Source organism: Oncorhynchus gorbuscha, linkage group LG08 (genome assembly GCF_021184085.1).
Source record: "Oncorhynchus gorbuscha isolate QuinsamMale2020 ecotype Even-year linkage group LG08, OgorEven_v1.0, whole genome shotgun sequence".
NCBI lineage: Eukaryota > Metazoa > Chordata > Actinopteri > Salmoniformes > Salmonidae > Oncorhynchus > Oncorhynchus gorbuscha.
In genome coordinates this window covers 77,922,596-78,066,774 of record NC_060180.1, presented here as the reverse complement: position 1 = coordinate 78,066,774, position 144,179 = coordinate 77,922,596, and the positions used below count along the sequence as shown (strand labels likewise).

Sequence of the window (144,179 nt, the reverse complement as noted above, 5' to 3'; positions counted from 1 at the left end):
AGCTGTCAGACTACCTGGCTAACGGCTAGCTGTCAGACTACCTGGCTAACGGCTAGCTGTCAGACTATACCTGGCTAACGGCTAGCTGTCAGACTATACCTGGCTAAAGGCTAGCTGTCAGACTACCTGGCTAACGGCTAGCTGTCAGACTATACCTGGCTAACGGCTAGCTGTCAGACTATACCTGGCTAACGGCTAGCTGTCAGACTATACCTGGCTAACGGCTAGCTGTCAGACTATACCTGGCTAAAGGCTGGCTGTCAGACTATACCTGGCTAACGGCTGGCTGTCAGACTACCTGGCTAACGGCTGGCTGTCAGACTACCTGGCTAACGGCTAGCTGTCAGACTATACCTGGCTACCGGCTAACTGTCTGTTAAATAATTCATACTCTTTCAGGAACACACACTTGACCCTGACCCCAGGGAGTGAATTTAGTCTGCTGTGAAAACACTTAATGCGAATGCTCTGATTCATCCTTGAGCACACAGAAAGAGAGGGATGTGTGTGTGAGAAAGAAGAAGTGGTACCATGGGGCCCCAGGGAGCTATGGCCTTCACAACCCTGCGCCCTTGCAGACGGGAAGGACAGAGGGGACGTGATTCACCAGAACACAGGAAGCAACTGGCTGAGTGCCAAGGAAGACAAAGACCAGCTATGTCTACTATCCTACTGGAACCTATAGACCTACAGCAGGTCTACTATCCTACTGGAACCTATAGACCAGCTAGGTCTACTATCCTACTGGAACCTATAGACCTACAGCTAGGTCTACTATCCTACTGGAACCTATAGACCTACAGCTAGGTCTACTATCCTACTGGAACCTATAGACCTACAGCAGGTCTACTATCCTACTGGAACCTATAGACCAGCTAGGTCTACTATCCTACTGGAACCTATAGACCTACAGCTAGGTCTACTATCCTACTGGAACCTATAGACCTACAGCTAGGTCTACTATCCTACTGGAACCTATAGACCTACAGCTAGGTCTACTATCCTACTGGAACCAGTAGACCAGCTAGGTCTACTATCCTACTGGTACCTATAGACCTACAGCAGGTCTACTATCCTACTGGAACCTAAAGACCAGCTATGTCTACTATCCTACTGGAACCTATAGACCAGCTATGTCTACTATCCTACTGGAACCTAAAGACCAGCTATGTCTACTATCCTACTGGTACCTATAGACCTACAGCAGGTCTACTATCCTACTGGAACCTATAGACCTACAGCTAGGTCTACTATCCTACTGGAACCTATAGACCAGCTAGGTCTACTATCCTACTGGTACCAATAGACCAGCTAGGTCTACTATCCTACTGGAACCAGTAGACCAGCTATGTCTACTATCCTACTGGTACCAATAGACCAGCTAGGTCTACTATCCTACTGGAACCTATAGACCTACAGCAGGTCTACTATCCTACTGGAACCAATAGACCAGCTAGGTCTACTATCCTACTGGAACCTATAGACCTACAGCAGGTCTACTATCCTACTGGAACCTAAAGACCAGCTATGTCTACTATCCTACTGGAACCTATAGACCAGCTAGGTCTACTATCCTACTGGAACCTATAGACCTACAGCAGGTCTACTATCCTACTGGAACCTAAAGACCAGCTATGTCTACTATCTTACTGGAACCTATAGACCAGCTAGGTCTACTATCCTACTGGTACCAATAGACCAGCTAGGTCTACTATCCTACTGGAACCTATAGACCTACAGCAGGTCTACTATCCTACTGGAACCTATAGACCAGCTAGGTCTACTATCCTACTGGAACCTATAGACCTACAGCAGGTCTACTATCCTACTGGAACCTATAGACCAGCTAGGTCTACTATCCTACTGGAACCTATAGACCAGCTAGGTCTACTATCCTACTGGAACCAGTAGACCAGCTATGTCTACTATCCTACTGGTACCAATAGACCAGCTAGGTCTACTATCCTACTGGAACCAGTAGACCAGCTATGTCTACTATCCTACTGGTACCAATAGACCAGCTAGGTCTACTATCCTACTGGTACCTATAGACCTACAGCAGGTCTACTATCCTACTGGAACCTATAGACCAGCTAGGTCTACTATCCTACTGGAACCTATAGACCAGCTAGGTCTACTATCCTACTGGAACCTATAGACCAGCTAGGCCTACTATCCTACTGGAACCTATAGACCTACAGCAGGTCTACTATCCTACTGGAACCTATAGACCAGCTAGGTCTACTATCCTACTGGAACCTATAGACCTACAGCAGGTCTACTATCCTACTGGAACCTATAGACCAGCTAGGTCTACTATCCTACTGGTACCTATAGACCTACAGCAGGTCTACTATCCTACTGGTACCTATAGACCTACAGCAGGTCTACTATCCTACTGGAACCTAAAGACCAGCTATGTCTACTATCCTACTGGAACCTATAGACCAGCTAGGTCTACTATCCTACTGGAACCTATAGACCAGCTAGGTCTACTATCCTACTGGAACCTATAGACCAGCTAGGTCTACTATCCTACTGGTACCAATAGACCAGCTAGGTCTACTATCCTACTGGAACCTATAGACCTACAGCAGGTCTACTATCCTACTGGAACCTATAGACCAGCTAGGTCTACTATCCTACTGGAACCTATAGACCAGCTAGGTCTACTATCCTACTGGAACCTATAGACCAGCTAGGTCTACTATCCTACTGGAACCTATAGACCAGCTAGGTCTACTATCCTACTGGAACCTATAGACCAGCTAGGTCTACTATCCTACTGGAACCTATAGACCAGCTAGGTCTACTATCTTACTGGAACCTATAGACCAGCTAGGTCTACTATCTTACTGGAACCTATAGACCAGCTAGGTCTACTATCCTACTGGTACCTATAGACCTACAGCAGGTCTACTATCCTACTGGTACCTATAGACCTACAGCAGGTCTACTATCCTACTGGTACCTATAGACCTACAGCAGGTCTACTATCCTACTGGAACCTATAGACCTACAGCAGGTCTACTATCCTACTGGAACCTATAGACCAGCTAGGTCTACTATCCTACTGGTACCTATAGACCTACAGCTAGGTCTACTATCCTACTGGAACCTATAGACCTACAGCAGGTCTACTATCCTACTGGAACCTATAGACCTACAGCTAGGTCTACTATCCTACTGGAACCTATAGACCTACAGCAGGTCTACTATCCTACTGGAACCTACCCAGTAACAGAAATAAGATATCTACAGAAACAGCAGGGTCCAGTACCAACCCTTTAGGAACACAGAATTTGACTTGAGCTTTTCACTTTAATACTAACTAAGAACTTGTCCTCAAAGGCCAACCAAGTTTCCAGGTGTGTTAAGATGGTATTTATGAGCAATAGCTTTGTAGTGAATGGTGGGGCAGAGAACTGAACCCGAGACGCTGGTGTGAAAGGTAACCACCGTTTGCAAAGCTCCAATTGGGTTAATCCAGTTGGTAGGAATTGTAACGTGGCTCATATAGCAAGAATCGCTACAAAAAGCTCAAAAGCAGCAGTGAAACGTCAGACAACAGCAATGGAGACTTAGCCAGGATTCTCAACCATCTTCTCATTTGGTTGTTATGAGTCTATATGGCTGGAGCAAAGCCAATAACACAGGATGATTAACACCAGTGCATTTGCTTCAACGGAAAGAGTGATAGATTGGTATTGATTCATTGAAAGAGTGATAGATTGGTATTGATTCATTGATAGAGTGATAGATTGGTACTGATTCATTGATAGAGTGATAGATTAGTACTGATTCATTGATAGAGTGATAGATTGGTATTGATTCATTGAAAGAGTGATAGATTGATAGATGGTATTGATTCATTGATAGAGTGATAGATTGGTACTGATTCATTGATAGAGTGATAGATTAGTACTGATTCATTGATAGAGTGATAGATTGGTATTGATTCATTGAAAGAGTGATTTGGTATTGATTCATTGATAGAGTGATAGATTGGTATTGATTCATTGAAAGAGTGATAGATTGGTATTGATTCATTGATGATAGATTGGTATTGATTCATTGATAGAGTGATAGATATTGATTCATTGATAGAGTGATAGATTGGTATTGATTCATTGATAGAGTGATAGATTGGTATTGATTCATTGATAGAGTGATAGATTGGTATTGATTCATTGAAAGAGTGATAGATTGGTACTGATTCATTGATAGAGTGATAGATTGGTACTGATTCATTGAAAGAGTGATAGATTGGTATTGATTCATTGATAGAGTGATAGATTGGTACTGATTCATTGATAGAGTGATAGATTGGTATTGATTCATTGATAGAGTGATAGATTGGTACTGATTCATTGATAGAGTGATAGATTGGTATTGATTCATTGAAAGAGTGATAGATTGGTATTGATTCATTGATAGAGTGATAGATTGGTACTGATTCATTGATAGAGTGATAGATTGGTATTGATTCATTGATAGAGTGATAGATTGGTACTGATTCATTGATAGAGTGATAGATTGGTACTGATTCATTGAAAGAGTGATAGATTGGTATTGATTCATTGAAAGAGTGATAGATTGGTATTGATTCATTGATAGAGTGATAGATTGGTATTGATTCATTGATAGAGTGATAGATTGGTATTGATTCATTGATAGAGTGATAGATTGGTACTGATTCATTGATAGAGTGATAGATTGGTATTGATTCATTGATAGAGTGATAGATTGGTATTGATTCATTGAAAGAGTGATAGATTGGTATTGATTCATTGATAGAGTGATAGATTGGTACTGATTAATTGATAGAGTGTTAGATTAGTACTGATTCATTGATTGATAGAGTGATAGATTGGTATTGATTCATTGAAAGAGTGATAGATTGGTATTGATTCATTGAAAGAGTGATAGATTGGTATTGATTCATTGATAGAGTGATAGATTGGTACTGATTCATTGATAGAGTGATAGATTAGTACTGATTCATTGATAGAGTGATAGATTGGTATTGATTCATTGAAAGAGTGATAGATTGGTTTTGATTCATTGATAGAGTGATAGATTGGTATTGATAGAGTGATGGATTGGTATTGATTCATTGATAGAGTGATAGATTAGTACTGATTCATTGATAGAGTGATAGATTGGTATTGATTCATTGATACATTGGTATTGATTCATTGATAGAGTGTGATATATTGGTATTGATTCATTGATAGAGTGATATATTGGTATTGATTCATTGATAGAGTGATAGATAGGTATTGATTCATTGATAGAGTGTGATATATTGGTATTGATTCATTGATAGAGTGTGATAGATTGGTATTGATTGATTCATTGATAGAGTGATATATTGGTATTGATTCATTGATAGAGTGATAGATTGGTATTGATTCATTGATAGAGTGATAGATTGGTATTGATTCATTGATAGAGTGATAGATTGGTATTGATTCATTGATAGAGTGATATATTGGTATTGATTCATTGATAGAGTGATAGATTGGTATTGATTCATTGATAGAGTGATATATTGGTATTGATTAATTGATAGAGTGATATATTGGTATTGATTCATTGATAGAGTGATAGATTGGTATTGATTCATTGATAGAGTGATATATTGGTATTGATTCATTGATAGAGTGATAGATTGGTATTGATTCATTGATAGAGTGATATATTGGTATTGATTCATTGATAGAGTGATAGATTGGTATTGATTCATTGATAGAGTGTGATATATTGGTACTGATTCATTGATAGAGTGATAGATTGGTATTGATTCATTGATAGATTGGTACTGATTCATTGATAGAGTGATAGATTGGTACTGATTCATTGATAGAGCGATAGATTGGTACTGATTCATTGATAGAGTGATAGATTGGTATTGATTCATTGATAGAGTGATAGATTGGTATTGATTCATTGATAGAGTGATAGATTAGTACTGATTCATTGATAGAGTGATAGATTGGTATTGATTCATTGAAAGAGTGATAGATTGGTATTGATTCATTGATAGAGTGATAGATTGGTATTGATTCATTGATAGAGTGATAGATTGGTATTGATTCATTGATAGAGTGATAGATTGGTACTGATTCATTGATAGAGTGATAGATTGGTATTGATTCATTGAAAGAGTGATAGATTGGTACTGATTCATTGATAGAGTGATAGATTGGTACTGATTCATTGAAAGAGTGATAGATTGGTATTGATTCATTGATAGAGTGATAGATTGGTACTGATTCATTGATAGAGTGATAGATTGGTATTGATTCATTGATAGAGTGATAGATTGGTACTGATTCATTGATAGAGTGATAGATTGGTATTGATTCATTGATAGAGTGATAGATTGGTACTGATTAATTGATAGAGTGTTAGATTAGTACTGATTCATTGATAGAGTGATAGATTGGTATTGATTCATTGAAAGAGTGATAGATTGGTATTGATTCATTGAAAGAGTGATAGATTGGTATTGATTCATTGATAGAGTGATAGATTGGTACTGATTCATTGATAGAGTGGATTAGTACTGATTCATTGATAGAGTGATAGATTGGTATTGATTCATTGAAAGAGTGATAGATTGGTTTTGATTCATTGATAGAGTGATAGATTGGTATTGATAGAGTGATGGATTGGTATTGATTCATTGATAGAGTGATAGATTAGTACTGATTCATTGATAGAGTGATAGATTGGTATTGATTCATTGATACATTGGTATTGATTCATTGATAGAGTGTGATATATTGGTATTGATTCATTGATAGAGTGATATATTGGTATTGATTCATTGATAGAGTGATAGATAGGTATTGATTCATTGATAGAGTGTGATATATTGGTATTGATTCATTGATAGAGTGTGATAGATTGGTATTGATTCATTGATAGAGTGATATATTGGTATTGATTCATTGATAGAGTGATAGATTGGTATTGATTCATTGATAGAGTGATAGATTGGTATTGATTCATTGATAGAGTGATATATTGGTATTGATTCATTGATAGAGTGATATATTGGTATTGATTCATTGATAGAGTGATAGATTGGTATTGATTCATTGATAGAGTGATATATTGGTATTGATTCATTGAAAGAGTGATAGATTGGTATTGATTCATTGATAGAGTGATAGATTGGTATTGATTCATTGAAAGAGTGATAGATTGGTATTGATTCATTGATAGAGTGATAGATTGGTATTGATTCATTGATAGAGTGTGATATATTGGTATTGATTCATTGATAGAGTGATAGATTGGTATTGATAGAGTGATGGATTGGTATTGATTCATTGATAGAGTGATAGATTAGTACTGATTCATTGATAGAGTGATAGATTGGTATTGATTCATTGATACATTGGTATTGATTCATTGATAGAGTGATAGATTGGTATTGATTCATTGATAGAGTGATATATTGGTATTGATTCATTGATAGAGTGATATATTGGTATTGATTCATTGATAGAGTGATAGATTGGTACTGATTCATTGATAGAGTGATAGATTGGTATTGATTCATTGATAGAGTGATAGATTAGTACTGATTCATTGATAGAGTGATAGATTGGTATTGATTCATTGATACATTGGTATTGATTCATTGATAGAGTGTGATATATTGGTATTGATTCATTGATAGAGTGATATATTGGTATTGATTCATTGATAGAGTGATAGATAGGTATTGATTCATTGATAGAGTGTGATAGATTGGTATTGATTCATTGATAGAGTGATATATTGGTATTGATTCATTGATAGAGTGATAGATTGGTATTGATTCATTGATAGAGTGATAGATTGGTATTGATTCATTGATAGAGTGATATATTGGTATTGATTCATTGATAGAGTGATATATTGGTATTGATTCATTGATAGAGTGATAGATTGGTATTGATTCATTGATAGAGTGATATATTGGTATTGATTCATTGATAGAGTGATATATTGGTATTGATTCATTGATAGAGTGATAGATTGGTATTGATTCATTGATAGAGTGATATATTGGTATTGATTCATTGATAGAGTGATAGATTGGTATTGATTCATTGATAGAGTGATATATTGGTATTGATTCATTGATAGAGTGATAGATTGGTATTGATTCATTGATAGAGTGTGATATATTGGTACTGATTCATTGATAGAGTGATAGATTGGTATTGATTCATTGATAGATTGGTACATGATTCATTGATAGAGTGATAGATTGGTACTGATTCATTGATAGAGTGATAGATTGGTACTGATTCATTGATAGAGTGATAGATTGGTATTGATTCATTGATAGAGTGATAGATTGGTATTGATTCATTGATAGAGTGATAGATTAGTACTGATTCATTGATAGAGTGATAGATTGGTATTGATTCATTGATAGAGTGATAGATTGGTATTGATTCATTGATAGAGTGATAGATTGGTATTGATTCATTGATAGAGTGATAGATTGGTATTGATTCATTGAAAGAGTGATAGATTGGTATTGATTCATTGATAGAGTGATAGATTGGTATTGATTCATTGATAGAGTGATAGATTGGTATTGATTCATTGATAGAGTGATAGATTGGTATTGATTCATTGAAAGAGTGATAGATTGGTACTGATTCATTGATAGAGTGATAGATTGGTACTGATTCATTGAAAGAGTGATAGATTGGTATTGATTCATTGATAGAGTGATAGATTGGTACTGATTCATTGATAGAGTGATAGATTGGTATTGATTCATTGATAGAGTGATAGATTGGTACTGATTCATTGATAGAGTGATAGATTGGTATTGATTCATTGATAGAGTGATTCATTGATAGAGTGATAGATTGGTACTGATTAATTGATAGAGTGTTAGATTAGTACTGATTCATTGATAGAGTGATAGATTGGTATTGATTCATTGAAAGAGTGATAGATTGGTATTGATTCATTGAAAGAGTGATAGATTGGTATTGATTCATTGATAGAGTGATAGATTGGTACTGATTCATTGATAGAGTGATAGATTAGTACTGATTCATTGATAGAGTGATAGATTGGTATTGATTCATTGAAAGAGTGATAGATTGGTTTTGATTCATTGATAGAGTGATAGATTGGTATTGATAGAGTGATGGATTGGTATTGATTCATTGATAGAGTGATAGATTAGTACTGATTCATTGATAGAGTGATAGATTGGTATTGATTCATTGATACATTGGTATTGATTCATTGATAGAGTGTGATATATTGGTATTGATTCATTGATAGAGTGATATATTGGTATTGATTCATTGATAGAGCGATAGATTGGTATTGATTCATTGATAGAGTGTGATAGATTGGTATTGATTCATTGATAGAGTGATATATTGGTATTGATTCATTGATAGAGTGATAGATTGGTATTGATTCATTGATAGAGTGATAGATTGGTATTGATTCATTGATAGAGTGATAGATTGGTATTGATTCATTGATAGAGTGATATATTGGTATTGATTCATTGATAGAGTGATATATTGGTATTGATTCATTGATAGAGTGATAGATTGGTATTGATTCATTGATAGAGTGATATATTGGTATTGATTCATTGATAGAGTGATATATTGGTATTGATTCATTGATAGAGTGATAGATTGGTATTGATTCATTGATAGAGTGTGATATATTGGTACTGATTCATTGATAGAGTGATAGATTGGTATTGATTCATTGATAGATTGGTACTGATTCATTGATAGAGTGATAGATTGGTATTGATTCATTGATAGAGTGATATATTGGTATTGATTCATTGATAGAGTGATAGATTGGTACTGATTCATTGATAGAGCGATAGATTGGTACTGATTCATTGATAGAGTGATAGATTGGTATTGATTCATTGATAGAGTGATAGATTGGTATTGATTCATTGATAGAGTGATAGATTAGTACTGATTCATTGATAGAGTGATAGATTGGTATTGATTCATTGAAAGAGTGATAGATTGGTACTGATTCATTGATAGAGTGATAGATTGGTATTGATTCATTGATAGAGTGATAGATTGGTACTGATTCATTGATAGAGTGATAGATTGGTATTGATTCATTGATAGAGTGATAGATTGGTATTGATTCATTGATAGAGTGTGATATATTGGTATTGATTCATTGATAGAGTGATAGATTGGTATTGATAGAGTGATGGATTGGTATTGATTCATTGATAGAGTGATAGATTAGTACTGATTCATTGATAGAGTGATAGATTGGTATTGATTCATTGATACATTGGTATTGATTCATTGATAGAGTGTGATATATTGGTATTGATTCATTGATAGAGTGATATATTGGTATTGATTCATTGATAGAGCGATAGATAGGTATTGATTCATTGATAGAGTGTGATATATTGGTATTGATTCATTGATAGAGTGTGATAGATTGGTATTGATTCATTGATAGAGTGATATATTGGTATTGATTCATTGATAGTATTGATTGATTCATTGATAGAGTGATAGATTGGTATTGATTCATTGATAGAGTATATGGTATTGATTCATTGATAGAGTGATATATTGGTATTGATTCATTGATAGAGTGATAGATTGGTATTGATTCATTGATAGAGTGATAGATTGGTATTGATTCATTGTATTGATTGATTCATTGATAGAGTGATATATTGGTATTGATTCATTGATAGAGTGATAGATTGGTATTGATTCATTGATAGAGTGTGATATATTGGTACTGATTCATTGATAGAGTGATAGATTGGTATTGATTCATTGATAGATTGGTACTGATTCATTGATAGAGTGATAGATTGGTACTGATTCATTGATAGAGCGATAGATTGGTATTGATTCATTGATAGAGTGATAGATTGGTATTGATTCATTGATAGAGTGATAGATTAGTACTGATTCATTGATAGAGTGATAGATTGGTATTGATTCATTGAAAGAGTGATAGATTGGTATTGATTCATTGATAGAGTGATAGATTAGTATTGATTCATTGATAGAGTGATAGATTGGTATTGATTCATTGATAGAGTGATAGATTGGTATTGATTCATTGATAGAGTGATAGATTAGTACTGATTCATTGATAGAGTGATAGATTGGTATTGATTCATTGAAAGAGTGATAGATTGGTATTGATTCATTGATAGAGTGATAGATTGGTATTGATTCATTGATAGAGTGTGATATATTGGTATTGATTCATTGATAGAGTGTGATAGATTGGTATTGATTCATTGATAGAGTGATATATTGGTATTGATTCATTGATAGAGTGATAGATTGGTATTGATTCATTGATAGAGTGATAGATTGGTATTGATTCATTGATAGAGTGATAGATTGGTATTGATTCATTGATAGAGTGTGATATATTGGTACTGATTCATTGATAGAGTGATAGATTGGTATTGATTCATTGATAGATTGGTACTGATTCATTGATAGAGTGATAGATTGGTATTGATTCATTGATAGAGTGATAGATTGGTATTGATTCATTGATAGAGTGATAGATTGGTATTGATTCATTGATAGAGTGATAGATTGGTATTGATTCATTGATAGAGTGATATATTGGTTCATTGATTCATTGATTCATTGATAGTGATAGATTGGTATTGATTCATTGATAGATAGATTGGTATTGATTCATTGATAGAGTATATTGGTATTTCATTGATAGAGTGATAGATTGGTATTGATTCATTGATAGAGATAGATATATTGATAGAGTGATTGATTGATTCATTGATAGAGTGATAGATTGGTACTGATTCATTGATAGATAGATTGGTATTGATTCATTGATAGAGTGATTCATTGATAGAGTGATAGATTGGTATATTGGTATTGATTCATTGATAGAGTGATATATTGGTATTGATTCATTGATAGAGTGATAGATTGGTATTGATTCATTGATAGAGTGATAGATTGGTATTGATTCATTGATAGAGTGATAGATTGGTACTGATTCATTGATAGAGTGATTGGGTATTGATTCATTGATTGGTACTGATTCATTGATAGAGTGATAGATTGGTACTGATTCATTGATAGAGTGATAGTGATAGATTGATATAGTGATTGATTCATTGATAGAGTGATAGATTGGTATTGATTCATTGATAGAGTGATATATTGGTATTGATTCATTGATAGAGTGATAGATTGGTATTGATTCATTGATAGAGTGATAGATTGGTATTGATATTGATTCATTGCTTTAACGCCTACGATGCACAAAGCCAGAGCTGCATTATCATCAAAACCACAGTTGGGCAATATTCAGGCAGACACAATTCTCAGAACAGCCAACAACACCGGGACCCCACCCACCAAGCAGAGAAATTCAGAGGAAATGCATGATGCTCTGTCATCTATCAGAATCCCTATCCTGTATGTTTCATCTGATTCCCCACTGAGTTATAGGTTGTTCTGAGAATTGTGTCTGCCTGAATATTGCCTAACTGTGATATGGACGATGATACAGCTCTGTCTTTGTGCATCGTAGGCGTTGCGGTGGACACATAACATCAGTACTGGAGACACCACATCCTGATATGGGATTCACAGGCTAACCTGACTGGGACCTCTAAGTAGAGGACAGCTAACTTGACTGATACCTCTAAGTAGAGGACAGCTAACCTGACTGATACCTCTAAGTAGAGGACAGCTAACCTGACTGATACCTCTAAGTAGAGGACAGCTAACCTGACTGGGACCTCTAAGTAGAGGACAGCTAACTTGACTGATACCTCTAAGTAGAGGACAGCTAACCTGACTGATACCTCTAAGTAGAGGACAGCTAACCTGACTGGGACCTCTGAGTAGAGGACAGCTAACCTGACTGGGACCTCTAAGTAGAGGACAGCTAACCTGACTGATACCTCTAAGTAGAGGACAGCTAACCTGACTGATACCTCTAAGTAGAGGACAACTAACCTGACTGGGACCTCTAAGTAGAGGACAGCTAACCTGACTGATACCTCTAAGTAGAGGACAGCTAACCTGACTGGGACCTCTAAGTCAGTAGGTAGAGGACAGCTAACCTGACTGGGACCTCTAAGTCAGCTAACCTGACTGATAGAGGACAACTAACCTGACTGGGACCTCTAAGTCAGTAGGTAGAGGACAGCTAACCTGACTGGGACCTCTAAGTAGAGGACAGCTAGCCTGACTGGGACCTCTAAGTAGAGGACAGCTAACCTGACTGGGACATCTAAGTCAGTAGGTAGATGACAGCTAACCTGACTGGGACCTCTAAGTCAGTAGGTAGAGGACAGCTAACCTGACTGGGACCTCTAAGTAGAGGACAGCTAGCCTGACTGGGACCTCTAAGTAGAGGACAGCTAGCCTGACTGGGACCTCTAAGTAGAGGACAGCTAACCTGACTGGGACCTCTAAGTCAGTAGGTAGATGACAGCTAACCTGACTGGGACCTCTAAGTCAGTAGGTAGAGGACAGCTAACCTGACTGGGACCTCTAAGTAGAGGACAGCTAGCCTGACTGGGACCTCTAAGTAGAGCACAGCTAACCTGACTGGGACATCCAAGTCAGTAGGTAGAGGACAGCTAACCTGACTGGGACCTCTAAGTCAGTAGGTAGAGGACAGCTAACCTGACTGATACCTCTAAGACAGTAGGTAGAGGACAGCTAACCTGACTGGGACCTCTAAGTCAGTAGGTAGAGGACAGCTAACCTGTCTGATACCTCTAAGTAGAGGACAGCTAACCTGACTGGGACCTCTAAGTCAGTAGGTAGAGGACAGCTAACCTGACTGATACCTCTAAGACAGTAGGTAGAGGACAGCTAACCTGACTGGGACCTCTAAGTCAGTAGGTAGAGGACAGCTAACCTGACTGGGACCTCTAAGTCAGTAGGTAGAGGACAGCTAACCTGTCTGATACCTCTAAGTAGAGGACAGCTAACCTGACTGATACCTCTAAGTCAGTAGGTAGAGGATAGCTACTAAGAACAGAACTACATGCATTTTTAAAAAGGCACACGTATACACACAAACTATCTGGGTCAAATAGGGGAGAGGTGTTGTGCCGTGAGGTGGTACTTTATCTGTTTTTTGAAACCAGGTTTGCTGTTTATTTGAGATGGAAGGAAGTTCCATGCAAAGAAAGAACTCTATACTGTTTTTATTTAACCTTTATTCAGTTAAGAACAATGACGGCCTAGGAACAGTGGGTTAACTGCCTTGTTCAGGGGAACAGTGGGTTAACTGCCTTGTTCAGGGGAACAGTGGGTTAACTGCCTTGTTCAGGGGTAGAACGACAGATTTTTCCTTGTCAGCTCGGGGATTCGATTTAGCAACCTTTCGGTTACTGGCCCAAAGCTTTCCCCGAGAACGTGTCTGTATTGATTACCTGCAACTGGAAACCAGCCGAGGTGGCTATGAGTATATCCTAGTAGTGGTAGATCATTTTACAGTTTCGCTCAGGCTTACCCCACAAAGAACAGGTCCGGACGCATCCTTAATGATTTCATCCCGAGGTTTGATTAGCCGTCAAAGTTACATCATGACCAAAATGAGCTCTTCAGAACTCTCCAGAAGCTTTCAGGTGTTGGTCATTCTAGAAAGTCTGCCTCCCCCTCGCAAGGCAACCCCGGTCATTCTAGAACGTCTCCCTACCCCTCGCAAGGCAACCCTGGTCATTCTAGAACATCTTCCTACCCCTCGCAAGGCAACCCCGGTCATTCTAGAACGTCTTCCTACCCCTCGCAAGGCAACCCCGGTCATTCTAGAACGTCTTCCTACCCCTCGCAAGGCAACCCCGGTCATTCTAGAACGTCTTCCTACCCTTCGCAAGGCAACCCAGCCCGGTCATTCTAGAACGTCTCCCTACCCCTCGCAAGGCAACCCCGGTCATTCTAGAACGTCTCCCTACCCCACCGAGAGGTTGAACAGGACATTACAGATGGAAAATAAGGAAAGATGGTGCGTATAACTGCACTAGACATGAGTCTACAGGATTCTCTCCAGTCATTCCTTAACCTTGTTGCCCTGCTGTTCAGGTTGATACTGACCTCATCTCCCTGTTGACCTGCTGTTCAGGTTGATACTGACCTCATCTCCCTGTTGACCTGCTAAGAGACCTGCTGTTCAGGTTGATACTGACCTCATCTCCCTGTTGCCCTGCTGTTCAGGTTGATACTGACCTCATCTCCCTGTTGACCTGCTGTTCAGGTTGATACTGACCTCATCTCCCTGTTGACCTGCTGTTCAGGTTGATACTGACCTCATCTCCCTGTTGACCTGCTGTTCAGGTTGATACTGACCTCATCTCCCTGTTGACCTGCTGTTCAGGTTGATACTGACCTCATCTCCCTGTTGACCTGCTAAGAGACCTGCTGTTCAGGTTGATACTGACCTCATCTCCCTGTTGACCTGCTGTTCAGGTTGATACTGACCTCATCTCCCTGTTGACCTGCTGTTCAGGTTGATACTGACCTCATCTCCCTGTTGACCTGCTGTTCAGGTTGATACTGACCTCATCTCCCTGTTGACCTGCTGTTCAGGTTGATACTGACCTCATCTCCCTGTTGACCTGCTGTTCAGGTTGATACTGACCTCATCTCCCTGTTGACCTGCTAAGAGACCTGCTGTTGAGGTTGATATGGACCTCATCTCCCTGTTGACCTGCTGTTCAGGTTGATACTGACCTCATCTCCCTGTTGACCTGCTGTTCAGGTTGATACTGACCTCATCTCCCTGTTGACCTGCTGTTCAGGTTGATACTGACCTCATCTCCCTGTTGACCTGCTGCTGTTCAGGTTGATACCCTCATCTCCCTGTTGACCTGCTGTTCAGGATGATACTGACCTCATCTCCCTGTTGACCTGCTGTTCAGGATGATACTGACCTCATCTCCCTGTTGACCTGCTAAGAGACCTGCTGTTCAGGATGATACTGACCTCATCTCCCTGTTGACCTGCTAAGAGACCTGCTGTTCAGGTTGATACTGACCTCATCTCCCTGTTGACCTGCTGTTCAGGTTGATACTGACCTCATCTCCCTGTTGACCTGCTGTTCAGGTTGATACTGACCTCATCTCCCTGTTGACCTGCTGTTCAGGTTGATACTGACCTCATCTCCCTGTTGACCTGCTGTTCAGGTTGATACTGACCTCATCTCCTGTTGACCTGCTAAGAGACCTGCTGTTCAGGTTGATACTGACCTCATCTCCCTGTTGACCTGCTGTTCAGGTTGATACTGACCTCATCTCCCTGTTGACCTGCTGTTCAGGTTGATACTGACCTCATCTCCCTGTTGACCTGCTGTTCAGGTTGATACTGACCTCATCTCCCTGTTGACCTGCTGTTCAGGTTGATACTGACCTCATCTCCCTGTTGACCTGCTAAGAGACCTGCTGTTCAGGTTGATACTGACCTCATCTCCCTGTTGACCTGCTAAGAGACCTGCTGTTCAGGTTGATACTGACCTCATCTCCCTGTTGACCTGCTGTTCAGGTTGATACTGACCTCATCTCCCTGTTGACCTGCTAAGAGACCTGCTGTTGAGGTTGATATGGACCTCATCTCCCTGTTGACCTGCTGTTCAGGTTGATATTGACCTCATCTCCCTGTTGACCTGCTGTTCAGGTTGATACTGACCTCATCTCCCTGTTGACCTGCTGTTCAGGTTGATACTGACCTCATCTCCCTGTTGACCTGCTAAGAGACCTGCTGTTCAGGTTGATACTGACCTCATCTCCCTGTTGACCTGCTGTTCAGGATGATACTGACCTCATCTCCCTGTTGACCTGCTAAGAGACCTGCTGTTCAGGATGATACTGACCTCATCTCCCTGTTGACCTGCTAAGAGACCTGCTGTTCAGGTTGATACTGACCTCATCTCCCTGTTGACCTGCTGTTCAGGTTGATACTGACCTCATCTCCCTGTTGACCTGCTGTTCAGGTTGATACTGACCTCATCTCCCTGTTGACCTGCTAAGAGACCTGCTGTTCAGGTTGATACTGACCTCATCTCCCTGTTGACCTGCTGTTCAGGTTGATACTGACCTCATCTCCCTGTTGACCTGCTGTTCAGGTTGATACTGACCTCATCTCCCTGTTGACCTGCTGTTCAGGTTGATACTGACCTCATCTCCCTGTTGACCTGCTGTTCAGGTTGATACTGACCTCATCTCCCTGTTGACCTGCTAAGAGACCTGCTGTTCAGGTTGATACTGACCTCATCTCCCTGTTGCCCTGCTGTTCAGGTTGATACTGACCTCATCTCCCTGTTGACCTGCTGTTCAGGTTGATACTGACCTCATCTCCCTGTTGACCTGCTGTTCAGGTTGATACTGACCTCATCTCCCTGTTGACCTGCTGTTCAGGTTGATACTGACCTCATCTCCCTGTTGACCTGCTGTTCAGGTTGATACTGACCTCATCTCCCTGTTGACCTGCTAAGAGACCTGCTGTTCAGGTTGATACTGACCTCATCTCCCTGTTGACCTGCTGTTCAGGTTGATACTGACCTCATCTCCCTGTTGACCTGCTGTTCAGGTTGATACTGACCTCATCTCCCTGTTGACCTGCTGTTCAGGTTGATACTGACCTCATCTCCCTGTTGACCTGCTGTTCAGGTTGATACTGACCTCATCTCCCTGTTGACCTGCTGTTCAGGTTGATACTGACCTCATCTCCCTGTTGACCTGCTGTTCAGGTTGATACTGACCTCATCTCCCTGTTGACCTGCTAAGAGACCTGCTGTTGAGGTTGATATGGACCTCATCTCCCTGTTGACCTGCTGTTCAGGTTGATACTGACCTCATCTCCCTGTTGACCTGCTGTTCAGGTTGATACTGACCTCATCTCCCTGTTGACCTGCTGTTCAGGTTGATACTGACCTCATCTCCCTGTTGACCTGCTAAGAGACCTGCTGTTCAGGTTGATACTGACCTCATCTCCCTGTTGACCTGCTGTTCAGGATGATACTGACCTCATCTCCCTGTTGACCTGCTAAGAGACCTGCTGTTCAGGATGATACTGACCTCATCTCCCTGTTGACCTGCTAAGAGACCTGCTGTTCAGGTTGATACTGACCTCATCTCCCTGTTGACCTGCTGTTCAGGTTGATTACTGACCTCATCTCCCTGTTGACCTGCTGTTCAGGTTGATACTGACCTCATCTCCCTGTTGACCTGCTAAGAGACCTGCTGTTCAGGATGATACTGACCTCATCTCCCTGTTGACCTGCTGTTCAGGTTGATACTGACCTCATCTCCCTGTTGACCTGCTGTTCAGGTTGATACTGACCTCATCTCCCTGTTGACCTGCTGTTCAGGTTGATACTGACCTCATCTCCCTGTTGACCTGCTAAGAGACCTGCTGTTCAGGATGATACTGACCTCATCTCCCTGTTGACCTGCTAAGAGACCTGCTGTTCAGGTTGATACTGACCTCATCTCCCTGTTGACCTGCTGTTCAGGTTGATACTGACCTCATCTCCCTGTTGACCTGCTGTTCAGGTTGATACTGACCTCATCTCCCTGTTGACCTGCTGTTCAGGTTGATACTGACCTCATCTCCCTGTTGACCTGCTGTTCAGGTTGATACTGACCTCATCTCCCTGTTGACCTGCTGTTCAGGTTGATACTGACCTCATCTCCCTGTTGACCTGCTAAGAGACCTGCTGTTCAGGTTGATACTGACCTCATCTCCCTGTTGACCTGCTGTTCAGGTTGATACTGACCTCATCTCCCTGTTGACCTGCTGTTCAGGTTGATACTGACCTCATCTCCCTGTTGACCTGCTGTTCAGGTTGATACTGACCTCATCTCCCTGTTGACCTGCTGTTCAGGATGATCACAGATGAAGAGACTATACAGAACCAAAATATAAAACGCAACAATTTCATTTAAAAAAATGAGTTACAGTTCATATAAGGAAATCAATCAACTGAGAGAAAAAACGATATCGATTTCACATCATACATAACTTTAAAATAATAGGTATGGGGTATGGATCAGAACCAGTCAGGAGCTGGTGTGACCATTAGCCTCATGCAGTTCAACTCTATGTGAAGATGTTGATCAGGCTGTTTGTTGATTGTGGCCTGTGGAATGTTGTCCCACTCCTCTTCAATGGCTGTGTGAAGTTGATGGATATTTAAAAAAATATATATATTTTACCTTTATTTAACCATGCAAGTCAGTTAAGAACAAATTCTTATTTTCAATGACGGCCTAGGAACAGTGGGTTAATGCCTTGTTCAGGGGCAGAACAACAGAGGTTTACCTTATCAGTTCGGGGAGTCGATCTGGCAACCTTTCGGTTACAAGTCCAATGCTCTAACCACTAGTCTACCTGCCCAGATTCTGAGGGGAACAGGAACACGCTGTCGTATACCTCAATCCAGAGCATACCAAACATGCTCAATATGTGACATGTCTGGTGAGTACGCAGGCCATGGAAGAACTGGGACATTTTCAGCTTCCAGGAATTGTGTACAGATCCTTGTGACATGGGGCGGTGCATTATCATGCTGAAACATGAGGTGATGGCGGCAGATGAATGGCACGACAATGGGCCTCAGGATCTCCTCACGGTATCTCTGCGCATTCAAGTTGCCATCGATAAAACGCTTTTTGCTTGTTGGCCGTAGCCTATACTTGCCCATATCATAACCCCAACGCCACCACGGGCCACTCTGTTCACAACGTTGACATCAGCAAACCCCTCGCCCACATGACGCCGTACACGTTGTCTGTGGTTGTGAGGCCAGTTGGACGTACTATCACGTTTTCTAAAATGATGGTGGAGGTGGCTTATGGTAGAGAAATTAACATTCAATTCTCTGGCAACAGCTCTGGTGGACATTCCTGCAGTCAGCATGCCAATTGCACGTTCCCTCGACTTGAGACATCTGTGGCATTGTGCTGTGTGACAAAACTGGACATTTTAGAGTGGCCTTTTATTTTCCCAGCACAAGGTGCACCTGTGTAATGATCATGCTCGTCAATCAGTTTCTTAATATGCCACACCTGTCAGATGGTTGATTTTTATGTTAGCGGAGGAGAAATGCTCGCAAACAAGGATGTAAAACAAACAGCTTTTTGTGCCTATGAAACATTTCTGGCTTCTTTTATTTCAGCTCATGAAACATGGGACCAACAGTTTACCAAAATGTACTATTGTGTACCTTAGTAGCGCTTCCCTTCCTCCTCTTTCTACTAGTTTACATGTTGTGTTTATATTTTTTGTTCAATTTAGTTCACAGAGAGAAATGGGCAGACCAGATGACTGAAACATATAAACAGTATACAGATTCCAGAAACACGGCCTGCTACAACAGGCAGGGGGTGTAGTTCTTCAGTCTGTGGAAGAGGTGGTCTGGGAGAGGAACATCTACAGTCAGATTCCAGAAACACGGCCTGCTACAACAGGCAGGTGGTGTAGTTCTTCAGTCTGTGAAAGAGGGGGTCTGGGAGAGGAACATCTAGTCAGATTCCAGAAACACGGCCTGCTACAACAGGCAGGGGGTGTAGTTCTTCAGTCTGTGAAAGAGGGGGTCTGGGAGAGGAACATCTACAGTCAGATTCCAGAAACACGGCCTGCTACAACAGGCCAGAGACCAGCGAAGGTGGATCGAGGACGCTCCTTCGGAACCCTTTTCTCCTTGTAGACGACGTACCTCCACGTCAAAGCTGCGCCAACGAAGCAACGCAGAGAACGAAACATCGTCCTCCCTCATTAACTGCACTGACCACCCCACCGTACTCCCAATACACCACACCTACATACCTTCCACGATCTTTAGCTTTGAAGATTGTTAAAAAGGTTTGTTTGATGGGACGATGTTTAATGATGTTAGGAGCCATTTTATTTCTGTTGGGGAGCAGGTGACCCAAACATCAAATGTATGGTCCAAGTTTTGTGTCAAAGTAAAATGATTTAAGAGCACCTTGGCACGTCAGTTTTCTAACCTGTACAACTATACATCTCCTAGGTTCTACACGGCTGTAGTCTGGTGCCTTATTGTCAACCCATTCATAACACAGCCTCCTGCCGCTGTGGCTCAGTGCTCCAAAACGGTTCACCTGTTTCTACGTCGAACAAAAAAAAAAAACAGTAAATACGCAACATGCAACAATGAAAGATTTTACTGAGTTTACAGTTCATAAGAAAATCAGTCAAATGTAAATTAATTCATGAGGCCCTCATCTATTCTATTTCACGACTGAGAATACAGATACGCATCAGTTGATCACAGAACTTGTTTTGTTTCGTTTTAAATGTATTGGATCAGAAAAACAAGTCAGTATCGGGTATGCATCGTGTAGCGTGACATCTCCTTCACACAGGCTGTTGATTTTTGTCCCACTCCTCTTCAATGGCTGTGCGAAGTTGCTGGAAATTGGCGGGAACTCGGAACCAAGAGCATCCAAAACAAGGGTGACCCAACGAGCTGTCAAATCCTCGTCTCCTCCAATGCTCTTTGAGAGGGAGGTGAGGAATGGGAAATGGAAGAATCAGGACAGAGGATTCAAGAATTAAGGCTAGTAATGTTTGCAGATCCAGCCTTAAGAGTACAACAAAGATTTTGGAATCCCCCAACCCCCCCTCTAAACACACCCCTGAAGAGGTGGTGGTGAAAAATGGTGTTGGGTGAAGTTGCTCCATAGATGCTGATCTTGGGTCAGTTTGACAATTTCCCCACTAATGGTTAGGGGAAGGACTGGGGGAGGGAAAGCTGATCCTAGATCAGTACCTAGGGGAAACTTCACACCGGAGCATTGAGATATCATGACTCGTGGGTCCCATGTTTTACACACATTTTGTTGTTTATTTTCCAAACAGTTTGCAGTTTTCCCAAACAAAAACTGATATTTATGCAAAGAAAATTGTAAAAAATAATGATAACCGAACATGCTTTTAAAAGGTAAATGTTTGTAAATGTTTCTTCCATGGTATCATCGTTGTGAAATATTTTTTTTGGGGGGGGGGGCGGGGGGGGGAGAGAAAACACAATTTGGGTCCCTGCACGCACACGCGCACGCACACACACACACACACACACACACACACACACACACACACACACACACACACACACACACACACTGTTCATTAAGCTTGAAGGTGATGAATAGAGCTGGTTGGTTTATGTACACAGACAGATAACTTGCATACAGTTTAGGTGTGTTGGGGTCAGAGTGATACATTCCTGGTTGAGATGAATGAACAAAGGGTGTTACTACCATGTTGTACTGAACTAGACTTGAGCCTGCTGAGCCAATCACAAGTCCGTGTGAAACAGGGTTGGGCTCAATTTCATTCTTCGTTTTCTATGAGTGCTTTTGGAAGAACTTCTGGCTTCTTAAAGACGTCACAGGAGAAGTCCTCCTCAGAGACAGAAGGTACAGAGATTATTCCACGGCCTGAAGAGGAGAAGTCCTCCTCAGAGACAGAAGGTACAGAGATTATTCCACGGCCTGAAGAGGAGAAGTCCTCCTCAGAGACAGAAGGTACAGAGATTATTCCACGGCCTGAAGAGGACCCCAACCCTGCTGTAAACGACAACCATCTCCAGGACGACAGAATGAGAGCCAACCAGACCAGAGAGAAGGGTAATAATGAGATGAAGTCTGTCTAATAGAATGTCGTCATATCAGATGTTTTCCATGGCTACCAGATCAGTCAGGTGACAGCCACATTATTAAATGTCCCAAAGGGAAATATTTTCCCTATATAGTACACTACATTAGACCAGGGCCCTATTCCCTATATAGTACACTACATTAGACCAGGGCCCTATTCCCTATATAGTGCACTACTTTAGACCAGGGCCCTATTCCCTATATAGTACACTACATTAGACAGGGCCCTATTCCCTATATAGTACACTACATTAGACCAGGGCCCTATTCCCTATATAGTACACTACATTAGACCAGGGCCCTATTCCCTATATAGTACACTACATTAGACCAGGGCCCTATTCCCTATATAGTACACTACATTAGACCAGGGCCCTATTCCCTATATAGTACACTACATTAGACCAGGGCCCTATTCCCTATATAGTACACTACATTAGACCAGGGCCCTATTCCCTATATAGTACACTACATTAGACCAGGGCCCTATTCCCTATATAGTACACTGCATTAGACCAGGGCCCTATTCCCTATATAGTACACTACATTAGACAGGGCCCTATTCCCTATATAGTACACTACATTAGACCAGGGCCCTATTCCCTATATAGTGCACTACTTTAGACCAGGGCCCTATTCCCTATATAGTGCACTACATTAGACCAGGGCCCTATTCCCTATATAGTACACTACATTAGACCAGGGCCCTATTCCCTATATAGTACACTACATTAGACCAGGGCCCTATTCCCTATATAGTACACTACATTAGACCAGGGCCCTATTCCCTATATAGTACACTACATTAGACCAGGGCCCTATTCCCTATATAGTACACTACATTAGACCAGGGCCCTATTCCCTATATAGTGCACTACTTTAGACCAGGGCCCTATTCCCTATATAGTGCACTACATTAGACCAGGGCCCTATTCCCTATATATAGTCTACTACTATAGACCAGAGCCCTATTCCCTATATAGTGCACTACTATAGACCAGAGCCCTATTCCCTATATAGTACACTACTATAGACCAGAGCCCTATTCCCTATATAGTGCACTACTATAGACCAGAGCCCTATTCCCTATATAGTGCACTACTATAGACCAGAGCCCTATTCCCTATATAGTACACTACTATAGACCAGAGCCCTATTCCCTATATAGTGCACTACTATAGACCAGAGCCCTATTCCCTATATAGTGCACTACTATAGACCAGAGCCCTATTCCCTATATAGTGCACTACTATAGACCAGAGCCCTATTCCCTATATAGTGCACTACTATAGACCAGAGCCCTATTCCCTATATAGTGCACTACTATAGACCAGAGCCCTATTCCCTATATAGTGCACTACTATAGACCAGAGCCCTATTCCCTATATAGTGCACTTAACAGGGAACAGGCTGCCAATTGAGACACATCCAATGCCAACAGGATCCCGGGTTAACAGAAAACAAGCTTGTTGATATTCCACAAAATAACAGAAGCCCTGTAATACAGAGGTAATAGATCTTCTAAAGCCTCCCACCCCGTCCCGTCGCCCAACCCAGCTCCCCGTAACCCCAGACACAAAAAGACAATCCAAGGTCCCAAAAGCAACCAGTTACCCAGAGCAGGTAGAAGGTAGACAGCCCTGGAACTAGCAGGTACTAACTCAGTAAGAGGACCCGACAACAGGGGCTATGTGACCGGAAAACTGGCTAGCCACAACACCTTCAGACAGTCATAATACATTCAGGTTGTCCCAAATGGCCCCCTCCTCCATATGCAGTGCACTACTTTAGACCAGGGTCTGTAGGGCTGTGGTCCAAGCAGTCCACTACATAGAGAATAAGCAGACATTTGGGACCTAGTTTCAGAGTTTAGTCAGGTGGTATGAACGGCCACAGGTCAATACCAGGGATGTGTTTAGTGGGGCGCTGCCCTCCTGGACACCACCCGGGCGCTGCCCTCCTGGACACCACCCGGGGGCTGCCCTCCTGGACACCACCCGGGCGCTGCCCTCCTGGACACCACCCGGGCGCTGCCCTCCTGGACACCACCCGGGCGCTGCCCTCCTGGACACCACCCGGGCGCTGCCCTCCTGGACACCACCCGGGCGCTGCCCTCCTGGACACCACCCGGGCGCTGCCCTCCTGGACACCACCCGGGCGCTGCCCTCCTGGACACCACCACTGCAGTTACATCCCCAGTAATGCTTATGAAGAGGCTGATGGATGAGTCAGGTTTTCCTTGTGTAGAGGCCCCATATACTAACATGTTACCAACTAATATACACCAGACATGGTTAAACAGAGAGGTGGAGATAGCAGAGAAAGATGAGAAAAGGGGAGAGACGGAGAGAGAGAGATCAGAAGGGGGAGAGACGGAGAGAGAGAGATCAGAAGGGGGAGAGACGAGAGAGAGAGATCAGAAGGGGGAGAGATCAGAAAAGGGGAGAGACAGAGGGAGAGATCAGAAGGGGGAGAGACAGAGGGAGAGATCAGAAGGGGGAGAGACAGAGAGGGAGAGATCAGAAGGGGAGATCAGAAGGGGGAGAGACTGAGAGGGAGAGATCAGAAGGGGGAGATCAGAAGGGGGAGAGATCAGAAAAGGGGAGAGACAGAGGGAGAGATCAGAAGGGGGAGAGACAGAGGGAGAGATCAGAAGGGGGAGAGACACAGAGGGAGAGATCAGAAGGGGGAGAGACTGAGAGGGAGAGATCAGAAGGGGGAGAGACGGAGAGTGTGAGTCCATAGTGTCCATTAGACACCTAGTCCTCCTGGCAGGTCTCGTCCAGAACTGTGATCCAAATGGTACCCTATTCCCTCCTGACAATACCCTGGGACACTACCCTGGGACACAGGGAATATGGTATCATTCGGTCTATCCCCCCCCAGGTGTACTCCAGGCGGTCTACCCCCCCAGGTGTACTCCAGGCGGTCTACCCCCCCAGGTGTACTCCAGGCGGTCTACCCCCCCAGGTGTACTCCAGGCGGTCTACCCCCCAGGTGTACTCCAGGCGGTCTACCCCCCCAGGTGTACTCCAGGCGGTCTACCCCCCCAGGTGTACTCCAGGCGGTCTACCCCCCCAGGTGTACTCCAGGCGGTCTACCCCCCCAGGTGTACTCCAGGCGGTCTACCCCCCCCCAGGTGTACTCCAGGCGGTCTACCCCCGGTGTACTCCAGGCTGTCTACCCCCCCGGTGTACTCCAGGCGGTCTACCCCCAGGTGTACTCCAGGCGGTCTACCCCCAGGTGTACTCCAGGCGGTCTACCCCCCAGGTGTACTCCAGGCGGTCTACCTCCCCAGGTGTACTCCAGGCGGTCTACCTCCCCAGGTGTACTCCAGGCGGTCTATCCCCCAGGTGTTCTCCAGGCGGTCTACCCCCCAGGTGTACTCCAGGCGGTCTATCCCCCAGGTGTTCTCCAGGCGGTCTACCCCCCAGGTGTACTCCAGGCGGTCTACCCCCCAGGTGTACTCCAGGCGGTCTACCCCCCAGGTGTACTCCAGGCGGTCTACCCCCCCAGGTGTACTCCAGGCGGTCTACCCCCCCCAGGTGTACTCCAGGCGGTCTACCTCCCCAGGTGTACTCCAGGCGGTCTACCTCCCCAGGTGTACTCCAGGCGGTCTATCCCCCAGGTGTTCTCCAGGTGGTCTACCCCCCAGGTGTACTCCAGGCGGTCTACCCCCCAGGTGTACTCCAGGCGGTCTACACCCAGGTGTACTCCAGGCGGTCTACCCCCCAGGTGTACTCCAGGCGGTCTACCCCCCCAGGTGTACTCCAGGCGGTCTACCCCCCCAGGTGTACTCCAGGCGGTCTACACCCAGGTGTACTCCAGGCGGTCTACCCCCCAGGTGTACTCCAGGCGGTCTACCCCCCCAGGTGTACTCCAGGCGGTCTACCCCCCCCAGGTGTACTCCAGGCAGGCTACCCCCCCAGGTGTACTCCAGGCAGGCTACCCCCCAGGTGTACTCCAGGCGGTCTACTTGTGCTCCTTGGTGGGGGCGAAGTACAGCTCCATGGGTTTGTTCACCTTCCAGTACTTCTCACTGACAAGCTCCAGAGAGAAAGACCCGTTCAGCACCTAGAGGACCGACAGAGAGCAGATGATTGGTTGACAGAGAGCAGATGATTGGTTGACAGAGAGCAGATGATTGGTTGACAGAGAGCAGATGATTGGTTGACAGAGAGCAGATGATTGGTTGACAGAGAGCAGATGATTGGTTGACAGAGAGCAGATGATTGGTTGACAGAGAGCATTGATTGGTTGACAGAGAGCAGATGATTGGTTGACAGAGAGCAGATGATTGGTTGACAGAGAGCATTGATTGGTTGACAGAGAGCATTGATTGGTCGACAGAGAGCAGATGATTGGTTGACAGAGAGCAGATGATTGGTCGACAGAGAGCAGATGATTGGTTGACAGAGAGCAGATGATTGGTTGACAGAGAGCAGATGATTGGTTGACAGAGAGCAGATGATTGGTTGACAGAGAGCAGATGATTGGTTGACAGAGAGCAGATGATTGGTTGACAGAGAGCATTGATTGGTCGACAGAGAGCAGATGATTGGTTGACAGAGAGCAGATGATTGGTTGACAGAGAGCAGATGATTGGTTGACAGAGAGCAGATGATTGGTTGACAGAGAGCAGATGATTGGTTGACAGAGAGCAGATGATTGGTTGACAGAGAGCAGATGATTGGTTGACAGAGAGCAGATGATTGGTCGACAGAGAGCAGATGATTGGTTGACAGAGAGCAGATGATTGGTTGACAGAGAGCAGATGATTGGTTGACAGAGAGCATTGACTGATTTATTGTCTTTCAGGAGGACATTCTTTCCACACTTTATTAGTTGCATTATATACACACGCTCACCTGGGTGACCAGTGACCAGACGCAACACTAGGCTAAAGGTCACCTGGGAGACCAGACGCAACACTAGGCTAAAGGTCACCTGGGTGACCAGACGCAACACTAGGCTAAAGGTCACCTGGGTGACCAGACGCAACACTAGGCTAAAGGTCACCTGGGTGACCAGACGCAACACTAGGCTAAAGGTCACCTGGGTGACCAGACGCAACACTAGGCTAAAGGTCACCTGGGTGACCAGACGCAACACTAGGCTAAAGGTCACCTGGGTGACCAGACGCAACACTAGGCTAAAGGTCACCTGGGTGACCAGACGCAACACTAGGCTAAAGGTCACCTGGGTGACCAGACGCAACACTAGGCTAAAGGTCACCTGGGTGACCAGACGCAACACTAGGCTAAAGGTCACCTGGGTGACCAGACGCAACACTAGGCTAAAGGTCACCTGGGTGACCAGACGCAACACTAGGCTAAAGGTCACCTGGGTGACCAGACGCAACACTAGGCTAAAGGTCACCTGGGTGACCAGACGCAACACTAGGCTAAAGGTCACCTGGGTGACCAGACGCAACACTAGGCTAAAGGTCACCTGGGTGACCAGACGCAACACTAGGCTAAAGGTCACCTGGGTGACCAGACGCAACACTAGGCTAAAGGTCACCTGGGTGACCAGACGCAACACTAGGCTAAAGGTCACCTGGGTGACCAGACGCAACACTAGGCTAAAGGTCACCTGGGTGACCAGACGCAACACTAGGCTAAAGGTCACCTGGGTGACCAGACGCAACACTAGGCTAAAGGTCACCTGGGTGACCAGACGCAACACCTGGGTGAGGCTAAAGGTCACCTGGGTGACCAGACGCAACACTAGGCTAAAGGTCACCTGGGTGACCAGACGCAACACTAGGCTAAAGGTCACCTGGGTGACCAGACGCAACACTAGGCTAAAGGTCACCTGGGTGACCAGCATTAGCAACACTAGCAACACTAGGCTAAAGGTCACCTGGGTGACCAGACGCAACACTAGGCTAAAGGTCACCTGGGTGACCAGACGCAACACTAGGCTAAAGGTCACCTGGGTGACCAGACGCAACACTAGGCTAAAGGTCACCTGGGTGACCAGACGCAACACTAGGCTAAAGGTCACCTGGGTGACCAGACGCAACACTAGGCTAAAGGTCACCTGGGTGACCAGACGCAACACTAGGCTAAAGGTCACCTGGGTGACCAGACGCAACACTAGGCTAAAGGTCACCTGGGTGACCAGACGCAACACTAGGCTAAAGGTCACCTGGGTGACCAGACGCAACACTAGGCTAAAGGTCACCTGGGTGACCAGACGCAACACTAGGCTAAAGGTCACCTGGGTGACCAGACGCAACACTAGGCTAAAGGTCACCTGGGTGACCAGACGCAACACTAGGCTAAAGGTCACCTGGGTGACCAGTGACCAGACGCAACACTAGGCTAAAGGTCACCTGGGTGCAGACGCAACACTAGGCTAAAGTGACCAGACGCAACACTAGGCTAAAGGTCACCTGGGTGACCAGACGCAACACTAGGCTAAAGGTCACCTGGGTGACCAGTGACCAGACGCAACACTAGGCTAAAGGTCACCTGGGTGACCAGTGACCAGACGCAACACTAGGCTAAAGGTCACCTGGGTGACCAGTGACACCTGGGTGACCAGACGCAACACTAGGCTAAAGGTCACCTGGGTGACCAGACCAGCAACACTAGGCTAAAGGTCACCTGGGTGACCAGTGACCAGACGCAACACTAGGCTAAAGGTCACCTGGGTGACCAGTGACCAGACGCAACACTAGGCTAAAGGTCACCTGGGTGACCAGTGACCAGACGCAACACTAGGCTAAAGGTCACCTGGGTGACCAGTGACCAGACTAGGCTAAAGGTCACCTGGGGACTAAAGGTCACCTGGGTGACCAGGGTGACCAGACGCAACACTAGGCTAAAGGTCACCTGGGTGACCAGACGCAACACTAGGCTAAAGGTCACCTGGGTGACCAGTGACCAGACGCAACACTAGGCTAAAGGTCACCTGGGTGACCTGGACTGGCTAAAGGTCACCTGGACCAGACGCAACACTAAAGGTCAGGGTGACCAGACGCAACACTAGGCTAAAGGTCACCTGGGTGACCAGTGACCAGACGCAACACTAGGCTAAAGGTCACCTGGGTGACCAGTGACCAGACGCAACACTAGGCTAAAGGTCACCTGGGTGACCAGTGACCAGACAACACTAGGCTAAAGGTCACCTGGGTGACCAGTGACCAGACGCAACACTAGGCTAAAGGTCACCTGGGTGACCAGACCAGCAACACTAGGCTAAAGGTCACCTGGGTGACCAGTGACGCAACACTAGGCTAAAGGTCACCTGGGTGACCAGTGATTAGACACAACACTAGGCTAAAGGTCACCTGGGTGACCAGTGATTAGACACAACACTAGGCTAAAGGTCACCTGGGTGACCAGTGATTAGACACAACACTAGGCTAAAGGTCACCTGGGTGACCAGTGACCAGACAAACACTAGGCTAAAGGTCACCTGGGTGACCAGTGACCAGAAAGGTCACCTGGGTGACAACACTAGGCTAAAGGTCACCTGGGTGACCAGTGACCAGGCTAAAGGTCACCTGGGTGACAACACTAGGCTAAAGGTCACCTGGGTGACCAGTGACCAGACGCAACACTAGGCTAAAGGTCACCTGGGTGACCAGTGACCAGACGCAACACTAGGCTAAAGGTCACCTGGGTGACCAGTGACCAGACGCAACACTAGGCTAAAGGTCACCTGGGTGACCAGTGACCAGACGCAACACTAGGCTAAAGGTCACCTGGGTGACCAGTGACCAGACGCAACACTAGGCTAAAGGTCACCTGGGTGACCAGTGACCAGACGCAACACTAGGCTAAAGGTCACCTGGGTGACCAGTGACCAGACGCAACACTAGGCTAAAGGTCACCTGGGTGACCAGTGACCAGACGCAACACTAGGCTAAAGGTCACCTGGGTGACCAGTGACCAGACGCAACACTAGGCTAAAGGTCACCTGGGTGACCAGTGACCAGACGCAACACTAGGCTAAAGGTCACCTGGGTGACCAGTGACCAGACGCAACACTAGGCTAAAGGTCACCTGGGTGACCAGTGACCAGACGCAACACTAGGCTAAAGGTCACCTGGGTGACCAGTGACCAGACGCAACACTAGGCTAAAGGTCACCTGGGCGACCACACTCAACACTAGGCTAAATGTCACCTGGGTGACCAGTGATTAGACACAACACTAGGCTAAAGGTCACCTGGGTGACCAGTGATTAGACACAACACTAGGCTAAAGGTCACCTGGGTGACCAGTGATTAGACACAACACTAGGCTAAAGGTCACCTGGGTGACCAGTGATTAGACGCAACACTAGGCTAAAGGTCACCTGGGTGACCAGACGCAACACTAGGCTAAAGGTCACCTGGGTGACCAGTGACCAGACGCAACACTAGGCTAAAGGTCACCTGGGTGACCAGTGACCAGACGCAACACTAGGCTAAAGGTCACCTGGGTGACCAGTGACCAGACGCAACACTAGGCTAAAGGTCACCTGGGTGACCAGTGACCAGACGCAACACTAGGCTAAAGGTCACCTGGGTGACCAGTGACCAGACGCAACACTAGGCTAAAGGTCACCTGGGTGACCAGTGACCAGACGCAACACTAGGCTAAAGGTCACCTGGGTGACCAGTGAATAGACGCAACACTAGGCTAAAGGTCACCTGGGTGACCAGTGACCAGACGCAACACTAGGCTAAAGGTCACCTGGGTGACCAGTGACCAGACGCAACACTAGGCTAAAGGTCACCTGGGTGACCAGTGACCAGACGCAACACTAGGCTCAAGGTCACCTGGGTGACCAGTGACCAGACGCAACACTAGGCTAAAGGTCACCTGGGTGACCAGTGACCAGACGCAACACTAGGCTAAAGGTCACCTGGGTGACCAGTGACCAGACGCAACACTAGGCTAAAGGTCACCTGGGTGACCAGTGACCAGACGCAACACTAGGCTAAAGGTCACCTGGGTGACCAGTGACCAGACGCAACACTAGGCTAAAGGTCACCTGGGTGACCAGTGACCAGACGCAACACTAGGCTAAAGGTCACCTGGGTGACCAGTGACCAGACGCAACACTAGGCTAAAGGTCACCTGGGTGACCAGTGACCAGACGCAACACTAGGCTAAAGGTCACCTGGGTGACCAGTGACCAGACGCAACACTAGGCTAAAGGTCACCTGGGTGACCAGTGACCAGACGCAACACTAGGCTAAAGGTCACCTGGGTGACCAGTGACCAGACGCAACACTAGGCTAAAGGTCACCTGGGTGACCAGTGACCAGACGCAACACTAGGCTAAAGGTCACCTGGGTGACCAGTGACCAGACGCAACACTAGGCTAAAGGTCACCTGGGTGACCAGTGACCAGACGCAACACTAGGCTAAAGGTCACCTGGGTGACCAGTGACCAGACGCAACACTAGGCTAAAGGTCACCTGGGTGACCAGTGACCAGACGCAACACTAGGCTAAAGGTCACCTGGGTGACCAGTGACCAGACGCAACACTAGGCTAAGGTCACCTGGGTGACCAGTGACCAGACGCAACACTAGGCTAAAGGTCACCTGGGTGACCAGTGACCAGACGCAACACTAGGCTAAAGGTCACCTGGGTGACCAGTGACCAGACGCAACACTAGGCTAAAGGTCACCTGGGTGACCAGTGACCAGACGCAACACTAGGCTAAAGGTCACCTGGGTGACCAGTGACCAGACGCAACACTAGGCTAAAGGTCACCTGGGTGACCAGTGACCAGACGCAACACTAGGCTAAAGGTCACCTGGGTGACCAGACGCAACACTAGGCTAAAGGTCACCTGGGCGACCACACTCAACACTAGGCTAAATGTCACCTGGGTGACCAGTGATTAGACACAACACTAGGCTAAAGGTCACCTGGGTGACCAGTGATTAGACACAACACTAGGCTAAAGGTCACCTGGGTGACCAGTGATTAGACACAACACTAGGCTAAAGGTCACCTGGGTGACCAGACGCAAAACTAGGCTAAAGGTCACCTGGGTGACCAGTGATTAGACACAACACTAGGCTAAAGGTCACCTGGGTGACCAGACGCAAAACTAGGCTAAAGGTCACCTGGGTGACAACTAGGAGTGTGTGCTTATTTGAAATTCGTCTTGTGACCGTCTAATTAGTATAGCATCGTATAGTATAGAATTAACATCGTATAGAATTAGCATAACATTGAATTAGTATAGTATAGAATTAGTAGAGCATATAATTAGCATGGCATTAGTATAGTATAGAATTAGCGCAGTATAGAATTAGTATTATAATTAGCATAGCACATAATTAGTATTGTATAGTATAGAATTAGCATAGCATGAAATTAGCATAGCATTAGCACAGTATAGTATTAGTCTAGAATTAGTGTATTATAGAATTAGTATAGTATTAATATCGAATTAGCATAGTATAAAATTATAGCATAGAATTCGTATAGTATTAGTATAGTATAGAATTAGCACAGCGGAGTATCAGTAGAGTATTAGTATAGTACAGAATTAGAACATAATTAGTATAGTTTAGTATAGTATAGAATTAGCACAGCATAGTATTGGCATAGGGTTAGTATAGTATAGAATTAGTATACTATAGAATTATCACAGCATAGTATTAGTAGAGTATTAGTATAGCATTAGTAGCGTATTAGTATAGCATTAGAATATAATTAGTATAGTATAGAATTAGTATAGCACTAGTAAGGTATAGAATTAGTATGGTACATGTAAAGTATTAGTATAGCGAATAATTAGTATAGTATAGAGTTAGTATAGTGCTAGTGTAGTATAGAATTAGTATAGTACTAGTATAACACTAGTATAGTATGAGCGTAGCATTAGCATATTATTAGCATAATATTAGCATCGTATTAGTATAGTGTTAGTGTGGCATCGCATAGTATAGAAATTGTATAGTATTTGTGTAGTACTAGCAGAGCATTAGTATAGAAATATAGTATTAGTATAGTATGAGTTTAGTAACATATTCACATGGTATTAGTATAGCATAAGTATAGCATAAGTATAGCATAAGTATTAGTATAGTATAGCACTAGTATAGCGGCCGTATAGTATTAGTATAGTATTAGTGTATTATAGTATGTATTAGTGTGGTATAGCATAGCACTAGTATAGCGGCCGTATAGTATTAGTGTATTATAGTATGTATTAGTGTGGTATAGCATAGCACTAGTATAGCGGCCGTATAGTATTAGTGTATTATAGTATGTATTAGTGTGGTATAGCATAGCACTAGTATAGCGGCCGTATAGTATTAGTATATTATAGTATGTATTAGTGTGGTATAGCATAGCACTAGTATAGCGGCCGTATAGTATTAGTATATTATAGTATGTATTAGTGTGGTATAGCATAGCATATTATGGTGTTAGTGCAGTATAGCATAGTATAGTATTAGCATAGTATTGTATAGTCTAGCATTAGTATAGTGTTAGCATAGCATCAGTGTAGTATAGTATTGTATTAGTGTGGTGTAGTATGGTATAGTATTAATGTAGTGTTAGTATTAATGTTAGTATAATATTGGTATTAGAATAGTATCAATGCAGCATTTGTATAGCATAGTATTAGTGTAGTATTAGTATAGCACTAGTACAGTATTGGTATAGTGTGGTATAGTATTAGAATAGCACGTGTACATTATTAGTACAGTATAAGTATCAGTACAGTATTAGTATAGAATAGCAGTAGCATAGTATCAGTATAAGTATAGTATTAGTATAGTGATATCATGGTATTCGTATAGTATTAGTATAGTATTAGCACAGTTCTAGTATAGAATATTATTAGTATAGTATTAGCATAAGTATGGTATTAGCATAGTACTAGTATAGTACAAGTATAGCATTATGATAGTTCAAGTATAGTATTAGCATGGTATTAGCATGGTATTAGCATGGCATTAGTATAGTATTAGCATGGTATTAGCATGGTATTAGCATGGCATTAGTATAGTATTAGCATTGTATAAGTATAGTATTTGTATGGTATAGTATTAGCATGGCATTCGTATAGTATTAGCATAGTATACGTCTAGTATTTGTATGGTATAGTATAAGTATAGTTCCTCACACAACATTCTCTTTTACCACCAGGTCTTTCCTTAACAAAACAGGCCCTCTCTCTCTCTCTCCTCTATTTTCAACTCTCCATTTCTTAGATTTTCTCTTATTAAATTAAACTCCAACATGTTTATTTTTTGCCTTAGTGGATCAATGTAAACGTTTTCTGCCCGTTCCCAAAATCGTTTGACTAGTTTGGCTATTTGGCTTGTGTAAAGTTAGACGCTAAAGCTTGGACTTACGCACTAATGCCAGAAGGCCTAAAATAAAGAAAAACCTCCATGTAGCCTATAGATATTAATTGCAAAATAATTATTTATGGTCTGAAGGTATTGTTTTCTCGTCATTGTTGTAGTAGTAATATATTGTATTATTACCGTGAACTGGCCATTGGCTGTAGGGATATAAATGGTGTATTGTAGTAGTATTTGTAGTAATATATTGTTTTATTACCGTGAACTGGCCGTTGGCTGTAGGGATATAAATGGTGTATTGTAGTAGTATTTGTAGTAATATATTGTTTTATTACCGTGAACTGGCCGTTGGCTGTAGGGATATAAATGGTGTATTGTAGTAATATATTGTATTATTACCGTGAACTGGCCGTTGGCTGTAGGGATATAAATGGTGTATTGTAGTAGTATTTGTAGTAATATATTGTATTATTACCGTGAACTGGCCGTTGGCTGTAGGGATATAAATGGTGTATTGTAGTAGTATTTGTAGTAATATATTGTATTATTACCGTGAACTGGCCGTTGGCTGTAGGAATATAAATGGTGTATTGTTTCTCTGAGGCAGCGTCTACATTGACAGGGCTGGCCTCTCCGTTCTTCCTCAGTTCCTCCAGAGCCAGACGCACAGCCAGGTACTTAGACAGGTGGTCCACTGTGGCGTTACCCGACGTCTTGATGTACCTGGGAACAAACTCGACACTACCACACACAGAGTTGCATTAGCAGACTTCTTGATGAACCTGGGCACTAACAGAATAGCACAACACATTACCTGAGGCCTAGAAAGATATACACACACACACTTTCACTATCGAAACATTCCCCATATAAACATCCACAGGTACAGTCTCACTGTTTTTCAGATAGGATTCAAATACACAGCCTACGCAGATTAGAAGACCCAGGCCTACGCAGATTAGAAGACCCAGGCCTACGCAGATTAGAAGACCCAGGCCTACGCAGATTAGAAGACCCAGGCCTACGCAGATTAGAAGACCCAGGCCTACGCAGATTAGAAGACCCAGGCCTACGCAGATTAGAAGACCCAGGCCTACGCAGATTAGAAGACTCAGGCCTACGCAGATTAGAAGACCCAGGCCTACGCAGATTAGAAGACCCAGGCCTACGCAGATTAGAAGACCCAGGCCTACGCAGATTAGAAGACTCAGGCCTACGCAGATTAGAAGACCCAGGCCTACGCAGATTAGAAGACCCAGGCCTACGCAGATTAGAAGACCCAGGCCTACGCAGATTAGAAGACCCAGGCCTACGCAGATTAGAAGACCCAGGCCTACGCAGATTAGAAGACCCAGGCCTACGCAGATTAGAAGACCCAGGCCTACACAGATTAGAAGACCCAGGCCTACGCAGATTAGAAGACCCAGGCCTACGCAGATTAGAAGACCCAGGCCTACACAGATTAGAAGACCCAGGCCTACGCAGATTAGAAGACCCAGGCCTACGCAGATTAAAAGACCAACTCTACTTCAGTCATTCTAAATATGTAAAGGTGCACTAAGCAGAAATCGCTCAGCCAATAATTGGTTGCTAAAAATACTAATAGTTAATCTCATTTCAGTTTGTAGCATCTAAACTGCTGTGAAATATCTTTTCCATAAACTAAAATATTGCATTTTCAGCAGTTTGAAGCTGGTGTACAAAATCGAAAATAACAGACAAAATACAAAATTTAACGGGAAGCATAGAAATAGAGCACATAGAACACATCTACCACTTCTCAGACATGCTTTCAATTGAGACTTTTGGTCGCCCAAAAATGTACATAATGCAGATTCTGCACCTGGAACAAACCACCTATCCTGTATCCCACTCAGCCTCAGAGACCCACCTGGTCTGCACGGTGTCCTCCTTGTCCATGAGCGTAGGATGAGGACAGAACACCAGTTCTATCTCGCTGGCTCCGTCCATGGCCACGTCCCCTCCCCCTCCGTTCTCTGTAGCGTTGTCCATGTCCAGACCAGAGTCATCTGACGTCTTGGTACGCTTGATGCTCGGCCCCGCCTCCTGCTTTGATTGATAAGATTATGTTAATTGGGTGGGTGGGGGGGGGGGGGGTGAGATGCGCTGAACACAACCCAGGGCATAAAATGTTGAGATGCTTTAACGAGGAAAGACACACTGACTGGATATCCTGCTGTTATATTCCTGGTGTCATTTACTCAACGAAATGGACATATCACACTTTCACAAAATGCTTGAAGACCTGGCTAAAGGGCAATCAGATTTGTGAACATGGTCCCTAGCTGTGTGTTGCCGCTTTCCATGTTGTCTGTTGTCTGTAGCTTGTGAGGTGTGGAAACACTTTGTTGCTTTTATGAATTTTGTCTTGCTGCTTTTTGTTCTATGTTGCTCTGTCTGTATGCTATGTCTTGATTGTCCTATGTTGATATGTCTTGCTTGTTCTATGGTGCTATTGTCTATATTGTAATTGTTTTTAAATAACCTGCCCAGGGACTGCGGTTGAAAATTAGCCGGCTGGCTAAAACCGGCACTTTTACTGAAACGTTGATTAATGTGCACTGTCCATGTAAAAAATAAAATAAAATAAATTTGTATACATTTACAGCCTCACATTACAACAAAACATCTACCCCCCCCGCTTCACAAAGGAAGAGATTTGAAATGGAAAATGAAAACTATATAACACGCAACATATACACAATACATTACTATTACCCTGCACATTACCCATCCCATATACACAATACATTACTATTACCCTGCACATTACCCATCCCATATACACAATACATTACTAATACCCTGCACATTACCCACCCCATATACACAATACATTACTATTACCCATCCCATATATACAATACATTACTATTACCCATCCCATATACACAATACATTACTATTACCCTGCACATTACCCACCCCATATACACAATACATTACTATTACCCATCCCATATACACTATACATTACTATTACCCATCCCATATACACAATACATTACTAATACCCTGCACATTACCCATCCCATATACACAATACATTACTATTACCCATCCCATATAGACAATACATTACTATTACCCTGCACATTACCCATCCCATATACACAATACATTACTATTACCCATCCCATATACACAATACATTACTATTACCCATCCCATATACACAATACATTACTATTACCCATCCCATATACACAATACATTACTATTACCCATCCCATATACACAATACATTACTAATACCCATCCCATATACACAATACATTACTAATACCCATCCCATATACACAATACATTACTATTAAGTCGCTCTGGATAAGAGCGTCTGCTAAATGACTTAAATGTAATGTAAATGTATTACCCATCCCATATACACAATACATTACTAATACCCATCCATATACACAATACATTACTAATACCCATCCATATACACAATACATTACTATTACCCATCCCATATACACAATACATTACTATTACCCATCCCATATACACAATACATTACTAATACCCTGCACATTACCCATCCCATATACACAATACATTACTATTACCCATCCCATATACACAATACATTACTATTACCCTGCACATTACCCATCCCATATACACAATACATTACTATTACCCTGCACATTACCCATCCCATATACACAATACATTACTATTATACATCCCATATACACAATACATTACTATTACCCATACCATATACACAATACATTACTATTACCCTGCACATTACCCATCCCATATAGACAATACATTACTATTACCCTGCACATTACCCATCCCATATACACAATACATTACTATTACCCATCCCATATACACAATACATTACTATTACCCTGCACATTACCCATGTCATAGACATTGTACACGTCTTATACAGACACATACATAATACATCCTACCCTTACACATTCTGTCAGTGGCCTGCGAACACAACTCAGCTTCACTGTTTGGGTATTTGATAGACATGGGAATATGATTGTAGAAATCCAGTCAGGTTTTCAATAAATCCTGGTTGGAGGAATCCGGATTGCCTGCTTTTGTCCTGATACCAGGAATTTTCCAACCGGGATTTCTGATAAACCGGGGAATTCTGGGGACGTTACTGGCATTCTGCAACCCTACATGGGAATTTATTTTTTATTTAATTTAACCTTTATTTAACTAGGCACGTCGGTTAAGAACAAATTCTTATTTCCAATGACGGCCTACTGGGAAACAGTGGGTTAATAACTGCCTTGTTCAGGGGCAGATGAAGGAATGAAGGAGTGCTCATACCTGGTTGGAGTGGACGGAGGCATTGCTGCAGTGGGAGGAGTCACCATTGTCCTCCGCCCCGCTGCCGTTTTCCAGCTGGTGCTTCTTCCCCCGCTGCAGCCTGCAGTGACACCCAGTGGTGGGAGGAGGTCAGATTTAAATTCCATTTTTATAAAGTAACATTCAATTTGACCATAGTTCTAGAAACATGTTTTAAATCATAGGTCAAGTTGTTCTGACCTTTGTGAGAAGACACTTAAAATGGGAAAATGTTATTCAAATGAGATTAGCAGTACAGTCACGGGCTGTATCGCAAGGCCCTCCTCGATGCTGTGGTTTAAGGGTTAGGGGTCAGGAGTTAAAGGTCAGAAGTCAGAGTACAGTACCTGTTCTTGGCCTGTATCTTGAGGCCCTCCTCGATGCTGTGGGACAGGGCCTGCTGGTTGTTGTGTTTGGAGATGCGGGCCAGAACCCTCTCCTGGTGGGCCTCGTACTCATCTCTGCTGGGGTAGATCTTACTGATGAGGGCATCAAAGTTAGGGTCCGGCCGCAGGGATCGCTTAGACACCAGCTTCTTTCTGCACGTAGGGCATTCCTTGTTGCTGGGTAGAACGAACACACGGACAGAGGTTAGAACTTCACCTGGGGTAACGATGTCCTGTGTCACGAAAGTGATCAGCAGTTGATCATGACATTTGATATGGTTAGTAGACATAGACAACTGCAATACACCACAACTGGGATAGTCAACAGTAGCATGTGGTGGTGGTGGTGGTGTCAACAGTAGCATGTGGTGGTGGTGGTGGTGGTGTCAACAGTAGCATGTGGTGGTGGTGGTGGTGTGTCAACAGTAGCATGTTGTGGTGGTGGTGGTGTGTCAACAGTAGCATGTGGTGGTGGTGGTGGTGGTGGTGGTGGTGTGTCAACAGTAGCATGTGGTGGTGGTGGTGGTGTGTCAACAGTAGCATGTGGTGGTGGTGGTGTCAACAGTAGCATGTGGTGGTGGTGGTGTGTCAACAGTAGCATGTGGTGGTGGTGGTGTCAACAGTAGCATGTGGTGGTGGTGGTGTCAACAGTAGCATGTGGTGGTGGTGGTGGTGTGTCAACAGTAGCATGTGATGGTGGTGGTGGTGGTGTGTCAACAGTAGCATGTGGTGGTGGTGGTGGTGGTGTGTCAACAGTAGCATGTGATGGTGGTGGTGGTGGTGTGTCAACAGTAGCATGTGATGGTGGTGGTGTCAACAGTAGCATGTGGTGGTGGTGGTGGTGTCAACAGTAGCATGTGGTGATGGTGGTGGTGTGTCAACAGTAGCATGTGGTGGTGGTGGTGGTGTCAACAGTAGCATGTGGTGGTGGTGGTGGTGGTGTGTCAACAGTAGCATGTGGTGGTGGTGGTGGGTCAACAGTAGCATGTGGTGGTGGTGGTGGTGTCAACAGTAGCATGTGGTGGTGGTGGTGGGTCAACAGTAGCATGTGGTGGTGGTGGTGGTGGTGTCAACAGTAGCATGTGGTGGTGGTGGTGGTGGTGGTGTCAACAGTAGCATGTGATGGTGGTGGTGGTGGTGTGTCAACAGTAGCATGTGGTGGTGGTGTGTCAACAGTAGCATGTGGTGGTGGTGATGGTGGTGTGTCAACAGTAGCATGTGGTGGTGGTGATGGTGGTGTGTAAACAGTAGCATGTGGTGGTGGTGATGGTGGGTCAACAGTAGCATGTGGTGGTGGTGGTGGTGGTGTGTCAACAGTAGCATGTGGTGGTGGTGGTGGTGGTGTGTCAACAGTAGCATGTGGTGGTGGTGATGGTGGGTCAACAGTAGCATGTGGTGGTGGTGGTGGTGGTGTCAACAGTAGCATGTGGTGGTGGTGGTGGTGTGTCAACAGTAGCATGTGGTGGTAGCATGTGGTGGTGTGTCAACAGTAGCATGTGGTGGTGGTGGGTCAACAGTAGCATGTGGTGGTGGTGTGTCAACAGTAGCATGTGGTGGTAGCATGTGGTGGTGTGTCAACAGTAGCATGTGGTGGTGGTGGGTCAACAGTAGCATGTGGTGGTGGTGGTGGTGGGTCAACAGTAGCATGTGGTGGTGGTGGTGGTGTGTCAACAGTAGCATGTGGTGGTGGTGTCAACAGTAGCATGTGGTGGTGGTGGTGTCAACAGTAGCATGTGGTGGTGGTGGTGTCAACAGTAGCATGTGGTGGTGGTGGTGTCAACAGTAGCATGTGGTGGTGGTGGTGGTGGGTCAACAGTAGCATGTGGTGGTGGTGGTGGTGGGTCAACAGTAGCATGTGGTGGTGGTGGTGGTGGGTCAACAGTAGCATGTGGTGGTGGTGGTGGTGGGTCAACAGTAGCATGTGGTGGTGGTGGTGGTGTCAACAGTAGCATGTGGTGGTGGTGGTGTCAACAGTAGCATGTGGTGGTGGTGGTGTCAACAGTAGCATGTGGTGGTGGTGATGGTGTGTCAATAGTAGCATGTGGTGGTGGTGATGGTGTGTCAACAGTAGCATGTGGTGGTGGTGTGTCAACAGTAGCATGTGGTGGTGGTGTCAACAGTAGCATGTGGTGGTGGTGGTGTCAACAGTAGCATGTGGTGGTGGTGTCAACAGTAGCATGTGACGGTGGTGGTGGTGGTGTGTCAACAGTAGCATGTGATGGTGGTGGTGTGTCAACAGTAGCATGTGATGGTGGTGGTGGTGGTGTGTCAACAGTAGCATGTGGTGGTGGTGGTGGGTCAACAGTAGCATGTGGTGGTGGTGTCAACAGTAGCATGTGGTGGTGGTGGTGTCAACAGTAGCATGTGGTGGTGGTGGTGTGTCAACAGTAGCATGTGGTGGTGGTGGTGGTGGTGGTGGGTCAACAGTAGCATGTGGTGGTGGTGATGGTGGTGTCAACAGTAGCATGTGGTGGTGGTGATGGTGTGTCAACAGTAGCATGTGGTGGTGGTGATGGTGTGTCAACAATAGCATGTGGTGGTGGTGGTGGTGTGTCAACAGTAGCATGTGGTGGTGGTGATGGTGTGTCAACAATAGCATGTGGTGGTGGTGGTGGTGTGTCAACAGTAGCATGTGGTGGTGGTGATGGTGTGTCAACAGTAGCATGTGGTGGTGGTGATGGTGTGTCAACAGTAGCATGTGGTGGTGGTGGTGTGTCAACAGTAGCATGTGGTGGTGGTGGTGGAGTGTCAACAGTAGCATGTGGTGGTGGTGGTGGTGGTGTCAACAGTAGCATGTGGTGGTGGTGTGTCAACAGTAGCATGTGGTGGTGGTGGTGGTGGTGTCAACAGTAGCATGTGATGGTGGTGGTGGTGGTGGTGTGTCAACAGTAGCATGTGGTGGTGGTGGTGGTGTCAACAGTAGCATGTGATGGTGGTGGTGGTGGTGTGTCAACAGTAGCATGTGATGGTGGTGGTGGTGGTGTGTCAACAGTAGCATGTGGTGGTGGTGGTGGGTCAACAGTAGCATGTGGTGGTGGTGGTGTGTCAACAGTAGCATGTGGTGGTGGTGGTGTGTCAACAGTAGCATGTGGTGGTGTGTCAACAGTAGCATGTGATGGTGGTGGTGGTGGTGTGTCAACAGTAGCATGTGGTGGTGGTGTGTCAACAGTAGCATGTGGTGGTGGTGGTGTGTCAACAGTAGCATGTGGTGGTGGTGGTGGTGGTGTCAACAGTAGCATGTGGTGGTGGTGGTGGTGTGTCAACAGTAGCATGTGGTGGTGGGGTGTGTCAACAGTAGCATGTGGTGGTGGTGGTGGTGTCAACAGTAGCATGTGGTGGTGGTGGTGTCAACAGTAGCATGTGGTGGTGGTGGTGGTGTGTCAACAGTAGCATGTGGTGGTGGTGGTGTGTCAACAGTAGCATGTGATGGTGGTGGTGGTGGTGTGTCAACAGTAGCATGTGGTGGTGGTGGTGTGTCAACAGTAGCATGTGGTGGTGGTGGTGGTGTCAACAGTAGCATGTGGTGGTGGTGGTGTCAACAGTAGCATGTGGTGGTGGTGGTGTGTCAACAGTAGCATGTGGTGGTGGTGGTGGTGTCAACAGTAGCATGTGGTGGTGGTGGTGGTGGTGTGTCAACAGTAGCATGTGGTGGTGTGTCAACAGTAGCATGTGGTGGTGGTGTGTCAACAGTAGCATGTGGTGGTGGTGGTGGTGGTGTGTCAACAGTAGCATGTGGTGGTGGTGTGTCAACAGTAGCATGTGGTGGCGGTGGGTCAACAGTAGCATGTGGTGGTGGTGTGTCAACAGTAGCATGTGGTGGTGGTGTGTCAACAGTAGCATGTGGTGGTGGTGTGTCAACAGTAGCATGTGGTGGTGGTGTGTCAACAGTAGCATGTGGTGGTGGTGTCAACAGTAGCATGTGGTGGTGGTGGTGGTGGTGTGTCAACAGTAGCATGTGGTGGTGGTGGTGTGTCAACAGTAGCATGTGGTGGTGGTGGTGGTGTCAACAGTAGCATGTGGTGGTGGTGGTGGTGGTGTGTCAACATTAGCATGTGGTGGTGGTGTGTCAACAGTAGCATGTGGTGGTGGTGTGTCAACAGTAGCATGTGGTGGTGGTGATGGTGTGTCAACAGTAGCATGTGGTGGTGATGGTGTGTCAACAGTAGCATGTGGTGGTGGTGATGGTGTGTCAACAGTAGCATGTGGTGGTGGTGGAGTGTCAACAGTAGCATGTGGTGGTGGTGGTGGTGTCAACAGTAGCATGTGGTGGTGGTGTCAACAGTAGCATGTGATGGTGGTGGTGGTGGTGTGTCAACAGTAGCATGTGGTGGTGGTGGTGGTGTCAACAGTAGCATGTGATGGTGGTGTTGGTGGTGTGTCAACAGTAGCATGTGATGGTGGTGGTGGTGGTGTGTCAACAGTAGCATGTGGTGGTGGTGGTGTTGGTGGGTCAACAGTAGCATGTGGTGGTGGTGGTGGTGGGTCAACAGTAGCATGTGGTGGTGGTGGTGGTGTGTCAACAGTAGCATGTGGTGGTGGTGGTGTGTCAACAGTAGCATGTGGTGGTGGTGGTGTCAACAGTAGCATGTGGTGGTGGTGGTGTGTCAACAGTAGCATGTGGTGGTGGTGTGTCAACAGTAGCATGTGGTGGTGGTGGTGTCAACAGTAGCATGTGGTGGTGGTGGTGGTGTGTCAACAGTAGCATGTGGTGGTGGTGTGTCAACAGTAGCATGTGGTGGTGGTGGTGTGTCAACAGTAGCATGTGGTGGTGGTGGTGTGTCAACAGTAGCATGTGATGGTGGTGGTGGTGGTGTGTCAACAGTAGCATGTGGTGGTGGTGGTGTGTCAACAGTAGCATGTGGTGGTGGTGTCAACAGTAGCATGTGGTGGTGGTGGTGTCAACAGTAGCATGTGGTGGTGGTGGTGTGTCAACAGTAGCATGTGGTGGTGGTGGTGGTGGTGTGTCAACAGTAGCATGTGGTGGTGGTGGTGGTGTGTCAACAGTAGCATGTGGTGGTGGTGGTGGGTCAACAGTAGCATGTGGTGCTGGTGTGTCAACAGTAGCATGTGGTGGTGGTGTGTCAACAGTAGCATGTGGTGGTGGTGTGTCAACAGTAGCATGTGGTGGTGGTGTGTCAACAGTAGCATGTGGTGGTGGTGTCAACAGTAGCATGTGGTGGTGGTGGTGGTGGTGTGTCAACAGTAGCATGTGGTGGTGGTGGTGTGTCAACAGTAGCATGTGGTGGTGGTGGTGGTGTCAACAGTAGCATGTGGTGGTGGTGGTGGTGGTGTCAACATTAGCATGTGGTGGTGGTGTGTCAACAGTAGCATGTGGTGGTGGTGTGTCAACAGTAGCATGTGGTGGTGGTGATGGTGTGTCAACAGTAGCATGTGGTGGTGATGGTGTGTCAACAGTAGCATGTGGTGGTGGTGATGGTGTGTCAACAGTAGCATGTGGTGGTGGTGGAGTGTCAACAGTAGCATGTGGTGGTGGTGGTGGTGTCAACAGTAGCATGTGGTGGTGGTGTGTCAACAGTAGCATGTGGTGGTGGTGTCAGCATGTGGTGGTGGTGTGGTGTGTCAACAGTAGCATGTGGTGGTGGTGGTGGTGTCAACAGTAGCATGTGATGGTGGTGGGTGGTGTGTCAACAGTAGCATGTGATGTGGTGGTGGTGGTGTGTCAACAGTAGCATGTGATGGTGGTGGTGGTGGTGTGTCAACAGTAGCATGTGGTGGTGGTGGTGGTGTGTCAACAGTAGCATGTGGTGGTGGTGGTGGTGTCAACAGTAGCATGTGGTGGTGGTGGTGTGTCAACAGTAGCATGTGGTGGTGGTGGTGTGTCAACAGTAGCATGTGGTGGTGGTGTGTCAACAGTAGCATGTGGTGGTGGTGGTGTCAACAGTAGCATGTGGTGGTGGTGTGTCAACAGTAGCATGTGGTGGTGGTGGTGTCAACAGTAGCATGTGGTGGTGGTGGTGTCAACAGTAGCATGTGGTGGTGGTGGTGTGTCAACAGTAGCATGTGGTGGTGGTGGTGTGTCAACAGTAGCATGTGATGGTGGTGGTGGTGTGTCAACAGTAGCATGTGGTGGTGGTGGTGTGTCAACAGTAGCATGTGGTGGTGGTGGTGGTGTCAACAGTAGCATGTGGTGGTGGTGGTGTCAACAGTAGCATGTGGTGGTGGTGGTGTGTCAACAGTAGCATGTGGTGGTGGTGGTGGTGTCAACAGTAGCATGTGGTGGTGGTGGTGTGGTGTGTCAACAGTAGCATGTGGTGGTGGTGGTGGTGGTGGTGTGTCAACAGTAGCATGTGGTGGTGGTGGTGGTGTCAACAGTAGCATGTGGTGGTGGTGGTGTGGTGTGTCAACAGTAGCATGTGGTGGTGGTGGTGGTGTCAACAGTAGCATGTGGTGGTGGTGGTGTGTCAACAGTAGCATGTGGGTGGTGGTGGTGTCAACAGTAGCATGTGGTGGTGGTGGTGGTGTCAACAGTAGCATGTGGTGGTGGTGGTGTGGGTCAACAGTAGCATGTGGTGGTGGTGGTGGTGTGTCAACAGTAGCATGTGGTGGTGGTGGTGGTGTCAACAGTAGCATGTGGTGGTGGTGGTGTCAACAGTAGCATGTGGTGGTGGTGGTGGTGTCAACAGTAGCATGTGGTGGTGGTGGTGGTGTCAACAGTAGCATGTGGTGGTGGTGGTGGTGTCAACAGTAGCATGTGGTGGTGGTGGTGGTGGTGTCAACAGTAGCATGTGGTGGTGGTGGTGTGGGTCAACAGTAGCATGTGGTGGTGGTGGTGGTGGTCAACAGTAGCATGTGGTGGTGGTGGTGGTGTCAACAGTAGCATGTGGTGGTGGTGGTGGTGTCAACAGTAGCATGTGGTGGTGGTGGTGGTGTGTCAACAGTAGCATGTGGTGGTGGTGGTGGTGTCAACAGTAGCATGTGGTGGTGGTGGTGTCAACAGTAGCATGTGGTGGTGGTGGTGGTCAACAGTAGCATGTGGTGGTGGTGGTGGTGTGTCAACAGTAGCATGTGGTGGTGGTGGTGTGTCAACAGTAGCATGTGGTGGTGGTGGTGGTGGTGTGTCAACAGTAGCATGTGGTGGTGGTGGTGGTGTCAACAGTAGCATGTGGTGGTGGTGGTGGTGGTGTGTCAACAGTAGCATGTGGTGGTGGTGGTGTGTCAACAGTAGCATGTGGTGGTGGTGGTGGTGTGTCAACAGTAGCATGTGGTGGTGGTGGTGGTGTGTCAACAGTAGCATGTGGTGGTGGTGGTGGGTCAACATTAGCATGTGGTGCTGGTGTGTCAACAGTAGCATGTGGTGGTGGTGTGTCAACAGTAGCATGTGGTGGTGGTGGTGTGTCAACAGTAGCATGTGGTGGTGGTGGTGGTGTGGTCAACAGTAGCATGTGGTGGTGGTGGTGTCAACAGTAGCATGTGGTGGTGGTGGTGTCAACAGTAGCATGTGGTGGTGGTGGTGGTGTCAACAGTAGCATGTGGTGGTGGTGGTGGTGGTGTCAACAGTAGCATGTGATGGTGGTGGTGGTGTCAACAGTAGCATGTGGTGGTGGTGTGTCAACAGTAGCATGTGGTGGTGGTGGTGTCAACAGTAGCATGTGGTGGTGGTGTCAACAGTAGCATGTGGTGGTGGTGGTGTGTCAACAGTAGCATGTGGTGGTGGTGGTGTGTCAACAGTAGCATGTGGTGGTGGTGGTGTCAACAGTAGCATGTGGTGGTGGTGTGTCAACAGTAGCATGTGGTGGTGGTGTCAACAGTAGCATGTGGTGGTGGTGTGTGTGTCAACAGTAGCATGTGGTGGTGGTGGTGGTGTCAACAGTAGCATGTGGTGGTGGTGGTGGTGGTGGTGTGTCAACAGTAGCATGTGATGGTGGTGGTGGTGGTGTGTCAACAGTAGCATGTGGTGGTGGTGGTGGTGGGTCAACTGTAGCATGTGGTGGTGGTGGTGGTGTGTCAACAGTAGCATGTGGTGGTGGTGGTGTGTCAACAGTAGCATGTGGTGGTGGTGGTGTCAACAGTAGCATGTGGTGGTGGTGGTGGTGTGTCAACAGTAGCATGTGGTGGTGGTGGTGTCAACAGTAGCATGTGGTGGTGGTGGTGTCAACAGTAGCATGTGGTGGTGGTGTGTCAACAGTAGCATGTGGTGGTGGTGTGTCAACAGTAGCATGTGGTGGTGGTGGTGTGTCAACAGTAGCATGTGATGGTGGTGGTGGTGGTGTGTCAACAGTAGCATGTGGTGGTGGTGGTGTGTCAACAGTAGCATGTGGTGGTGGTGGTGGTGGTGTGTCAACAGTAGCATGTGGTGGTGGTGGTGTGTCAACAGTAGCATGTGGTGGTGGTGGTGTCAACAGTAGCATGTGGTGGTGGTGTGTCAACAGTAGCATGTGGTGGTGGTGGTGTGTCAACAGTAGCATGTGGTGGTGGTGGTGTCAACAGTAGCATGTGGTGGTGGTGGTGGTGGTCAACAGTAGCATGTGGTGGTGGTGTGTGTCAACAGTAGCATGTGGTGGTGGTGGTGTCAACAGTAGCATGTGGTGGTGGTGGTGGTGTGTCAACAGTAGCATGTGGTGGTGGTGTGTCAACAGTAGCATGTGGTGGTGGTGGTGTCAACAGTAGCATGTGGTGGTGGTGTGTCAACAGTAGCATGTGGTGGTGGTGTGTCAACAGTAGCATGTGGTGGTGGTGGTGTGTCAACAGTAGCATGTGGTGGTGGTGGTGTCAACAGTAGCATGTGGTGGTGGTGGTGGTGTCAACAGTAGCATGTGGTGGTGGTGGTGTCAACAGTAGCATGTGGTGGTGGTGGTGGTGTCAACAGTAGCATGTGGTGGTGGTGGTGGTGTCAACAGTAGCATGTGGTGGTGGTGGTGGTGTCAACAGTAGCATGTGGTGGTGGTGGTGTGTCAACAGTAGCATGTGGTGGTGGTGGTGTGGTGTCAACAGTAGCATGTGGTGGTGGTGGTGTGTCAACAGTAGCATGTGGTGGTGGTGGTGTGTCAACAGTAGCATGTGGTGGTGGTGGTGTGGTGTGTCAACAGTAGCATGTGGTGGTGGTGGTGGTGTCAACAGTAGCATGTGGTGGTGGTGGTGTGTCAACAGTAGCATGTGGTGGTGGTGGTGGTGTGTCAACAGTAGCATGTGGTGGTGGTGGTGTGTCAACAGTAGCATGTGGTGGTGGTGGTGTGTCAACAGTAGCATGTGGTGGTGGTGGTGGTGTCAACAGTAGCATGTGGTGGTGGTGGTGGTGCATGTGGTGGTGGTGGTGTGTCAGTAGCATGTGGTGGTGGTGGTGGTGGTGTGGTCAACAGTAGCATGTGGTGGTGTGGTGTGGTGTCAACAGTAGCATGTGGTGGTGGTGGTGTGTCAACAGTAGCATGTGGTGGTGGTGGTGTGTCAACAGTAGCATGTGGTGGTGGTGTGTCAACAGTAGCATGTGGTGGTGGTGGTGTGTCAACAGTAGCATGTGGTGGTGGTGTAGCATGTGGTGTGGTGTGTCAACAGTAGCATGTGGTGGTGGTGGTGGTGTGTCAACAGTAGCATGTGGTGGTGGTGTGTCAACAGTAGCATGTGGTGGTGGTGGTGTGTCAACAGTAGCATGTGGTGGTGGTGGTGTGTGTCAACAGTAGCATGTGGTGGTGGTGGTGTGTCAACAGTAGCATGTGGTGGTGGTGGTAGCATGTGGTGGTGGTGGTGTCAACAGTAGCATGTGGTGGTGGTGGTGTCAACAGTAGCATGTGGTGGTGGTGGTGGTGGTGTGTCAACAGTAGCATGTGGTGGTGGTGGTGGTGTCAACAGTAGCATGTGGTGGTGGTGGTGGTGTGGTCAACAGTAGTGGTGGTGGTGGTGTGTCAACAGTAGCATGTGGTGGTGTGGTGGTGGTGTCAACAGTAGCATGTGGTGGTGGTGGTGGTGGTGTCAACAGTAGCATGTGGTGGTGGTGGTGGTGTGTCAACAGTAGCATGTGGTGGTGGTGGTGTGTCAACAGTAGCATGTGGTGGTGGTGGTGTGTCAACAGTAGCATGTGGTGGTGGTGGTGTGTCAACAGTAGCATGTGGTGGTGGTGGTGTCAACAGTAGCATGTGGTGGTGGTGTCAACAGTAGCATGTGGTGGTGGTGGTGTGTCAACAGTAGCATGTGATGGTGGTGGTGGTGTGTCAACAGTAGCATGTGGTGGTGGTGTGTCAACAGTAGCATGTGGTGGTGGTGGTGGTGTCAACAGTAGCATGTGGTGGTGGTGGTGTCAACAGTAGCATGTGGTGGTGGTGGTGGTGGTGTGTCAACAGTAGCATGTGGTGGTGGTGGTGTCAACAGTAGCATGTGGTGGTGGTGGTGTCAACAGTAGCATGTGGTGGTGGTGGTGTGGTGTGGTGGTGTGTCAACAGTAGCATGTGGTGGTGGTGGTGTGTCAACAGTAGCATGTGGTGGTGGTGGTGGTGTGTCAACAGTAGCATGTGGTGGTGGTGGTGGTGGGTCAACAGTAGCATGTGGTGGTGGTGGTGGTGGTCAACAGTAGCATGTGGTGGTGGTGGTGGTGTCAACAGTAGCATGTGGTGGTGGTGGTGTCAACAGTAGCATGTGGTGGTGGTGATGGTGTGTCAACAGTAGCATGTGGTGGTGGTGATGGTGTGTCAACAGTAGCATGTGGTGGTGGTGTGTCAACAGTAGCATGTGGTGGTGGTGTGTCAACAGTAGCATGTGGTGGTGGTGTCAACAGTAGCATGTGGTGGTGGTGGTGTCAACAGTAGCATGTGGTGGTGGTGTCAACAGTAGCATGTGGTGGTGGTGGTGGTGGTGTGTCAACAGTAGCATGTGGTGGTGGTGGTGGTGTGTCAACAGTAGCATGTGGTGGTGGTGGTGGTGTGTCAACAGTAGCATGTGGTGGTGTGGTGGTGGGTCAACAGTAGCATGTGGTGGTGGTGTGGTGTGTCAACAGTAGCATGTGGTGGTGGTGGTGGGTCAACAGTAGCATGTGGTGGTGGTGATGGTGGTGTCAACAGTAGCATGTGGTGGTGGTGATGGTGTGTCAACAGTAGCATGTGGTGGTGGTGATGGTGTGTCAACAGTAGCATGTGGTGGTGGTGGTGGTGTGTCAACAGTAGCATGTGGTGGTGGTGGTGGTGTGTCAACAGTAGCATGTGGTGGTGGTGGTGGTGTGTCAACAGTAGCATGTGGTGGTGGTGGTGGTGTGTCAACAGTAGCATGTGGTGGTGGTGGTGGTGGTGGGTCAACAGTAGCATGTGGTGGTGGTGATGGTGGTGTCAACAGTAGCATGTGGTGGTGGTGATGGTGCATGTCAACAGTAGCATGTGGTGGTGGTGGTGGTGTGTCAACAGTAGCATGTGGTGGTGGTGGTGGTGTGTCAACAGTAGCATGTGGTGGTGGTGGTGGTGTGTCAACAGTAGCATGTGGTGGTGGTGATGGTGTGTCAACAGTAGCATGTGGTGGTGGTGATGGTGTGTCAACAGTAGCATGTGGTGGTGGTGGTGTGTCAACAGTAGCATGTGGTGGTGGTGGTGGTGTGTCAACAGTAGCATGTGGTGGTGGTGGTGGAGTGTCAACAGTAGCATGTGGTGGTGGTCAACAGTAGCATGTGGTGGTGGTGTGTCAACAGTAGCATGTGGTGGTGGTGGTGGTGTCAACAGTAGCATGTGATGGTGGTGGTGGTGGTGGTGTGTCAACAGTAGCATGTGGTGGTGGTGGTGTCAACAGTAGCATGTGATGGTGGTGGTGGTGGTGTCAACAGTAGCATGTGATGGTGGTGGTGGTGGTGTGTCAACAGTAGCATGTGGTGGTGGTGGTGGGTCAACAGTAGCATGTGGTGGTGGTGGTGTCAACAGTAGCATGTGGTGGTGGTGTCAACAGTAGCATGTGATGTGGTGGTGGTGGTGTGTCAACAGTAGCATGTGGTGGTGGTGGTGGTGGGTCAACAGTAGCATGTGGTGGTGGTGTGTCAACAGTAGCATGTGGTGGTGGTGGTGGTGGTGTGTCAACAGTAGCATGTGGTGGTGGTGGTGGTGGTGTCAACAGTAGCATGTGGTGGTGGTGGTGTGTCAACAGTAGCATGTGGTGGTGGTGGTGTCAACAGTAGCATGTGGTGGTGGTGATGGTGGTGGTGTCAACAGTAGCATGTGGTGGTGGTGATGGTGGTGGTGTCAACAGTAGCATGTGGTGGTGGTGTCAACAGTAGCATGTGGTGGTGGTGGTGGTGTGTCAACAGTAGCATGTGGTGGTGGTGGTGGTGTGTCAACAGTAGCATGTGATGGTGGTGGTGGTGGGGTGTCAACAGTAGCATGTGGTGGTGGTGGTGTGTCAACAGTAGCATGTGGTGGTGGTGGTGGTGTGTCAACAGTAGCATGTGGTGGTGGTGGTGTGTCAACAGTAGCATGTGGTGGTGGTGGTGTCAACAGTAGCATGTGGTGGTGGTGGTGTCAACAGTAGCATGTGGTGGTGGTGGTGTGTCAACAGTAGCATGTGGTGGTGGTGGTGGTGTCAACAGTAGCATGTGGTGGTGGTGTCAACAGTAGCATGTGGTGGTGTTGGTGGTGGTGTGTCAACAGTAGCATGTGGTGGTGTGTCAACAGTAGCATGTGGTGGTGGTGGTGGTGGTGTGTCAACAGTAGCATGTGGTGGTGGTGTGTCAACAGTAGCATGTGGTGGTGGTGTGTCAACAGTAGCATGTGGTGGTGGTGGTGTGTCAACAGTAGCATGTGGTGGTGGTGTGTCAACAGTAGCATGTGGTGGTGGTGGTGTGTCAACAGTAGCATGTGATGGTGGTGGTGGTGTCAACAGTAGCATGTGATGGTGGTGGTGGTGTCAACAGTAGCATGTGATGGTGGTGGTGGTGTCAACAGTAGCATGTGGTGGTGGTGGTGGTGTCAACAGTAGCATGTGGTGGTGGTGGTGGTGTCAACAGTAGCATGTGGTGGTGGTGGTGGTGTCAACAGTAGCATGTGGTGGTGGTGGTGGTGTCAACAGTAGCATGTGGTGGTGGTGGTGGTGTCAACAGTAGCATGTGGTGGTGGTGGTGTCAACAGTAGCATGTGGTGGTGGTGGTGTGTCAACAGTAGCATGTGGTGGTGGTGGTGGTGGTGTGTCAACAGTAGCATGTGGTGGTGGTGGTGGTGTGTCAACAGTAGCATGTGGTGGTGGTGGTGGGTCAACATTAGCATGTGGTGGTGGTGGTGGGTCAACATTAGCATGTGGTGCTGGTGGGTCAACAGTAGCATGTGGTGGTGGTGGTGTGTCAACAGTAGCATGTGGTGGTGGTGTGTCAACAGTAGCATGTGGTGGTGGGTCAACAGTAGCATGTGGTGGTGGTGTGTCAACAGTAGCATGTGGTGGTGGTGGTGGTGGTGTGTCAACAGTAGCATGTGATGGTGGTGGTGGTGTCAACAGTAGCATGTGGTGGTGGTGTCAACAGTAGCATGTGGTGGTGGTGGTGGTGTCAACAGTAGCATGTGGTGGTGGTGGTGGTGTCAACAGTAGCATGTGGTGGTGGTGTGTCAACAGTAGCATGTGGTGGTGGTGGTGTCAACAGTAGCATGTGGTGGTGGTGTGTCAACAGTAGCATGTGATGGTGGTGGTGTGTCAACAGTAGCATGTGGTGGTGGTGTGTCAACAGTAGCATGTGGTGGTGGTGGTGTCAACAGTAGCATGTGGTGGTGGTGGTGGTGTCAACAGTAGCATGTGGTGGTGGTGGTGGTGTCAACAGTAGCATGTGGTGGTGGTGGTGGTGTCAACAGTAGCATGTGGTGGTGGTGGTGGTGGTGTGTCAACAGTAGCATGTGGTGGTGGTGGTGGTGGTGTCAACAGTAGCATGTGGTGGTGGTGGTGGTGTGTCAACAGTAGCATGTGGTGGTGGGTCAACAGTAGCATGTGGTGGTGGTGTGTCAACAGTAGCATGTGGTGGTGGTGGTGGTGTGTCAACAGTAGCATGTGGTGGTGGTGGTGTGTCAACAGTAGCATGTGGTGGTGGTGGTGTGTCAACAGTAGCATGTGGTGGTGGTGGTGTGTCAACAGTAGCATGTGGTGGTGGTGGTAGTGTCAACAGTAGCATGTGGTGGTGGGTCAACAGTAGCATGTGGTGGTGGTGGTGGTGGGTCAACAGTAGCATGTGGTGGTGGTGATGGTGTGTCAACAGTAGCATGTGGTGGTGGTGGTGGTGTCAACAGTAGCATGTGGTGGTGGTGGTGGTGTCAACAGTAGGATGTGGTGGTGGTGTCAACAGTAGCATGTGGTGGTGGTGGTGGTGGTGTCAACAGTAGCATGTGGTGGTGGTGGTATCAACAGTAGCATGTGGTGGTGGTGGTGTCAACAGTAGCATGTGGTGGTGGGTCAACAGTAGCATGTGGTGGTGGTGGTGTGTCAACAGTAGCATGTGGTGGTGGTGGTGTGTCAACAGTAGCATGTGGTGGTGGTGGTGGTGTGTCAACAGTAGCATGTGGTGGTGGTGGTGGTGGGTCAACAGTAGCATGTGGTGGTGGTGGTGGTGGGTCAACAGTAGCATGTGGTGGTGGTGGTGGTGTCAACAGTAGCATGTGGTGGTGGTGGTGTCAACAGTAGCATGTGGTGGTGGTGATGGTGTGTCAACAGTAGCATGTGGTGGTGGTGATGGTGTGTCAACAGTAGCATGTGGTGGTGGTGTGTCAACAGTAGCATGTGGTGGTGGTGTGTCAACAGTAGCATGTGGTGGTGGTGTCAACAGTAGCATGTGGTGGTGGTGGTGTCAACAGTAGCATGTGGTGGTGGTGTCAACAGTAGCATGTGATGGTGGTGGTGGTGGTGTGTCAACAGTAGCATGTGATGGTGGTGGTGGTGGTGTGTCAACAGTAGCATGTGGTGGTGGTGGTGGTGTGTCAACAGTAGCATGTGGTGGTGGTGGTGGGTCAACAGTAGCATGTGGTGGTGGTGTCAACAGTAGCATGTGGTGGTGGTGGTGGGTCAACAGTAGCATGTGGTGGTGGTGATGGTGGTGTCAACAGTAGCATGTGGTGGTGGTGATGGTGTGTCAACAGTAGCATGTGGTGGTGGTGATGGTGTGTCAACAGTAGCATGTGGTGGTGGTGATGGTGTGTCAACAATAGCATGTGGTGGTGGTGGTGGTGTGTCAACAGTAGCATGTGGTGGTGGTGGTGGTGTGTCAACAGTAGCATGTGGTGGTGGTGGTGGTGTGTCAACAGTAGCATGTGGTGGTGGTGGTGGTGGTGGGTCAACAGTAGCATGTGGTGGTGGTGATGGTGGTGTCAACAGTAGCATGTGGTGGTGGTGATGGTGTGTCAACAGTAGCATGTGGTGGTGGTGATGGTGTGTCAACAGTAGCATGTGGTGGTGGTGATGGTGTGTCAACAATAGCATGTGGTGGTGGTGGTGGTGTGTCAACAGTAGCATGTGGTGGTGGTGATGGTGTGTCAACAGTAGCATGTGGTGGTGGTGATGGTGTGTCAACAGTAGCATGTGGTGGTGGTGGTGTGTCAACAGTAGCATGTGGTGGTGGTGATGGTGTGTCAACAGTAGCATGTGGTGGTGGTGGTGGAGTGTCAACAGTAGCATGTGGTGGTGTCAACAGTAGCATGTGGTGGTGGTGTGTCAACAGTAGCATGTGGTGGTGGTGGTGGTGTCAACAGTAGCATGTGATGGTGGTGGTGGTGGTGGTGTGTCAACAGTAGCATGTGGTGGTGGTGGTGTCAACAGTAGCATGTGATGGTGGTGGTGGTGGTGTGTCAATAGTAGCATGTGATGGTGGTGGTGGTGGTGTGTCAACAGTAGCATGTGGTGGTGGTGGTGGGTCAACAGTAGCATGTGGTGGTGGTGGTGTGTCAACAGTAGCATGTGGTGGTGTGTCAACAGTAGCATGTGATGGTGGTGGTGGTGGTGTGTCAACAGTAGCATGTGGTGGTGGTGGTGGTGGGTCAACAGTAGCATGTGGTGGTGGTGTGTCAACAGTAGCATGTGGTGGTGGTGGTGGTGGTGTGTCAACAGTAGCATGTGGTGGTGGTGGTGGTGGTGTCAACAGTAGCATGTGGTGGTGGTGGTGGTGTGTCAACAGTAGCATGTGGTGGTGGTGGTGTCAACAGTAGCATGTGGTGGTGGTGATGGTGGTGGTGTCAACAGTAGCATGTGGTGGTGGTGATGGTGGTGGTGTCAACAGTAGCATGTGGTGGTGGTGTCAACAGTAGCATGTGGTGGTGGTGGTGGTGTGTCAACAGTAGCATGTGATGGTGGTGGTGGTGGGGTGTCAACAGTAGCATGTGGTGGTGGTGGTGTGTCAACAGTAGCATGTGATGGTGGTGGTGGTGGTGTGTCAACAGTAGCATGTGGTGGTGGTGGTGTGTCAACAGTAGCATGTGGTGGTGGTGGTGGTGTCAACAGTAGCATGTGGTGGTGGTGGTGTCAACAGTAGCATGTGGTGGTGGTGGTGTGTCAACAGTAGCATGTGGTGGTGGTGGTGGTGTCAACAGTAGCATGTGGTGGTGGTGTCAACAGTAGCATGTGGTGGTGTTGGTGGTGGTGTGTCAACAGTAGCATGTGGTGGTGTGTCAACAGTAGCATGTGGTGGTGGTGGTGGTGGTGTGTCAACAGTAGCATGTGGTGGTGGTGGTGGTGGTGTGTCAACAGTAGCATGTGGTGGTGGTGGTGGGTCAACATTAGCATGTGGTGCTGGTGTGTCAACAGTAGCATGTGGTGGTGGTGTGTCAACAGTAGCATGTGGTGGTGGTGTGTCAACAGTAGCATGTGGTGGTGGTGTGTCAACAGTAGCATGTGGTGGTGGCGTCAACAGTAGCATGTGGTGGTGGTGGTGGTGGTGTGTCAACAGTAGCATGTGGTGGTGGTGGTGGTGTGTCAACATTAGCATGTGGTGGTGGTGTGTCAACAGTAGCATGTGGTGGTGGTGTGTCAACAGTAGCATGTGGTGGTGGTGATGGTGTGTCAACAGTAGCATGTGGTGGTGATGGTGTGTCAACAGTAGCATGTGGTGGTGGTGATGGTGTGTCAACAGTAGCATGTGGTGGTGGTGGAGTGTCAACAGTAGCATGTGGTGGTGGTGGTGGTGTCAACAGTAGCATGTGGTGGTGGTGGTCAACAGTAGCATGTGGTGGTGGTGTCAACAGTAGCATGTGATGGTGGTGGTGGTGGTGGTGTGTCAACAGTAGCATGTGGTGGTCAACAGTAGCATGTGATGGTGGTGGTGGTGGTGTGTCAACAGTAGCATGTGATGGTGGTGGTGGTGGTGGGTCAACAGTAGCATGTGGTGGTGGTGGTGGGTCAACAGTAGCATGTGGTGGTGGTGGTGGTGTGTCAACAGTAGCATGTGGTGGTGGTGTGTCAACAGTAGCATGTGGTGGTGGTGGTGTCAACAGTAGCATGTGGTGGTGGTGATGGTGGTGGTGTCAACAGTAGCATGTGGTGGTGGTGTCAACAGTAGCATGTGGTGGTGGTGGTGTGTCAACAGTAGCATGTGGTGGTGGTGTGTCAACAGTAGCATGTGGTGGTGGTGGTGTGTCAACAGTAGCATGTGATGGTGGTGGTGGTGGTGTGTCAACAGTAGCATGTGGTGGTGGTGGTGTGTCAACAGTAGCATGTGGTGGTGGTGTCAACAGTAGCATGTGGTGGTGGTGGTGTCAACAGTAGCATGTGGTGGTGGTGGTGTGTCAACAGTAGCATGTGGTGGTGGTGGTGGTCTCAACAGCAGCTTGTGGTGGTGGTGTCAACAGTAGCATGTGGTGGTGGTGGTGGTAGTGGTGTCAACAGTAGCATGTGGTGGTGGTGGTGGGTCAACATTAGCATGTGGTGCTGGTGTGTCAACAGTAGCATGTGGTGGTGGTGTGTCAACAGTAGCATGTGGTGGTGGTGTCAACAGTAGCATGTGGTGGTGGTGGTGTGTCAACAGTAGCATGTGGTAGTGGTGGTGGTGTGTCAACATTAGCATGTGGTGGTGGTGTGTCAACAGTAGCATGTGGTGGTGGGTCAACAGTAGCATGTGGTGGTGGTGTGTCAACAGTAGCATGTGGTGGTGGTGGTGGTGTGTCAACAGTAGCATGTGATGGTGGTGTCAACAGTAGCATGTGGTGGTGGTGGTGGTGTCAACAGTAGCATGTGGTGGTGGTGGTGGTGGTGTCAACAGTAGCATGTGGTGGTGGTGGTGGTGTGTCAACAGTAGCATGTGGTGGTGGTGGTGGTGGTGTGTCAACAGTAGCATGTGGTGGTGGTGTGTCAACAGTAGCATGTGGTGGTGGTGGTGGGTCAACATTAGCATGTGGTGCTGGTGTGTCAACAGTAGCATGTGGTGGTGGTGGTGTGTCAACAGTAGCATGTGGTGGTGGTGTGTCAACAGTAGCATGTGGTGGTGGTGTGTCAACAGTAGCATGTGGTGGTGGGTCAACAGTAGCATGTGGTGGTGGTGGTGGTGGTGTGTCAACAGTAGCATGTGATGGTGGTGGTGGTGTCAACAGTAGCATGTGGTGGTGGTGGTGTCAACAGTAGCATGTGGTGGTGGTGGTGGTGTCAACAGTAGCATGTGGTGGTGGTGGTGGTGTCAACAGTAGCATGTGGTGGTGGTGGTGGTGTCAACAGTAGCATGTGGTGGTGGTGGTGGTGTCAACAGTAGCATGTGGTGGTGGTGGTGGTGTCAACAGTAGCATGTGGTGGTGGTGGTGGTGTCAACAGTAGCATGTGGTGGTGGTGGTGGTGGTGTGTCAACAGTAGCATGTGGTGGTGGTGGTGTGTCAACAGTAGCATGTGGTGGTGGTGGTGTCAACAGTAGCATGTGGTGGTGGTGGTGTGTCAACAGTAGCATGTGATGGTGGTGGTGGTGGTGGTGTGTCAACAGTAGCATGTGGTGGTGGTGTGTCAACAGTAGCATGTGGTGGTGGTGGTGGTGTGTCAACAGTAGCATGTGGTGGTGGTGTGTCAACAGTAGCATGTGGTGGTGGTGGTGTCAACAGTAGCATGTGGTGGTGGTGGTGGTGTCAACAGTAGCATGTGGTGGTGGTGGTGGTGGTGTGTCAACAGTAGCATGTGGTGGTGGTGGTGGTGTCAACAGTAGCATGTGGTGGTGGTGGTGGTGTGTCAACAGTAGCATGTGGTGGTGGGTCAACAGTAGCATGTGGTGGTGGTGTGTCAACAGTAGCATGTGGTGGTGGTGGTGGTGTGTCAACAGTAGCATGTGGTGGTGGTGGTGGTGTGTCAACAGTAGCATGTGGTGGTGGTGGTGTGTCAACAGTAGCATGTGGTGGTGGTGGTGTGTCAACAGTAGCATGTGGTGGTGGTGGTGGTGTCAACAGTAGCATGTGGTGGTGGTGGTGGTGTCAACAGTAGCATGTGGTGGTGGGTCAACAGTAGCATGTGGTGGTGGTGGTGGTGGGTCAACAGTAGCATGTGGTGGTGGTGATGGTGTGTCAACAGTAGCATGTGGTGGTGGTGGTGGTGTCAACAGTAGCATGTGGTGGTGGTGGTGGTGTCAACAGTAGCATGTGGTGGTGGTGTCAACAGTAGCATGTGGTGGTGGTGGTGGTGGTGTCAACAGTAGCATGTGGTGGTGGTGGTGGTGTCAACAGTAGCATGTGGTGGTGGTGGTGGTGTGTCAACAGTAGCATGTGGTGGTGGTGGTGTGTCAACAGTAGCATGTGGTGGTGGTGGTGTGTCAACAGTAGCATGTGGTGGTGGTGGTGGTGTGTCAACAGTAGCATGTGGTGGTGGTGGTGTGTCAACAGTAGCATGTGGTGGTGGTGGTGTGTCAACAGTAGCATGTGGTGGTGGTGGTGTGTCAACAGTAGCATGTGGTGGTGGTGGTGGTGTGTCAACAGTAGCATGTGGTTTTGGTGGTGGTGTCAACAGTAGCATGTGGTGGTGGTGGTGGTGTCAACAGTAGCATGTGGTGGTGGTGGTGGTGTGTCAACAGTAGCATGTGGTGGTGGTGGTGGTGTCAACAGTAGCATGTGGTGGTGGTGTGTCAACAGTAGCATGTGGTGGTGGTGGTGTGTCAACAGTAGCATGTGGTGGTGGTGGTGTGTCAATAGTAGCATGTGGTGGTGGTGGTGTGTCAACAGTAGCATGTGGTGGTGGTGTCAACAGTAGCATGTGGTGGTGGTGGTGTCAACAGTAGCATGTGGTGGTGGTGTGTCAACAGTAGCATGTGGTGGTGGTGTGTCAACAGTAGCATGTGGTGGTGGTGGTGTGTCAACAGTAGCATGTGGTGGTGGTGGTGTGTCAACAGTAGCATGTGGTGGTGGTGGTGGTGTGTCAACAGTAGCATGTGGTTTTGGTGGTGGTGTCAACAGTAGCATGTGGTGGTGGTGGTGGTGTGTCAACAGTAGCATGTGGTGGTGGTGTGTCAACAGTAGCATGTGGTGGTGGTGGTGGTGGTGTGTCAACAGTAGCATGTGGTGGTGGTGGTGGTGGTGTGTCAACAGTAGCATGTGGTGGTGGTGGTGTGTCAACAGTAGCATGTGGTTTTGGTGGTGGTGTCAACAGTAGCATGTGGTTTTGGTGGTGGTGTCAACAGTAGCATGGTGGTTTATACTCAAAGGAAGGCAGTTGAGTTGAGGGGTAGACTACACAACATAATCATAACATACCCTGATCGGAGGGCGGTGATGATGGGTAGGTATGGTTACTTTAGGGTAGGTGAGGGTAGGGGGGGGGTACATACCCTGATCGGAGGGCGGTGATGATGGGTAGGTATGGTTACTTTAGGGTAGGTGAGGGCAGGGGTACATACCCTGATCGGAGGGCGGTGATGATGGATAGCTGTGGTTACTTTAGGGTAGGTGTGGTTACTTTAGGGTAAGTCAGGGTAGGGGTACATACCCTGATCGGAGGGTGGTGATGATGGTAGGTGTGGTTACTTTAGGGTAGGTCAGGGTAGGGGTACATACCCTGATCGGAGGGCGGTGATGATGCAGTCGGCACAGAAGCGGTGCAGACATTCCTTGGTTGTCATGGTGTTCTTCAGCATGTCCAGACAGATGGGACACATCAGCTCACTGTGGAGGCTCCTGGGAGACACGGCTATCTCCAGCCCATCTGTGATGGCCTCCTACAGGGAACAAACAGACCACGACCCCGCTTACAGAGAACAAACAGACCACGACCCTGCTACAGAGAACAAACAGACCACGACCCTGCTACAGGGAACAAACAGACCACGACCCTGCTTACAGGGAACAAACAGACCACGACCCTGCTACAGAGAACAAACAGACCACGACCCTCCTACAGAGAACAAACAGACCACGACCCTCCTACAGGGAACAAACAAACAGACCACGACCCTCCTACAGAGAACAAACAGACCACGACCCTGCTACAGGGAACAAACAGACCACGACCCTCCTACAGGGAACAAAGTGACAACGACCCTGCTTACAGGGAACAAAGTGACAACGACCCTGCTACAGGGAACAAAGAGACAACGACCCTGCTACAGGGAACAAAGAGACCACGACCCTCCTACAGGGAACAAACAGACTACGACCCTGCTACAGGGAACAAACAGACCACAACCCTCCTACAGGGAACAAACAGACCACGACCCTCCTACAGGGAACAAACAGACCATGAACCTCCTACAGGGAACAAACAGACCACGACCCTCCTACAGGGAACAAACAGACCATGACCCTCCTACAGGGAACAAACAGACAACGACCCTGCTACAGGGAACAAAGTGACAACGACCCTCCTACAGGGAACAAAGTGACAACGACCCTGCTACAGGGAACAAAGTGACAACGACCCTCCTACAGGGAACAAAGTGACAACGACCCTGCTACAGGGAACAAACAGACCACGACCCTCCTACAGGGAACAAACAGACCACGACCCTGCTTACAGGGAACAAACAGACCACGACCCAGCTACAGGGAACAAACAGACCACGACCCTCCTACAGTGAACAAACAGACCACGACCCTCCTACAGAGAACAAACAGACCACGACCCTCCTACAGGGAACAAAGTGACAACGACCCTGCTACAGGGAACAAACAGACCATGACCCTCCTAAAGGGAACAAACAGACCACGACCCTGCTACAGGGAACAAAGTGACAACGACCCTCCTACAGGGAACAAAGTGACAACGACCCTGCTACAGGGAACAAACAGACCATGACCCTCCTACAGGGAACAAACAGACAACGACCCTGCTACAGGGAACAAAGTGACAACGACCCTCCTACAGGGAACAAAGTGACAACGACCCTGCTACAGGGAACAAACAGACCACGACCCTCCTACAGGGAACAAACAGACGACGACCCTGCTTACAGGGAACAAACAGACCACGACCCTGCTACAGGGAACAAACAGACCATGACCCTGCTACAGGGAACAAACAGACCACGACCCTCCTACAGGGAACAAACAGACCACGACCCTCCTACAGGGAACAAAGAGACCACGACCCTCCTACAGGGAACAAACAGACCACGACCCTGCTACAGGGAACAAACAGACCACGACCCTGCTACAGGGAACAAACAGACCACGACCCTCCTACAGGGAACAAACAGACCACGACCCTCCTACAGGGAACAAACAGACCACAACCCTACATGTTAAATATTCTATATGTCCTCCTATAAGGGTAACTGATCAAACTAAGGGACTCAGTCTCAGTTGGCCTCGAGATAGGCTGCAGCCCTACCACTGATTAGACCGTATTACCACTGATTAGACCGTATTACCGCCCTACCACTGACTAGACCGTATTACCACTGACTAGACCGTATTACCACTGATTAGACCGTATTACCACTGATTAGACCGTATTACCACCCTACCACTGATTAGACCGTATTACCACCCTACCACTGATTAGACCGTATTACCACTGATTAGACCGTATTACCACTGATTAGACCGTATTACCACTGATTAGACCGTATTACCACTGATTAGACCGTATTACCACTGATTAGACCGTATTACCGCTGATTAGACCGTATTACCGCTGATTAGACCGTATTACCGCTGATTAGACCGTATTACCGCTGATTAGACCGTATTACCGCTGATTAGACCGTATTACCACTGATTAGACCGTATTACCACTGATTAGACCGTATTACCGCTGATTAGACCGTATTACCGCTGATTAGACCGTATTACCGCTGATTAGACCGTATTACCGCTGATTAGACCGTATTACCACTGATTAGACCGTATTACCACTGATTAGACCGTATTACCACCCTACCACTGATTAGACAGTATTACCACCCTACCACTGATTAGACCGTATTACCACTGATTAGACCGTATTACCACTGATTAGACCGTATTACCACTGATTAGACTGTATTACCACTGATTAGACCGTATTACCACTGATTAGACCGTATTACCACTGATTAGACCGTATTACCATTAGACCGTATTACCACTGATTAGACCGTATTACCACTGATTAGACCGTATTACCACTGATTAGACCGTATTACCCCTGATTAGACCGTATTACCACCCTACCACTGATTAGACCGTATTACCACTGATTAGACCGTATTACCACCCTACCACTGATTAGACCGTATTACCACCCTACCGCTGATTAGACCGTATTACCACTGATTAGACCGTATTACCACTGATTAGACCATATTACCACTGATTAGACCATATTACCACTGATTAGACCATATTACCACTGATTAGACCATATTACCACTGATTAGACCGTATTACCACCCTACCACTGATTAGACCGTATTACCACTGATTAGACCGTACCACCCTACTAATTACCACCCTACCACTAATTAGACCGTATTACAACTGATTAGACCGTATTACCACTGATTAGACCGTATTACCACTGATTAGACCGTATTACCACTGATTAGACCGTATTACCACTGATTAGACCGTATTACCACCCTACCACTGATTAGACCGTATTACAACTGATTAGACCGTATTACCACCCTACCACTGATTAGACCGTATTACCACTGATTAGACCGTATTACCACTGATTAGACCGTATTACCACTGATTAGACCGTATTACCACTGATTAGACCGTATTACCACTGATTAGACCGTATTACCACTGATTAGACCGTATTACCACTGATTAGACCGTATTACCACTGATTAGACCGTATTACCACTGATTAGACCGTATTACCATTAGACCGTATTACCACTGATTAGACCGTATTACCACTGATTAGACCGTATTACCACCCTACCACTGATTAGACCGTATTACCACTGATTAGACCGTATTACCACTGATTAGACCGTATTACCACTGATTAGACCGTATTACCACTGATTAGACCGTATTACCACTGATTAGACCGTATTACCACTGATTAGACCGTATTACCACTGATTAGACCGTATTACCACCCTTCCACTGATTAGACCGTATTACCACTGATTAGACCGTATTACCACTGATTAGACCGTATTACCACTGATTAGACCGTATTACCACTGATTAGACCGTATTACCACCCTACCACTGATTAGACCGTATTACCACTGATTAGACCGTATTACCACCCTACCACTGATTAGACCGTATTTACCACCCTACCGCTGATTAGACCGTATTACCACTGATTAGACCGTATTACCACTGATTAGACCGTATTACCACTGATTAGACCGTATTACCACTGATTAGACCGTATTACCGCTGATTAGACCGTATTACCGCTGATTAGACCGTATTACCGCTGATTAGACCTTATTACCGCTGATTAGACCGTATTACCACCCTACCACTGATTAGACAGTATTACCACCCTACCACTGATTAGACCGTATTACCACTGATTAGACCGTATTACCACTGATTAGACCGTATTACCACTGATTAGACCGTATTACCACTGATTAGACCGTATTACCACTGATTAGACCGTATTACCACTGATTAGACCGTATTACCACTGATTAGACCGTATTACCACTGATTAGACCGTATTACCACTGATTAGACCGTATTACCACTGATTAGACCGTATTACCATTAGACCGTATTACCACTGATTAGACCGTATTACCACTGATTAGACCGTATTACCACTGATTAGACCGTATTACCCCTGATTAGACCGTATTACCACCCTACCACTGATTAGACCGTATTACCACTGATTAGACCGTATTACCACCCTACCACTGATTAGACCGTATTACCACCCTACCGCTGATTAGACCGTATTACCACTGATTAGACCGTATTACCACTGATTAGACCATATTACCACTGATTAGACCATATTACCACTGATTAGACCATATTACCACTGATTAGACCGTATTACCACCCTACCACTGATTAGACCGTATTACCACTGATTAGACCGTATTACCACCCTACCACTGATTAGACCGTATTACAACTGATTAGACCGTATTACCACCCTACCACTGATTAGACCGTATTACCACTGATTAGACCGTATTACCACTGATTAGACCGTATTACCACTGATTAGACCGTATTACCACTGATTAGACCGTATTACCACTGATTAGACCGTATTACCACTGATTAGACCGTATTACCACTGATTAGACCGTATTACCATTAGACCGTATTACCACTGATTAGACCGTATTACCACTGATTAGACCGTATTACCACCCTACCACTGATTAGACCGTATTACCACTGATTAGACCGTATTACCACTGATTAGACCGTATTACCACTGATTAGACCGTATTACCACCCTTCCACTGATTAGACCGTATTCCACTGATTAGACCGTATTACCACTGATTAGACCGTATTACCACTGATTAGACCGTATTACCACTGATTAGACCGTATTACCACCCTACCACTGATTAGACCGTATTACCACTGATTAGACCGTATTACCACCCTACCACTGATTAGACCGTATTTACCACCCTACCGCTGATTAGACCGTATTACCACTGATTAGACCGTATTACCACTGATTAGACCGTATTACCACCCTTCCACTGATTAGACCGTATTACCACTGATTAGACCGTATTACCACTGATTAGACCGTATTACCACTGATTAGACCGTATTACCACCCTACCACTGATTAGACCGTATTACCACTGATTAGACCGTATTACCACCCTACCACTGATTAGACCGTCTTTACCACCCTACCGCTGATTAGACCGTATTACCACTGATTAGACCGTATTACCACTGATTAGACCGTATTACCACTGATTAGACCGTATTACCACCCTACCACTGATTAGACCGTATTACCACTGATTAGACCGTATTACCACTGATTAGACCGTATTACCACTGATTAGACCGTATTACCACCCTACCACTGATTAGACCGTATTACCACCCTACCGCTGATTAGACCGTATTACCACCCTACCGCTGATTAGACCGTATTACCACTGATTAGACCGTATTACCACGCTACCGCTGATTAGACCGTATTACCACTGATTAGACCGTATTACCACCCTACCACTGATTAGACCGTATTACCACCCTACCGCTGATTAGACCGTATTACCACCCTACCGCTGATTAGACCGTATTACCACCCTACCACTGATTAGACCGTATTACCACCCTACCACTGATTAGACCGTATTACCACCCTACCGCTGATTAGACCGTATTACCACCCTACCGCTGATTAGACCGTATTACCACCCTACCACTGATTAGACCGTATTACCACTGATTAGACCGTATTACCACTGATTAGACCGTATTACCGCTGATTAGACCGTATTACCACTGATTAGACCGTATTACCACCCTACCGCTGATTAGACCGTATTACCACCATACCGCTGATTAGACCGTATTACCACTGATTAGACCGTATTACCACCCTACCGCTGATTAGACCGTATTACCACTGATTAGACCGTATTACCACCCTACCACTGATTAGACCGTATTACCACTGATTAGACCGTATTACCACTGAGTAGACCGTATTACCACAGATTAGACCGTATTACCACAGATTAGACCGTATTACCACAGATTAGACCGTATTACCCCTGATTAGACCGTATTACCCCTGATTAGACCGTATTACCACTGATTAGACCGTATTACCACCCTACCACTGATTAGACCGTATTACCACCCTACCGCTGATTAGACCGTATTACCACTGATTAGACCGTATTACCACCCTACCACTGATTAGACCGTATTACCACCCTACCGCTGATTAGACCGTATTACCACCCTACCGCTGATTAGACCGTATTACCACCCTACCACTGATTAGACCGTATTACCACCCTACCGCTGATTAGACCGTATTACCACCCTACCGCTGATTAGACCGTATTACCACCCTACCACTGATTAGACCGTATTACCACTGATTAGACCGTATTACCACTGATTAGACCGTATTACCGCTGATTAGACCGTATTACCACTGATTAGACCGTATTACCACCCTACCGCTGATTAGACCGTATTACCACCATACCGCTGATTAGACCGTATTACCACTGATTAGACCGTATTACCACCCTACCGCTGATTAGACCGTATTACCACTGATTAGACCGTATTACCACCCTACCACTGATTAGACCGTATTACCACTGATTAGACCGTATTACCACTGATTAGACCGTATTACCACAGATTAGACCGTATTACCACAGATTAGACCGTATTACCACAGATTAGACCGTATTACCCCTGATTAGACCGTATTACCACTGATTAGACCGTATTACCACCCTACCACTGATTAGACCGTATTACCACCCCACCGCTGATTAGACCGTATTACCGCTGATTAGACCGTATTACCGCTGATTAGACCGTATTACCGCTGATTAGACCGTATTACCGCTGATTAGACCGTATTACCGCTGATTAGACCGTATTACCGCTGATTAGACCGTATTACCGCTGATTAGACCGTATTACCGCTGATTAGACCGTATTACCGCTGATTAGACCGTATTACCGCTGATTAGACCGTATTGCCACTGATTAGACCGTATTACCACTGATTAGACCATATTACCACTGATTAGACCATATTACCACCCTACCACTGATTAGACCGTATTACCGCTGATTAGACCGTATTACCACCCTACCACTGATTAGACCGTATTACCACCCTACCACTGATTAGACCGTATTACCACCCTACCACTGATTAGACCGTATTACCACTGATTAGACCGTATTACCACTGATTAGACCGTATTACCACTGATTAGACCGTATTACCACTGATTAGACCGTATTACCACTGATTAGACCGTATTACCGCTGATTAGACCGTATTACCACAGATTAGACCGTATTACCACCCTACCACTGATTAGACCGTATTACCGCTGATTAGACCGTATTACCGCTGATTAGACCGTATTACCACTGATTAGACCGTATTACCACTGATTAGACCGGGTTTCAGAGTACCTCCATCACAGACGTCATTTCCGGTCGCAACTTGCAGGCTTGTTTTCAAATTGCTGTGCGTTTTGTCGCCAACCTATTTTGCTACCTGACAACTTTACGGGTTTCACTTTTTAATTACCGTTCATATATTTATTTTTTCCTCAACTTTTTCACTCCTGACGCTTTATCTGGACACGATTCGTCAGGACCTCCAACAGCCGAAGCTAAGTGGTAACATTAACATGATGCCTTCTAATTGCAGCCGCTGTGCTCGCCTTACGGCGAGGATAGCTGTACTGCAAGCCCAGCTTCAGACGCAATCGTTAGGCAAGGGTAATTTCAGTGTAGGAAAGGATGAAACAGCGTCTGTGCCACCAGTAAGTACAGATAGTAGTATAAATCCCCTGGCACAGTCCCCGCAGCCGGACAACTTTCTCACGGTTTCTGGAAGGAAATGCTGTAGGAACGCTCAACCGGTGTCGCTCATTCAGCAGACAGAAACTTTCAACCGGTTCTCCCCATTAAGCAGCGGGTCGGTGTCAGAGGCCGAGTCTTCTCTGGTCTCTACTCCCCCCGTTACGGGGTCTGAGACGCCGAAGCTTCCCACCATTAGCTCTGACAAATTGAAAACTCTAGTCATTGGCGACTCCATTACCCGCAGTATTAGACTTAAAGCGAATCATCCAGCGATCATACACTGTTTACCCGGGGCAGGGCTACCGACGTTAAGGCTAATCTGAAGATGGTGCTGGCTAAAGCTAAAACTGGCGAGTGTAGAGAGTATAGAGATATTGTTATCCACGTCGGCACCAACGATGTTAGGATGAAACAGTCAGAGATCACCAAGCGCAACATAGCTTCTGCGTGCATATCAGCTAAAAAGATGTGTCGGCATCGAGTAATTGTCTCTGGCCCCCTCCCAGTTAGGGGGAGTGATGAGCTCTACAGCAGAGTCTCACAACTCAATCGCTGGTTGAAAACTGTTTTCTGCCCCTCCCAAAAGATAGAATTTGTAGATAATTGGCCCTCTTTCTGGGACTCGCCCACAAACAGGACCAAGCCTGACCTGCTGAGGAGTGACGGACTCCATCCTAGCTGGAGGGGTGCTCTCATCTTATCTGCCAACATAGACAGGGCTCTAACTCCTCTAGCTCCACAATGAAATAGGGTGCAGGCCAGGCAGCAGGCTATTAGCCAGCCTGCCAGCATAGTGGAGTCTGCCACTAGCATAGTTAGTGTAGTCAGCTCAGCTATCACCATTGAGACCGTGTCTGTGCCTCGACCTGGGTTGGGCAAAACTAAACATGGCGGTGTTCGCCTTAGCAATCTCACTAGGATAAAGACCACCTCCATTCCTGTCATTACTGAAAGAGATCATGATACCTCACATCTCAAAATAGGGCTACTTAATGTTAGATCCCTTACTTCAAAGGCAATTATAGTCAATGAACTAATCACTGATCATAATCTTGATGTGATTGGCCTGACTGAAACATGGCTTAAGCCTGATGAATTTACTGTGTTAAATGAGGCCTCACCTCCTGGCTACACTAGTGACCATATCCCCCGTGCATCCCGCAAAGGCGGAGGTGTTGCTAACATTTACGATAGCAAATTTCAATTTACAAAAAAAAAAAAAAATGACGTTTTCGTCTTTTGAGCTTCTAGTCATGAAATCTATGCAGCCTACTCAATCACTTTTTATAGCTACTGTTTACAGGCCTCCTGGGCCATATACAGCGTTTCTCACTGAGTTCCCTGAATTCCTATCAGACCTTGTAGTCATTGCAGATAATATTCTAATCTTTGGTGACTTTAATATTCACATGGAAAAGTCCACAGACCCACTCCAAAAGGCTTTTGGAGCCATCATCGACTCAGTGGGTTTTGTCCAACATGTCTCTGGACCCACTCACTCTCACAGTCATACGCTGGACCTAGTTTTGTCCCATGGAATAAATGTTGTGGATCTTAATGTTTTTCCTCATAATCCTGGACTATCAGACCACCATTTTATTACGTTTGCAATTGCAACAAATAATCTGCTCAGACCCCAACCAAGGAACATCAAAAGTCGTGCTATAAATTCACAGACAACACAAAGATTCCTTGATGCCCTTCCAGACTCCCTCTGCCTACCCAAGGACGCCAGAGGACAAAAATCCGTTAACCACCTAACTGAGGATCTCAATTTAACCTTGCGCAATACCCTAGATGCAGTTGCACCCCTAAAAACTACAAAAATGTCTCATAAGAAACTAGCTCCATGGTACACAGAAAATACCCGAGCTCTGAAGCAAGCTTCCAGAAAATTGGAACGGAAATGGCGCCACACCAAACTGGAAGTCTTCCGACTAGCTTGGAAGGATGGTACCGTGCAGTACCGAAGAGCCCTTACTGCTGCTCGATCGTCCTATTTTTCTAACTTAATTGAGGAAAATAAGAACAATCCGAAATTCCTTTTTGATACTGTGGCAAAGCTAACTAAAAAGCAGCATTCCCCAAGAGAGGATGACTTGCACTTTAGCAGTGATAAATTCATGAACTTCTTTGAGGAAAAGATTATGATTATTAGAAAGCAAATTACGGACTCCTCTTTAAACCTGCGTATTCCTCCAAACCTCAGTTGTCCTGAGTCTGCACAACTCTGCCAGGACCTAGGATCAAGAGAGACGCTCAAGTGTTTTAGTACTATATCTCTTGACACAATGATGAAAATAATCATGGCCTCTAAACCGTCAAGCTGTATACTGGACCCTATTCCAACTAAACTACTGAAAGAGCTGCTTCCTGTGCTTGGCCCTCCTATGTTGAACATAATAAACGGCTCTCTATCCACTGGATGTGTACCAAACTCACTAAAAGTGGCAGTAATAAAGCCTCTCTTGAAAAAGCCAAACCTTGACCCAGAAAATATAAAAAACTATCGGCCTATATCGAATCTTCCATTCCTCTCAAAGATTTTAGAGAAGGCTGTTGCGCAGCAACTCACTGCCTTCCTGAAGACAAACAATGTATACGAAATGCTTCAGTCTGGTTTTAGACCCCATCATAGCACTGAGACGGCACTTGTGAAGGTGGTAAATGACATTTTGATGGCATCGGACCGAGGCTCTGCATCTGTCCTCGTGCTCCTAGACCTTAGTGCTGCTTTTGATACCATCGATCACCACATTCTTTTGGAGAGATTGGAAACCCAAATTGGTCTACACGGACATGTTCTGGCCTGGTTTAGGTCTTATCTGTCGGAAAGATATCAGTTTGTCTCTGTGAATGGTTTGTCCTCTGACAAATCAACTGTACATTTCGGTGTTCCTCAAGGTTCTGTTTTAGGACCACTATTGTTTTCACTATATATTTTACCTCTTGGGGATGTTATTCGAAAACATAATGTAAACTTTCACTGCTATGCGGATGACACACAGCTGTACATTTCAATGAAACATGGTGAAGCACCAAAATTGCCCTCGCTAGAAGCATGTGTTTCAGACATAAGGAAGTGGATGGCTGCAAACTTTCTACTATTAAACTCGGACAAAACAGAGATGCTTGTTCTAGGTCCCAAGAAACAAAGAGATCTTCTGTTGAATCTGACAATTAATCTTAATGGTTGTACAGTCGTCTCAAATAAAACTGTGAAGGACCTCGGCGTTACTCTGGACCCTGATCTCTCTTTTGAAGAACATATCAAGACCATTTCGAGGACAGCTTTTTTCCATCTACGTAACATTGCAAAAATCAGAAACTTTCTGTCCAAAAATGATGCAGAAAAATTAATCCATGCTTTTGTCACTTCTAGGTTAGACTACTGCAATGCTCTATTTTCCGGCTACCCGGATAAAGCACTAAATAAACTTCAGTTAGTGCTAAATACGGCTGCTAGAATCCTGACTAGAACCAAAAAATTTGATCATATTACTCCAGTGCTAGCCTCTCTACACTGGCTTCCTGTCAAAGCAAGGGCTGATTTCAAGGTTTTACTGCTAACCTACAAAGCATTACATGGGCTTGCTCCTACCTACCTCTCTGATTTGATCCTGCCGTACATACCTATACGTACGCTACGGTCACAAGACGCAGGCCTCCTAATTGTCCCTAGAATTTCTAAGCAAACAGCTGGAGGCAGGGCTTTCTCCTATAGAGCTCCATTTTTATGGAACGGTCTGCCTACCCATGTCAGAGACGCAAACTCGGTCTCAACCTTTAAGTCTTTACTGAAGACTCATCTCTTCAGTGGGTCATATGATTGAGTGTAGTCTGGCCCAGGAGTGGGAAGGTGAACGGAAAGGCTCTGGAGCAACGAACCGTCCTTGCTGTTTCTGCCTGGCCGGTTCCCCTTTTTCCACTGGGATTCTCTGCCTCTAACCCTGTTACGGGGGCTGAGTCACTGGCTTGCTGGGGCTCTCTCGTGCCGTCCCTGGGGGGGGATGCGTCACCTGGGGGGGTTGATTCACTGTTGTGGTCGGCCTGTCTGGGTTCCCCCCCCTTGGGTTGTACCGTGTCGGAGATCTTTGTGGGCTATACTCGGCCTTGTCTCAGGATGGTAAGTTGGTGGTTGAAGATTTCCCTCTAGTGGTGTGGGGGCTGTGCTTTGGCAAAGTGGGTGGGGTTATATCCTTCCTGTTTGGCCCTGTCCGGGGGTGTCCTCGGATGGGGCCACAGTGTCTCCTGACCCCTCCTGTCTCAGCCTCCAGTATTTATGCTGCAGTAGTTTATGTGTCGGGGGCTAGGGTCAGTTTGTTTATCTGGAGTACTTCTCCTGTCCTATTCGGTGTCCTGTGTAAATCTAAGTGTGCGTTCTCTAATTCTCTCCTTCTCTCTTTCTTTCTCTCTCTCGGAGGACCTGAGCCCTAGAACCATGCCCCAGGACTACCTGACATGATGACTCCTTGCTGTCCCCAGTCCACCTGGCCATGCTGCTGCTCCAGTTTCAACTGGCTTGGGCCCTAGGACCATGTCCCAGGACTACCTGACATGAGGACTCCTTGCTGTCCCCAGTCCACCTGGCCATGCTCCTGCTCCAGTTTCAACTGTTCTGCCTTAATATTATTCAACCATGCTGGTCATTTATGAACATTTGAACATCTTGGCCACGTTCTGTTATAATCTCCACCCGGCACAGCCAGAAGAGGACTGGCCACCCCACATATGCTCTCTCTAATTCTCTCTTTCTTTCTCTCTCTCGGAGGACCTGAGCCCTAGGACCGTGCCCCAGGACTACCTGACATGATGGCTCCTTGCTGTCCCCAGTCCACCTGACTGTGCTGCTGCTCCAGTTTCAACTGTTCTGCCTTATTATTATTTGACCATGCTGGTCATTTATGAACATTTGAACATCTTGGTCATGTTCTGTTATAATCTCTACCCGGCACAGCCAGAAGAGGACTGGCCACCCCACATAGCCCGGTTCCTCTCTAGGTTTCTTCCTAGGTTTTGGCCTTTCTAGGGAGTTTTTCCTAGCCACCGTGCTTTTACACCTGCATTGTTTGCTGTTTGGGGTTTTAGGCTGGGTTTCTGTACAGCACTTTGAGATATCAGCTGATGTACGAAGGGCTATATAAATAAATTTGATTTGATTTGATATTACCACTGATTAGACCGTATTACCACTGATTAGACCGTATTACCACCCTACCGCTGATTAGACCGTATTACCGCTGATTAGACCGTATTACCGCTGATTAGACCGTATTACCGCTGATTAGACCGTATTACCGCTGATTAGACCGTATTACCGCTGATTAGACCGTATTACCGCTGATTAGACCGTATTACCGCTGATTAGACCGTATTACCGCTGATTAGACCGTATTACCGCTGATTAGACCGTATTACCGCTGATTAGACCGTATTACCACCCTACCACTGATTAGACCGTATTACCGCTGATTAGACCGTATTACCACCCTACCACTGATTAGACCGTATTACCGCTGATTAGACCGTATTACCGCTGATTAGACCGTATTACCGCTGATTAGACCGTATTACCGCTGATTAGACCGTATTACCGCTGATTAGACCGTATTACCGCTGATTAGACCGTATTACCGCTGATTAGACCGTATTACCGCTGATTAGACCGTATTACCACCCTACCACTGATTAGACCGTATTGCCACTGATTAGACCGTATTGCCACTGATTAGACCGTATTGCCACTGATTAGACCGTATTGCCACTGATTAGACCGTATTGCCACTGATTAGACCGTATTGCCACTGATTAGACCGTATTGCCACTGATTAGACCGACCACTGATTAGACCGTATTGCCACTGATTAGACCGTATTGCCACTGATTAGACCGTATTGCCACTGATTAGACCGTATTGCCACTGATTAGACCGTATTGCCACTGATTAGACCGTATTGCCACTGATTAGACCGTATTGCCACTGATTAGACCGTATTGCCACTGATTAGACCGTATTGCCACTGATTAGACCGTATTGCCACTGCCACTGATTAGACCGTATTGCCACTGATTAGACCGTATTGCCACTGATTAGACCGTATTGCCACTGATTAGACCGTATTGCCACTGATTAGACCGTATTGCCACTGATTAGACCGTATTGCCACTGATTAGACCGTACTGATTAGACCGCCACTGATTAGACCGTATTGCCACTGATTAGACCGTATTGCCACTGATTAGACCGTATTGCCACTGATTAGACCGTATTGCCACTGATTAGACCGTATTGCCACTGATTAGACCGTATTGCCACTGATTAGACCGTATTGCCACTGATTAGACCGTATTGCCACTGATTAGACCGTATTGCCACTGATTAGACCGTATTGCCACTGATTAGACCGTATTGCCACTGATTAGACCGTATTGCCACTGATTAGACCGTATTGCCACTGATTAGACCGTACCACTGATTAGACCGTATTGCCACTGATTAGACCGTATTGCCACTGATTAGACCGTATTGCCACTGATTAGACCGTATTGCCACTGATTAGACCGTATTGCCACTGATTAGACCACTGATTAGACCGTTGCCACTGATTAGACCGTATTGCCACTGATTAGACCGTATTGCCACTGATTAGACCGTATTGCCACTGATTAGACCGTATTGCCACTGATTAGACCGTATTGCCACTGATTAGACCGTATTGCCACTGATTAGACCGTATTGCCACTGATTAGACCGTATTGCCACTGATTAGACCGTATTGCCACTGATTAGACCGTATTGCCACTGATTAGACCGTATTGCCACTGATTAGACCGTATTGACTGATTAGACCGTATGCCACTGATTAGACCGTATTGCCACTGATTAGACCGTATTGCCACTGATTAGACCGTATTGCCACTGATTAGACCGTATTGCCACTGATTAGACCGTATTGCCACTGATTAGACCGTATTGCCACTGATTAGACCGTATTGCCACTGATTAGACCGTATTGCCACTGATTAGACCGTATTGCCACTGATTAGACCGTATTGCCACTGATTAGACCGTATTGCCACTGATTAGACCGTATTGCCACTGATTAGACCGTATTGCCACTGATTAGACCGTATTGCCACTGATTAGACCGTATTGCCACTGATTAGACCGTATTGCCACTGATTAGACCGTATTGCCACTGATTAGACCGTATTGCCACTGATTAGACCGTATTGCCACTGATTAGACCGTATTGCCACTGATTAGACCGTATTGCCACTGATTAGACCGTATTGCCACTGATTAGACCGTATTGCCACTGATTAGACCGTATTGCCACTGATTAGACCGTATTGCCACTGATTAGACCGTATTGCCACTGATTAGACCGTATTGCCACTGATTAGACCGTATTGCCACTGATTAGACCGTATTGCCACTGATTAGACCGTATTGCCACTGATTAGACCGTATTGCCACTGATTAGACCGTATTGCCACTGATTAGACCGTATTGCCACTGATTAGACCGTATTGCCACTGATTAGACCGTATTGCCACTGATTAGACCGTATTGCCACTGATTAGACCGTATTGCCACTGATTAGACCGTATTGCCACTGATTAGACCGTATTGCCACTGATTAGACCGTATTGCCACTGATTAGACCGTACCACTGATTAGACCGTATTACCACTGATTAGACCGTATTACCACTGATTAGACCGTATTACCACTGATTAGACCGTATTACCACTGATTAGACCGTATACCACTGATTAGACCACTGATTAGACCGTATTACCACTGATTAGACCGTATTACCACTGATTAGACCGTATTACCACTGATTAGACCGTATTACCACTGATTAGACCGTATTACCACTGATTAGACCGTATTACCACTGATTAGACCGTATTACCACTGATTAGACCGTATTACCTCCCTACCGCTGATTAGACCGTATTACCACCCTACCGCTGATTAGACCGTATTACCACCCTACCACTGATTAGACCGTATTACCACTGATTAGACCGTATTACCACTGATTAGACCGTATTACCACTGATTAGACCGTATTACCACTGATTAGACCGTATTACCACCCTACCGCTGATTAGACCGTATTACCACCCTACCACTGATTAGACCGTATTACCACTGATTAGACCGTATTACCACTGATTAGACCGTATTACCCCTGATTAGACCGTATTACCCCTGATTAGACCGTATTACCCCTGATTAGACCGTATTACCCCTGATTAGACCGTATTACCCCTGATTAGACCGTATTACCACTGATTAGACCGTATTACCACCCTACCACTGATTAGACCGTATTACCACCCTACCGCTGATTAGACCGTATTATCACTGATTAGACCGTATTACCACTGATTAGACCGTATTACCACTGATTAGACCATATTACCACTGATTAGACCGTATTACCACTGATTAGACCGTATTACCACTGATTAGACCATATTACCACTGATTAGACCATATTACCACTGATTAGACCATATTACCACTGATTAGACCGTATTACCACTGATTAGACCGTATTACCCCTGATTAGACCGTATTACCCCTGATTAGACCGTATTACCCCTGATTAGACCGTATTACCACCCTACCACTGATTAGACCGTATTACCACCCTACCACTGATTAGACCGTATTACCACCCTACCACTGATTAGACCGTATTACCACCCTACCACTGATTAGACCGTATTACCACTGATTAGACCGTATTACCACTGATTAGACCGTATTACCACCCTACCGCTGATTAGACCGTATTACCACCCTACCACTGATTAGACCGTATTACCACTGATTAGACCGTATTACCACTGATTAGACCGTATTACCGCTGATTAGACCGTATTACCGCTGATTAGACCGTATTACCGCTGATTAGACCGTATTACCGCTGATTAGACCGTATTACCACTGATTAGACCGTATTACCACTGATTAGACCGTATTACCACCCTACCACTGATTAGACAGTATTACCACCCTACCACTGATTAGACCGTATTACCACTGATTAGACCGTATTACCACTGATTAGACCGTATTACCACTGATTAGACTGTATTACCACTGATTAGACCGTATTACCACTGATTAGACCGTATTACCACTGATTAGACCGTATTACCATTAGACCGTATTACCACTGATTAGACCGTATTACCACTGATTAGACCGTATTACCACTGATTAGACCGTATTACCCCTGATTAGACCGTATTACCACCCTACCACTGATTAGACCGTATTACCACTGATTAGACCGTATTACCACCCTACCACTGATTAGACCGTATTACCACCCTACCGCTGATTAGACCGTATTACCACTGATTAGACCGTATTACCACTGATTAGACCATATTACCACTGATTAGACCATATTACCACTGATTAGACCATATTACCACTGATTAGACCATATTACCACTGATTAGACCGTATTACCACCCTACCACTGATTAGACCGTATTACCACTGATTAGACCGTATTACCACCCTACCACTAATTAGACCGTATTACAACTGATTAGACCGTATTACCACTGATTAGACCGTATTACCACTGATTAGACCGTATTACCACTGATTAGACCGTATTACCACTGATTAGACCGTATTACCACCCTACCACTGATTAGACCGTATTACAACTGATTAGACCGTATTACCACCCTACCACTGATTAGACCGTATTACCACTGATTAGACCGTATTACCACTGATTAGACCGTATTACCACTGATTAGACCGTATTACCACTGATTAGACCGTATTACCACTGATTAGACCGTATTACCACTGATTAGACCGTATTACCACTGATTAGACCGTATTACCACTGATTAGACCGTATTACCATTAGACCGTATTACCACTGATTAGACCGTATTACCACTGATTAGACCGTATTACCACCCTACCACTGATTAGACCGTATTACCACTGATTAGACCGTATTACCACTGATTAGACCGTATTACCACTGATTAGACCGTATTACCACTGATTAGACCGTATTACCACTGATTAGACCGTATTACCACTGATTAGACCGTATTACCACCCTTCCACTGATTAGACCGTATTACCACTGATTAGACCGTATTACCACTGATTAGACCGTATTACCACTGATTAGACCGTATTACCACTGATTAGACCGTATTACCACCCTACCACTGATTAGACCGTATTACCACTGATTAGACCGTATTACCACCCTACCACTGATTAGACCGTATTTACCACCCTACCGCTGATTAGACCGTATTACCACTGATTAGACCGTATTACCACTGATTAGACCGTATTACCACTGATTAGACCGTATTACCACTGATTAGACCGTATTACCGCTGATTAGACCGTATTACCGCTGATTAGACCGTATTACCGCTGATTAGACCGTATTACCACCCTACCACTGATTAGACAGTATTACCACCCTACCACTGATTAGACCGTATTACCACTGATTAGACCGTATTACCACTGATTAGACCGTATTACCACTGATTAGACCGTATTACCACTGATTAGACCGTATTACCACTGATTAGACCGTATTACCACTGATTAGACCGTATTACCACTGATTAGACCGTATTACCACTGATTAGACCGTATTACCACTGATTAGACCGTATTACCATTAGACCGTATTACCACTGATTAGACCGTATTACCACTGATTAGACCGTATTACCACTGATTAGACCGTATTACCCCTGATTAGACCGTATTACCACCCTACCACTGATTAGACCGTATTACCACTGATTAGACCGTATTACCACCCTACCACTGATTAGACCGTATTACCACCCTACCGCTGATTAGACCGTATTACCACTGATTAGACCGTATTACCACTGATTAGACCATATTACCACTGATTAGACCATATTACCACTGATTAGACCATATTACCACTGATTAGACCGTATTACCACCCTACCACTGATTAGACCGTATTACCACTGATTAGACCGTATTACCACCCTACCACTGATTAGACCGTATTACAACTGATTAGACCGTATTACCACCCTACCACTGATTAGACCGTATTACCACTGATTAGACCGTATTACCACTGATTAGACCGTATTACCACTGATTAGACCGTATTACCACTGATTAGACCGTATTACCACTGATTAGACCGTATTACCACTGATTAGACCGTATTACCACTGATTAGACCGTATTACCATTAGACCGTATTACCACTGATTAGACCGTATTACCACTGATTAGACCGTATTACCACCCTACCACTGATTAGACCGTATTACCACTGATTAGACCGTATTACCACTGATTAGACCGTATTACCACTGATTAGACCGTATTACCACCCTTCCACTGATTAGACCGTATTACCACTGATTAGACCGTATTACCACTGATTAGACCGTATTACCACTGATTAGACCGTATTACCACTGATTAGACCGTATTACCACCCTACCACTGATTAGACCGTATTACCACTGATTAGACCGTATTACCACCCTACCACTGATTAGACCGTATTTACCACCCTACCGCTGATTAGACCGTATTACCACTGATTAGACCGTATTACCACTGATTAGACCGTATTACCACCCTTCCACTGATTAGACCGTATTACCACTGATTAGACCGTATTACCACTGATTAGACCGTATTACCACTGATTAGACCGTATTACCACCCTACCACTGATTAGACCGTATTACCACTGATTAGACCGTATTACCACCCTACCACTGATTAGACCGTCTTTACCACCCTACCGCTGATTAGACCGTATTACCACTGATTAGACCGTATTACCACTGATTAGACCGTATTACCACTGATTAGACCGTATTACCACCCTACCACTGATTAGACCGTATTACCACTGATTAGACCGTATTACCACTGATTAGACCGTATTACCACTGATTAGACCGTATTACCACCCTACCGCTGATTAGACCGTATTACCACCCTACCGCTGATTAGACCGTATTACCACTGATTAGACCGTATTACCACGCTACCGCTGATTAGACCGTATTACCACTGATTAGACCGTATTACCACCCTACCACTGATTAGACCGTATTACCACCCTACCGCTGATTAGACCGTATTACCACCCTACCGCTGATTAGACCGTATTACCACCCTACCACTGATTAGACCGTGATTACCACCCTACCACTGATTAGACCGTATTACCACCCTACCGCTGATTAGACCGTATTACCACCCTACCGCTGATTAGACCGTATTACCACCCTACCACTGATTAGACCGTATTACCACTGATTAGACCGTATTACCACTGATTAGACCGTATTACCGCTGATTAGACCGTATTACCACTGATTAGACCGTATTACCACCCTACCGCTGATTAGACCGTATTACCACCATACCGCTGATTAGACCGTATTACCACTGATTAGACCGTATTACCACCCTACCGCTGATTAGACCGTATTACCACTGATTAGACCGTATTACCACCCTACCACTGATTAGACCGTATTACCACTGATTAGACCGTATTACCACTGAGTAGACCGTATTACCACAGATTAGACCGTATTACCACAGATTAGACCGTATTACCACAGATTAGACCGTATTACCCCTGATTAGACCGTATTACCCCTGATTAGACCGTATTACCACTGATTAGACCGTATTACCACCCTACCACTGATTAGACCGTATTACCACCCTACCGCTGATTAGACCGTATTACCACTGATTAGACCGTATTACCACCCTACCACTGATTAGACCGTATTACCACCCTACCGCTGATTAGACCGTATTACCACCCTACCGCTGATTAGACCGTATTACCACCCTACCACTGATTAGACCGTATTACCACCCTACCGCTGATTAGACCGTATTACCACCCTACCGCTGATTAGACCGTATTACCACCCTACCACTGATTAGACCGTATTACCACTGATTAGACCGTATTACCACTGATTAGACCGTATTACCGCTGATTAGACCGTATTACCACTGATTAGACCGTATTACCACCCTACCGCTGATTAGACCGTATTACCACCATACCGCTGATTAGACCGTATTACCACTGATTAGACCGTATTACCACCCTACCGCTGATTAGACCGTATTACCACTGATTAGACCGTATTACCACCCTACCACTGATTAGACCGTATTACCACTGATTAGACCGTATTACCACTGATTAGACCGTATTACCACAGATTAGACCGTATTACCACCACAGATTAGACCGTATTACCACAGATTAGACCGTATTACCCCTGATTAGACCGTATTACCACTGATTAGACCGTATTACCACCCTACCACTGATTAGACCGTATTACCACCCCACCGCTGATTAGACCGTATTACCGCTGATTAGACCGTATTACCGCTGATTAGACCGTATTACCGCTGATTAGACCGTATTACCGCTGATTAGACCGTATTACCGCTGATTAGACCGTATTACCGCTGATTAGACCGTATTACCGCTGATTAGACCGTATTACCGCTGATTAGACCGTATTACCGCTGATTAGACCGTATTGCCACTGATTAGACCGTATTACCACTGATTAGACCATATTACCACTGATTAGACCATATTACCACCCTACCACTGATTAGACCGTATTACCGCTGATTAGACCGTATTACCACCCTACCACTGATTAGACCGTATTACCACCCTACCACTGATTAGACCGTATTACCACCCTACCACTGATTAGACCGTATTACCACTGATTAGACCGTATTACCACTGATTAGACCGTATTACCACTGATTAGACCGTATTACCACTGATTAGACCGTATTACCACTGATTAGACCGTATTACCGCTGATTAGACCGTATTACCACAGATTAGACCGTATTACCACCCTACCACTGATTAGACCGTATTACCGCTGATTAGACCGTATTACCGCTGATTAGACCGTATTACCACTGATTAGACCGTATTACCACTGATTAGACCGGGTTTCAGAGTACCTCCATCACAGACGTCATTTCCGGTCGCAACTTGCAGGCTTGTTTTCAAATTGCTGTGCGTTTTGTCGCCAACCTATTTTGCTACCTGACAACTTTACGGGTTTCACTTTTTAATTACCGTTCATATATTTATTTTTTCCTCAACTTTTTCACTCCTGACGCTTTATCTGGACACGATTCGTCAGGACCTCCAACAGCCGAAGCTAAGTGGTAACATTAACATGATGCCTTCTAATTGCAGCCGCTGTGCTCGCCTTTTACGGCGAGGATAGCTGTACTGCAAGCCCAGCTTCAGACGCAATCGTTAGGCAAGGGTAATTTCAGTGTAGGAAAGGATGAAACAGCGTCTGTGCCACCAGTAAGTACAGATAGTAGTATAAATCCCCTGGCACAGTCCCCGCAGCCGGACAACTTTCTCACGGTTTCTGGAAGGAAATGCTGTAGGAACGCTCAACCGGTGTCGCTCATTCAGCAGACAGAAACTTTCAACCGGTTCTCCCCATTAAGCAGCGGGTCGGTGTCAGAGGCCGAGTCTTCTCTGGTCTCTACTCCCCCGTTACGGGGTCTGAGACGCCGAAGCTTCCCACCATTAGCTCTGACAAATTGAAAACTCTAGTCATTGGCGACTCCATTACCCGCAGTATTAGACTTAAAGCGAATCATCCAGCGATCATACACTGTTTACCCGGGGGCAGGGCTACCGACGTTAAGGCTAATCTGAAGATGGTGCTGGCTAAAGCTAAAACTGGCGAGTGTAGAGAGTATAGAGATATTGTTATCCACGTCGGCACCAACGATGTTAGGATGAAACAGTCAGAGATCACCAAGCGCAACATAGCTTCTGCGTGCATATCAGCTAAAAAGATGTGTCGGCATCGAGTAATTGTCTCTGGCCCCCTCCCAGTTAGGGGGAGTGATGAGCTCTACAGCAGAGTCTCACAACTCAATCGCTGGTTGAAAACTGTTTTCTGCCCCTCCCAAAAGATAGAATTTGTAGATAATTGGCCCTCTTTCTGGGACTCGCCCACAAACAGGACCAAGCCTGACCTGCTGAGGAGTGACGGACTCCATCCTAGCTGGAGGGGTGCTCTCATCTTATCTGCCAACATAGACAGGGCTCTAACTCCTCTAGCTCCACAATGAAATAGGGTGCAGGCCAGGCAGCAGGCTATTAGCCAGCCTGCCAGCATAGTGGAGTCTGCCACTAGCATAGTTAGTGTAGTCAGCTCAGCTATCACCATTGAGACCGTGTCTGTGCCTCGACCTGGGTTGGGCAAAACTAAACATGGCGGTGTTCGCCTTAGCAATCTCACTAGGATAAAGACCACCTCCATTCCTGTCATTACTGAAAGAGATCATGATACCTCACATCTCAAAATAGGGCTACTTAATGTTAGATCCCTTACTTCAAAGGCAATTATAGTCAATGAACTAATCACTGATCATAATCTTGATGTGATTGGCCTGACTGAAACATGGCTTAAGCCTGATGAATTTACTGTGTTAAATGAGGCCTCACCTCCTGGCTACACTAGTGACCATATCCCCCGTGCATCCCGCAAAGGCGGAGGTGTTGCTAACATTTACGATAGCAAATTTCAATTTACAAAAAAAAAAAATGACGTTTTCGTCTTTTGAGCTTCTAGTCATGAAATCTATGCAGCCTACTCAATCACTTTTTATAGCTACTGTTTACAGGCCTCCTGGGCCATATACAGCGTTTCTCACTGAGTTCCCTGAATTCCTATCAGACCTTGTAGTCATTGCAGATAATATTCTAATCTTTGGTGACTTTAATATTCACATGGAAAAGTCCACAGACCCACTCCAAAAGGCTTTTGGAGCCATCATCGACTCAGTGGGTTTTGTCCAACATGTCTCTGGACCCACTCACTCTCACAGTCATACGCTGGACCTAGTTTTGTCCCATGGAATAAATGTTGTGGATCTTAATGTTTTTCCTCATAATCCTGGACTATCAGACCACCATTTTATTACGTTTGCAATTGCAACAAATAATCTGCTCAGACCCCAACCAAGGAACATCAAAAGTCGTGCTATAAATTCACAGACAACACAAAGATTCCTTGATGCCCTTCCAGACTCCCTCTGCCTACCCAAGGACGCCAGAGGACAAAAATCCGTTAACCACCTAACTGAGGATCTCAATTTAACCTTGCGCAATACCCTAGATGCAGTTGCACCCCTAAAAACTACAAAAATGTCTCATAAGAAACTAGCTCCATGGTACACAGAAAATACCCGAGCTCTGAAGCAAGCTTCCAGAAAATTGGAACGGAAATGGCGCCACACCAAACTGGAAGTCTTCCGACTAGCTTGGAAGGATGGTACCGTGCAGTACCGAAGAGCCCTTACTGCTGCTCGATCGTCCTATTTTTCTAACTTAATTGAGGAAAATAAGAACAATCCGAAATTCCTTTTTGATACTGTGGCAAAGCTAACTAAAAAGCAGCATTCCCCAAGAGAGGATGACTTGCACTTTAGCAGTGATAAATTCATGAACTTCTTTGAGGAAAAGATTATGATTATTAGAAAGCAAATTACGGACTCCTCTTTAAACCTGCGTATTCCTCCAAACCTCAGTTGTCCTGAGTCTGCACAACTCTGCCAGGACCTAGGATCAAGAGAGACGCTCAAGTGTTTTAGTACTATATCTCTTGACACAATGATGAAAATAATCATGGCCTCTAAACCGTCAAGCTGTATACTGGACCCTATTCCAACTAAACTACTGAAAGAGCTGCTTCCTGTGCTTGGCCCTCCTATGTTGAACATAATAAACGGCTCTCTATCCACTGGATGTGTACCAAACTCACTAAAAGTGGCAGTAATAAAGCCTCTCTTGAAAAAGCCAAACCTTGACCCAGAAAATATAAAAAACTATCGGCCTATATCGAATCTTCCATTCCTCTCAAAGATTTTAGAGAAGGCTGTTGCGCAGCAACTCACTGCCTTCCTGAAGACAAACAATGTATACGAAATGCTTCAGTCTGGTTTTAGACCCCATCATAGCACTGAGACGGCACTTGTGAAGGTGGTAAATGACATTTTGATGGCATCGGACCGAGGCTCTGCATCTGTCCTCGTGCTCCTAGACCTTAGTGCTGCTTTTGATACCATCGATCACCACATTCTTTTGGAGAGATTGGAAACCCAAATTGGTCTACACGGACATGTTCTGGCCTGGTTTAGGTCTTATCTGTCGGAAAGATATCAGTTTGTCTCTGTGAATGGTTTGTCCTCTGACAAATCAACTGTACATTTCGGTGTTCCTCAAGGTTCTGTTTTAGGACCACTATTGTTTTCACTATATATTTTACCTCTTGGGGATGTTATTCGAAAACATAATGTAAACTTTCACTGCTATGCGGATGACACACAGCTGTACATTTCAATGAAACATGGTGAAGCACCAAAATTGCCCTCGCTAGAAGCATGTGTTTCAGACATAAGGAAGTGGATGGCTGCAAACTTTCTACTATTAAACTCGGACAAAACAGAGATGCTTGTTCTAGGTCCCAAGAAACAAAGAGATCTTCTGTTGAATCTGACAATTAATCTTAATGGTTGTACAGTCGTCTCAAATAAAACTGTGAAGGACCTCGGCGTTACTCTGGACCCTGATCTCTCTTTTGAAGAACATATCAAGACCATTTCGAGGACAGCTTTTTTCCATCTACGTAACATTGCAAAAATCAGAAACTTTCTGTCCAAAAATGATGCAGAAAAATTAATCCATGCTTTTGTCACTTCTAGGTTAGACTACTGCAATGCTCTATTTTCCGGCTACCCGGATAAAGCACTAAATAAACTTCAGTTAGTGCTAAATACGGCTGCTAGAATCCTGACTAGAACCAAAAAATTTGATCATATTACTCCAGTGCTAGCCTCTCTACACTGGCTTCCTGTCAAAGCAAGGGCTGATTTCAAGGTTTTACTGCTAACCTACAAAGCATTACATGGGCTTGCTCCTACCTACCTCTCTGATTTGATCCTGCCGTACATACCTATACGTACGCTACGGTCACAAGACGCAGGCCTCCTAATTGTCCCTAGAATTTCTAAGCAAACAGCTGGAGGCAGGGCTTTCTCCTATAGAGCTCCATTTTTATGGAACGGTCTGCCTACCCATGTCAGAGACGCAAACTCGGTCTCAACCTTTAAGTCTTTACTGAAGACTCATCTCTTCAGTGGGTCATATGATTGAGTGTAGTCTGGCCCAGGAGTGGGAAGGTGAACGGAAAGGCTCTGGAGCAACGAACCGTCCTTGCTGTTTCTGCCTGGCCGGTTCCCCTTTTTCCACTGGGATTCTCTGCCTCTAACCCTGTTACGGGGGCTGAGTCACTGGCTTGCTGGGGCTCTCTCGTGCCGTCCCTGGGGGGGATGCGTCACCTGGGGGGTTGATTCACTGTTGTGGTCGGCCTGTCTGGGTTCCCCCCTTTGGGTTGTACCGTGTCGGAGATCTTTGTGGGCTATACTCGGCCTTGTCTCAGGATGGTAAGTTGGTGGTTGAAGATTTCCCTCTAGTGGTGTGGGGGCTGTGCTTTGGCAAAGTGGGTGGGGTTATATCCTTCCTGTTTGGCCCTGTCCGGGGGTGTCCTCGGATGGGGCCACAGTGTCTCCTGACCCCTCCTGTCTCAGCCTCCAGTATTTATGCTGCAGTAGTTTATGTGTCGGGGGGCTAGGGTCAGTTTGTTTATCTGGAGTACTTCTCCTGTCCTATTCGGTGTCCTGTGTAAATCTAAGTGTGCGTTCTCTAATTCTCTCCTTCTCTCTTTCTTTCTCTCTCTCGGAGGACCTGAGCCCTAGAACCATGCCCCAGGACTACCTGACATGATGACTCCTTGCTGTCCCCAGTCCACCTGGCCATGCTGCTGCTCCAGTTTCAACTGGCTTGGGCCCTAGGACCATGTCCCAGGACTACCTGACATGAGGACTCCTTGCTGTCCCCAGTCCACCTGGCCATGCTCCTGCTCCAGTTTCAACTGTTCTGCCTTAATATTATTCAACCATGCTGGTCATTTATGAACATTTGAACATCTTGGCCACGTTCTGTTATAATCTCCACCCGGCACAGCCAGAAGAGGACTGGCCACCCCACATATGCTCTCTCTAATTCTCTCTTTCTTTCTCTCTCTCGGAGGACCTGAGCCCTAGGACCGTGCCCCAGGACTACCTGACATGATGGCTCCTTGCTGTCCCCAGTCCACCTGACTGTGCTGCTGCTCCAGTTTCAACTGTTCTGCCTTATTATTATTTGACCATGCTGGTCATTTATGAACATTTGAACATCTTGGTCATGTTCTGTTATAATCTCTACCCGGCACAGCCAGAAGAGGACTGGCCACCCCACATAGCCCGGTTCCTCTCTAGGTTTCTTCCTAGGTTTTGGCCTTTCTAGGGAGTTTTTCCTAGCCACCGTGCTTTTACACCTGCATTGTTTGCTGTTTGGGGTTTTAGGCTGGGTTTCTGTACAGCACTTTGAGATATCAGCTGATGTACGAAGGGCTATATAAATAAATTTGATTTGATTTGATATTACCACTGATTAGACCGTATTACCACTGATTAGACCGTATTACCACCCTACCGCTGATTAGACCGTATTACCGCTGATTAGACCGTATTACCGCTGATTAGACCGTATTACCGCTGATTAGACCGTATTACCGCTGATTAGACCGTATTACCGCTGATTAGACCGTATTACCGCTGATTAGACCGTATTACCGCTGATTAGACCGTATTGATTAGACCGCTGATTAGACCGTATTACCGCTGATTAGACCGTATTACCGCTGATTAGACCGTATTACCGCTGATTAGACCGTATTACCACCCTACCACTGATTAGACCGTATTACCACTGATTAGACCGTATTACCACCCTACCACTGATTAGACCGTATTACCGCTGATTAGACCGTATTACCGCTGATTAGACCGTATTACCGCTGATTAGACCGTATTACCGCTGATTAGACCGTATTACCGCTGATTAGACCGTATTACCGCTGATTAGACCGATTACCACCCTACCACTGATTAGACCGTGATTGCCACTGATTAGACCGTATTGCCACTGATTAGACTGACTGATTAGACCGTATTGCCACTGATTAGACCGTATTGCCACTGATTAGACCGTATTGCCACTGATTAGACCGTATTACCACTGATTAGACCGTGATTAGACCGTATTGCCACTGATTAGACCTGATTAGACCGTATTGCCACTGATTAGACCCACTGATTAGACCGTATTGCCACTGATTAGACCCACTGATTATTGCCACTGATTAGACCGTATACTGATTAGACCGTACCACTGATTAGACCGTATTACGTTGCCACTGATTGCCACTGATTAGACCGTATTGCCACTGATTAGACCGTATTGCCACTGATTAGACCGTACTGATTAGCCACTGATTAGACCCCACTGATTAGACCGTATTGATTAGACCGTATTGCCACTGATTAGACCGTATTGCCACTGATTAGACCACCACTGATTAGACCGTATTGCCACTGATTAGACCGTATTGCCACTGATTAGACCGTATTGCCACTGATTAGACCGTTGCCACTGATTAGACCGTATTGCCACTGATTAGACCGTATTGCCACTGATTAGACCGTATTGCCACTGATTAGACCGTATTGCCACTGATTAGACCGTGTTGCCACTGATTAGACCGTATTGCCACTGATTAGACCGTATTGCCACTGATTAGACCGTACCACTGATTAGACCGTATTGCCACTGATTAGACCGTATTGCCACTGATTAGACCGTATTGCCACTGATTAGACCGTATTGCCACTGATTAGACCGTATTGCCACTGATTAGACCGACCACTGATTAGACCGTATTGCCACTGATTAGACCGTATTGCCACTGATTAGACCGTTAGATTAGACCGTATTGCCACTGATTAGACCGTATTGCCACTGATTAGACCGTATTGCCACTGATTAGACCGTATTGCCACTGATTAGACCGTATTGCCACTGATTACTGATTAGACCGTTGCCACTGATTAGACCACTGATTAGACCGTATTGCCACTGATTAGACCGTATTGCCACTGATTAGACCGTATTGCCACTGATTAGACCGTATTGCCACTGATTAGACCGTATTGCCACTGATTAGACCGTACCACTGATTAGACCGTATTGCCACTGATTAGACCGTATTGATTAGACCACTGATTAGACCGTATTGCCACTGATTAGACCGTATTGCCACTGATTAGACCGTATTGCCACTGATTAGACCGTATTGCCACTGATTTGTGAGGTGGTAAATGACATTTTGATGGCATCGGACCGAGGCTCTGCATCTGTCCACTGATTAGTGCTGCTTTTGATACCATCGATCACCACATTCTTTTGGAGAGATTGGAAACCCAAATTGGTCTACACGATGTTCTGGCCTGGTTTAGGTCTTATCTGTCGGAAAGATATCAGTTTGTCTCTGTGAATGGTTTGTCTGATTCAACTGTACATTTCGGTGTTCCTCAAGGTTCTGTTTTAGGACCACTATTGTTTTCACTATATATTTTACCTCTTGGGGATGTTATTCGAAAACATAATGTAAACTTTCACTGCTATGCGGATGACCACAGCTGATTTCAATGAAACATGGTGAAGCACCAAAATTGCCCTCGCTAGAAGCATGTGTTTCAGACATAAGGAAGTGGATGGCTGATTTCTACTATTAAACTCGGACAAAACAGAGATGCTTGTTCTAGGTCCCAAGAAACAAAGAGATCTTCTGTTGAATCTGACAATTAATCTTAATGATTAAATAAAACTGAAGGACCTCGTTACTCTGGACCCTGATCTGATTCAAGACCATTTCGAGGACAGCTTTTTTTCCATCTACGTAACATTGCAAAAATCAGAAACTTTCTGTCCAAAAATGATGCAGAAAAATTAATCCATGCTTTTGTCACTTCTAGGTTAGACTACTGCAATGCTCTATTTTCCGGCTTGCTCACCACTGATTTGTGAAGGTTAAATGGACTGATTAGACCGTATTGCCACTGATTAGACCGTTTGCCACTGATTAGACCGTAGCCACTGATTTTGAGCCTCTCTACACTGGCTTCCTGTCAAAGCAAGGGCTGATTTCAAGGTTTTACTGCTAACCTACAAAGCATTACATGGGCTTGCTCCTACCTACCTCTCTGATTTGGTCCTGCCGTACATACCTATACGTACGCTACGGTCACAAGACGCAGGCCTCCTAATTGTCCCTACTCTAAGCAAACAGCTGGAGGCAGGGCTTTCTCCTATAGAGCTCCATTTTTATGGAACGGTCTGCCTACCCATGTCAGAGACGCAAACTCGGTCTCAACCTTTAAGTCTTTACTGAAGACTCATCTCTTCAGTGGGTCATATGATTGAGTGTAGTCTGGCCCAGGAGTGGGAAGGTGAACGGAAAGGCTCTGGAGCAACGAACCGCCCTTGCTGTCTCTGCCTGGCCGGTTCCCCGTTTTCCACTGGGATTCTCTGCCTCTAACCCTGTTACGGGGCTGAGTCACTGGCTTGCTGGGGCTCTCTCGTGCCGTCCCTGGGGGGATGCGTCACCTGGGTGGGTTGATTCACTGTTGTGGTCGGCCTGTCTGGGTTCCCCCACCCCTTGGGTTGTACCGTGTCGGAGATCTTTGTGGGCTATACTCGGCCTTGTCTCAGGATGGTAAGTTGGTGGTTGAAGATTTCCCTCTAGTGGTGTGGGGGCTGTGCTTTGGCAAAGTGGGTGGGGTTATATCCTTCCTGTTTGGCCCTGTCCGGGGTGTCCTCGGATGGGGCCACAGTGTCTCCTGACCCCTCCTGTCTCAGCCTCCAGTATTTATGCTGCAGTAGTTTATGTGTCGGGGGGCTAGGGTCAGTTTGTTTATCTGGAGTACTTCTCCTGTCCTATTCGGTGTCCTGTGTAAATCTAAGTGTGCGTTCTCTAATTCTCTCCTTCTCTCTTTCTTTCTCTCTCTCGGAGGACCTGAGCCCTAGAACCATGCCCCAGGACTACCTGACATGATGACTCCTTGCTGTCCCCAGTCCACCTGGCCATGCTGCTGCTCCAGTTTCAACTGGCCTGGGCCCTAGGACCATGTCCCAGGACTACCTGACATGAGGACTCCTTGCTGTCCCCAGTCCACCTGGCCATGCTCCTGCTCCAGTTTCAACTGTTCTGCCTTACTATTATTCAACCATGCTGGTCATTTATGAACATTTGAACATCTTGGCCACGTTCTGTTATAATCTCCACCTGGCACAGCCAGAAGAGGACTGGCCACCCCACATATGCTCTCTCTAATTCTCTCTTTCTTTCTCTCTCTCGGAGGACCTGAGCCCTAGGACCGTGCCCCAGGACTACCTGACATGATGGCTCCTTGCTGTCCCCAGTCCATCTGACTGTGCTGCTGCTCCAGTTTCAACTGTTCTGCCTTATTATTATTTGACCATGCTGGTCATTTATGAACATTTGAACATCTTGGTCATGTTCTGTTATAATCTCTACCCGGCACAGCCAGAAGAGGACTGGCCACCCCACATAGCCCGGTTCCTCTCTAGGTTTCTTCCTAGGTTTTGGCCTTTCTAGGGAGTTTTTCCTAGCCACCGTGCTTTTACACCGTGCTTTTACACCTGCATTGTTTGCTGTTTGGGGTTTTAGGCTGGGTTTCTGTACAGCACTTTGAGATATCAGCTGATGTACGAAGGGCTATATAAATAAATTTGATTTGATTTGATTTGATTTGATTAGACCGTATTGCCACTGATTAGACCGTATTGCCACTGATTAGACCGTATTGCCACTGATTAGACCGTATTGCCACTGATTAGACCGTATTGCCACTGATTAGACCGTATTGCCACTGATTAGACCGTATTGCCACTGATTAGACCGTATTGCCACTGATTAGACCGTATTGCCACTGATTAGACCGTATTGCCACTGATTAGACCGTATTGCCACTGATTAGACCGTATTGCCACTGATTTAGACCGTATTGCCACTGATTAGACCGTATTGCCACTGATTAGACCGTATTGCCACTGATTAGACCGTATTGCCACTGATTAGACCGTATTGCCACTGATTAGACCGTATTGCCACTGATTAGACCGTATTGCCACTGATTAGACCGTATTGCCACTGATTAGACCGTATTGCCACTGATTAGACCGTATTGCCACTGATTAGACCGTATTGCCACTGATTAGACCGTATTGCCACTGATTAGACCGTATTGCCACTGATTAGACCGTATTGCCACTGATTAGACCGTATTGCCACTGATTAGACCGTATTGCCACTGATTAGACCGTATTGCCACTGATTAGACCGTATTGCCACTGATTAGACCGTATTGCCACTGATTAGACCGTATTGCCACTGATTAGACCGTATTGCCACTGATTAGACCGTATTACCACTGATTAGACCGTATTACCACTGATTAGACCGTATTACCACTGATTAGACCATATTACCACTGATTAGACCGTATTACCACTGATTAGACCGTATTACCACTGATTAGACCGTATTACCACTGATTAGACCGTATTACCACTGATTAGACCGTATTACCACTGATTAGACCGTATTACCACTGATTAGACCGTATTACCACTGATTAGACCGTATTACCACTGATTAGACCGTATTACCACTGATTAGACCGTATTACCTCCCTACCGCTGATTAGACCGTATTACCACCCTACCGCTGATTAGACCGTATTACCACCCTACCACTGATTAGACCGTATTACCACTGATTAGACCGTATTACCACTGATTAGACCGTATTACCACTGATTAGACCGTATTACCACTGATTAGACCGTATTACCACCCTACCGCTGATTAGACCGTATTACCACCCTACCACTGATTAGACCGTATTACCACTGATTAGACCGTATTACCACTGATTAGACCGTATTACCCCTGATTAGACCGTATTACCCCTGATTAGACCGTATTACCCCTGATTAGACCGTATTACCCCTGATTAGACCGTATTACCCCTGATTAGACCGTATTACCACTGATTAGACCGTATTACCACCCTACCACTGATTAGACCGTATTACCACCCTACCGCTGATTAGACCGTATTATCACTGATTAGACCGTATTACCACTGATTAGACCGTATTACCACTGATTAGACCATATTACCACTGATTAGACCGTATTACCACTGATTAGACCGTATTACCACTGATTAGACCATATTACCACTGATTAGACCATATTACCACTGATTAGACCATATTACCACTGATTAGACCGTATTACCACTGATTAGACCGTATTACCCCTGATTAGACCGTATTACCCCTGATTAGACCGTATTACCCCTGATTAGACCGTATTACCACCCTACCACTGATTAGACCGTATTACCACCCTACCACTGATTAGACCGTATTACCACCCTACCACTGATTAGACCGTATTACCACCCTACCACTGATTAGACCGTATTACCCCTGATTAGACCGTATTACCACCCTACCGCTGATTAGACCGTATTACCACCCTACCACTGATTAGACCGTATTACCACTGATTAGACCGTATTACCGCTGATTAGACCGTATTACCACCCTACCGCTGATTAGACCGTATTACCACCCTACCACTGATTAGACCGTATTACCGCTGATTAGACCGTATTACCACCCTACCACTGATTAGACCGTATTACCACCCTACCACTGATTAGACCGTATTACCACTGATTAGACCGTATTACCGCTGATTAGACCGTATTACCACCCTACCACTGATTAGACCGTATTACCACTGATTAGACCGTATTACCACTGATTAGACCGTATTACCACTGATTAGACCGTATTACCACCCTACCACTGATTAGACCGTATTACCACTGATTAGACCGTATTACCACTGATTAGACCGTATTACCACTGATTAGACCGTATTACCACCCTACCGCTGATTAGACCGTATTACCACCCTACCGCTGATTAGACCGTATTACCGCTGATTAGACCGTATTACCACTGATTAGACCGTATTACCACTGATTAGACCGTATTACCTCAGATTAGACCGTATTACCACCCTACCGCTGATTAGACCGTATTACCGCTGATTAGACCATATTACCGCTGATTAGACCGTATTACCACTGATTAGACCGTATTACCACTGATTAGACCGTAATACCACTGATTAGACCGTATTACCACTGATTAGACCGTAATACCACTGATTAGACCGTATTACCACTGATTAGACCGTATTACCACCCTACCACTGATTAGACCGTATTACCACTGATTAGACCGTATTACCGCTGATTAGACCGTATTACCGCTGATTAGACCGTATTACCACTGATTAGACCGTATTACCACTGATTAGACCGTATTACCACTGATTAGACCGTATTACCACTGATTAGACCGTATTACCACTGATTAGACCGTATTAACACTGATTAGACCGTATTAACACTGATTAGACCGTATTAACACTGATTAGACCGTATTAACACTGATTAGACCGTATTAACACTGATTAGACCGTATTACCACTGATTAGACCGTATTACCACTGATTAGACCGTATTACCACTGATTAGACCGCAATACCACTGATTAGACCGTATTACCACTGAGTAGACCGTATTACCACTGAGTAGACCGTATTACCACTGAGTAGACCGTATTACCACCCTACCACTGATTAGACCGTATTACCGCTGATTAGACCGTATTACCGCTGATTAGACCGTATTACCGCTGATTAGACCGTATTACCGCTGATTAGACCGTATTACCGCTGATTAGACCGTATTACCGCTGATTAGACCGTATTACCGCTGATTAGACCGTATTACCGCTGATTAGACCGTATTACCGCTGATTAGACCGTATTACCGCTGATTAGACCGTATTACCGCTGATTAGACCGTATTACCGCTGATTAGACCGTATTTCCACTGATTAGACCGTATTACCACTGATTAGACCGTATTACCACTGATTAGACCGTATTACCACTGATTAGACCGTATTACCACTGATTAGACCGTATTACCACTGATTAGACCGTATTACCACTGATTAGACCGTATTACCACCCTACCACTGATTAGACCGTATTACCACTGATTAGACCGTATTACCACCCTACCACTGATTAGACCGTATTACCACTGATTAGACCGTATTACCACTGATTAGACCGTATTACCACCCTACCACTGATTAGACCGTATTACCGCTGATTAGACCGTATTACCACCCTACCACTGATTAGACCGTATTACCACTGATTAGACCGTATTACCACCCTACCACTGATTAGACCGTATTACCACCCTACCACTGATTAGACCGTATTACCACTGATTAGACCGTATTACCACCCTACCGCTGATTAGACCGTATTACCGCTGATTAGACAGTATTACCACCCTACCGCTGATTAGACCGTATTACCACTGATTAGACCGTATTACCACTGATTAGACCGTATTACCACTGATTAGACCGTATTACCACTGATTAGACCGTATTACCACTGATTAGACCGTATTACCACTGATTAGACTGTATTACTGTATTATTCTAAAATTGATTAAAATTGTACCCCACACCCGCATCACTCTATACACAATAACCTGTTTTTGTCATTATGGGTTATTAGATTTTTTTTGTGCAAACGTATTAAAGATTTAAAAACTGAAATAACATTTACATAAGTATTCAGACCCTTTACTTAGCATCTTTGGCAGTGATTACAGTCTCGTCTACTTTGGTACGATGCTACAAGCTTGGTACTCCTGTATTCGGGGTGTATCTCCCATTCTTCTCTGCAGATCCACGCAAGCTCTGTCAGGTTGGATGGGGAGCGTCAATATTTTCAGGTCTCTCCAGAGATGTTTGATCGGGTTCAGGTCCGGGCCCTGACTGGGCCACTCAAAATCATTCAGAAACTAGTCCTAAAGCCACTCCTGCGTTGTCTTGGCTGTGGGCTTAGGGTCGTAGACCTGTTGGAAGGCGAGCCTTCAACCCAGTCTGAGGTCCTGAGCACTTTGGAGCAGGTTTTCATCAAGGATCTCTGTACAATGCTCTGTTCATCTTTCCCTCAATCCTGACTAGTCTCCCAGTCCCTGCCTCTGAAAAACACACCCACAGCACAATGCTGCCACCACCATGCTTCACCGAAGGGAAGGAACCAGGTTTCCTCCAGACATGACGCGTGACATTCAGGGCAAAGAGTTCAATCTTGGTTTCATCAGACCAGAGAATCTTGTATCATGGTCTGAGAGTCCTTCAGGTGCCTTTTGGCAAACTCCAAGTGGACTGTCATGTGCCTTTTACTGAAGAGTGGCTTCCGTCGGGCCGCTTTACCATAAATGCCTGGTTGGTGGAGTGCTGCAGAGATGGTTGTCCTTGTGGAAGATTCTCCCATCTCCACAGAGGAACTCTTGGTCACCTCAGGTTCTTGATCAACTCCCTGACAACGGCTCTTCTATTGCTCTGTTTGGCCGGGTAGACAGCTATAGGAAGAGTCTTGGTGGCTCCAAACTTCTTCCATTTAAGAATGATGGAAGCCACTGTGTTCTTGGGGACCTTCAATGCTGCAGAATGATGGAGGCCACTGTGTTCTTGGGGACCTTCAATGATGTACCCTTCCCCAGACATAATCCTGTCTCGGAGCGCTATGGACAATTCCTTCAACCTCATGTTTTGGTTTTTGCTCTGACATGCACTGTCAACTGTGGGACCTTATGTGTGCCTTTTCCAAATCATGCCCTATCAATCTAATTTACCACAGGTGGATTCCAAGTTGTAGAAACATCAAGGATGATCAATGGAAACAGGATGCACCTGAGCTCAACTTCAAGTCTCAAAGTAAAGGGTTTGAATACTTATGTAAATATAGTAGCCTTTTTTTCCTTTTGAATACTTAGCAAAAATGTCTAAAAAACAGTTTTTGCTTTGTCATTATGGGGTATTGTGTGTAGATTGATGAGGGACGTAAAAAAAATATATACATTTTAGAATAAGGCTGTAACATAACTAAATGCGGAAAAAGTCACGGGGTCTGAATACTTTCCGAATGAACAATATGAACCCTGATCTGTTACAAACTCTCAAATCTACATTATGAACTTTAAACTAAAGTTCATAACTACCTGTGGAATCCTCTGTAGCTCATACAGACTGAGGTGTTACATTAAATGTGGTCCCTACCTGTGGAATCCTCTGTAGCTCATACAGACTGAGGTGTTACATTAAATGTGGTCCCTACCTGTGGAATCCTCTGTTGCTCATACAGACTGAGGTGTTACATTAAATGTGGTCCCTACCCGTGGAATCCTCTGTAGCTCATACAGACTGAGGTGTTACATTAAATGTGGTCCCTACCCGTGGAATCCTCTGTAACTCATACAGACTGAGGTGTTACATTAAATGTGGTCCCTACCTGTGGGGTCCTTTGTAACTCATACAGACTGAGTTCCCAGGTCTTACTGAGGGGTTGCACCCCGTTCGTCTGCACTGTCTGCGTCATAGTCCCAATCTGGAATAATAAAAAAACATTATCATAATTCAAATGGATCAAAAACACATCCATCTCTCTCTCTCTCCCCGTCCCTCTTACAGATGCTTACTTTTGGTCAGCACTGTTTAACAAAATGTTTTGATTTCATGTGCAGAAAAGAGAAACAGAGAAGCCTGATAAGATAGGTAAATTAGATCATCCGGTGACTGGAAAACAAAAATAACTTAAACATTGCAGTGAAGGCAAATCACTGTTTTGTTGCAGATGCAAAGTTTGGTAACAGAATGACAGAACCAACAGCACAAACTCTCATTATTTATGTTACCAAACATTGGATCTGCAAGGTTCTTCAAATGTGAAATGTGATTTTGTTAAATTTTCTGTGGAAATTGTTAAAAAGAGGTCAATGTACATTGAGTGCTTAGGCTTTGGCTTAAACTTGCCATCATTGGTTTGAGTTTGACATACCCTTTTAAAGATAAAAATCTGAGTCTCAGCATCACTCTGTTACCAAGCATCTGGTTTGACAGTTAGCTAGGATTCATATCTATATATATATTTATTTTTTTGCCTCCAAAAGCACATTAAATTAGCTAGCATCCCGGAGTACAATCATACCAATGAATACTTTAATCTATTTTGGGAGGCAACGGTCTTAAAAATGAATGTATTTTATATATCCAGTTGTATGTCCCAGACAGTGGAACAATACATTATTAGCTTGCTAGCACAGCATTAGCAGGGCTAGCATAGCATTAGCAGAGCTAGCATAGCATTAGCAGAGCTAGCACAGCATTAGCAGAGCTAGCATAGCATTAGCAGAGCTAGCAAAGCATTAGCACAGCATTAGCAGAGCATTTGTCTTTGTGTTGAATTATAGCTGCTAACGTTACAGATGTGCGCATACAGAATCGCCTGGATAAAAAGGCTACTATTATAGCCCTGAACTTTTGATTTTTGTTTTACTTCTAATCATATCTATGCATAATGCCTATGCGCAACAAGATATGTTGTTTTATGTATATTATTCTGCACATTATCACTAGAAACCCCCCGCCCCCAACAGAAAGACAGGTTATCCGGCTAACTAAAGGTTAGCTACAGTAGCTACAACGGAGCCTCAGCACCAATCAACGATGCACTAATATACGATCTATTCTTCAGATGTACCATTAGCTAATTCACCCGGTTTATCGTTACTGTAGTCGTCTAGCTATGAAGCTGAACAAAAACAATCAAACATCACCGAAACGTGTTTTGTTTATGTACTTACATGCTGTGTTGTGGATACAGACTATGCAGCCAGCGCGTTCCCGTTCTGGCGATTTCAATATGGCGGATGTTTTTGCCGTCGCAGTGGGTTTCGGGAAATGTAGGCAAACTGGCCAACAAAAAATAATCATAAAATTTGTCCCTTGAATTCTTGTTCCGCGAAACGAGAGGAATAGCTGGGCTACAAAATCAGTCTTCTCCAGCAGGCGACGTTTTTTCTTCTTTCCGCTCATCAAGCGATTCGTTTTTGTATGGAGGTCAATGAGAGAGCACCGAGTTTTATTGACAAAATAATGTAAGGCCTTATTTGACCAAATATACGTTTCGTTATGCTTAGGTTGTTACAAGTGTACCGATATAAGTAGGACACGTGACATCCTGGCAACTTTGAGAACAAATACTTTATATCGGAGTTTTGCCTGTTGTTCACAGCATATCCCATTTATTCTTTGCTGGAATTGTCCCAGTTGAAGCTCCAGATTGCCTTCTATTTTTGAATATATTTATTTTCATTAGCTAGGTTTCCGAAATAATTTGCGACAGATATTCATACGGATATTCAAACATCTGCATAACACAATATGAACATTTTTTCAATAGAGATGTTTCGATCAAACTGACTTTTTGCGATAAAAGGTGGTGCGTGATGATGTAGTGCACATAAATATACATTTTAAATTCCCATGTATCAAATTAAATGTATTGCCATGTCATTGTTAACTCTACTGACGGTTTGGTAACAAAAACGGCACTCTAGCCAACAGCTCTGATACAGTGCGGAGAGGCTACCTATATGATGAGGTTATTATGGATAAGAGCGATGTTATTTGTATTTGTCAAAAGGCAGCCAAGTATCGATCATCAAGACAGCTTTTGCACTACTCTAACCCTGGAAACCTCAACTTGCCTCTCTCGCACGGGACATTTCTGATCCCCAGCCCCATATGGGCACCGCTACAATTAACACATACCACTACTTTCTCCAATGCTACACATTCCTTTGTCTCATGCCCTTCTGCACACGTCTCACATCTAGGAACCTCTCTCCTACACACTGCTACCACATAGGAACATCTAGGAACCTCCCTCCTACACACTGCTGCTACATAGGAACCTCCCTCCTACACACTGCTGTCACATAGGAACCTCCTCCTACACACTGCTGTCACATAGGAACCTCCCTCCTACACACTGCTGCTACATAGGAATCTCCCTCCTACACACTGCTGTCACATAGGAACCTCCCTCCTACACACTGCTGCTACATAGGAACCTCCCTCCTACACACTGCTGCTACATAGGAACCTCCCTCCTACACACTGCTGCTACATAGGAACCTCCCTCCTACACACTGCTGCCACCTAGGAACCTCCCTCCTACACACTACTGCTACATAGGAACCTCCCTCCTACACACTACTGCCACATAGGAACCTCCCTCCTACACACCTCCCTCCTACACACTGCTGCTACATAGGAACCTCCCTCCTACACACTGTAGGAACCTCCCTCCTACACACTACTGCCTCATAGGAACACATAGGAACCTCCCTCCTACACACTGCTGCCACATAGGAACCTCCCTCCTACACACTGCTGCTACATAGGAACCTCCCTCCTACACACTGCTGCTACATAGGAACCTCCCTCCTACACACTGCTGCTACATAGGACCATCTAGGAAACTCCCTCCTACACACTGCTGCTACATAGGAACATCTAGGAACCTCCCTCCTACACACTGCTGCTACATAGGAACCTCCCTCCTACACACTGCTGCTACATAGGAATCTCCCTCCTACACACTGCTGCTACATAGGAACCTCCCTCCTACACACTGCTGCTACATAGGAACCTCCCTCCTACTCACTGCTGCTACATAGGAACCTCCCTCCTACACACTGCTGCTACATAGGAACCTCCCTCCTACTCACTGCTGCTACATAGGAACCTCCCTCCTACACACTGCTGCTACATAGGAACCATGGGAGGGTCTGGGGGGGCAGGGGTGTAGCCATGGGAGGGTGTGGGGGGGTCTGGGGTGTAGTCATAGGAGGGTCTGGGGGGACAGGGGTGTAGCCATGGGAGGGTTTGGGGTGTAGCCATTGGAGGGTCTGGGAGGGCAGGGGTGTAGTAATGGGAGGGCGTAGGTCCAAGTGCTTTATTACAGAGAGAATTTGTATTTATTTTTATTTAACCAGGAAAATACCATTCAGACCCAGTCTGTTTTACAAGGGAGACCTGGCCAAGGCAGCAGCAATAATCAATACATTAAATCATTAAAACATGATCCACCTGGCAGACCGGGTATGGTAACATAGCAACCACCTAGCAGACCGGGTATGGTAACATAGCAACCACCTGGCAGACCGGGTATGGTAACATAGCAACCACTGCTGGTGGTGAAGGAGACCAGACTACAGAGGTAAAGAGGGAGTTTACCTGCTGGTGGTGAAGGAGACCAGACTACAGAGGGAGTTTACCTGCTGGTGGTGAAGGAGACCATACTACAGAGGTAAAGAGGGAGTTTACCTGCTGGTGGTGAAGGAGACCAGACTACAGAGGGAGTTTACCTGCTGGTGGTGAAGGAGACCAGACTACAGAGGGAGTTTACCTGCTGGTGGTGAAGGAGACCAGACTACAGAGGTAAAGAGGGAGTTTACCTGCTGGTGGTGAAGGAGACCAGACTACAGAGGTAAAGAGGGAGTTTACCTGCTGGTGGTGAAGGAGACCAGACTACAGAGGGAGTTTACCTGCTGGTGGTGAAGGAGACCAGACTACAGAGGTAAAGAGGGAGTTTACCTGCTGGTGGTGAAGGAGACCAGACTACAGAGGTAAAGAGGGAGTTTACCTGCTGGTGGTGAAGGAGACCAGACTACAGAGGGAGTTTACCTGCTGGTGGTGAAGGAGACCAGACTACAGAGGTAAAGGGAGTTTACCTGCTGGTGGTGAAGGAGACCAGACTACAGAGGGAGTTTACCTGCTGGTGGTGAAGGAGACCAGACTACAGAGGGAGTTTACCTGCTGGTGGTGAAGGAGACCAGACTACAGAGGTAAAGAGGAGTTTACCTGCTGGTGGTGAAGGAGACCAGACTACAGAGGTAAAGAGGGAGTTTACCTGCTGGTGGTGAAGGAGACCAGACTACAGAGGTACCTGCTGGTGGTGAAGAGACCAGACTACAGAGGGAGTTTACCTGCTGGTGGTGAAGGAGACCAGACTACAGAGGGAGTTTACCTGCTGGTGGTGAAGGAGACCAGACTACAGAGGGAGGAGTTTACCTGCTGGTGGTGAAGGAGACCAGACTACAGAGGTAAAGAGGGAGTTTACCTGCTGGTGGTGAAGGAGACCAGACTACAGAGGGAGTTTACCTGCTGGTGGTGAGGGAGACCAGACTACAGAGGGAGTTTACCTGCTGGTGGTGAAGGAGACCAGACTACAGAGGGAGTTTATCTGCTGGTGGTGAAGGAGACCAGACTACAGAGGGAGTTTACCTGCTGGTGGTGAAGGAGACCAGACTACAGAGGGAGTTTACCTGCTGGTGGTGAAGGAGACCAGACTACAGAGGTAAAGAGGGAGTTTACCTGCTGGTGGTGAAGGAGACCAGACTACAGAGGGAGTTTACCTGCTGGTGGTGAAGGAGACCAGACTACAGAGGTAAAGAGGGAGTTTACCTGCTGGTGGTGAAGGAGACCAGACTACAGAGGGAGTTTACCTGCTGGTGGTGAAGGAGACCAGACTACAGAGGGAGTTTACCTGCTGGTGGTGAAGGAGACCAGACTACAGAGGGAGTTTACCTGCTGGTGGTGAAGGAGACCAGACTACAGAGGGAGTTTACCTGCTGGTGGTGAAGGAGACCAGACTACAGAGGGAGTTTACCTGCTGGTGGTGATGGAGACCAGACTACAGAGGGAGTTTACCTGCTGGTGGTGAAGGAGACCAGACTACAGAGGGAGTTTACCTGCTGGTGGTGAAGGAGACCAGACTACAGAGGGAGTTTACCTGCTGGTGGTGAAGGAGACCAGACTACAGAGGGAGTTTACCTGCTGGTGGTGAAGGAGACCAGACTACAGAGGGAGTTTACCTGCTGGTGGTGAAGGAGACCAGACTACAGAGGGAGTTTACCTGCTGGTGGTGAAGGAGACCAGACTACAGAGGGAGTTTACCTGCTGGTGGTGAAGGAGACCAGACTACAGAGGGAGTTTACCTGTTGGTGGTGAAGGAGACCAGACTACAGAGGGAGTTTACCTGCTGGTGGTGAAGCAGACCAGACTACAGAGGTAAAGAGGGAGTTTACCTGCTGGTGGTGAAGGAGACCAGACTACAGAGGGAGTTTACCTGCTGGTGGTGAAGGAGACCAGACTACAGAGGGAGTTTACCTGCTGGTGGTGAAGGAGACCAGACTACAGAGGGAGTTTACCTGCTGGTGGTGAAGGAGACCAGACTACAGAGGTAAAGAGGAGTTTACCTGCTGGTGGTGAAGGAGACCAGACTACAGAGGGAGTTTACCTGCTGGTGGTGAAGGAGACCAGACTACAGAGGAGTTTACCTGCTGGTGGTGAAGGAGACCAGACTACAGAGGGAGTTTACCTGCTGGTGGTGAAGGAGACCAGACTACAGAGGGAGTTTACCTGCTGGTGGTGAAGGAGACCAGACTACAGAGGGAGTAAAGAGGAGTTTACCTGCTGGTGGTGAAGGAGACCAGACTACAGAGGTAAAGAGTTTACCTGCTGGTGGTGAAGGAGACCAGACTACAGAGGTAAAGAGTTTACCTGCTGGTGGTGAAGGAGACCAGACTACAGAGGTAAAGAGTTTACCTGCTGGTGGTGAAGGAGACCAGACTACAGAGGGAGTTTACCTGCTGGTGGTGAAGGAGACAAGACTACAGAGGGAGTTTACCTGCTGGTGGTGAAGGAGACCAGACTACAGAGGGAGTTTACCTGCTGGTGGTGAAGGAGACCAGACTACAGAGGGAGTTTACCTGCTGGTGGTGAAGGAGACAAGACTACAGAGGGAGTTTACCTGCTGGTGGTGAAGGAGACAAGACTACAGAGGGAGTTTACCTGCTGGTGGTGAAGGAGACCAGACTACAGAGGGAGTTTACCTGCTGGTGGTGAAGGAGACCAGACTACAGAGGTAAAGAGGGAGTTTACCTGCTGGTAGTGAAGGAGACCAGACTACAGAGGGAGTTTACCTGCTGGTGGTGAAGGAGACCAGACTACAGAGGGAGTTTACCTGCTGGTGGTGAAGGAGACCAGACTACAGAGGTAAAGAGGGAGTTTACCTGCTGGTGGTGAAGGAGACCAGACTACAGAGGGAGTTTACCTGCTGGTGGTGAAGGAGACCAGACTACAGAGGGAGTTTACCTGCTGGTGGTGAAGGAGACCAGACTACAGAGGTAAAGAGGGAGTTTACCTGCTGGTGGTGAAGGAGACCAGACTACAGAGGGAGTTTACCTGCTGGTGGTGAAGGAGACCAGACTACAGAGGTAAAGAGGGAGTTTACCTGCTGGTGGTGAAGGAGACAAGACTACAAAGATCTCCGCCTAAAGGGCTTTGTAGTTGAACACATACAAATGTATCTTTCTACGCTTATAAAGTGAGGTCCAACCTACCATTTGGTACAAGGTGCAGTGGTGGGTGAGTGACACGGCATTTGTAATAAAGCGCAAGAATGCACTCCAGTTTGCTTACCGCCCCAATAGGTCCACTGACGACGCAATCGCCATCACACTGCCCTATCCCATCTGGACAAGAGGAATACCTACAGCTCAGCATTTAACACCATAGTACCCTCCAAACTCGTCATTAAGCTTGAGAACCTGGGTCACGACCCCGTCCTGTGCAACTGGGTCCCGGACATTGACGGGCCGCCCCCCAGGTGGTGAAGGTAGGAAACATCTCCACTTCTCTGACCCTCAACACTGGGGCCCCACAGGGTGCATTCTCAGCCCTCTCCTGTACTCCCTGTTCACCCACGACTGTGTGGCCACGCACGCTTCCAACTCAATCGTCAAGATTGCAGACGACACTACAGTAGTGGGCCTGATTACCAACAACGACGAGACGGCCTACAGGGAGGTGGTGAGGGCCCTGGTACAAAACACACATCAATATAGAACAAAACACACATCAATATAGAACAAAACACACATCAATATAGAACAAAACACACATCAATATAGAACAAAACACACATCAATATAGGACAAAACACACATCAATATAGGACAAAACACACATCAATATAGGACAAAACACACATCAATATAGAACAAAACACACATCAATATAGAACAAAACACACATCAATATAGAACAAAACACACATGGTAGTAACACAACATGGTAGCAGCACAGCATGGTAACAACACAACATGGTAGCAGCACAAAACATGCTACAAACATTAGGCACAGATAAGAGCACAGAGTGCAAGGTAGAGACAACAACACATCACGCAAAGCAGCCACAACTGTCAGTAATAGTGTCCATGATTGAGTCTTTTAACCAGTGGGTCTTGCGACGGGTATACAGAGATGACCAGTTTACAGAGGAGTATAGAGTGCAGTGATGTGTCCTATAAGGAGCATTGGTGGCAAATCTGAGGGCCGAATGGTAAAGAACATCTAGCCGCTCGAGAGCACCCTTACCTGCCGATCTATAAATTATGTCTCTGTAATCTAGCATGGGTAGGATGGTCATCTGAATCAGGGTTAGTTTATGCAGCTGTGGTGAAAGAGGAGTGATTACGATAGAGGAAACCAAGTCTAGATTTAACTTTAGCCTGCAGCTTTGATATGTGCTGAGAGAAGGACAGCGTACTGTCTAGCCATACTCCCAAGTACTTTTATGAGGTGAGTACCTCAAGCTCTAAACCCTCAGAGGTAGTAATCACACCTGTGGGGAGAGGGGCATTCTTCTTACCAAACCACATGATCTTTGTTTTGGAGGTGTTCAGAACAAGGTTAAGGGCAGAGTAAGCTTGTTGGACACTAAGAAAGCTTTGTTGTAGAGCGTTTAACACAAAATCCAGGGAGGAGCCAGCTGAGAATAAGACTGTATCATCTGCATATAAATGGATGAGAGAGCTTCCTACTGCCTGAGCTATGTTGTTGATGTAAATTGAGAAAAGCATGGGGCTTAGGATCGAGCCTTGGGGTACTCCCGTGGTGACAGGCAGTGTTTGAGGCAGCATATGTTCTGACTTTATACACTGCACTCTCTGAGGTAGTTAGCAAACCAGGCCAAAGACCCTTCAGAGCGGAAACCTGATTGCATATCAGAGAAAACGAGACATCAACAAAGCCAGTCAGTTGATTATTGACAAGTTTTTCCAACACTTTTGATAAACAGGGCAAAATAAAAATGGGCCTATAACAGTTAGGATCAGCTTGATCTTCCCCTTTAAATAAAGGATGAACTGTGGCTGCCTTCCAAGCCATGGAAACCTCCCTAGAAAGGAGAGACTAAAAAGGTCAGCGATAGGCTTGGCGATGATAGGGGCAACAACCTTAAAGAAGAAAGGGTCTAAACCATCTGACCCAGTTTAAGGAGCTCCTTTAGCACCTCAGACTCAGTGACCGCCTGCAGGGAGAAACTTTGTAGCGGGGCAGGGGAAAAAGAGGGAGGAGCATCAGGAAGTCACATTAGAAGTGGCGGGAGATGAGGAAATGTTGAACAGGTAAGGAGGCATGGCTGAGTCAAATAGGAATCCTGACTTAATGAAGTGGTGATTAAAGAGCTCAGCCATGGGCTCCTTGTCAGTAACAACCACATCATCAACATTAAGGGACATGTGGTCCTTGTCAGTAACAACCACATCATCATTAAGGGACATGTGGTCCTTGTCAGTAACAACCACATCATCATTAAGGGACATGTGCTGCTTGTCAGTAACAACCACATCATCAACATTAAGGGACATGGGCAGCTGTGAGGAAGAGGGTTTATTCTCCAGGTCTTTAACCGTTTTCCAGAACTTCTTGGGGTGAGACCCACAGAGAGAGAACCGCTCCTTAAAGTAACTAACTTTGGCCTTCCGGATAGCCTGAGAGCACTTATTTCTCATTTGCCTGAACGAGAGCTAGTCAGCCTGAGTATGCGTGTGCTGAGCCTTTCGCCAAATGCAATTCTTGAGGTGTAGTAACTCTGCCAGATCACGGTCGAACCAGGGGCTGAACCTGTTTTGAATTCACATTTTCTTTATGGGGGCGTTTAAAGACAATGCCACTGAAAATATGAAAAAAGAAGGTCCAAGCGTCTTCGACAGAGGGGATCAAGCTGATTCTATACCATTTTACAGAGGCCAGTCCATGAAGGAAGACTTGCTCATTATTTATTTTTTTAGCTCAGTTGGTAGAGCATGGCGCTTGTAACGCCAGGGTAGTGGGTTCGATCCCCGGGACCACCCATACGTAGAATGTATGCACACATGACTGTAAGTCGCTTTGGATAAAAGCGTCTGCTAAATGGCATATATTATTATTATTAAGTCGTTTGACTGAGCAGCACTTCCGTGCTGCGTCGACTACACCGTCTGTCCGAGCTTCACTGCTTATCGGATGAGAGCCACGCTTTTCTGTCGCAAGACCAACATAGTGCTAGCTTCCTTTGGCTAACTTTGTGCTAACCAGCTAGGCTACTCGCCCAAGTGGCACATCCATGCCCATGACCATATCAAGCAAGGACATGCAAATTGATTAATCAGCTGTGTTTGCTTGGGATGGAGAAAAAGCGGGCTGGCATGAGGACTGGCGTTGCCCCTGCCAGGCTGGTCCACCATAATCCCAGCATGTTTATATTATAAACGTTTTACATTATTATAATTGCACACGCATTGATGTCAGACATGCACCTACCTCAATGCTCTGTTTCTGATGACTGGCAGGAATGCAGGAGTAGATTTCAGGAGCAGGACCAGACACCTTTTTGACAGATGACTGATTTAAGGGCATGTACGCGACAGGCCCATCTGGCTTATATGATTATGATGTTCATAATGCTTCTTGAAAGTGTCATGAAGTGCGTTTTCTTCGTGAAGTGACAATGTTTCATGACAACGTCATAAAGTGTATTTAAAAGTTAAAAGATTTAAAAAAATGTTTAAAAGAACTCCAAACGAAGGGTTAACAAACTAACGTCCAAACGAAGGGTTAACAAACTAACGTTCAAACGAAGGGTTAACAAACTAACGATCAAACGAAGGGTTAACAAACTAACGATCAAACGAAGGGTTAACAAACTAACGTTCAAACGAAGGGTTAACAAACTAACGTCCAAACGAAGGGTAAACAAAATAACGATCAAACGAAAATAAACTTCTTGGTCTGGAATTGTTGTTGTTGTTGTTGAATAAAAGTGGGTTAACACATCATAGCCAGCCATAAAATGCATGACAGTATAATTGACCATATTAAAAGATCATCAAGGACAACAACCACCCAAGCCACTGCCTGTTCACCCCGCTATCATCCAGAAGGCGAGGTCAGTACAGGTGCATCAAAACAGGGACTGAGAGACTGAAGAACAGCTTCTATCTCCAAGCCATCAGACTGTTAAACAGCCACCAGTAACTCAGAGAGACTGAAGAACAGCTTCTATCTCCAGGCCATCAGACTGTTAAACAGCCACCAGTAACTCAGAGAGACTGAAGAACAGCTTCTATCTCCAGGCCATCAGACTGGTAAACAGCCACCAGTAACTCAGAGAGACTGAAGAACAGCTTCTATCTCCAGGCCATCAGACTGTTAAACAGCCACCACTAACTCAGAGAGACTGAAGAACAGCTTCTATCTCCAGGCCATCAGACTGGTAAACAGCCACCAGTAACTCAGAGAGACTGCTGCCCACATTGAGACCCGATCACTGGACACATTAATAAATGGATCACTAGTCACTTTAAATAATGCCACTTTAATAATGTTTACATGTCTTCTATTACATGTATATACTGTATTTTATACCATCTATTGCATCTTTTCCATCACTCATCCATATACTTCTCTGTACATATTCTCATTCACCCCTTTAGATTTGTGTGTATTAGGTAGTTGTTGTGAATTTGTTAGATTAGTGGTCCTTCTGTAGCTCAGTTGGTAGAGCATGGCGCTTGTAACGCCAGGGTAGTGGGTTCGATTCCCGGGACCACCCATACGTAGACTGTATGCACACATGACTGTAAGTCGCTTTGGATAAAAGCGTCTGCTAAATGGCATATATTATTATTATTATTAGATTGCTTGTTAGATATTACTGCACTGTCGGAACCAGAAGCACAAAGCATTTCGCTACAGTCGCATTAACATCTGCTAACCCATGTGTATGTGACCAATCACATCTGCTAACCCATGTGTATGTGACCAATCACATCTGCTAACCATGTGTATGTGACCAATCACATCTGCTAACCCATGTGTATGTGACCAATCACATCTGCTAACCATGTGTATGTGACCAATAACATCTGCTAACCATGTGTATGTGACCAATCACATCTGCTAACCCATGTGTATGTGACCAATCAAATTTGATTTGACAACAGGTTATGACAGGTAATGTTAGCCGTCGTGACACAACGCTGACCATGTTACAAATGGCACCCTACTGTGACAGTGGGTCTCAACTATACATTTAAAATAAATACAAAAATACACATTTCATGTCTGTGAGTCACCAGAGTTTAACAGGTTGAGAATGCTCATCAATTAAAGAACATTTACAAAACGATATGCAAGCCTAAAACATGTTTCACATTTCAAAATGAGACAATCGTAAAAAATAAAATAAAATGGCACAAATGATGACTTCCAAGTGACTGACTTGGACCAGCAGCATTAAAACCCATTGACACTTGGAGCTTGTCCCAAACAGCACCCATTTACCTTTTAGTGAACTACTTTTGACCAGGACCTGTATGATTTAGGGCAACATATTGGCAGTAGGGTGCCATTTGGGTCACACAGGTTTTATAGAGGCTACCTGTAGTTATAAAACCATACTGGTTCACTGCTTTCAGACATCTGCCGGGTGTAGAAATGATCCTACGTCTGCCGGGTGTAGAAATGATCCTACATCTACCGGGTGTAGAAATGATCCTAAATCTGCCTTTATTTCTGTTTGTCGATGTTAAACTTTAATCCCAGAATTCCATGTACTTTTTCCACTCTAAAGTGCAATTTTAAAGAGATTAAATATTTGTTTATCTTCATCCTGCTATCTCTCCCGCACGCCACAATACCTGAGAGCAGCCACTGTCCGTCACCATCCATCCAGCCATGTCCATCCATCCATCCAGCCATGTCCATCCATCCATCCATCCAATCCATCCAAAGGACATCCATCCATCCATACAAAGGACATCCATCCATACAAAGGACATCCATCCATCCATCATCCATTCATCCAAAGGACATCCATCCATGCATCCAAAGGACATCCATCCATCCATACAAAGGACCTCCATCCATCCATCATCCAAAGGACATCCATCCATCCATCCATCCATCCATCCAAAGGACATCCATCCATCCATCCATTCAAAGGACATCCATCCATCCATCCAAAGGACATCCATCCATCCATCCAAAGGACATCCATCCATCCATCCAAAGGACATCCATCCATCCATCCAAAGGACATCCATCCATCCATCCATCCATCCAAAGGACATCCATCCATCCATCCATTCAAAGGACATCCATCCATCCATCCAAAGGACATCCATCCATCCATCCAAAGGACATCCATCCATCCATCCAAAGGACATCCATCCATCCATTCAAAGGACATCCATCCATCCATCCATCCAAAGGACATCCATCCATCCAAAGGACATCCATCCATCCATCCAAAGGACATCCATCCATCCATCCATCCATCCATCCAAAGGACATCCATCCATCCATCCATTCAAAGGACATCCATCCATCCATCCATCCAAAGGACATCCATCCATCCATCCAAAGGACATCCATCCATCCATCCATCCAAAGGACATCCATCCATCCATCCAAAGGACATCCATCCATCCATTCAAAGGACATCCATCCATCCATCCATCCAAAGGACATCCATCCATCCAAAGGACATCCATCCATCCAAAGGACATCCATCCATCCATCCATCCAAAGGACATCCATCCATCCAAAGGACATCCATCCATCCAAAGGACATCCATCCATCCATTCAAAGGACATCCATCCATCCATCCATCCAAAGGACATCCATCCATCCATCCTAAGGACATTATATTATTATTATATTATCCATCCATCCATCCAAAGGACATCCATCCATCCATCCATCCATCCAAAGGACATCCATCCATCCATCCAAAGGACATCCATCCATCCAAAGGACATCCATCCATAGGACATCCATCCATCCATCCAAAGGACATCCATCCATCCATCCATCCATCCATCCATCCATCCAAAGGACATCCATCCATCCATCCATTCAAAGGACATCCATCCATCCATCCAAAGGACATCCATCCATCCATCCATCCAAAGGACATCCATCCATCCATCCAAAGGACATCCATCCATCCATTCAAAGGACATCCATCCATCCATCCATCCAAAGGACATCCATCCATCCAAAGGACATCCATCCATCCATCCAAAGGACATCCATCCATCCATCCATCCATCCATCCATCCATCCAAAGGACATCCATCCATCCATCCATTCAAAGGACATCCATCCATCCATCCAAAGGACATCCATCCATCCATCCAAAGGACATCCATCCATCCATCCATCCAAAGGACATCCATCCATCCATCCAAAGGACATCCATCCATCCATTCAAAGGACATCCATCCATCCATCCATCCAAAGGACATCCATCCATCCAAAGGACATCCATCCATCCATCCATCCAAAGGACATCCATCCATCCAAAGGACATCCATCCATCCAAAGGACATCCATCCATCCATTCAAAGGACATCCATCCATCCATCCATCCAAAGGACATCCATCCATCCATCCTAAGGACATTATATTATTATTATATTATCCATCCATCCATCCAAAGGACATCCATCCATCCATCCAAAGGACATCCATCCATCCATCCATCCATCCAAAGGACATCCATCCATCCATCCATCCATGTCCATCCTTCCATCCCCATTCATGTGCATCCTTCCATCCATCCCCATCCATATCCATCCAGCCATTCATGTCCATCCATCCATCCATGTCCAGCCATTCATATACATCCAGCCATCCATATCCATTTATGTCTATCCTTCCATCCATCCATGTCCATCCATCCATTCATCCATCCATCCATGTCCATCCATGTCCATCCATCCATCCATCCATCCATCCATCCATCCATCCATCCATCCATGTCCAGCCATCCATCCATGTCCAGCCATCCATCCATGTCCAGCCATCCATCCATGTCCAGCCATCCATCCATCCATGTCCAGCCATCCATCCATGTCCATCCATCCATCCATGTCCAGCCATCCATCCATGTCCATCCATCCATCCATCTCCAGCCATCCATCCATGTCCAGCCATCCATCCATGTCCAGCCATCCATCCATGTCCAGCCATCCATCCATCCACAGGAAATAAGAGAAAACAATGAAATAAAGAAAAAATATCTGTTTCCTGAAGATGCTCTAATGAAGTTCCAGTGTTCAACAACTCGGTGGGTTTCAGAACGTTCATATGGAACACAGTTTCTCTGTCCTCCAGTTCAGAACGTTCATATGGAACACAGTTTCTCTGTCCTCCAGTTTAGAACGTTCATATGGAACACAGTTTCTCTGTCCTCCAGTTCAGAACGTTCATATGGAACACAGTTTCTCTGTCCTCCAGTTCAGAACGTTCATATGGAACACAGTTTCTCTGTCCTCCAGTTCAGAACGTTCATATGGAACACAGTTTCTCTGTCCTCCAGTTCAGAACGTTCATATGGAACACAGTTTCTCTGTCCTCCAGTTTAGAACGTTCATATGGAACACAGTTTCTCTGTCCTCCAGTTCAGAACGTTCATATGGAACACAGTTTCTCTGTCCTCCAGTTCAGAACGTTCATATGGAACACAGTTTCTCTGTCCTCCAGTTCAGAATGTTCATATGGAACACAGTTTCTCTGTCCTCCAGTTCAGAATGTTCATATGGAACACAGTTTCTCTGTCCTCCAGTTCAGAACGTTCATATGGAACACAGTTTCTCTGTCCTCCAGTTCAGAACATTCATATGGAACACAGTTTCTCTGTCCTCCAGTTCAGAACGTTCATATGGAACACAGTTTCTCTGTCCTCCAGTTTAGAACGTTCATATGGAACACAGTTTCCAACAGTCTTTCTGTCCTTCAATAATCTCACAGGTCTTTTCTGTCTCTCTCTCTCCATCCATCCATTTTTTCATTCATCAGTCCGTTATGAGGGTCATCTTTCCGCCACGCCATCCATCCATCCATCCATCCATCCATCCATCCATCCATCCATCCATCCATCCATCCATCCATCCATCCATCCATTATAGAAAAATAAACACAAATTCCTTCTGCTCCTCTTCTCAGCTCCAAGCACACAGACAATCATGGTTCTGCCCGTTGGGTCCTGCCTGTCTGCCTGTCTGTGTATCTGTCTGCCTGTCTGTCTGCCTGCCTGTCTGTCTGCCTGCCTGTCTGCCTGTCTGCATGTCTGTCTGCACAAGGCAGGTCATTTCAGCAGGCGTTAGTCTGCGTTGTAGTACTGCAGGAGGGTCAACAGGGAGCGCTCTAACTGTACAAAGAGAGAGATAGCAGGGTGCAGAGCACACAGCTCAATTTCAGCACTGCTTTCCTCCCATTAGTCAGTCTGTGCTGTTCCCTTTGCTGTTCCTCTCCCCTTCACCAGTGTCTCCGGAGGCCTCTCCCCTTCACCAGTGTCTCCGGAGGCCTCTCCCCTTCACCAGTGTCTCCGGAGGCCTCTCCCTTCACCAGTGTCTCCGGAGGCCTCTCCCCTTCACCAGTGTCTCCGGAGGCCTCTCCCCTTCACCAGTGTCTCCGGAGGCCTCTCCCCTTCACCAGTGTCTCCGGAGGCCTCTCCCCTTCACCAGTGTCTCCGGAGGCCTCTCCCCTTCACCAGTGTCTCCGGAGGCCTCTCCCCTTCACCAGTGTCTCCGGAGGCCTCTCCCCTTCACCAGTGTCTCCGGAGGCCTCTCCCCTTCACCAGTGTCTCCGGAGGCCTCTCCCCTTCACCAGTGTCTCCGGAGGCCTCTCCCCTTCACCAGTGTCTCCGGAGGCCTCTCCCCTTCACCAGTGTCTCCGGAGGCCTCTCCCCTTCACCAGTGTCTCCGGAGGCCTCTCCCCTTCACCAGTGTCTCCGGAGGCCTCTCCCCTTCACCAGTGTCTCCGGAGGCCTCTCCCCTTCACCAGTGTCTCCGGAGGCCTCTCCCCTTCACCAGTGTCTCCGGAGGCCTCTCCCCTTCACCAGTGTCTCCCGAGGCCTCTCCCCTTCACTAGTGTCTCCCGGAGGCCTCTCCCCTTCACTAGTGTCTCCCGGAGGCCTCTCCCCTTCACTAGTGTCTCCGGAGGCCTCTCCCCTTCACTAGTGTCTCCTGGAGGCCTCTCCCCTTCACTAGTGTCTCCGGAGGCCTCTCCCCTTCACTAGTGTCTCCCGGAGGCCTCTCCCCTTCACCAGTGTCTCCCGGAGGCCTCTCCCCTTCACCAGTGTCTCCCGGAGGCCTCTCCCCTTCACCAGTGTCTCCCGGAGGCCTCTCCCCTTCACCAGTGTCTCCCGGAGGCCTCTCCCCTTCACCAGTGTCTCCCGGAGGCCTCTCCCCTTCACCAGTGTCTCCCGGAGGCCTCTCCCTTCACCAGTGTCTCCCGGAGGCCTCTCCCCTTCACCAGTGTCTCCCGGAGGCCTCTCCCTTCACCAGTGTCTCCCGGAGGCCTCTCCCCTTCACCAGTGTCTCCCGGAGGCCTCTCCCCTTCACCAGTGTCTCCCGGAGGCCTCTCCCCTTCACTAGTGTCTCCCGGAGGCCTCTCCCCTTCACTAGTGTCTCCCGGAGGCCTCTCCCCTTCACCAGTGTCTCCCGGAGGCCTCTCCCCTTCACTAGTGTCTCCCGGAGGCCTCTCCTCTTCACTAGTGTCTCCCGGAGGCCTCTCCCCTTCACCAGTGTCTCCCGGAGGCCTCTCCCCTTCACCAGTGTCTCCCGGAGGCCTCTCCCCTTCACCAGTGTCTCCCGGAGGCCTCTCCCCTTCACCAGTGTCTCCCGGAGGCCTCTCCCCTTCACTAGTGTCTCCCGGAGGCCTCTCCCCTTCACTAGTGTCTCTGGAGGCCTCTCCCCTTCACTAGTGTCTCTGGAGGCCTCTCCCCTTCACCAGTGTCTCCCGGAGGCCTCTCCCCTTCACTAGTGTCTCTGGAGGCCTCTCCCCTTCACTAGTGTCTCTGGAGGCCTCTCCCCTTCACTAGTGTCTCTGGAGGCTTTGCCTCGTCCTCCTCTTAAAGAAACAGCAGCACCTGAAACAGAACACAAATTAACAACGGGATTAGATCCTTTATTGTTCTCAGACACTGACTATACAAAACATTAAGAACACCTGCTCTTTCCATGACCAGGTGAATACCGATGAAAGATGAGACCCCTTATAGTTGTCACTTGTTCAATCCACTTCAATCAGTGAAGATGAGGGGGAGGAGACAGGTTAAAGGATGATTTTTAAGCCTTGAGACATGGATTGTGTATGTGTGCCATTCAGAGGGAGAATGGGCAGGACAAATCATTTGGGTGCCTTTGAACGGGGTATGGTAGTAGGTACCAGGCGCACCGGTTTGAGTCAAGAACTGCAACGCTGCTGGGTTTTTCACGCTCAACAGTTTCCTGTGTGTATCAAGAATGGTCCACCACCCAAAGGACATCCAGCCATCTGGACAACTGTGGGAAGCATTGGAGTGAACATGGGTCAGCATCCCTGGAGTCAACATGGGCCAGCATCCCTGTGGAAGGCTTTCCACACCTTGTAGAGTCAACATGGGCCAGCATCCCTGTGGAACGCTTTCAACACCCTGTAGAGTCAACATGGGCCAGCATCCCTGTGGAACACTTTCAACACCTTGTAGAGTCCATGCGCCGATGAATTGAGGCTGTTCTGAGGGCAAAAAGAGGTGCAACTCAATATTAGGACGGCGTATAATTATATACATTTTCATGCCAAACAAGATAGCCAACCTGGCTCAGATCCTAGTATGTGCTTTTTCAGTGTTTATTCATCGACATTCCGGACTAATACATGGCTCTTAGCCAGAGGATGGACATGTTGGCCAGCTGGCCTAGAAGACCCGGTAACATTCAGGTCAACAAGCTGTTCCATTGAGATGTTTGAAAAGTCTACCTCTCACTGGTCTTTCGGGCTAGCTGGACATATCAATTAGCACCGTCTGAAAAGTACTGGGCTTATTTTCATCTTTCATCTTCATTCTTAGAGCAGTGAGTGTTGGGGAAGAGGGCATGGGGGACGGAGGACGGTGGAAGGAGAGCGGTGGGATGGAGGATGGGGATCGAAGGAGACGGAGGGCAGAGGAGACTGAGGGCAGAGGAGACTGAGGGCAGAGGAGACTGAGGGCAGAGGAGACTGAGGGCAGAGGAGACTGAGGGCAGAGGAGACTGAGGGCAGAGGAGACTGAGGGCAGAGGAGACTGAGGGCAGAGGAGACTGGAGGGCAGAGGAGACTGAGGGCAGAGGAGACTGAGGGCAGAGGAGACTGAGGGCAGAGGAGACTGAGGGCAGAGGAGACTGAGGGCAGAGGAGACTGAGGGCAGAGGAGACTGAGGGCAGAGGAGACTGAGGGCAGAGGAGACTGAGGGCAGAGGAGACTGAGGGCAGAGGAGACTGAGGGCAGAGGAGACGGAGGGCAGAGGAGACGGAGGGCAGAGGAGACGGAGGGCAGAGGAGACGGAGGGCAGAGGAGACGGAGGGCAGAGGAGACGGAGGGCAGGGCAGAGGAGACGGAGGGCAGAGGAGACGGAGGGCAGAGGAGACTGAGGGCAGAGGAGACTGAGGGCAGAGGAGACGGAGGGCAGAGGAGACTGGAGGGCAGGGCAGAGGAGACTGAGGGCAGAGGAGACTGAGGGCAGAGGAGACTGAGGGCAGAGGAGACGGAGGGCAGAGGAGACGGAGGGCAGAGGAGACGGAGGGCAGAGGAGACGGAGGGCAGAGGAGACGGAGGGCAGAGGAGACGGAGGGCAGAGGAGACGGAGGGCAGAGGAGACGGAGGGCAGAGGAGACGGAGGGCAGAGGAGACGGAGGGCAGAGGAGACGGAGGGCAGAGGAGACGGAGGGCAGAGGAGACGGAGGGCAGAGGAGACGGAGGGCAGAGGAGACGGAGGGCAGAGGAGACGGAGGGCAGAGGAGACGGAGGGCAGAGGAAGGGGGCAGAGGGGGACGGAGGAGAGGAGGAGGGCAGAGGAGGGCAGAGGGGGGGGCGGGGGGGACGGAGGAAGGAGGGACAGAGTAAGGGTGGGGCGGGACGGAGGAAGGAGGGACAGAGTAAGGGTGGGGGGGGCGGGGGCGGGGCGGAGGAAGGAGGGACAGAGGAAGGACGAGGGGACGAAGGGAGGAGGGCGGGGGGCGTCCATCTTACTTTGTGTCGTCGGCCACCTCCACCTCGGCCGGGGCGGTGATGGGGGCGTTGGAGTGGCCCGCAGTCGGATCGTCTGTATTCAGCTCCCCATTGGTCGAACTCATCACCTGCAAGGGAGCATCATGGAAAGTTAGATGTTAGAAAATGGTGGCTTACTGTGGTCATAAATATATGTCATGTCACTAACACTAAACTACATGACCAAAAGTATGTGGACACCTGCTCCTCCAACATCTAATTTAAAAATAATGGGCATTAATATGGACTTGTTCTCTCGTTTGCTGCTATAACAGCCTTCCCTCTTCTGGGAAGGCTTTCCACTAGAGGTTGGAACATTGCTGCTATAACAGCCTCCCTCTTCTGGGAAGGCTTTCCACTAGATGTTGGAACATTGCTGCTATAACAGCCTCCACTCTTCTGGGAAGACTTTCCACTAGATGTTGGAATATTGCTGCGGGAACTTGCTTCCATCGAGGTACTGATGTTGGGGGTGGCCTGGCTCGCACTAATCCCAAAGGTGTTTGATGAAGTTGAGGTCAGGGCTCAGGGCTCTGTGCAGGCCAGTCAAGTTCTTCCACACCGACCTCGACAAACCATTTCTGATGGACCTTGCTTTGTGCACGGGGGGGGCATTGTCAAGCTGAAACAGGAAAGGGCCTTCCCCAAACTGTTGCCACAAAGTAGGAAGCACAGAATCGTCTAGAACGTCATTGTAACACAATAACAGCACTTACAGTTGACCAGTTGGCAGCTCTAGCAGGGCAGACATTTGAGGAACTGACTTGTTGGAAAGGTGGCATCCTATGACGTTGCCCATTGAAAGTCACTGAGCTCTTCATTCTACTGCCAATGTTTGTCTGTAGAGATGCCTGTCTGTGTGCTTGATTTGATACACCTGATGGTGCCAAGACGGGGCCGTAACCCCGGACGGGGCGGGTGTTAAACTGGTCAGAGGCAGTAGGACTACTGGAACATTGGGAGCATTTTGTAACTGAACTAAATGACTCACTTCTGTCATGAAGTGCTTTGAGGATAGTTAAGGATCATATCACCTCCACCTTACTGGCCACCCGAAACCCACTTCAGTTTTCATAACAGGTCCACAGACCATCACACTGCACAATCCCATCTGGACAAGAGAAATACCTATGTAAGAATGCGCTTCATTGATTATAGCCTTCAACAAAATAGTACCCTTCAAGCTCATCATCAAGCTTGAGGCCCTGGGTCTCAACCCCGCCCTGTGAAATTGGGTAGGGACTTCATGACGGGCAACACCCATGTGGTGAAGGTAGGAAACATCTCCACTTCGCTGACCCTCAACACTGGGGCCCCACAAGGGTGCGTTCTCAGCCCTCTCCTGTACTCCCTTGTTGACCCACGACTGCGTGGCCATGCACGCTTCCAACTCAATCATCAAGATTGCAGACGACACTACAGTGGTAGGCTTGATTATCAACAACGACGAGACGGCCTACAGGAAGGAGGTGAGGGCCCTCGGAGTGTGGTGCCAGGAAAACAACCTCTCACTCAACGTCAAACAAAGGAAATTATCGTGATTGTGGACTTCAGGAAACAGCAGAGAGCACCCCCCCCCCATCCACATCAAAGGGACTGCTGTGGAGAAGTTGGAAAGTTTTAAGTTCCTCGGCGTACACATCACAGACAAACTGAATTGGTCCACCCACACAGACAGTGTGGTGAAGAAGGAGCAGCAGCACCTCTTCAACCTCAGGAGGCTGAAGAAATTTGTCTTGTCACCCAAAACCCTCCTGGACACCCACACCACCCGATGTCACAGGAAGCCCATAGAGATCATCAAATACAACAACCACCGAGCCACTGCTTATTCACCCCGCTATCATCCAGAAGGCGATGTCAGTACAGGTGCATCAAAACTGGGACCGAGAGACTGAAAAACAGCTTCTATCTCAAGGCCATCAGCCTGCTAAACAGCCATCACTAACTCAGAGAGGCTACTCCCTCCATTGAGACCCAATCACTGGCCACTTTAATTAATACATGGATCACTAGTCACTTTAAATAATGGCACTTTAATAATGTTTACATATCTTATATTACTCATATCACACAATATATATACACACATATATATTTGTTGCTCTTTTGCACCCCAGTATCTCTACTTGCACATTCATCATCTGCACATCTATCACTCCAGTGTTTAATTGGTATATTGTAATTATTTTGCCACAATGGCCTATTTATTGCCTTACCTCCCTTATCTCACCTCATTTTGCACACACTGTATATAGACTTTTCTATTGGGTTGTTGACTTTACGTTATTCAAGATGCATGTAAACAACATTCTAAAGATTGATTCAGTACATCGTTTGACATGTTTCTACTGACTGTTACGGAACTTCTGGACATTGTCACGTTATAGTGGACGTGCTTTGTGACTTTGGAATTGTTTACCAAACCCGCTAACCAAAGTAGCTAATTGGACATAAATAACAGACATTTTCGAACAAATCAAGCATTGATTGTGGACCTGGGATTTCTAGGACTGCATTCTGATGAAGTTCAAAGGTAAGGAAACGTGTATTTTCTGGTTTCTGTTGACTCCAACATGGAGGCTAATTTGGCTTCTGTTCTGAGCGCCGTCTCAGATTATTGCATGGGTTGCTTTTTCCGTAAACTTTTTTTGAAATCTGACACAGCGGTTGCATTAAGGAGAGGTATATCTATAATTCCATGTGTATAACTTGTATTATCATGTACATTTATGATGAGTATTTCTGTTGAAACGATGTGGTTATGCAAAATCACTTGATGTTTTTGGAACGCGCCAATGTAAACTCAGATTTGATATAAATATGAACTTTATCAAACAAAACATGCATGTATTGTGTAACATGAAGTCCTATGAGTGTCATCTGATGAAGATAAAATGAATCACTAACCTTGAATTATCTTTATTTATGCTTTTTGTGAATGCTATATTTGGCTGGAAAATGGCTGTGCTTATTGTGGTTTGGTGGAGACCTAACATAATCGTTTGTAGTGTTTTCACTGAAAAGCCTATTTGAAATCGGACACTTTGGTGGGATTAACAACGAGAATAGCGTTAAAATGATATAAGACACACGTATGTTTTAGGAATTGTAATTATGAGATTTCTGTTTTAATTGGGCGCCCTCTATTTTCACTGTTAGTTGTCATATCGATCCCGGTATCGGAATTGCAGGCCGTTCAGCTAACTCCAAACGGTGGGGACCGACGGCGAGCCAGACACCAGGGTATTAAGTGGGACAACTGCACTAATTGCGTGCTAACTAGACTACAGGAAACTGTATAACGTTAGCTAGTTGATGACAAAAAGAGCACTTTATAAAGTGAAGCAGAAGTTAACAGAGTTCCTGTCTATAGAAAAGAAGCCACTTAATAACACCGTGTGATGGATTGGTAAAACGCTACGTTTTCTGAGGAGAAAATACTAGACACATGAAGAAGAAACCAGAGCATTGTGGGTACTATACAGATACGTTGGGCCGGTTAGGTGTGATTGAATAAGGTTTCAGCCTATAGGGAAGTGACTGAAATAGAGACCTGGTGCAAACAGAAACAGAAACAGAACAGAGCAAAGAGAAAATGGAAAAGACATACAGTAGAAAGAATGAAGACAGTGTTTATCATGGAGGGACTACAACCACTGCCCAGTACCTGGACGGAGCCCCCCAGCCTATCAGCTGTTAGATGAGACCCCAGCAGCTCCCTATTGGTCACTGGAGTGGGCTGGGACTCACTTCCTTTGGGTTCTGGCGACTGGTGGGACAGCAAAGGGAGAGAGGACAGGACAAAGAGGGAGAGATGGAGAGAGGACAGGACAAAGAGGGCAAGACAAAGAGGGAGAGGGGACAGGACAAAGAGGGAGAGGGGACAGGACAAAGAGGGAGAGGGGACAGGACAAAGAGGGAGAGGGGACAGGACAGGACAAAGAGGGAGAGGGGACAGGACAAAGAGGGAGAGGGGACAGGACAGGACAAAGAGGGAGAGAGGACAGGACAAAGAGGGAGAGAGGACAGGACAAAGAGGGAGAGAGGACAGGACAAAGAGGGAGAGATGGAGGGAGGGCAGGACGAAGGGGGAGAAATAAAGGGAGGAAGAAGAGGGATGGAGGAGATGGTAAAAGAGGAAGGAGAGAGATGGAGGAGATGGTAAAAGAGGAAGGAGAGAGATGGAGGAGATGGTAAAAGAGGAAGGAGAGGGATGGAGGAGATGGTAAAAGAGGAAGGAGAGGGATGGAGGAGATGGTAAAAGAGGAAGGAGAGGGATGGAGGAGATGGTAAAAGAGGAAGGAGAGGGATGGAGGAGATGGTAAAAGAGGAAGGAGAGAGATGGAGGAGATGGTAAAAGAGGAAGGAGAGGGATGGAGGAGATGGTAAAAGAGGAAGGAGAGAGATGGAGGAGATGGTAAAAGAGGAAGGAGAGGGATGGAGGAGATGGTAAAAGAGGAAGGAGAGGGATGGAGGAGATGGTAAAAGAGGAAGGAGAGGGATGGAGGAGATGGTAAAAGAGGAAGGAGAGGGATGGAGATGGTAAAAGAGGAAGGAGGTAAAAGAGGAAGGAGAGAGAGGAGTGTAAAAGGAAAGAAACAAAACAATTCAGTTTAAAGAGGTTGTGTCTTTTCCCTCTTGTGCAGAAGCAGTTAGACAGCTACTTAAGACAGTGCTCAACCAGAGGACACAGACAGACAGACCTGAGGGGCAGTGTGGTGACGTGGGGGGGAAAAAAAGAGTGCACGTGAGGACTACATGACAGAAGAATACACGTGACATGCACAAACGGCTGAACAAGCTGACTGTCGGAGACTGAAACCAGTCTGTTTCTGGTCTCTTTAATATAGCCTGGGTATCAGTCTGTTTCTGGTCTCTTTAATATAGCCTGGGTACCAGTCTGTTTCTGGTCTCTTTAATATAGCCTGGGTACCAGTCTGTTTCTGGTCTCTTTAATATAGCCTGGGTACCAGTCTGTTTGGCTTGACAATGATGATTGAGTTGGCAGAAGTACCAGTGGATGTGGACCAGGCTACAGTTATGTTAGTAACACTAAATGTCAAATTCAGCTAATGCAGAGAATGACGTGTGAAATTTGAATGAAAAAATATTGAGCTTTTTCCTCAGAAAATTATTCTGTCAGTTTTGCTGTAAGTCAGTCTATCAAGAGAAACTGAAGTAGCTGTTCTTCATCAAGGACTGGGTCTTCAGTGTGTGTGTGTGTGTGTGTGTGTGTGTGTGTGTGTGTGTGTGTGTGTGTGTGTGTGTGTGTGTGTGTGTGTGTGTGTGTGTGTCCTACCTGGTTTTTGGTCTGCTGCGTTGCCTTGTCTCTACTGCTGGACTGTAGGAGGGTCTCACTGGGGACTGGACCAATGGGAGTAGGCTAAGGAGAGAGGTTAAAGATCATCATTAACTAAATATCCAATAGGAGAGGGGTTAAAGGTCATGATTAAAACTAAACAGCCAATAGGACTGTACTGCGCAGAGAGGTTAAAGGTCATGGTTAAAACTAAACAGCCAATAGGAGTGTACTGAGGGGTTAAAGGTCATGGTTAAAACTAAACAGCCAATAGGACTGTACTGCGCAGAGAGGTTAAAGGTCATGGTCAAAACTAAACAGCCAATAGGAGTGTACTGAGGGGTTAAAGGTCATGGTTAAAACTAAACAGCCAATAGGACTGTACTGCGCAGAGAGGTTAAAGGTCATGGTTAAAACTAAACAGCCAATAGGACTGTACTGCGCAGAGGGGTTAAAGGTCATGGTTAAAACTAAACAGCCAATAGGAGTGTACTGCGCAGAGGGGTTAAAGGTCATGGTTAAAACTAAACAGCCAATAGGACTGTACTGCGCAGAGGGGTTAAAGGTCATGGTTAAAACTAAACAGCCAATAGGACTGTACTGCGCAGAGAGGTTAAAGGTCATGGTTAAAACTAAACAGCCAATAGGAGTGTACTGCGCAGAGGGGTTAAAGGTCATGGTTAAAACTAAACAGTAATTGTTGTTACCTTTCTGATAAACTCATCCATCCAACTTAGTAAGTATCCAAAATATAGGGTATATCAATGATATGCATGCTGATACAAGAGGCCCGCTGTCCTGCAGAGAGACAGAGCATTACTAGTAGAGATAGGGACTGACCAGTGGCTTGCCGACCCAGTCGTACTCGTAATCAAAGACGTAGCCGTTGCTATCGAAGAGGTCGGTGAAGAGTTTCCGTAAGTAGTCGTAGTCCGGCTTCTCCAAGAAGTCCAGAGAACCCACATAACGCAGGTAGGTGGCCATCTCTTCAACAAGGAGAAAAACACATTAAATACAGGTAGGTGGCCATCTCTTCAACAAGGAGAAAAACACATTAAATACAGGTAGGTGGCCATCTCTTCAACAAGGAGAAAAACACATTAAATACAGGTAGGTGGCCATCTCTTCAACAAGGAGAAAAACACATTAAATACAGGTAGGTGGCCATCTCTTCAACAAGGAGAAAAACACATTAAATACAGGTAGGTGGCCATCTCTTCAACAAGGAGAAAAACACATTAAATACAGGTAGGTGGCCATCTCTTCAACAAGGAGAAAAACACATTACAGGTAGGTGGCCATCTCTTCAACAAGGAGAAAAACACATTAAATACAGGTAGGTGGCCATCTCTTCAACAAGGAGAAAAACACATTACAGGTAGGTGGCCATCTCTTCAACAAGGAGAAAAACACATTAAATACAGGTAGGTGGCCATCTCTTCAACAAGGAGAAAAACACATTAAATACAGGTAGGTGGCCATCTCTTCAACAAGGAGAAAAACACATTACAGGTAGGTGGCCATCTCTTCAACAAGGAGAAAAACACATTAAATACAGGTAGGTGGCCATCGCTTCAACAAGGAGAAAAACACATTACAGGTAGGTGGCCATCTCTTCAACAAGGAGAAAAACACATTAAATACAGGTAGGTGGCCATCTCTTCAACAAGGAGAAAAACACATTACAGGTAGGTGGCCATCTCTTCAACAAGGAGAAAAACACATTAAATACAGGTAGGTGGCCATCTCTTCAACAAGGAGAAAAACACATTACAGGTAGGTGGCCATCTCTTCAACAAGGAGAAAAACACATTAAATACAGGTAGGTGGCCATCTCTTCAGCAAGGAGAAAAACACATTAAATACAGGTAGGAAAAACAATGAAATACCTTTCCAATATTTCAGATGTTACGTAGTTATTTACTGCTAACCAGCAGGATAACCTAAAGTACTGAAAGGAACTAGAAGTGGGTCAGAAAGAAGCACAAAGAGAAGAGACCCAGACCTGGGAAGCTCTCACACAGCACCTCGATGGGCGTGGTTCTCTTGGTGTCACCTATCTTCTGATAGCGCTCCTTCAGAGTGTCTGCCTGGGAGAGAGAGTGGAGGGAGGGAGGGAGGGAGGGAGGGAGGGAGGGAGGGAGGGAGGGAGGGAGGGGGAGGGAGGGAGGGAGGGAGGGAGGGAGGGAGGGAGGGAGAGAGAGAGAGGAGGGGAGGGAGGGAGGGAGGGAGAGAGTGGAAGGGAGGGAGGGAGGGGGGAGGGAGGGAGGGAGGGGGGGGAGGGAGGGAGGGAGGGAGGGAGGGAGGGAGGGAGTGGAAGGGAGGGAGGGAAGGAGGGAGAGAGTGGAAGGGAGGGAGGGAGGGAAGGAGGGAGAGAGAGTGGAAGGGAGGGAGGGAGGAATGGAGGGAGAGAGGGAGAGAGGGGGAGGGAGGGAGGGAGGGAGGGAGGGAGGGAGGGAGGGAGGGAGGGAGGGAGAGAAGAAAGGAGGGAGAGAGAGTGGAAGGGAGGGAGGGCGGGAGGGAGAGTGGAGGGAGGGAGAGTGGAGGGGGGAGGGAGGGGGAGGGAGGGGGGGGGGAGGGAGGGAGGGGGGAGGGAGGGAGGGGGGGGAGGGAGGGAGAGTGGAAGGAAGGAGCGAGGGAGAGTGGAAGAGAGTCAGTACTTAGTTACGAGAAAGGCACACGGAAACAACGCCCTGGCACACGGAAACAGCGCCCTGGCACACGGAAACAGCGCCCTGGCACACGGAAACAGCGCCCTGGCACACGGAAACAGCGCCCTGGCACACGGAAACAGCGCCCTGGCACACGGAAACAACGCCCTGGCACACGGAAACAACGCCCTGGCACACGGAAACAACGCCCTGGCACACGGAAACAACGCCCTGGCACACGGAAACAACGCCCTGGCACACGGAAACAACGCCCTGGCACACGGAAACAACGCCCTGGCACACGGAAACAACGCCCTGGCACACGGAAACAACGCCCTGGCACACGGAAACAACGATGTGAGATGGAGATCTGTGCCTGAAGGCGGTGTGTCTGTCTAGACTGATAAAGTAGTGAGGTCTAGTCGACAGACAGTCTGACAGTAGCGGTCCTTTGAGCAGCATACACTACATTATCAGAAGTATGTGCTCCGTGTGCTTTGTTTTTGCTTTGTCATTATGGGGAATTGTGTGTAGATTGATGAGGGAAAAAAAATATGTATTTAATTCATTAACTTTAGCGTTTAGTAAAACAGGTGTGTTTGTTCCTACCTTCAGGCCTTGCCAGGGCAGACTGCCTCGCAGGAAGTACATGAACATGTGACCGAGAGCTTCCAGGTCATCTCTCCTGCTTTGTTCTGCAGAGACAGGAAACACACATCTTCAAACACAGGAACACATCGAGTTCCTGATAATACCCACTGTTGAACTAGATAAATCGAACAATCATTATTAACCCTGTTTCAAAGATGGGCATAGAAAATGTAATATGTAAGAGCTCGTTTCTCAGATCCAGGTTAAACCTACTCCTGGACGTTCAACTAGCCCTGTGAAACTAACCCTAAAATACCTCAAGTTGGACAACAGAGGTATAGTTTGGGAATTTTCAACAACTACAAAACATTTTTTTTAGATCAGAATTGATTAAACATGAGATTCCTCAGGCTTAACGTGTAAACACACACACACACACACGGCTTGATGCAGTCCAACACCTTGAACTGATACTAACCATATAGACTTCCACTGTTAATAAGGGGTAGGTTAGAATTTCCTAAAACTCAGGAAGTAGATGAAGGTATCAAGGCATTGGCCGTATCCAGACTGTCAGACCATAGGGGGATATTCAGTAATGCCGGCAATGAACACAAGGGGTGCTGTTTTCAAACCCCACTGATAGCATTGCTAACCTACAGATTACACTAACAAGTTCATGTACTGCATTAGAGAATGCTAACGAGCCCGTTTTTTTATTTATTTTACCTTTATATAACTAGGCAAGTCAGTTCTTATTGTCAGTGACGGCCTGGGAACAGGGGGTTAACTGCCTTGTTGAGGGGAACAGGGGGTTAACTGGCCTAGGAACAGTGGGTTAACTGGCCTATGAACAGTGGGTTAACTGGTCTAGGAACAGTGGGTTAACTGGCCTAGGAACAGTGGGTTAACTGGCCTAGGAACAGTGGGTTAACTGCCTTGTTGAGTGGAACAGGGGGTTAACTGGCCTAGGAACAGTGGGTTAACTGGTCTAGGAACAGTGGGTTAACTGGCCTAGGAACAGTGGGTTAACTGCCTTGTTGAGGGGAACAGGGGGTTAACTGGCCTAGGAACAGTGGGTTAACTGCCTTGTTGAGGGGAACAGGGGGTTAACTGGCCTAGGAACAGTGGGTTAACTGCCTTGTTGAGGGGAACAGTGGGTTAACTGGCCAAGGAACAGTGGGTTAACTGGCCAAGGAACAGTGGGTTAACTGGTCTAGGAAGAGTGGGTTAACTGGTCTAGGAACAGTGGGTTAACTGGTCTAGGAACAGTGGGTTAACTGGCCTAGGAACAGTGGGTTAACTGGCCTAGGAACAGTGGGTTAACTGCCTTGTTGAGGGGCAGAACGACAGATTTGTACCTTGTCGGCTCGGGGATTCGATCTTGCAACGTTTCGGTTACTAGTCCAACGCTCTGACCACTAGGCTACCTGCCATTGCAACACAGTTTCTAACACACACACACACACACACACACACACACACACACACACACACACACACACACACACACACACACACACACACACACACACACACACACACACACACACACACACACACACAGTCAAAAGTTTGGACACACCTACTCATTCAAGGGATTATTTAGAAAATGTTACACATTGTAGAATAATAGTGAAGACAGCAAATAACACGTATGGTATCATGTAGTAACCAAAAGAATACATCCTAAACATTTTATATTCAAAATTCTTCAAATAGCCACCGTTTGCCTTGACAGCTTTACATACTTTTGGCATTCTCTCAACCAGCTTCATCAAGGCGTTCTCTCAACCAGCTTCATCATTCTCTCAACCAGCTTCATCAAGGCGTTCTCTCAACCAGCTTCATCATTCTCTCAACCAGCTTCATCGAGGTGTTCTCTCAACCAGCTTCATCGAGGCATTCTCTCAACCAGCTTCATCGAGGCATTCTCTCAACCAGCTTCATCATTCTCTCAACCAGCTTCATCATTCTCTCAACCAGCTTCATCATTCTCTCAACCAGCTTCATCATTCTCTCAACCAGCTTCATCATTCTCTCAACCAGCTTCATCATTCTCTCAACCAGCTTCATCATTCTCTCAACCAGCTTCATCATTCTCTCAACCAGCTTCATCATTCTCTCAACCAGCTCCATCATTCTCTCAACCAGCTTCATCGAGGCATTCTCTCAACCAGCTTCAATCGAGGCATTCTCTCAACCAGCTTCATCGAGGTGTTCTCTCAACCAGCTTCATCATTCTCTCAACCAGCTTCATCATTCTCTCAACCAGCTTCATCATTCTCTCAACCAGCTTCATCATTCTCTCAACCAGCTTCATCATTCTCTCAACCAGCTTCATCGAGGCATTCTCTCAACCAGCTTCATCGAGGCATTCTCTCAACCAGCTTCATCGAGGCATTCTCTCAACCAGCTTCATCAAGGCATTCTCTCAACCAGCTTCATCAAGGTGTTCTCTCAACCAGCTTCATCATTCTCTCAACCAGCTTCATCATTCTCTCAACCAGCTTCATCATTCTCTCAACCAGCTTCATCATTCTCTCAACCAGCTTCATCAAGCATTCTCTCAACCAGCTTCATCAAGGCATTCTCTCAACCAGCTTCATCGAGGCATTCTCTCAACCAGCTTCATCAAGGCATTCTCTCAACCAGCTTCATCAAGGCATTCTCTCAACCAGCTTCATCAAGGCATTCTCTCAACCAGCTTCATCGAGGCATTCTCTCAACCAGCTTCATCGAGGCATTCTCTCAACCAGATTCAGAGGCATTCTCTCAACCAGCTTCATAATTCTCTCAACCAGCTTCATCATTCTCTCAACCAGCTTCATCGAGGCATTCTCTCAACCAGCTTCATCGAGGCATTCTCTCAACCAGCTTCATCGAGGCATTCTCTCAACCAGCTTCATCATTCTCTCTCAACCAGCTTCATCGAGACATTCTCTCAACCAGCTTCATCAAGGCATTCTCTCAACCAGCTTCATCATTCTCTCTCAACCAGCTTCATTGAGACATTCTCTCAACCAGCTGCATCATTCTCTCTCCACCAGCTTCATCGAGACATTCTCTCAACCAGCTTCATCAAGACATTCTCTCAACCAGCTTCATCAAGACATTCTCTCAACCAGCTTCATCAAGACATTCTCTCAACCAGCTTCATCAAGACATTCTCTCAACCAGCTTCATCGAGGCGTTAATATAATATAATAATATATATAATAATATAATATATGCCATTTAGCAGACGCTTTTATCCAAAGCGACTTACAGTCATGTGTGCATACATTCTACGTATGGGTGGTCCCGGGGATCGAACCCACTACCCTGGCGTTACAAGCGCCATGCTCTACCAACTGAGCTACAGAAGGACCTCTCAACCGGCTTCATCGAGGCATTCTCTCAACCAGCTTCATCGAGGCGTTCTCTCAACCAGCTTCATCGAGGCGTTCTCTCAACCAGCTTCATCGAGGCGTTCTCTCAACCAGCTTCATCATTCTCTCAACCAGCTTCATCGAGGCGTTTTCTCAACCAGCTTCATCGAGGCGTTTTCTCAACCAGCTTCATCGAGGCGTTTTCTCAACCAGCTTCATCGAGGCGTTCTCTCAACCAGCTTCATCGAGGCGTTCTCTCAACCAGCTTCATCGAGGCGTTCTCTCAACCAGCTTCATCGAGGCGTTCTCTCAACCAGCTTCATCGAGGCGTTCTCTCAACCAAGCTTCATCGAGGCGTTCTCTCAACCAGCTTCATCGAGGCGTTCTCTCAACCAGCTTCATCGAGGCGTTCTCTCAACCAGCTTCATCGAGGCGTTCTCTCAACCAGCTTCATCGAGGCCTTCTCTCAACCAGCTTCATCGAGGCATTCTCTCAACCAGCTTCATCGAGGCATTCTCTCAACCAGCTTAATCGAGGCATTCTCTCAACCAGCTTCATCGAGGTGTTCTCTCAACCAGCTTCATCATTCTCTCAACCAGCTTCATCATTCTCTCAACCAGCTTCATCATTCTCTCAACCAGCTTCATCATTCTCTCAACCAGCTTCATCGAGGCATTCTCTCAACCAGCTTCATCGAGGCATTCTCTCAACCAGCTTCATCAAGGCATTCTCTCAACCAGCTTCATCAAGGCATTCTCTCAACCAGCTTCATCAAGGCATTCTCTCAACCAGCTTCATCGAGGCATTCTCTCAACCAGCTTCATCGAGGCATTCTCTCAACCAGATTCAGAGGCATTCTCTCAACCAGCTTCATAATTCTCTCAACCAGCTTCATCATTCTCTCAACCAGCTTCATCGAGGCATTCTCTCAACCAGCTTCATCGAGGCATTCTCTCAACCAGCTTCATCAAGGCATTCTCTCAACCAGCTTCATCAAGGCATTCTCTCAACCAGCTTCATCGAGGCATTCTCTCAACCAGCTTCATCGAGGCATTCTCTCAACCAGCTTCATCGAGGCATTCTCTCAACCAGATTCAGAGGCATTCTCTCAACCAGCTTCATAATTCTCTCAACCAGCTTCATCATTCTCTCAACCAGCTTCATCGAGGCATTCTCTCAACCAGCTTCATCGAGGCATTCTCTCAACCAGCTTCATCGAGGCATTCTCTCAACCAGCTTCATCATTCTCTCTCAACCAGCTTCATCGAGACATTCTCTCAACCAGCTTCATCAAGGCATTCTCTCAACCAGCTTCATCATTCTCTCTCAACCAGCTTCATTGAGACATTCTCTCAACCAGCTGCATCATTCTCTCTCAACCAGCTTCATTGAGACATTCTCTCAACCAGCTGCATCATTCTCTCTCAACCAGCTTCATCGAGACATTCTCTCAACCAGCTTCATCGAGGCGTTCTCTCAACCAGCTTCATCGAGGCGTTCTCTCAACCAGCTTCATCATTCTCTCAACCAGCTTCATCATTCTCTCAACCAGCTTCATCGAGGCGTTCTCTCAACCAGCTTCATCGAGGCGTTCTCTCAACCAGCTTCATCGAGGCGTTCTCTCAACCAGCTTCATCGAGGCGTTCTCTCAACCAGCTTCATCGAGGCGTTCTCTCAACCAGCTTCATCGAGGCGTTCTCTCAACCAGCTTCATCGAGGCGTTCTCTCAACCAGCTTCATCGAGGCATTCTCTCAACCAGCTTCATCGAGGCATTCTCTCAACCAGCTTCATCGAGGCATTCTCTCAACCAGCTTCATCGAGGCATCTTCTCAACCAGCTTCATCGAGGCATCTTCTCAACCAGCTTCATCGAGGCATTCTCTCAACCAGCTTCATCGAGGCATTCTCTCAACCAGCTTCATCGAGGCATTCTCTCAACCAGCTTCATCGAGGCATTCTCTCAACCAGCTTCATCGAGGCGTTCTCTCAACCAGCTTCATCGAGGCGTTCTCTCAACCAGCTTCATCGAGGCGTTCTCTCAACCAGCTTCATCAGGCGTTCTCTCAACCAGCTTCATCGAGGCGTTCTCTCAACCAGCTTCATCGAGGCGTTCTCTCAACCAGCTTCATCGAGGCGTTCTCTCAACCAGCTTCATCGAGGCGTTCTCTCAACCAGCTTCATCGAGGCGTTCTCTCAACCAGCTTCATCGAGGCATTCTCTCAACCAGCTTCATCGAGGCATTCTCTCAACCAGCTTCATCGAGGCATTCTCTCAACCAGCTTCATCGAGGCATTCTCTCAACCAGCTTCATCGAGGCATTCTCTCAACCAGCTTCATCGAGGCGTTCTCTCAACCAGCTTCATCGAGGCGTTCTCTCAACCAGCTTCATCGAGGCATTCTCTCAACCAGCTTCATCGAGGCATTCTCTCAACCAGCTTCATCGAGGCATTCTCTCAACCAGCTTCATCGAGGCATTCTCTCAACCAGCTTCATCGAGGCATTCTCTCAACCAGCTTCATCGAGGCATTCTCTCAACCAGCTTCATCGAGGCATTCTCTCAACCAGCTTCATCGAGGCATTCTCTCAACCAGCTTCATCATTCTCTCAACCAGCTTCATCATTCTCTCAACCAGCTTCATCAAGGCATTCTCTCAACCAGCTTCATCAAGGCATTCTCTCAACCAGCTTCATCAAGGCATTCTCTCAACCAGCTTCATCAAGGCATTCTCTCAACCAGCTTCATCATTCTCTCAACCAGCTTCATCATTCTCTCAACCAGCTTCATCATTCTCTCAACCAGCTTCATCGAGGCATTCTCTCAACCAGCTTCATCGAGGCATTCTCTCAACCAGCTTCATCGAGGCATTGTCTCAACCAGCTTCATCGAGGCGTTCTCTCAACCAGCTTCATCGAGGCGTTCTCTCAACCAGCTTCATCGAGGCGTTCTCTCAAAATAGAAAAACTTCAACCAGCTTCATCGAGGCGTTCTCTCAACCAGCTTCATCGAGGCGTTCTCTCAACCAGCTTCATCGAGGCGTTCTCTCAACCAGCTTCATCGAGGCATTCTCTCAACCAGCTTCATCGAGGCATTCTCTCAACCAGCTTCATCGAGGCATTCTCTCAACCAGCTTCATCGAGGCATTCTCTCAACCAGCTTCATCGAGGCATTCTCTCAACCAGCTTCATCGGAGGCATTCTCTCAACCAGCTTCATCGAGGCATTCTCTCAACCAGCTTCATCGAGGCATTCTCTCAACCAGCTTCATCGAGGCATTCTCTCAACCAGCTTCATCGAGGCATTCTCTCAACCAGCTTCATCGAGGCATTCTCTCAACCAGCTTCATCGAGGCATTCTCTCAACCAGCTTCATCGAGGCATTCTCTCAACCAGCTTCATCGAGGCATTCTCTCAACCAGCTTCATCGAGGCATTCTCTCAAACAGCTTCATCGAGGCATTCTCTCAACCAGCTTCATCGAGGCATTCTCTCAACCAGCTTCATCATTCTCTCAACCAGCTTCATCATTCTCTCAACCAGCTTCATCATTCTCTCAACCAGCTTCATCATTCTCTCAACCAGCTTCATCAAGGCATTCTCTCAACCAGCTTCATCAAGGCATTCTCTCAACCAGCTTCATTCTCTCAACCAGCTTCATCATTCTCTCAACCAGCTTCATCATTCTCTCAACCAGCTTCATCGAGGCATTCTCTCAACCAGCTTCATCGAGGCATTCTCTCAACCAGCTTCATCGAGGCATTCTCTCAACCAGCTTCATCGAGGCGTTCTCTCAACCAGCTTCATCGAGGCGTTCTCTCAACCAGCTTCATCGAGGCGTTCTCTCAACCAGCTTCATCGAGGCGTTCTCTCAACCAGCTTCATCGAGGCGTTCTCTCAACCAGCTTCATCGAGGCGTTCTCTCAACCAGCTTCATCGAGGCCTTCTCTCAACCAGCTTCATCGAGGCATTCTCTCAACCAGCTTCATCGAGGCATTCTCTCAACCAGCTTCATCGAGGCATTCTCTCAACCAGCTTCATCGAGGCATTCTCTCAACCAGCTTCATCGAGGCATTCTCTCAACCAGCTTCATCGAGGCATTCTCTCAACCAGCTTCATCGAGGCATTCTCTCAACCAGCTTCATCGAGGCATTCTCTCAACCAGCTTCATCAAGGCATTCTCTCAACCAGCTTCATCATTCTCTCTCAACCAGCTTCATTAAGGCATTCTCTCAACCAGCTTCATCATTCTCTCAACCAGCTTCATCAAGGCAAAGGGTGGCTATTTTGAAGAATCTCAAATATAAAATATATTTTGATTTGTTGAACACTTTTTTGGTTACAACATGATTCCATAATGTGTTATTTCATAGTTTTGATGTCTTCACTATTATTCTACAATGTAGAAAATAGTAAAAATAAAGAAAAACCCTTGAATGAGTAGGTCTGTCCAAAGTTTTGACTGGTACTGTATGTATACAAGTACTTCAAAAAAGACAGTTTGCTGCAGCCAATGAGTCATAACCAGGAGGCTTCTCAGCTGTTACCAAGCGAATGCTTCATTTTGGAAAACCACTTCCAGCGCATTTCAAAAAGTATTCAGACCCCTTTGACTTCATCCACATTTTGTTCCGTTACAACCTTATTCTACAAATGTATAAATAAAAACAGAAATATCACATTTACATAAGTATTCAGACCTTTTACTATAAGACTCGAAATTGAGCTCAGGTGCATCCTGTTTCCATTGATCAACCTTGATGTTTCTACAACATGGAGTCCACCTGAGGTAAATTAGATTGATTGGACATGATTAGGAAAGGCTTCTATTCCAATAGAATCCATCCACCTGTCAGGTGTGGCATATCAAGAAGCTGATTTAACAGCATTATCATTACACAGGTGCACCTTGTGCTGGGGACAATAAAAGGCCCCTATGTCCAGTTGTCACACAACAATGCCACAGATGTCTCAAGTTGAGGGTGCGTGGCATGCCGACTGCAGGAATGTCCACCAGAGCTTATTTTTAAAGAATTTGGCAGAACATCCAACCAGCCTCACAACCGCAGACCCAAGGTGAGCGGTTTGCTGATGTCAACATTGTGAACAGAGTGCACCACGGTGGAGGTTGGCAGCTATGGACAACGATCACAATTTTTTTTTTTTTTTTAAATCGATGGCAATTTGCATGCACAGAAATACTGTGACGAGATCCTGAGGCCCATTTTCTTTCAGGTATCTGAACAACAGATGTATATCTGTATTCCCAGTCATGTGAAATCCTACTTCATTGAATTCAATTGACTGATTTCATTATATGAACTATAACATCTGCCTGCTGCCGAAATGTCTCTCTAGGCTATGTAGGCCAGCCTGCTGCTGAAATGTCTCTCTAGGCTATGTAGGCCAGCCTGCTGCTGAAATGTCTCTCTAGGCTATGCAGGCCAGCCTGCTGCCGAAATGTCTCACTAGGCTATGCAGGCCAGCCTGCTGCTGAAATGTCTCTCTAGGCTATGTAGGCCAGCCTGCTGCTGAAATGTCTCTCTAGGCTATGCAGGCCAGCCTGCTGCCGAAATGTCTCTCTAGGCTCTCTAGGCCAGCCTGCTGCCGAAATGTCTCTAGGCTATGCAGGCCAGCCTGCTGCTGAAATGTCTCTAGGCTATGCAGGCCAGCCTGCTGCTGAAATGCCTCTCGGCTATGCAGGCCAGCCTGCTGCTGAAATGCCTCTCGGCTATGCAGGCCAGCCTGCTGCTGAAATGCCTCTCGGCTATGCAGGCCAGCCTGCTGCTGAAATGCCTCTAGGCTATGCAGGCCAGCCTGCTGCTGAAATGTCTCTCTATGCCAGCCTGCTGATGAAATGTCTCTATAGGCCAGCCTGCTGATGAAATGTCTCTCTAGGCCAGCCTGCTGATGAAATGTCTCTCTAGGCCAGCCTGCTGCTGAAATGTCTCTCTAGGCCAGCCTGCTGCTGAAATGTCTCTCTAGGCCAGCCTGCTGCTGAAATGTCTCTCTAGGCCAGCCTGCTGATAAAATGTCTCTCTATGCCAGCCTGCTGCTGAAATGTCTCTCTAGGCCAGCCTGCTGCTGAAATGTCTCTCTAGGCCAGCCTGCTGCTGAAATGTCTCTAGTCCAGCCTGCTGATGAAATGTCTCTAGGCTATGCAGGCCAGCCTGCTGCTGAAATGTCTCTAGGCTATGCAGGCCAGCCTGCTGCTGAAATGCCTCTCGGCTATGCAGGCCAGCCTGCTGCTGAAATGCCTCTCGGCTATGCAGGCCAGCCTGCTGCTGAAATGCCTCTCTATGCCAGCCTGCTGCTGAAATGTCTCTCTAGGCCAGCCTGCTGATGAAATGTCTCTCTAGGCCAGCCTGCTGCTGAAATGTCTCTCTAGTCCAGCCTGCTGCTGAAATGTCTCTCTAGGCCAGCCTGCTGATGAAATGTCTCTCTAGGCCAGCCTGCTGATGAAATGTCTCTCTAGGCCAGCCTGCTGATGAAATGTCTCTCTAGGCCAGCCTGCTGATGAAATGTCTCTCTAGGCCAGCCTGCTGATGAAATGTCTCTCTAGGCCAGCCTGCTGATGAAATGTCTCTCTAGGCCAGCCTGCTGATGAAATGTCTCTCTAGGCCAGCCTGCTGATGAAATGTCTCTCTAGGCCAGCCTGCTGATGAAATGTCTCTCTAGGCCAGCCTGCTGATGAAATGTCTCTCTAGGCCAGCCTGCTGATGAAATGTCTCTCTAGGCCAGCCTGCTGATGAAATGTCTCTCTAGGCCAGCCTGCTGATGAAATGTCTCTCTAGGCCAGCCTGCTGATGAAATGTCTCTCTAGGCCAGCCTGCTGATGAAATGTCTCTCTAGGCCAGCCTGCTGATGAAATGTCTCTCTAGGCCAGCCTGCTGATAAAATGTCTCTAGCTGGCTGATGTAGATTGTATGTTTTATTTTTTACCTATTTTCTCTCCCCAATGTCCTGGTATCCAATTGGTAGTTAGTCTGCTCTCATCGCTGCAACTCCAATACGGACTCGGGAGAGGCGAAGGTCGAGGGCCGTGCGTCCTCCGAAACACAACCCCAACCAAGCCGCACTGCTTCTTGACACAACGCCTACTTAACCCGGAAGCCAGCCGCACTGCTTCTTGACACAACGCCTACTTAACCCGGAAGCCAGCCGCACTGCTTCTTGACACAACGCCTACTTAACCCGGAAGCCAGCCGCACTGCTTCTTGACACAACGCCTACTTAACCCGGAAGCCAGCCGCACTGCTTCTTGACACGACGCCTACTTAACCCGGAAGCCAGCCGCACCAATGTGTCGGAGGGAAAGACCGTACACCTGACCGTTGTCAGCGGTCAGCCCGCCACAGGAGTCGCTAACGATGGGACAAGGACATCCCTGCCGGCCCTCCACTTTGACATGGTGGTATTGTGTGTAGGCAAATGACAAAAAATATATAAATGTAATCCATTTTCAATATAACACAACAAAATGTGGAAAAAGTCAAGGTGAGTATTGATGCTCATGTAGGGCCTGTCAGGCTGTTTACCTCTGCCCAGGTGAGTATTGATGCTCATGTAGGGTGTGGTGCCCGTCAGGTGAGTATTGACGCTCATGTAGGGTGTGGTGCCTGTCAGGCTGTTTACCTTTGCCCAGGTGAGTATTGATGCTCTGCCCAGGTGAGTATTGATGCTCATGTAGGGCCTGTCAGGCTGTTTACCTCTGCCCAGGTGAGTATTGATGCTCTGCCCAGGTGAGTATTGACGCTCATGTAGGGTGTGGTGCCCGTCAGGTGAGTATTGATGCTCTGCCCAGGTGAGTATTGACGCTCATGTAGGGTCTGTCAGGCTGTTTACCTCTGCCCAGGTGAGTATTGATGCTCTGCCCAGGTGAGTATTGACGCTCATGTAGGGTGTGGTGCCTGTCAGGCTGTTCACCTTTGCCCAGGTGAGTATTGATGCTCTGCCCAGGTGAGTAATGACGCTCATGTAGGGTGTGGTGCCTGTCAGGCTGTTTACCTTTGCCCAGGTGAGTATTGACGCTCATGTAACGTGCGGTGCCCGTCAGGCTCTTGTGCTCCCTGTAAGGGATGTGTTTCTTGGTCTCAGGGTCGATGTACTCTTTGGCCAGGCCGAAGTCGATGATGTGGATGGTGTGCTGCCGCTTGCTGCCGGGCCGGCCAACCAGGAAGTTCTCTGGCTTCACGTCCCGGTAGATCAGACTCCTGGTGTGGACGAACTCCATCCGCGTGATCTGGGGGAGGGAGGCAGGAGAGGGATGAGAGGAAGGAGGAAGACGAGACAGACTGGGTGATAGAGATAAAGTGAGAGATAAGCTTTTTAAAAGAGAAGAAGAATAATATATTACAGCAATTTGTTTATAATAATAATAATAATAATATATGCCATTTAGCAGACGCTTTTATCCAAAGCGACTTACAGTCATGTGTGCATACATTCTACGTATGGGTGGTCCCGGGGATCGAACCCACTACCCTGGCGTTACAAGCGCCAAGCGCCATGCTCTACCAACTGAGCTACAGAAGGACCACTGTTTTACTTTATAAAAGGACTGAATGCTAAGTTAAGGATTCCCAGAACAGATACATCTTCAGTTAGCATGGAGGTGTGAAGTGAGAGGTGTCAAAGCCCTTGAGCCCAACAACAGCAGGAGAGACTCAAAGCCCCCTACAGTAGTCCAGAGGTCAATACAACACAGTACCCTCTGGGTGTAAAAAATGATGAGGCACGAAGAGGACAAAAAGAAAGTGCTTTTGGGAAAATTAACTGACACTTCTTGCTGACTGTTATAAAAATAAGAACAGAAGCAACTTAATCTTCCACACAGACCATCCCCTGGCACAGTGCTATATTAACCAGACCATCCCCTGGTACAGTGCTATATTAACCAGACCATCCCCTGGTACAGTGTTATATTAACCAGACCATCCCCTGGTACAGTGCTATATTAACCAGACCACCCCCTGGCACAGTGCTATATTAACCAGACCATCCCCTGGTACAGTGTTATATTAACCAGACCATCCCCTGGTACAGTGCTATATTAACCAGACCATCCCCTGACACAGTGCTATATTAACCAGACCATCCCCTGGTACAGTGCTATATTAACCAGACCATCCCCTGGTACAGTGTTATATTAACCAGACCATCCCCTGGTACAGTGTTACATTAACCAGACCATCCCCTGGTACAGTGTTATATTAACCAGACCATCCCCTGGTACAGTGCTATATTAACCAGACCATCCCCTGGCATGGCACAGTGCTATATTAACCAGACCATCCCCTGGTACAGTGTTATATTAACCAGACCATCCCCTGGCACAATGCTATATTAACCAGACCATCCCCTGGCACAGTGCTATATTAACCAGACCATCCCCTGACACAGTGCTATATTAACCAGACCATCCCCTGGCACAGTGCTATATTAACCAGACCATCCCCTGGCACAGTGCTATATTAACCAGACCATCCCCTGGCATGGCACAGTGCTATATTAACCAGACCATCCCCTGGTACAGTGTTATATTAACCAGACCATCCCCTGGCACAATGCTATATTAACCAGACCATCCCCTGGCACAGTGCTATATTAACCAGACCATCCCCTGACACAGTGCTATATTAACCAGACCATCCCCTGGCACAGTGCTATATTAACCAGACCATCCCCTGGCACAGTGCTATATTAACCAGACCATCCCCTGGCACAGTGCTATATTAACCAGACCATCCCCTGGTACAGTGCTATATTAACCAGACCATCCCCTGGTACAGTGCTATATTAACCAGACCATCCCCTGGTACAGAGCTATATTAACCAGACCATCCCCTGGTACAGTGCTATATTAACCAGACCATCCCCTGGTACAGTGCTATATTAACCAGACCATCCCCTGGTACAGTGCTATATTAACCAGACCATCCCCTGGCACAATGCTATATTAACCAGACCATCCCATGGCACAGTGCTATATTAACACAGACCATCCCCTGGTACAGTGCTATATTAACCAGACCATCCCCTGGCACAGTGCTATATTAACCAGACCATCCCCTGGCACAGTGCTATATTAACCAGACCATCCCCTGGAACAGTGCTATATTAACCAGACCATCCCCTGGTACAGTGCTATATTAACCAGACCATCCCCTGGCACAGTGCTATATTAACCAGACCATCCCCTGGCACAGTGCTATATTAACCAGACCATCCCCTGGTACAGTGCTATATTAACCAGACCATCCCCTGGAACAGTGCTATATTAACCAGACCATCCCCTGGCACAGTGCTATATTAACCAGACCATCCCCTGGCACAGTGCTATATTAACCAGACCATCCCCTGGTACAGTGCTATATTAACCAGACCATCCCCTGGAACAGTGCTATATTAACCAGACCATCCCCTGACACAGTGCGGTGAGGGGGATGGAGGAGAGGATCAGACTGCTAGAGGAGAGGGTCAGACTGCTAGAGGAGAGGATCAGACTGCTAGAGGAGAGGGTCAGACTGCTAGAGGAGAGGATCAGACTGCTAGAGGAGAGGATCAGACTGCTAGAGGAGAGGATCAGACTGCTAGAGGAGAGGATCAGACTGCTAGAGGAGAGGGTCAGACTGCTAGAGGAGAGGGTCAGACTGCTAGAGGAGAGGGTCAGACTGCTAGAGGAGAGGGTCAGACTGCTAGAGGAGAGGGCCAGACTGCTAGAGGAGAGGGCCAGACTGCTAGAGGAGAGGGTCAGACTGCTAGAGGAGAGGGCCAGACTGCTAGAGGAGAGGGCCAGACTGCTAGAGGAGAGGGCCAGACTGCTAGAGGAGAGGGCCAGACTGCTAGAGGAGAGGGTCAGACTGCTAGAGGAGAGGGTCAGACTGCTAGAGGAGAGGATCAGACTGCTAGAGGAGAGGGTGAGGAGGATGGACAGGGTGAGGGGGATGGACAGGGTGAGGGGATGGAGGAGAGGGTCAGACTGCTAGAGGAGAGGATCAGACTGCTAGAGGAGAGGGTGGGGGGATGGACAGGGTGAGGGGGATGGACAGGGTGAGGGGGATGGACAGGGTGAGGGGGATGGACAGGGTGAGGGGATGGAGGAGAGGATCAGACTGCTAGAGGAGAGGGTGAGGGGGATGGACAGGTTGAGGGGATGGACAGGGTGAGGGGGATGAAGGGGAGGATCAGACTGCTAGAGGACAGGGTGAGGGGGATGGACAGGGTGAGGGGGATGGACAGGGTGAGGGGGATGGAGGAGAGGATCAGACTGCTAGAGGAGAGGGTGGGGGGGATGGAGGAGAGGATCACACTGCTAGAGGAGAGGGTGAGGGGGATGGACAGGGTAAGACTGCTGGAGGAGAGGGTCAGACTGCTAGAGGAGAGGGTCAGACTGCTAGAGGAGAGGATCAGACTGCTAGAGGAGAGGATCAGACTGCTGGAGGAGAGGATCAGACTGCTAGAGGAGAGGGTGAGGGGGATGGACAGGGTGAGGGGGATGAAGGAGAGGATCAGACTGCTAGAGGAGAGGGTGAGGGGGATGGAGGAGAGGATCAGACTGCTAGAGGAGAGGATCAGACTGCTAGAGGAGAGGGTCAGACTGCTAGAGGAGAGGGTCAGACTGCTGGAGGAGAGGATCAGACTGCTGGAGGAGAGGATCAGACTGCTAGAGGAGAGGATCAGACTGCTAGAGGAGAGGGTCAGACTGCTAGAGGAGAGGGTCAGACTGCTAGAGGAGAGGGTCAGACTGCTAGAGGAGAGGGCCAGACTGCTAGAGGAGAGGGTCAGACTGCTAGAGGAGAGGGCCAGACTGCTAGAGGAGAGGGTCAGACTGCTAGAGGAGAGGGCCAGACTGCTAGAGGAGAGGGTCAGACTGCTAGAGGAGAGGGTCAGACTGCTAGAGGAGAGGATCAGACTGCTAGAGGAGAGGGTCAGACTGCTAGAGGAGAGGATCAGACTGCTAGAGGAGAGGGTGAGGAGGATGGACAGGGTGAGGGGGATGGACAGGGTGAGGGGGATGGAGGAGAGGGTCAGACTGCTAGAGGAGAGGATCAGACTGCTAGAGGAGAGGGTGAGGGGGATGGACAGGGTGAGGGGGATGGACAGGGTGAGGGGGATGGACAGGGTGAGGGGGATGGAGGAGAGGATCAGACTGCTAGAGGAGAGGGTGAGGGGGATGGACAGGTTGAGGGGGATGGACAGGGTGAGGGGGATGAAGGGGTCGGGAGGATCAGACTGCTAGAGGACAGGGTGAGGGGGATGGACAGGGTGAGGGGGATGGACAGGGTGAGGGGATGGAGGAGAGGATCAGACTGCTAGAGGAGAGGGTGGGGGGATGGAGGAGAGGATCACACTGCTAGAGGAGAGGGTGAGGGGGATGGACAGGGTCAGACTGCTGGAGGAGAGGGTCAGACTGCTAGAGGAGAGGGTCAGACTGCTAGAGGAGAGGATCAGACTGCTAGAGGAGAGGATCAGACTGCTAGAGGAGAGGATCAGACTGCTAGAGGAGAGGATCAGACTGCTGGAGGAGAGGATCAGACTGCTAGAGGAGAGGATCAGACTGCTAGAGGAGAGGATCAGACTGCTAGAGGAGAGGATCAGACTGCTAGAGGAGAGGGTGAGGGGGATGGACAGGGTGAGGGGATGGAGGAGAGGATCAGACTGCTAGAGGAGAGGCTCAGACTGCTAGAGGAGGCCAGGGTGAGGGGGATGGACAGGGTGAGGGGGATGGAGGAGAGGATCAGACTGCTAGAGGAGAGGGTGAGGGGGATGGACAGGGTGAGCGGGATGGAGGAGAGGATCAGACTGCTAGAGGACAGGGTGAGGGGGACAGGGTGAGGGGGATGGACAGGGTGAGGGGATGGAGGAGAGGATCAGACTGCTAGAGGAGAGGGTGGGGGGGGATGGAGGAGAGAATCAGACTGCTAGAGGAGAGGGTGAGGGGGATGGACAGGGTGAGGGGGTGGAGGAGAGGGTCAGACTGCTAGAGGAGAGGGTCAGACTGCTAGAGGAGAGGATCAGACTGCTGGAGGAGAGGATCAGACTGCTGGAGGAGAGGGTGAGGGGGATGGACAGGGTGAGGGGGATGGAGGAGAGGATCAGACTGCTAGAGGACAGGGTGAGGGGGATGGACAGGGTGAGGGGGATGGAGGAGAGGATCAGACTGCTAGAGGAGAGGGTGAGGGGGATGGAGGAGAGGATCAGACTGCTAGAGGAGAGGGTGAGGGGGATGGACAGGGTGAGGGGGATGGACAGGGTGAGGGGGATGGAGGAGAGGATCAGACTGCTAGAGGAGAGGGTCAGACTGCTGGAGGAGAGGATCAGACTGCTGGAGGAGAGGATCAGACTGCTGGAGGAGAGGATCAGACTGCTGGAGGAGAGGATCAGACTGCTGGAGGAGAGGATCAGACTGCTAGAGGAGAGGGTCAGACTGCTAGAGGAGAGGGTCAGACTGCTAGAGGAGAGGGTCAGACTGATAGAGGAGAGGGTCAGACTGCTAGAGGAGAGGGTCAGACTGCTAGAGGAGAGGGTCAGACTGCTAGAGGAGAGGATCAGACTGCTAGAGGAGAGGATCAGACTGCTAGAGGAGAGGGTGAGGGGGATGGACAGGGTGAGGGGGATGAAGGAGAGGATCAGACTGCTAGAGGAGAGGGTGAGGGGGATGGAGGAGAGGATCAGACTGCTAGAGGAGAGGATCAGACTGCTAGAGGAGAGGGTCAGACTGCTAGAGGAGAGGGTCAGACTGCTAGAGGAGAGGGTCAGACTGCTAGAGGAGAGGATCAGACTGCTAGAGGAGAGGGTGAGGGGGATGGACAGGGTGAGGGGGATGGACAGGGTGAGGGGGATGGAGGAGAGGATCAGACTGCTAGAGGAGAGGGTGAGGGGGATGGACAGGTTGAGGGGGATGGACAGGGTGAGGGGGATGAAGGGGAGGATCAGACTGCTAGAGGACAGGGTGAGGGGGATGGACAGGGTGAGGGGGATGGACAGGGTGAGGGGATGGAGGAGAGGATCAGACTGCTAGAGGAGAGGGTGGGGGGGATGGAGGAGAGGATCACACTGCTAGAGGAGAGGGTGAGGGGGATGGACAGGGTCAGACTGCTGGAGGAGAGGGTCAGACTGCTAGAGGAGAGGGTCAGACTGCTAGAGGAGAGGATCAGACTGCTAGAGGAGAGGATCAGACTGCTAGAGGAGAG

At 47.1% G+C, this 144,179-nt stretch overlaps 2 protein-coding genes across 5 annotated transcripts in view; both read right to left on the bottom strand.

Moving 5' to 3' along the window:
- Positions 1 to 25,964: 25,964 nt before the first annotated feature.
- On the bottom strand, positions 25,965 to 99,608 carry LOC124042206 (E3 ubiquitin-protein ligase RING2). Of its 2 annotated transcripts, none has more exons than XM_046360618.1 (8): positions 99,467 to 99,608; positions 98,116 to 98,211; positions 60,596 to 60,756; positions 39,675 to 39,890; positions 39,310 to 39,409; positions 36,872 to 37,047; positions 35,532 to 35,721; positions 25,965 to 26,770 (listed from the first exon to the last, which is right to left on the bottom strand). In XM_046360618.1, exons 2-8 carry the CDS (start codon positions 98,200 to 98,202, stop codon positions 26,669 to 26,671), a joined length of 1,032 nt encoding a protein of 343 aa, XP_046216574.1. In that variant the 5' UTR covers positions 98,203 to 98,211; positions 99,467 to 99,608; the 3' UTR covers positions 25,965 to 26,668. The 2 variants fall into 2 exon arrangements, with proteins under 2 accessions (XP_046216574.1, XP_046216573.1); XM_046360617.1 differs by having other exon boundaries at positions 36,872 to 37,050; positions 99,467 to 99,607.
- A 15,178-nt stretch (positions 99,609 to 114,786) lies between these two features.
- Positions 114,787 to 144,179, bottom strand: part of LOC124042205 (casein kinase I-like) — a 64,919-nt gene continuing 35,526 nt past the window's right edge. For 2 of the 3 annotated variants that reach the window (XM_046360614.1, XM_046360615.1), the window contains 8 exons: positions 137,992 to 138,226; positions 126,640 to 126,725; positions 125,385 to 125,469; positions 124,220 to 124,365; positions 123,380 to 123,463; positions 121,748 to 121,849; positions 118,060 to 118,166; positions 114,787 to 115,939 (listed from right to left, as the gene is read on the bottom strand). In XM_046360614.1, coding sequence (XP_046216570.1) covers positions 115,888 to 115,939; positions 118,060 to 118,166; positions 121,748 to 121,849; positions 123,380 to 123,463; positions 124,220 to 124,365; positions 125,385 to 125,469; positions 126,640 to 126,725; positions 137,992 to 138,226 — 897 coding nt within the window. In that variant the 3' untranslated portion in view covers positions 114,787 to 115,887. The remainder of the gene's footprint in view (positions 115,940 to 118,059; positions 118,167 to 121,747; positions 121,850 to 123,379; positions 123,464 to 124,219; positions 124,366 to 125,384; positions 125,470 to 126,639; positions 126,726 to 137,991; positions 138,227 to 144,179) is intronic. The other variant, XM_046360616.1, reaches the window with a different exon arrangement.

Coding starts and splice junctions, on each gene's coding strand:
- LOC124042206 (XM_046360617.1), bottom strand. CDS start 98,202: ATGACGCAGACAGTGCAGACGAACGGGGTGCAACCCCTCAGTAAGACC. Junction 39,410..39,674: donor AAGATACAGGCCAAGAACAG/GTACTGTACTCT, acceptor GTGTCACTGCAG/GCTGCAGCGGGGGAAGAAGC. Junction 26,771..35,531: donor CAGCCAACGGCCAGTTCACG/GTAATAATACAA, acceptor TCGGTCCTCTAG/GTGCTGAACGGGTCTTTCTC.